Genomic DNA, 144,179 nt, shown 5'->3' with positions numbered 1-144,179 from the left:
TGTATCAGTGTGTTTTAACTTTCATTTTTGAATCCCCTGCTGGGAGCCATGATTGGTCGGTGCAGAGGAGCCAATCAGGGCTCTCAGAGGGAGATTTAAAAATGAACGTTGTGAGTAGCAGGGGCCATATGTATATTAAAAGCGCTGTGGGGGCAAGATATATAGCGTTGCAGGGGGGGGGCAGACATATAGCCTATATATCTAGCCCCCCAGCAGCGCATTAGATATGACCCCCACTGGCGCATTAATAAATATATACCCCCCCACCAGCGCATTAAATATATAACCCCGCCAGTGCATTAAATATATACCCCCTGCCGGCGCATTAAATATATACCCCCCACCGGCACATTAAATATATACCCCCCGCCAGCGCATTCATAATGTAGCATCGCAGCGCTTCTATATACATACCTGTGCCACTGCAGCGCTATATGTGAAAAGCATTCTAGCAGAAATACTTTTCATACATAGCGCAGTGTCAGCATATGTATATAGAAGCGCTGTGTGGGGGGGGGGGGGGGGCAGATAACGCTATATGTCTGTCCCCCCAGAGCTTCTATATACATATACCCCTGCAGGCTATTAATGGAAAGTATTTCTGTTAGCAGCGCATAGTGCCAGCAGCCGTCTCCTGACGCTATGCGCTCCCTATAGAAATACTTTTCATTAATAGCAGGGGTATATATATATATAAGTGCTGGGGAGTGCAGACATATAGTGTTATCTGCCCCCCCCAGTGCTTCTATATACATATGCAGCTGCAGCACTGTGTATGAAAAGTATTTCTATCAGCAGCATCAGGCGGCCGATGCTGCTGCTAGAATGCGCTGCGGGGGGTATATATCTAATGTGCTGGCGGGGGGTATATATTTAATGCGCTGGAGGGTGGTATATATTTAATGCGCTGGCAGGGGTCATATCTAATGCGCCGCTGGGGGGCTAGATATATAGGCTATATTTCTGACTCCCCCCCCCCCCCCCCCCCCCCCCTGCAGCGCTATATATCTTGCCTCCCACAGCACTTTTAATATACATATGGCCCCTGCTACTCACAATTTTCATTTTTAAATCTACCGCTGAGAGCCCTGATTGGCTCCTCGGGGTACCGGCCATTCAGGGCTCCCTGCGGGGGATTTAAAAATGAAAGTTAAAACACACTGATACATTTCAGGGTTGCAGAGCTTTCTGCCCGCTCCCCTGCTTAAAAACTTCTGATCACATCGAGTGAAACCCGGTGCGATCAATCCCACAGCCCCTGTACTACAACTCCCATCATAGAACAGACTCTGTTCCATTATGGGGGTAGCACAAACACCATTGTAGCTTCCCCAGCTGTCTGCAAACTCCCCCAGCTAGGGAATTATTACTCCCATCATGGAAACAAGTCTGTTCCATGATGGGAGTAGTAGTGGTCCCGGGCTGTGGGAGTCTGTAGGCAGAGGTGTTCAGCCATACATGAGGGATAACGGGTCTTTAGGGATGAATATTTATTCAGCCGTTAGCACCCATTATTTCATCCGTTATTAAACGTCCATTTTTTTACACAGAAAACGGATGTTTAATAACGGGTGAACTTCATAGTGTGAAAGAAGCCTTAGATGACCAAATACAGGAATTGGTTGACCAGACAGTGTGAAGGTCAGTCACAACCGCAGTTAATAATGCTATGGCTACTATGCATGATTCAGTAGCAAAGTCTGTTTTCATGGCAATATCTCAGACTATTCCTCATAAAAAGGCATACAAATGATGACGACCACATTTCTCTCAAACACAGAAAGCCTAATGTTAAAGAAATGGGTCCGGAAACCTATGACGGCATGCATACATCTCACAGCCATTTTGCAGATACCTCTATGTTGCATCATCAACCCTCTACCCAAGAGGAGGTCTATGATATTCGGGTTAATAAAGTCTCTAAATGGTCCAAACCTGATTCATATATTGAAGACTCTAAAATTGATGACTCTGACAATGATTTGACTATTTGACTATTCTGATTATTCAGATTCTAATGACCCCTCTTAAAATCCAAATGAATCGGAGGGCAGTAAATCTATGTATGATGATACCTTATTCTCAGACTTAGCTGTGCTAGAAAGCTTAGGAGTCCCATTCTTTGATTCCACACTTATCAAACATCACCGCTCTGGAGAATGGACCCCAAATCCCCAAGTGGAGCGGTTCATTTCACATTGGATACGTAAGGGTCTTTGGGCTGAGCGCCCAACACCAACAATCTCTATGAATGCAGCACAAACCCCAGAATTAGACCCTATGCTTGTTAAGTACATACAAAAGTCGGGCAAAAAAAACTCAAAAAAGGGTATTTACCGCAGTTTTGCCTTATGCCAGGACAATTTTTTAGACCTTTTAGGTCCACTTACTAAGATCTTAGATCTTTCTGAAGATGCCATTACCACAGGCAATCCAACTGATATACCCACCCTTAGAGGTTGGGCTCAACAGGCCATCTGCCTCTTTGGCAGTGTTAATGAGGCTTTTTGCACTGAATGAAAAAAGATCTATATTACTAAAACTACAGTATATCCACCTTAGTATTATTTTTATTATTAAACCTATTTTACCCTAATCCATCAAAAGAATTTAGCAGGTTCTAAGCAACAATGATGTTACAAATATTTCTGGCAGTAATTTACACCTCAATCCTGTGAATTCTAAATCACTGACATACAGGGTCACATAAGGCCAACCCTTCCTTTCTTCAGTTACCCATAATAACATTAGTTCATCCTTAGAATCATTAGTCCCCAGAGTTCATAATATGTTTCCTTCACGTTGTCACTAATTTCTCATTTGGCATGGAAATACTGCAAAATCTATGATTAAAATGTCTCCAGCTTTTCAGGGGATTTTCGAGATCTCACATGCGGTCACAGTAATAGATGTGCATTGCAGATGTAGCATTATTAAGAGATAATCCCCACACAGAGGCCAGCTGGAGACACTACTGGGTTAACCTCTCGGGCTGTGTCAAAATTCCAATTTTATGCAATTAATGTTTTTAACTAGTTATGACATTTTTTCAATTTACTTTGAAAGCCAATTCATTTTTTAAGTTGTCCGTTTCGCAGGTGTGCTGGTGAAAACATGGCTAAGCTTGTAGCACTATGTTGTACAAGCAAGTGTCCACAGGAAAGGAACGAGATCAGAGTTCAGGCATGTAAGAATGGCTGATCTGTATCTTGAAACCTCTTCTCCATTGCTCATATGGTAATACAACTAATCATCGCTTTATCCATCTCATAATAAAATTTCTATAAATATTTATTCACTCTCTGTGTATTGACAAATTCCACTAATTCCCAGCTGTAAAAAAAAAAAAAAAACCTTTCCAGCAAATGATGTATTGGCAGCAGTAGTGGAAATTATTAATCAGATGCTTCGCTATTGTTTGTGACCTGATTAATTGCACAACTATTTCTCTCTTTAAATGTCATGTCCAATACCGGCCATGTTTTCCTACGGCAATCACAGCAGTTAATAAAGTGTCTATTGTACTTTGTGTTGAAATCACACAGAAGACCCAAAATCAACATCTGCAAATTTCTATTTTTACCAGAAAGTATTGGGAATTGCATGTTTTCCTATTTAACTTCTTTCATCCTTGAAGTAAAACAGACTACATGGACAGGCAGCTGGATGTAATGTCAAGTTTATTCTCTTTTTTAAAGGCTTTGTCTGGCGATGCTCACCTACCATAATACCCCACTGTTGCCATTACAGCTGTGCCAGATCTTTACTGTTCAACACAAGAATGTGCCGCTCAGCCAATCACTGGATGCAGTGGTAACCTATCACATGTGCCATGTCAGTGGGTCACTCACCATTTCTTGATCTAGTGCTGCACCTGTTTCTTGCTCTTAGTTATATAGCACTGATATGGCAACTTGTGCAAAAATAGCAAACAATTCTCAATAAAGACATGGATAAAGTGATTGTAGTAGTAAAGTGCTTCGGTGCAGATGCCCGGGGCTGGCTAGCTCAGTGCTCACATAGACGTGTTGATATGGCAACCCTTGCAATCATTTGCATCATTAGAACAACACTAGTACACATCTAAATCATTCAGAGGTTCATTGGCAAACTTCAGACAGACTGTACATGTGTTTTCTTGAGCGGAAGGACCTTGCAGGTGCTGCAGGATTTTAGTACTTTACAGCGTAGTGTTTTACCAATTGTTTCCAAACTACTCAACAAGCTGCTTGGCGATGGTCTTTGTGTACAATCTTGTCTCTGACATCCTTACACAGCTCTTTAGTCTTGGTCATGGTGAAGAGTTTGGAATCTGATTGGTTGATTACTTCTGTAGACGGGTGCCTTTTTACAGGTAACAAGATGAGATTAGGAGCCTTCCCTTTAAGAGAGTGCTCCTAATCTCAGCTCGCTACCTGTTTAAAAGACACCTGGGAGCCAGGCATCTTACTGATTGATAGGGGATCAAATACTTGTTTCACTGAATAATATGCAAATCAATGCATCAGTTTTTAAAAATGCATTTTTCTGGATTATTTTGTTGCTATTGTGGCTCTCACTGTTCAAATAAACCGACCATTACAATTATAGACTGATCATTTCTTTGACAGTGGGCAAATGTTCAGAATCAGCAGGGGATCAAATCCCCCCCCCCCTTCTATTATTATTATATAGGCTTAAAGTGTCCCTGTCAATTGGAAACACTTTCGATAGGTCACAGAAAGTTTTTATTTGTCTGGGTCACAGTGTTGAGACATCCACTGATCATTGGACAGAGGAGAAGCAACTAGATGGGCTCCATTTTAAGTCTATTGTGCAGTCTCCTGCAATATAATGAGATCATAAGTGGGGGGTCTCAGCACTTAGAGGCCCCAACTGAATACAACAATTTACATATCTCTGAGACATGTCGAAAAGTTTTCCAAATGACTGAGATGGTTTATGTCTATAGAAGGTAAATGTTTTTGTTCACTTTTAAAATGTAGCTATTTATTTTTTATCATTAAAAACTTTCCCAGGGGGGAAAAATATTGGAAACACACAATTACCTATTAGTTTTACATTATCTATTGCAACAAAATGATTTTTAAACTTATTTAACCTCTGATGAAACAAACCTTTTGATGTTTAACATACACAGCTTTGAAATCAATACCATAATCTATTAGAGTAACATGTAGATTAAATTTGACCTAAATTGAGAAAACACAAAGAAAAAAAACACGAAAAAATGCATTTATAAATTTGTGGCGTGATCTTGTGGCAGCAACTCATTTTTTGTAATTCAGAGTTTCAAAATCCCTATATGGTCATGGAGCCACTACTAAAAGTCATTAAAAAAATTGCAGACTTTTATATATTAAAACCCATAAAAAAAAAAAATTCACAGTAAGCCCTGATGTCCGCCTAGAAGTAGCTGTAAGCAGACAGAATTTTATTATTTAACTTATGGCCTTATCAAAACATACACTAAATTTTCATGAACAATTGAAATACAGCCCTAAATATCATTGTCTAAAGATTAGGTTCTGGTCAAACTATTTTTTGTAGCGGCATAATATAAATTTAATGTAATTTTCCTCTATGATTTACACTTCCTGATTTGGGGACGTCACATGGATATTCTTGCTTAGCCAATCGGAGGACACTAGCATGGATGCAGACAAGGGCAACCAAGGTGATAAAGGGAACGGTGGACATCAGTACCAAAACAGGTTATTAAATTTGGAGGATATTCAGTTTGGAAAAGAGATGTCTTAGGGGCAATCTGGTTACAATGCACAAATTTATGAATGGACAGTACAGAGATCTTTCCACTGATCTTTTTATACCTAGGCCTGTGACCATAACAGTGGCATATTTACAACAGTCAACAGGCCAAGGCCTATGGTGGCAGTTTAAGGGTGGTGGAAGAAATACCATCCCATAATGCATCACAGACCACTCCACTGCTCCCAGTGACTTAAAGCATCTGCCATTGAGTGGGTGTTGTGCATACATCTGCAGGGGGGAAGAAGTGAAAATGCACCTTGAGGTGAGGGGGCAGCAGGTTATGGACCTGTGTATATGGCTGGCAGGGCTCCTCCATACAGTGCTCCTCATTGTCACCACTGCCATGAAAGCTCCATCCTCACTGCCCTACCAGGGCCATACATGGACATCAGTTCCCCATCCATCTTACATAGGTATACTGACATAGGTATACTGTACATCAGTCATACAGTATATGTATGCATGATAGATATATGACTGATGTACAGTATACTTAAGCATGCATGATAGTTGTGTGTATTACTGGTGTATGATAGCTGTGTCTATGGATGATAGATATATGCATGATAGACATGTGTATGCATAATAGATTTGTGCATCATACACACATCTATCATAAATCTATCATACGCCAGTCATATAGACATCTATCATACATTTTTCATACAGACATACACACATCTATCATACATACACCTGTCTTACATCTATCATGCATACACACATCTATCATACATACACACACACCAGTCATATACATATATACTATATATATGCATACATATCCTGCACATCAGTCATACAGCCATAATACCTCCATAGAATGTATTTCAATCATACATATAATGTATCAGTCATGCATCAATCAATCAATCAGATTTATACTTTACACCAGTCATACATGTATCATACCTACATGGGCTGTACATCAGTTACACACATAACTTTTATACATATATTAATCATACATCTGCATCGTGGGTTGGCCTAGGGCAGCAGAATGCTAGATTACACCACTGAACATCAGGAAATTGTTACGCCGAGCGCTCCGGGTCCCCGCTCCTCCCCGGAGCGCTCGCAACATTCTCGCAATTGCAGCGCCCCGGTCAGACCTGCTGACCGGGTGCGCTGCGATACCTCTCCCAGCCGGGATGCGATTCGCTATGCGGCAGACGCCCGCTCGCGATGCGCATCCCGGCTCCCGTACCTGACTCGCTCTCCGTCGGTCTTGTCCCGGCGCGCGCGGCCCCGCTCCCTAGGGCGCGTGCGCGCCAGGTCTCTGCGATTTAAAGGGCCAGTGTGCCGCTGATTGGCGCCTGGTTCTAATTAGTGAATTCACCTGTGCACTTCCCTATATAACCTCACTTCCCCTTCCCTTCCTTGCCGGATCTTGTTGCCATCGTGCCAGTGAAAGCGTTTCCCAGTGTGTTCCTAGCCTGTGTTCCAGACCTCCTGCCGTTGCCCCTGACTACGATCCTTGCTGCCTGCCCCGACCTTCTGCTACGTCCGACCTTGCTCTTGTCTACTCCCTTGTACCGCGCCTATCTTCAGCAGTCAGAGAGGTTGAGCCGTTGCTAGTGGATACGACCTGGTTGCTACCGCCGCTGCAAGACCATCCCGTTTTGCGGCGGGCTCTGGTGAAAACCAGTAGCAGCTTAGAACCGGTCCACTAGCACGGTCCACGCCAATCCCTCTCTGGCACAGAGGATCCACCTCCTGCCAGCCGAATCGTGACAGTAGATCCGGCCATGGATCCCGCTGAAGTTCCACTGCCAGTTGTCGCCGACCTCACCACTGTGGTCGCCCAGCAGTCGCAACAGATAGCGCAACAAGGCCACCAGCTGTCTCAACTGACCGTGATGCTACAGCAGCTACTACCACAGCTTCAGCAATCATCTCCTCCGCCAGCTCCTGCACCTCCTCCGCAGCGAGTGGCCGCTTCCGGCCTACGACTTTCCTTGCCGAATAAATTTGATGGGGACTCTAACTTTTGCCGTGGCTTTCTTTCACAATGTTCCCTGCACTTGGAGATGATGTCGGACCAGTTTCCTACTGAAAGGTCTAAGGTGGCTTTCGTAGTCAGCCTTCTGTCTGGGAAAGCTCTGTCATGGGCCACACCGCTCTGGGACCGCAATGACCCCGTCACTGCCTCTGTACACTCCTTCTTCTCGGAAATTCGAAGTGTCTTTGAGGAACCTGCCCGAGCCTCTTCTGCTGAGACTGCCCTGCTGAACCTGGTCCAGGGTAATTCTTCCGTTGGCGAGTACGCCATCCAATTCCGTACTCTTGCTTCCGAATTATCCTGGAATAATGAGGCCCTCTGCGCGACCTTTAAAAAAGGCCTATCCAGCAACATTAAAGATGTTCTGGCCGCACGAGAAATTCCTGCTAACCTGCATGAACTCATTCATCTTGCCACTCGCATTGACATGCGTTTTTCCGAAAGGCGTCAGGAGCTCCGCCAGGATATGGACTTTGTTCGCACGAGGCGTTTTTTCTCCCCGGCTCCTCTCTCCTCTGGTCCTCTGCAATCCGTTCCTGTGCCTCCCGCCGTGGAGGCTATGCAAGTTGACCAGTCTCGCTTGACACCTCAAGAGAGGACACGACGCCGCATGGAGAATCTTTGCCTGTACTGTGCCGGTACCGAACACTTCCTGAAGGATTGTCCTATCCGTCCTCCCCGCCTGGAAAGACGTACGCTGACTCCGCACAAAGGTGAGACAGTTCTTGATGTCAACTCTGCTTCTCCACGCCTTACTGTGCCTGTGCAGATATCTGCCTCTACCTTCTCCTTCTCTACTAAGGCCTTCTTGGATTCCGGATCTGCAGGAAATTTTATTTTGGCCTCTCTCATCAACAGGTTCAACATCCCAGTGACCAGTCTCGCCAGACCCCTCTACATCAATTGTGTTAACAATGAAAGATTGGACTGTGCCGTGCGTTACCGCACGGAACCCCTCCTAATGTGCATCGGACCTCATCACGAAAAAATTGAGTTTTTGGTCCTCTCCAATTGCACTTCCGAAATTCTCCTTGGACTACCGTGGCTTCAACGCCATTCCCCAACCCTTGATTGGTCCACAGGAGAGATCAAAAGCTGGGGTACTTCTTGTTTCAAGGACTGTCTTAAACCAGTTCCCAGTACTCCCTGCCGTGACCCTGTGGTTCCCCCTGTAACCGGTCTCCCTAAGGCTTATATGGACTATGCTGACGTATTTTGCAAAAAGCAAGCTGAGACTTTACCCCCTCACAGGCCTTTTGACTGTCCTATTGACCTCCTCCCGGGCACTACTCCACCCCGGGGCAGAATTTATCCTCTGTCCGCCCCAGAGACTCTTGCTATGTCTGAATACATCCAGGAAAATTTAAAAAAGGGGTTTATACGCAAATCCTCCTCCCCTGCCGGAGCTGGATTTTTCTTTGTGTCCAAAAAGGATGGCTCCCTACGTCCTTGCATTGATTACCGCGGACTTAATAAAATCACGGTAAAGAACCGCTACCCCCTACCTCTTATCTCTGAACTCTTTGATCGCCTTCAAGGTGCCCACATCTTTACCAAACTGGACTTAAGAGGTGCATATAATCTCATCCGCATCAGGGAGGGGGACGAATGGAAAACTGCATTTAACACCAGAGATGGACACTTTGAGTATCTGGTCATGCCCTTTGGCCTGTGCAACGCCCCTGCCGTCTTCCAAGACTTTGTTAATGAAATTTTTCGTGATCTCTTATATTCCTGTGTTGTTGTGTATCTGGACGATATTCTGATTTTTTCTGCCAACTTAGAAGAACATCGCCAGCATGTCCGCATGGTTCTTCAGAGACTTCGAGACAATCAACTTTATGCCAAAATGGAGAAATGTCTGTTTGAATGTCAATCTCTTCCTTTCCTAGGATACTTGGTCTCTGGCCAGGGACTACAAATGGACCCAGATAAACTCTCTGCCGTCTTAGATTGGCCACGCCCCTCCGGACTCCGTGCTATCCAACGTTTTTTGGGGTTCGCCAATTATTACAGACAATTCATTCCACATTTTTCCACTATTGTGGCTCCTATCGTGGCTTTAACCAAGAAGAATGCCAATCCTAAGTCCTGGTCTCCCCAAGCGGAAGACGCATTTAAACGGCTCAAGTCTGCCTTTTCTTCTGCTCCCGTGCTCTCCAGACCTGACCCATCTAAACCCTTCCTATTGGAGGTTGATGCCTCCTCAGTGGGAGCTGGAGCGGTCCTTCTACAAAACAATTCTTCTGGGCATGCTGTTACTTGTGGTTTTTTTTCTAGGACCTTCTCTCCGGCGGAGAGGAACTACTCCATCGGGGATCGAGAACTACTGGCCATTAAATTGGCACTTGAGGAATGGAGGCATCTGCTGGAGGGATCAAAATTTCCAGTTATCATTTACACCGATCACAAGAATCTCTCCTATCTCCAGTCTGCCCAACGGCTGAATCCTCGCCAGGCCAGGTGGTCGTTGTTCTTTGCCCGTTTTAACTTTGAAATTCATTTTCGCCCTGCCGACAAGAACATTAGGGCCGATGCTCTCTCTCGTTCCTCGGATGCTTCGGAAGTAGAGGTCTCTCCGCAACACATCATTCCTCCTGACTGTCTGATCTCCACTTCTCCAGTCTCCATCAGGCAAACTCCTCCAGGGAAGACCTTCGTTTCTCCACGCCAACGTCTCGGGATTCTCAAATGGGGTCACTCCTCCCACCTCGCAGGCCATGCGGGCATCAAAAAGTCCTTGCAACTCATCTCTCGTTTCTATTGGTGGCCGACTCTGGAGACGGATGTTGTTGATTTTGTGCGGGCCTGTACTGTCTGTGCCCGGGATAAGACTCCTCGCCAGAAGCCTGCTGGTCTCCTTCATCCTCTGCCTGTCCCCGAACAGCCTTGGTCTCTGATTGGTATGGACTTTATTACAGACTTACCCCCATCCCGTGGCAACACTGTTGTTTGGGTGGTCGTTGATCGATTTTCCAAGATGGCACATTTTATTTCTCTTCCTGGTCTCCCTTCAGCGCCTCAGTTGGCAAAACAATTTTTTGTACACATTTTTCGTCTTCACGGTTTGCCCACACAGATCGTCTCGGATAGAGGCGTCCAATTCGTGTCTAAATTCTGGAGGGCCCTCTGTAAACAGCTCAAGATTAAATTAAACTTCTCTTCTTCTTATCATCCCCAATCCAATGGGCAAGTAGAAAGAATTAACCAGGTCCTGGGTGACTATTTACGGCATTTTGTTTCCTCCCGCCAGGATGACTGGGCAGATCTTCTACCATGGGCCGAATTTTCATACAACTTCAGAGTCTCAGAATCTTCTGCTAAATCCCCATTTTTCGTGGTGTACGGCCGTCACCCTCTTCCCCCCCTCCCTACTCCCTTGCCCTCTGGTTTGCCCGCTGTGGATGAAGTGACTCGTGATCTTTCCACCATATGGAAAGAGACCCAAAATTCTCTTTTACAGGCTTCATCCCGCATGAAAAGGTTTGCCGATAAGAAAAGAAGAACTCCCCCCATTTTTGCGCCCGGAGACAAGGTATGGCTCTCCGCTAAATATGTCCGCTTTCGTGTCCCCAGTTACAAACTGGGACCACGCTATCTTGGTCCTTTCAAAGTCTTGTGCCAGATTAATCCTGTCTCTTACAAACTCCTTCTTCCTCCTTCTCTCCGTATTCCCAATGCCTTCCATGTCTCTCTCCTTAAACCACTCATCATTAATCGCTTCTCTCCCAAATTTGTTTCTCCCACTCCTGTTTCCGGCTCTTCTGACGTCTTCTCCGTGAAGGAGATTCTGGCCTCCAAGACGGTCAGAGGAAAAAAATTTTTCCTGGTGGATTGGGAGGGCTGTGGTCCTGAAGAGAGATCCTGGGAACCTGAGGACAACATCCTAGACAAAAGTCTTGTCCTCAGGTTCTCAGGCTCCAAGAGGAGGGGGAGACCCAAGGGGGGGGGTACTGTTACGCTGAGCGCTCCGGGTCCCCGCTCCTCCCCGGAGCGCTCGCAACATTCTCGCAATTGCAGCGCCCCGGTCAGACCTGCTGACCGGGTGCGCTGCGATACCTCTCCCAGCCGGGATGCGATTCGCTATGCGGCAGGCGCCCGCTCGCGATGCGCATCCCGGCTCCCGTACCTGACTCGCTCTCCGTCAGTCTTGTCCCGGCGCGCGCAGCCCCGCTCCCTAGGGCGCGCGCGCGCCGGGTCTCTGCGATTTAAAGGGCCAGTGTGCCGCTGATTGGCGCCTGGTTCTAATTAGTGAATTCACCTGTGCACTTCCCTATATAACCTCACTTCCCCTTCCCTTCCTTGCCGGATCTTGTTGCCATCGTGCCAGTGAAAGCGTTTCCCAGTGTGTTCCTAGCCTGTGTTCCAGACCTCCTGCCGTTGCCCCTGACTACGATCCTTGCTGCCTGCCCCGACCTTCTGCTACGTCCAACCTTGCTCTTGTCTACTCCCTTGTACCGCGCCTATCTTCAGCAGTCAGAGAGGTTGAGCCGTTGCTAGTGGATACGACCTGGTTGCTACCGCCGCTGCAAGACCATCCCGCTTTGCGGCGGGCTCTGGTGAAAACCAGTAGCAGCTTAGAACCGGTCCACTAGCACGGTCCACGCCAATCCCTCTCTGGCACAGAGGATCCACCTCCTGCCAGCCGAATCGTGACAGAAATCCTTTATGTGTGCAGAGAAGATTTCACATCTTCATAGACAGAGATACTCCACTGTAAGAGCACTAAGGTCATGGAACTCCCTGCCACATGATGTTGTGATGGTTGATTAATTAACCAGTAAACTATGGTCACTAAAGTACAATTATGAGCATTTCATAAGTATGAACTTTTATTGACAAATACATGAAGTTTATGCATAGACTCAATATTTACAGTATCACAGCACTGACCCTTCTTCTATTTCAAGACCTCTTCAAATTGCCCTTGCATGCTGGATATCAACTTTTGGGCAAATCTTGACTAATGGCAACCCATTTTTATCTAATCCGTGTTTGGAGTTTATCACAATTTCTGTATTTTTTGTTTGCCTGGCCGCATTTTGAGGATTGACCACAGGTTCTCAATGAGATTGAGATCTGGGGAGTTTCCTGGCCATAAACACAAACTGTTTTGTTCACGGAGCCACAGAGTTATCAATTTTGCCTATTGACGTGTTGCTCGATCATGCTGGAAAAAGCATTGTTCATCAACAAACTACTCCAGGAGGATTGGGAGACGTCGCTCTTGGAGGATGTTTAGATCCCATTCTTTATTCATGGCAATGTTCTTAGGCAAATTGTAAGTTAGCCCACTCCAATGAATGCAAAGCAATCCCACACATGAATCCCAGCATGCTTTACTGTTAATCCTGACACAGGACTCATGGTAGCACTCATGTTTTTTTCACTGGACAATTATTCTTCCAGTCTGAAGGAGGCTTCATCAGAATAAATAGTGGGTAAAGTTATTTTCTCTAATGGAGCCCCCCCACAGACTGGGACATCTGGAAGAATAATTGCCTGAAGAAGAAAAGGTAAGTGCTACCATGAGTCCTGTGACTTTCAGTCTGTGAGGAAAAACATCTTCAAAACTGTCCAGTAATAATGTCTGATGTTCTAATGAACAACTGTAATTTCCATTGGGCCAATTTAGTAATCTGACATTTTGACAAATGTTAGAAGCTTTTGCTTTATGCTAAAAAAGAATAGATGTTGATTAAAACATTTGTTTGTTTTTGCTTCCATGGCCTCTGTAGTGTGGTGTGTGAGCCCTATTTTTTCTTTATACAACATTGTCTTGTATGTGCTCTCCTCTTTCTCTCCAGCCTAAATGAGCTTTCCTCCAAGGTTTTGCTCCCCTGTCTACTATCTAAATTCTGTTGTTAGGTGGTAAACTTTCACATTCAGAGATTGATGGCCTATTCTGAGTATAGACCATCAACCGTATTAGCTGAGAAATATTCTATAAATATATATGTATTACATGTTTTAAAGGGGCACTCCGGCGCTATCACACCCCCTCCATAGGCTTGCATTGAGGGGGCGGAGCATGACATCATATGGGGGCGGAGCCGTGACATCACTATTCTCCGTCCCCATGATCGCTAGTAATCGGACCCGGAGCGAGCAAGCTCCGGGGGCTGATTCTAATGGGGTGCGGCGTGGAAGATCACTGTGGTCCCCAGCGGCAGGACCCCCGTGATCAGGCATCTTATCCCCTATCCGGAGTACCCCTTTAAGTACCTATATTCAAATACCTAGGTGAATTTACTTTTCTGTCATTATTTTCTTGTATTTGTTCTCTACTGTAACCTGTACTTTATAATTCAATGGCTTAATGACTTTCCTCCTACAATGCATTTATTTTGTATAAGTCCATCTAAAAAAACATCATGCCATGATATCATAATCAAAACCTGCTATATTCATTTTTAATCACGCTGTTTCTGGGAGGAAGTCCAGACTAAACATTAAAGAGATGAGGAAAACATTTCAATGTTCTCTTTTGGACAATACACTTACCAGTTTTTGGATCACTCCCATATTCTACATTTAGTAGAAGTAGAAGCTACACCTGTCCCCTTTACCTGCCCAGTTTACGTTATCGAGTAATAGAATTAAATGTGATCACACAAAAGAGTATTACATTTTAGTCAGTGTCTATCCACTTATTGCCAGGCTTTATCCTTTTCTTCATCCATTATCTCTAGAATTATAAAAGGCCCAGAGTGTGAAAACACTGATCCCAAAACTCCAAATGAAACATATTCTTCATACAGACAGAAGAGTACATTTGGGGTTATATTGGAATAATTATGGTTGAGAGGAGGTCATTACAACCAGCCTAGAGTGCAAAAATGTTGAATTTGAGCCTTATTATTATTGCAGACATCCAGCAGTTCCCCTGGTCTCTTTTTAAATTTACATTCATTACCACAAAAAGAGAATTTCTTCTTCAAAGGACACGGTGCTTACACTATTTACCATCAATTACGGAAGATGTACAAACAGCGAATAAAGGTTAGAATTTTACTGTCTTCACAAACTTGTTTTTTTTTTTTAATCTCCTAAAACTGACACAAATGTAACTGTAAAGCATTCCTGGAATCTCATTAAATATACATAGTGCTTCCGTTGTATAACTAAAAACTTCTACAACTTTCTGATATACTTTGCCTTCTTACTCTATTTTTAACATATGTGTTTGCTGCCAGTAAAATAGGAACACGTAGAGGCAGCAAACCCTGTATATATATATTATTATTATATATATTATCCAGTCTTGTTCTCAGCTGAGGAGTGGGTGCAGTGGTATCCAATTTAAAGTGTAACTCCGATCACACTCTGGTGTCCGGATATCTGTTTAAAGGGGTACTCCGGCTCTAAGACATCTTATCCCCTATCCCCACTGGGGACCCCCGTGATCTTGCACGCAGCACCCCGTTACAATCAGTCCCTGGAGCATGTTCGCTCCGGGTCTGATTACTGGGGACAGCTGTCACGCCCCCTCCCATACGCTTGCATTGTGAGATTGGAGCGTGACGTCACACGGGGGCGGAGACATGAAGTCACAATGCTCCGGCCCCGTGATCGCCAGTAATCAGACCAGAGTGAACATGCTCCAGGGACTGATTGTAACGGGGTGCTGTGTGCAAGATCACGGGGGTCTCCGGCAGCGGGTCCCCCGCGATGAGGCATCTTATCCCCTATCCTTTGGATAGGGGATAAGATGTCTTAGCGCCGGAGTACCCCTTTAAATCTCCAGGCAAGTCTTTTGGTAACTAACAATTCTTGTTGCTGTTGTCTCTGGCAAGTCTTGGGTTTTAAAGTTGTCAGAAGATTTAAATAGATATCCCGCCACCGGAGCATGATCTAAGTCATGCTTTAAGCAATGCTATGTGAGCTAAATACCCCAATAATCCAATACCAGCTGCAAGATTCTCTGTGATATCTGGCTGCAGTGTGGAGTCCAGGCTGTTTAGCTTTCAGGGCATTGGCATAGACGTGCGCAGCCTATTGCATTAGGGTGTATACACCCTAAAGCACTAACTAACACCGCATGCGTGCGTATATATATATATATATATATATATATATATATATACACACACAGACATATACACACACACAAATACACTCTTGCTTGCATGCACACATACATAAACAGACCTGCACAATTTGCTCATGTGAATTGCACTCAGTAAACCAGCCCAGGTCATGTGCTCTGTGTGAACAATATGTAGTATCAGGCAAGTTTAAAACAATAAATCAGAACAATCTGTATTTGAATCTAAACTATCAGTAGGTAGCCATTTGCCCCTTTAATATGTGACACAGATGGGTCTGACTGAGGCTGAACGAATGAGTAAATTAAATAAAAATGCAGCATGAAGGAAGAAGAAATACCGTATTTATCGGGGTATACCACGCACCGGCCTATAACACGCACCCTCATTTTACCAAGGATATTTGGGTAAAAAAAGTTTTTTACCCAAATATCCATGATAAAATGAGGGTGCGTGTGTGCGCGTGTATACCCCGACATACCCCCAGGAAAGGCAGGGGGAGAGAGGCCGTCGCTGCCCGCTTCTCTCCCCCTGCCTTTCCTGGGGTCTAGAGCGCTGCTGTCGGCCCTTTTCACCCATTGGTTATCGGCGCCGCTGCCCGTTCTGTCCCCCTGACTATCGGCGCCGATAGCCAGGGGGAGAGAAGCGGCACCGACAGCCAGGGGGAGAGAAGGGGCAGCGGCACCCATTGCCGGCGCCGCTGCCCCGTTGCCTCCCCCCATCCCCGGTGGCATAATTACCTGAGTCGGGTCCACGCTGCTCCAGGCCTCCGTCGTGCGTCCCCAGCGTCGTTGCTATGCACGGCGCGGCGCTCTGACGTCATGCGCCGCGCCGTTCAGCGCATAGCAATGACGCCGGGGACGCACGACGGAGGCCTGGAGCAGCGCGGACCCGACTCAGGTAATTATGCCACTGGGGATGGGGGGAGGCAACGGGGCAGCGGCGCCGGCAATGGGTGCCGCTGCCCCTTCTCTCCCCCTGGCTGTCGGCGCCGCTTCTCTCTCCCTGGCTATCGGCGCCGGCACCGATAGTCAAGGGGACAGAACGGGCAGCGGCGCCGATAACCAGGGGGTGAAAAGGGCCGACAGCAGCGCTCTAGACCCCAGGAAAGGCAGGGGGAGAGAAGCGGGCAGCGACGGACTCTCTCCCCCTGCCTTTCCTGGGGGTGTATCGGCGTATAACACGCACACAGACTTTAAGCTAAAAATTTTAGCCTAAAAAGTGCGTGTTATACGCCGATAAATACGGTAAACTCTTAGTGTACATGGCTGAGGGGAAAAAAAAAAAATCTGAAAAATATATATAAAATAAATAAACAATGGCTGTTATCATTAAAGCTGTTAAACTAAAACATTGGGGTGACTAACTAGAGAATCTATGGAAAGATGGTATTGCAAGGGTAGACTATCATAATAATTATTATATAACCAATAAATTACAAAATTTTTTACAAATTGATGATTTAAAAAGGAAAAAATCACCTCTAGCAGCCGCAAGCTGTTCTGGGAGAGTATATTGTGCAGTAACCACCTGGCCATGCCTCACCCTTGCGTTGCCGTGACTCCGCCTCCACGTGACATCACGGAACGCGCTGCACATGCTAGAGGGGAGGTCTGGAGGAGGAGCATGTCCGTCCTACACTGTGCAGCGATATCGCCACACAAATGCAGGGCCGTTTGAAGAAATTTGGGGGCCCCAAGCAAAATAGATATTGAGGCCCCCCTCCACCCCCTCCCTACCTTACCTATGCAGGACCATATAGAGGTATATACCCCCCTCCCCCCAGTAGGCAGGTTGTACCCCAGATTAACCCCTCCCCACCAGTTGGCATGTACTACCCCCAGATTAACCCCCTCCCCCAGTAGGCAGGTAGTAGGGCTGGGCGGTATACCAGTTCATTCCAAATACCGACATTTTTGTGCTGCATGATATGAATTTTAACCCATACCGCAATACCGGTTGGGCCCCTCCCCCTTGGGAATGAATGAATGAGCCAGCACTGCGTTGTCCCCACATCGGGGAACTAATCACAAGTCACCCGTGAGCACTGTTCTGCCCCCCAATTAATTATCAGCCCAGCGCTGTCCCCATCGGGGTAAATACTGATATGTCACCCGCATGCGCTGCCCTCCTCATCCTCATGTTTGTTGCAGCCGCCGGCGCGGACACTCTATACCAGTGGTCTTCGACCTGCCGACCTCCAGATGTTGCAAAACTACAACTCTCAGCATGCCCGGACAGCCGTAAGCAGGTACCTGCCCTCAGATTAACCCCCTCCCCCCCCCAGTAAGCAGGTAGTACCCCCAGTACCCCAGGAGGGGGTTAATCTGGGGGTACTACCTGCCTACTGGGAGGGAGGAGGGGGTTAATCTGGGGGTACTATCTGCCTACTGGGGGGAGGGGGTTAATCTGAGGGCAGGTACCCCAGTAGGCAGGCAGTACCCCCAGATTAACCCCCTTCCCCCCCAGTAGGCACGTAATACCCCCAGATTAACCCCCTCCCCCCAGTAGGAAGGTAGTACCCCCAGATTAGACCCCCCCCCTGGTACCTCTGCTACTGCAGTTGCCGGGCCTGCACAGCTACGCATAATGCATGGTAATGATGTTCACGCACGTCATGCTCTCAGAATACCTATGGCCGGCATCAGGACATAGTAACGCCAGCCCTTGAATTCTGGGAGCGTGACGTGAGTGAACGTCAATACGAGGCCTACGAGCATATCTGTACGGCACTTAACTGGGGGCGGGAACATCCTGAGTTCCCGGCAACTACAGGTTAGCCGGGGCACAAAAATAGGAACCGGAGGCCGTGCGGCTTTAGTCTTTAGGGCACTGGAAGCTAGAATCTTAATTTTAAGAGTGGCATCAGTAAGGAGTTAAGTTTTTATTTACATGCCACCTAGTTGGAAATCTGAATCACAGTATGGAAACCCCACCATATAAGTGAGCTGGGGCCTCTGCCTTCCTGCCAGCCACACTTTTGCCTACTCATGTCAATATATACAATAGATTAAAACATAAATTCATTTTTTTTAAATTTGTGGACAATAACCCTCACTTGGGGCAATGCTAAGAGTGTGGGCGTAAAAATAACTCTTAGTGCCAACAGGAGATCTTATCCCTTGTGGTCTGAGTAAGAGAATTGTGTCATCTATCCAACATCTGTTCTATATTTGTATGATTGTTTTAGTGGGGTAAACATTCACCATTAGTGAAATGTGAGCATTTTTTTTATTGTTATAAAGAACAGAATTCAATAACATCCTCTTATTCACGAAGACTCATTTGTTAAATGATTCCTTAGTGACACACAATATCCTTGTAGCTTATCAAACTTGGACGAGGTTCCAAACTGCTATTTTGTTTACTTCTTGTAAATTCCTTTACAGAGTAAACAGCGTACATAAATAGTCTTCAGAGACACTCAGTCTCCCGTGATCATGACCTCCATGGCAAATTCGCACCATTCTTCTGTCATTAAAAATGGAATTTACAACATCAGTGAGTGGTTTCATCTGGTTGTGATCCGGAGGAGGACTCTCCCAAAAAATCAGATTGAACATGTTTAAATCATCACAGACATATCACTTTAATTCAAGCACTTACTATTACATAATAACATTCATAAATCTTTCTAACATATTCTATAGAACACCACTTGCTGTGGGACTGGAGTACTGGCATGATAAAATATTTTTAATACTTCCAGGGGCAAAAGCAAGCTTGGAAGGACCTACAATAATGGCAAGCATTTAAAACATTAGGCTATCATACTCTAAAGAAGTTAGAATTTTAGCTTATCGTAGTGTTGCCTCATCTCCTTACTTGGTATTAATCTTAAACCATATTTTAGAATTAAAAAATAAATTAAATATGTGTGTGTATATATATATATATATATATATATATATATATATATATATATATATATATATATTAGTTCCAAGAAGGCAGCAGCAACTCCAGTTAAAGTGCAAAAAAGCGGTGTTTATTCACACAATGTGCAGCGACGTTTCGGTTTGCTCACCAAACCATTTTCAAGCCATGAAAATGGGCTTGAAAAGGATTTGGTGAGCAAACCGAAACGTCGCTGCACATTGTGTGAATAAACACCGCTTTTTTGCACTTTAACTGGAGTTGCTGCTGCCTTCTTGGAACTATTTAAGTGGAGTCCTGGGCCTTGATTCCTGCCTGACGGCACCCATGCACCTTTTGTCTGGGGATGTGCTGCTCTCATTTGGTTCGTTTATATATATATATATTTTTTTCTAGTATAAAATGTGTAGAAGTAACACATTTATACAACAAAGTAACATCTATAATGCCAAAACCATTCAAACTGTTTTTGTGTTCTGGTGCCTTAGTGTTCTGTTATTTGACCTGTTTGTAATATCTTTTTAAGTGGTAGACTTGAACCTAAGAATAGCACTCTTCCAATGTTTCACAGTCCAAATATAGGAAAATGTCTCTGGCACCGCTCAGGTGTATGTGCAAGTTGCAGTCATCAATATTGACATCGACTGAACTCCCCGCTACAATACTGCTATGTGGTGTTCTAACGATGGTGAAAGATAACGTCTGTGATAGCCCAACAACAATGCAGGTATAAGAAGAATCGTGGCACTCACCATATAAATGCAGTAAAAATCTTCTTTATTACTTGATAGTAGGTACACATCAATGCGGGTATAGCCATATACAGGGGAGTGCTGTGTGCGGGGGATATTCCTGGAGACGACGACCGTTTCCCGCCACTAGGGTGCTTCTTCTGGTCTCTGCAGAGACCAGAAGAAACGCCCTAGCAGCAGGAAACGGTCGTCGTCTCCAAGAATATCCCCCGCACACAGCACTCCCCTGTATATGGCTATACCCGCATTGATGTGTACCTACTATCAAGTAATAAAGAAGATTTTTACTGCATTTATATGGTGAGTGCCACGATTCTTTTTATACCTGGATTGTTGTTGGACTCTTCCAATGTTTTCCTTTATTGTTTATAATTTTCTCATGTACCATCATGAAATAAATGAAAGTACATCTTTTTTTCATCCTATTGGTTAACATATTGAACATAATAAAAAGAAAAACTGGTCCTAGTCTTACAATTAGGTAAATACATCCTCACAACAATATGCTACAGATTCCACTGTGTCATTAATAAAGCCAAAATAGAAAAGCCATGTGTAGTTCACCCCATGAATTATAAGCTTGTAGAAGCACCTTCAGCAGCAATAACTTGAAGTAATGATTCCCATATAACTTTATCAGTCTTTTCAGTTACAATGAAGGAACTTTGGCCCACTCTTCTACAATGTTGCCTTATTTCATTGAGGTTTGTGGTCATTTGTTTATGCACAGCTCCCTTACTATCAGTTTTATTGAGGTCTGCACTTCACACCATGATTCTTTTTTTTATTTTTTATTTGCCATTCCTTTGTCAACTTGATGGTTTGCTCGCAATTATTGTTCTGTTGCATGACCCAGTTTCAACCAAGCTTTAGCTGTTGGATAAATGAACTCACATTTTACTAAAATACTTAGGTATACAGAGGAGTTTATGGTCAACTCAATGACTGCAAGATCCCAAGGTCTTCATGTAACTGCTGAATAAGCCCAAACTATCACCCCTCTGCCACCATGTTTGACAGTTGTTATGAGGTGTTTATGCAGTGGGCATGGCAGTTCCAAGACATTGTGCTGCCTGGTTCCAGGAGTAAAATGCTGCCCCGCCCCCACCCAAATGCCCCCCACTATGCCAATGCATAACAGGAGGACATGATCAAAAAAACACAATTTTGGGGTTTTGTATCTTGTTACTTTTACGCCATTTACCGTATGGAATTATTATTGTTATATTTTAATAGAACAATTACGCATTTGGCGATATCTAATATGTTGATTTGGGGGTGATTTGGACTTTTAATATGGAAGGGGTTAATGGAAGGGGTTAATGAGCAGAGGAAGAGAGGTACGTTGGATCATCACCCTGTGATCGTGCTGCGGGGTGGTGGTGGTGGTGGGGTAAATCCACCCCACTTAACCACCAGGGATGGTTAAAAGGTTATCTAAAGGGTTGATAGCCCGCTGCGGCAATTTCTGCATGCTGGCTATCAGCGGCATCCCATCAGGCTCTCCTAGGTACAGTGGGGCAAAAAAATATTTAGTCAGCCACCAATTGTGCAAGTTCTCCCACCTAAAAAGATGAGAGAGGCCTGTAATTTTCATCATAGGTATACCTCAACTACGAGAGACAGAATGAGAAAAAAAATCCACAAAATCAAATTGTCTGATTTTTAAAGAAATGATTTGCAAATTATGGTGGAAAATAAATATTTGGTCAATAACAAAAGTTCATCTCAATACTTGGTTATATACCCTTTGTTGGCCATGACAGAGATCAAACGTTTATGTAAGTCTTCACAAGGTTTTCACACACTGTTGCTGGTATTTCGGCCCATTCCTCCATGCAGATCTCCTCTAGAGCAGTGATGTTTTGGGGCTGTCACTGGGCAACACGGACTTTCAACTCCCTCAAAAGGTTTTCTATGGGCTTGAGATCTGGAAATGGCTAGGCCACTCCAGGACCTTGAAATGCTTCTTACGAAACCACTCCATTGCCCGGCGGTGTGTTTGGAATCATTGTCAGGCTGAAAGACCCAGCCAAGTTTAATCTTCAATGTCTTGCTGATGGAAGGAGGTTTTCACTCAAAATCTCATGACACATGGCACCATTCATTCTTTCCTTTACACGGATCAGTCATCCTGGTCCCTTAGCAGAAAAACAGCCCCAAAGCATGATGTTTCCACCCCCATGCTTCACAAAAGTACCTGGGGGTGGAGCGGAGGGAGGGGTTAGAATAGTTAAAGGGGTATTCCGGGAATTTTTTTTATTTGACTATGCGACAGGGGCTGTAAAGTTAGTGTAGTTCATAATATAGTGTCTTTACCTGTGTGTGACGGTTTTCTCACAATTCTTATGTGATTTTCACCCCAATATTTATTTTTAACAGCATACAAAATGACTGCTGTCTCGGAATTTTTACCAGCTTGCAATGCGGTCGAGACCTGACTCACTAGTCAGCTGATGACAGGGAGCCTGTCTGCTTCAATGGGTGGAGGGATCAATCTGCAACTAATGCAACAGCTGTACGCATTCTGATTGAAGACCACAGGTCGGCAGCTCATTTAGTTTCAATGGGTGGGGTAGCTGATGGGTGGGAAGGAGGAAAATGGTATCATGGGATTTGTAGGCAAACAAGAAAACAAAACAGTCGCTTTTTTGCTTTTTGGTTTCTCTCTATTTTCTTTGATAACATCGCCTATAGTGCTATTTTTTTTGTATGATATTGAAGGCTTATTAACTGCTATTTGTTTAATGTCTTCGTCTAATTCAAGCATATACCAATTTTTCCTTATTGCTCTTTCTATTATTTTATTAACTGGGGTGTTCGGAAATGTAAATGTGAACCTACTTTTGAAGATCGTTTTTTTTTATTTTTTTACCTAATAGTTCAGTTCTTGTTCTCTTTTCTGCTCTTTCTCTTCCCTTTTTAATTAGACTTTTTGGATAATTTCTCTCCAGTAATCTTGACTCTAACTCATCAGCTTGTTTTTGGAATGTATTATTATGGGCATTGTTTATTTTTAAACATAAGAACTGTCCATAAGGAATTCCATTTTTTACTGCTGTTGTGTGAGAGCTGTGATAATGTAAATTACTTCTATTAAAAATCTTAATCCTTCCAGTACTTATTGGCTGCTGAATACTACCGAGGAAATTATTTTATTTTTGGAACACAGAGCTCTCTGCTGACATCATGACCACAGTGCTCTCTGCTGACACCTCTGTCCATTGTAAGAACTGTCCAGAGTAGGAGAAAATCCCCATAGAAAACATATGCTGCTCTGGACAGTTCCTAAAATGGACAGAGATGTCAGCAGAGAGCACTGTGATCATGATGTCAGCAGAGAGCACTGTGATCATGATGTCAGCAGAGAGCACTGTGTTCAAAAAAGAAAATAATTTCCTCTGCAGTATTCAGCAGCTAATAAGCACTGGAAGGATTAAGATTTTTAATAGTAGTAATTTACAAATCTGTTTAACTTTCTGGCACCAGTTGATAAAAAAAAAAAAAGTTTTCCACCGGAGTACCCCTTTAAACTACTAAAACAGGATGGCAGTGAAGAAGCATTAAAAAGCTAAAAATTTAAAATATGTAAAAAACAGATAAAAGCCGCAAAAATAGAGACAGAAAGACTCATTGCCAAAGAGAGTAAAACTAACCCCAAAATGTTTTTTTAACTATGTAAATAGCAAAAAAGGTTAAAAATGAAAGTGTTGGCCCTTTAAAAAATTATGAGGAAGAAATTATAAACGGGGATCAGGAAAAAACAAATATATCGAACGAGAAAATGTAAACTCCCCAGTACAGGTTACCTCTCTAACCCAGGAAGAAGTACAGTGCCGCTTACAAAAAATCAAAATAGACAAATAATTAGGTCAAGGTGGCATTCATCCCCATGTTCTAAAGAAATTAATTAATGTAATAGATAGACCCCTATTATAAATATTCAGGGACTCTATAGTAACAGGGAAGGTTCCCCAGGACTGGTGCATGGCAAATACGGTGCCAATATTTAAAAAGGGATCAAAAGGTGACCCCAGGAATTATAGACCTGTTAGTTTAACCTCTGTTGTATGTAAATTTTTGAGGGTTTTCTAAGAGATGCTATTTAGGGAGTATCTTGATAAAAAATAAATGTATGACTCCATACCAGCATGGCTTTATGAGGGATTGGTCCTTTCAAACTAACCTGATCAGCTTTTATGAGGAGGTGAGCTCCAGACTAGACCAGGGGCAATCGCTGGATGTCGCATATCTGGATTTTTACAAAGCATTTGACATGGTGCCACATAAAATGTTGGTGCATAAAAGGAGAGGGATTGGGCTGGGGGAAAATGTGTGCAAGTGGGTAAGTATCTGGCTCCGTGATTGGAAACAGCGGGTGGTTATTAACCCCTTAAGGACCCTGGGCGTATAGGTACGCCCTGGCTTCCTGGTAGTTAAGGACCCAGGGCGTACCTGTACGCCCGTGAAAATTCCGGTCCCCGCCGCGTGCTGGGCGGGGACCGGACCAGGATGCCTGATGAAATCATTCAGCAGGCATTCCGTGCAAATGCCCAGGGGGGTACTGAGACCCCCGCATGTCAGCGATCGCAACAAATCGACGGTCAATTCAGACTGGCGATTTGCAGCGATTTCGGGTCAATCTGGTCTCTGGTGACCCGGTGACCCAGAAAAAAAAGGATGAATGGGGCTGTCCGAGCCAGCCCCATTCACCCTTACCCAGCAGGAGTTAGGTGGCATGGGTGCCACCTCACAATCACGTGATTGATCGGTCGGAACGAAGGATTAATCACTGTACTGCTGGGCGGCGATCGGGCGGAGATCGGGGCCGGTGGGGTCTCCTACCGTTCCCTTGTCCGGCAGGGTTCCCCTCAGGAGCGGCAGTGGGGATCCCGGTGGCAGGTGCGGTGGAAGCAGCGGCGATGGTCCCGGGGGTGCAGGCGGCAGGATACAGCAGGAGGTGAGGCATGTTCACCTCCTGCTGTTGCCTAGCAACAACTTGCAACATGCACAGCCAAAGGTCATGCTAGGAGTTGTAGTTTTGAAACAGCTGGAGTTCCAACTACAACTCCCAGCATGCCCTTTGGTAGTCTGTGCATGCTGGGTCTTGTAGTTATGCAACAGCTGGAGGCACATTTTTTCTATGAAAAAGTGTGCATCCAGCTGTTGCATAACTAAAACTCCCAGCATGCACAGACTACCAAAGGGCATGCTGGGAGTTGTAGCAGTGTGCATCCAGCTGTTGCAAAACTACAACTCTCAGCATGCCCTTCAACTGTCAATGCATGCTGAGTTTTGCAGTTTTGCAACAGCTGGAGACACATTTGTGTCTACACTGAGAGACTGTGCGTGCTGGGAGTTCTAGTTTTGCAACAGCTGGGGGCACACTGGTTGCAAAATACTGAATTAAGTAACAAACTCTCAGTGTTGCGCAACCAATGTGCCTCCAGCTGTTGCATAACTGCAACTCCCAGCATGTATGGTCTGTCAGTGCATGCTGGGAGTTGTAGTTTTGCAACAACTGTAGGTTTGCCCCCCCCCCCCCCATGTGAATGTAAAGGGTACATTCACACGGGCTGGTTTGCAGCCAATTTCCTGCTGCAAGTTTGAGATGCGGCAAATTTTCCGCCGTAGCTCAAACTCCCAGCGAGAAACTCACTGTAAACCCAACCGTGTGAAGGTTCCCTAAAAAAAACCCTACACTACACAAAATTAAAAGTAAAATACCACATATACATATACCCCTACACAGTCCCCCCCCAATAAAAAAATAAAATAAAAACGTCTTGTACAGCACTGTTTCCAAAATGGAGCTGTTGATAAAAAACAGCAACTCCCAGCATTGCCGGACAGCCACTGACTGTCAAGGCATACTGGGAGTTTTGCAACAGCTGGAGACACCCTGTTTGGGAAACAATGCCATAGGGTATGTTGGTTGCGGATGCAAATCCCCCAAATCCTCAAATGGCGCTCTCTCGCTTTGGAGCCCTGTCATATTTCAAGGAAATAGTTTAGGGCCACTTATGGGGTCTACACCAGCATGTTAGTGTAATTATTTTTTTTTTACACTAACATACTGGTGTTGCCCAATACCTTTAATTTTCACAAGCGGTAAAAGGAAAAAAGACCCCCAAAATTTGTAACACAATTTCTCCTGAGTACAGAAATATCCCATATGTGGGCATAAAAAGCTCTGCGGGCGCACAACAAGGCTCAGGAGTGAGAGCGCACTATGTACATTTGAGGTCTAAATAGGTGATTTGCACAGGGGTGGCTGACATTACAGTGGTTCTGACATAAACGCGAAACAATAAATACCCACATGTGACCCCATTTTGGAAACTACACCCCTCACGAAATTTAATAAGGGGTATAGTGAGCCTTAACACCCCACAGGTGTTTGATGAATTTTCGTTAAAGTTGGATGTGAAAATGAAAAAAAAAAATTTTCACTAAAATGCTGGTGTTACCCTAAATTTTTCATTTTCACAAGGGAGAATAGGAAAAAAGCCCCCCAAAATTTGTAACCCCATTTCTTCTGAGTAAGAACATACCTCATATGTGGATGTAAAGTGCTCTGCGGGTGCACTACAATGCTCAGAAGAGAAGGAGCACCATTGGGATTTTGGAGAGAGAATGTGTCTGAAATTGAAGGCCATGTGTGTTTACAAAGCCCCCATAGTGCCAGAACAGTGCTCCCCCCAGGTGACCCCATTTTGGAAACTGCACCCCTCACAGAATTTAATAAGGGGTACAGTGAGCCTGTACACCCCACAGATGTCTGATTTTTGGAACAGTGGTTCCCACTGTTCCAAAGATCTGTCAAATGCCAGTGGGGTGTAAATGCTCACTGCACCCCTTATTAAATTCTGTGAGGGGTGTAGTTTCCAAAATGGGGTCACATGTGGGGGTCCACTGTTCTGGCACCATGGGGGGCTTTGTAAACGCACATGGCCCCCGACTTCTGTTCCAATCAAATTCTCTCTTCAAAAGTTCAATGGCGCTCCTTATTTTCTGAGCATTGTAGTTCACCCGCAGAGCACTTTACATCTACATATGGGGTATTTCCATACTCAGAAGAAATGGGGTTGCAAATTTTGGGAGGCTTTTTCTCCTATTACCCCTTGTGAAAATTAAAAATTTGGGGTAACACCAGCATTTTAGTGAAGTTTTCATTTTCACGTCCAAATTTATTGGAAATTTGTCAAACACCTGTGGGGTGTTAAGGCTCACTGTACCCCTAGTTACGTTCCTTGAGGGGTGTCGTTTCCAAAATAGTACACCATGTGTTTTTTTTTTGCTGTGCTGGCACCATAGGGGCTTCCTAAATGCGACATGCCCCCCCCAAAACCATTTCAGCAAAATTTGCTTTCCAAAAGCCAAATATGACTCCTTCTCTTCTGAGCATTGTAGTACGCCAGCAGAGCACTTGACGCTCACACATGAGATATTTCTATACTCAGAAGAGATGGGGTAAAAAATTTTGGGGGGGGGGGGGCATTTTCCCAAATTTTTTATTTGGGGGAAAACTTGCATTTTTGTGAAAAAAAAAAATTATTTACACATCCAACTTTAACGAAAAGTCTTCAAACACCTGTGGGGTGTTATGGCTCACTGTACCCCTTGTTATGTTCCCTGAGGGGTGTAGTTTCCAAAATGGTAGGCCATGTGGGGGGGGGGGGTGCTGTTCTGACCCCATAGGGGCTTCTTAACTGTGACATGCCCCCCAAAAACCATTTCAGATGGTTCAAAACTCACTCCAAAATCCCATTGTCGCTCCTTCCCTTCTGAGCCCTCTAGTGCACCCACAGAGCACTTCACATACACATATGTAGTGTATGTCAAGTGTATATTGAGTAGGTATTTCCTTACTCGAGAGAAATTGGGTTACACATTTTAGGAAGATTTCTCTCCTTCTATCCCTTGTAAAAATTCAAAGACTGGGTCTACAAGAACATGCCAGTGTAAAAAATGAAGATTTTGAATTTTCTCCTTCAATTTGCTGCTATTCCTGTGAAACACCTAAAGGCTTAACAAACTTTTTGAATGCCATTTTGAATACTTTAAGGGGTGCAATTTTTATAATGGGGTCATTTATGGTGTATTTCTAATAAGAAGGCTTCAAAACTGAACTGGTCCCTGAAAAATTTAGATTTTGAAAATTTTGTGAAAAAATTGAAAATTGTTGCTGAACTTTGAAGCCCTCTGATGTCTTTCAAAAGTAAAAACATGTCAACTTTATGATGCAAACATAAAGTAGACATATTGTATATGTGAAGCAATATATAATTTATTTGGAATATCTATTTTCCTTATAAGCAGAGAGCTTCAAAGTAAAACAAAAAATCTAAATTTTCAATTTTTTCATAAAATTTTGGAATTTTTCACCAAGAAATGATGCAAGTATCGACAAAATTTTACCACTAACATAAATTAGAATATAAATACAAAATACATAGGTGTGGGAGCTCTACATAAAACGGAAGGGGCCTAAGCCGAGGATACTGTGTTGCACATACCCAATGTGCCAAATATAACGCTATAAAATATAAATGAAACAGTCCTACTAGGCTATAGGCACGAAAAAAGGAAAAAAGGGAAATCCCCTTGCCGTTGGGGTATAGAGAGTGCCGGGCTGCGCATCCGACCAGCCTTGCGCAGACAAGGACCCAGTGGGCTCTCATTCAGGAGTCTCCAGAGCTACCGAGCGCAGCCATGAAGTATACAGCAGCCCCATACTGGATTAAATTTATTAGCGCTGCTTGCGCCAACTAAATGTTTAACCCGTACAGGACCTAGGGCGTATGGATACGCCTTCTGTACCTGGGTCTTAAGGACCCAGGGCGTACCTGTACGCCCGTGGGAATTTCGGTCCCCGCCGGGCGGGGACCGGACTTGGTTGACTGCTGATATCGATCAGCAGGCACCCTGCGCAAATGCCCAGGGGGGTCATCAGACCCCCCCATGTCGGTGATCGGCCGATTCCGGGTCATACGGGTCTATGGTCACAGTGCAGTGGTCTCTAACTGTAGCCCTCCAGATGTTGCAAAACTACAAATCCCAGCATGCACTTCGGCTTCAGTACATGCTGGGAGTTGTAGTTTTGCAACAGCTGTAGGCACACTGGTTGGAAAATACTGAGTTAGGTAGCATAATCTAACTGAAGGTTTTCCAATCAGTGTGCCTCCAGCTGTTGCAAAACTACAACTCCCAGCATGCACGGTCTGTCAGTACATGCTGGGAGTTGTAGTTTTGAAACAGCTGGAGGTTTGCCCCCATGTAAACGTACAGGGTACATTCCCACGGGCAGGTTTACAGTAAGTTTCCGGCTTCAAGTATGAGCTGTGGCAAATTTCTAGCGGGAAGCTCACTGTAAACCTCTGCCAGTGTGAATGTACCCTAAAAACACTACACTACACTAACACATAATAAAGGGTAAAACACTACATATACACCCCCTTACACTGTCCCCCCCAATAAAAATGAAAAACTTATTGTACGGCAGTGTTTCCAAAACGGAGCCTCCAGCTGTTGCAAAACAACAACTCCCAGCATTTCCGGACAGCCACTGACTGTCCAGGCATGTTGGGTGTTTAGCAACAGCTGGAGACACCCTGTTTGGGAATCACTGGCGTAGAATACCCCTATGTCCACCCCTATGCAATCCCTAATTTAGTCCTCAAATGTGCATGGCGCTCTCTCACTTCGGAGACCTGTCTTATTTCAAGGAAACAGTTTAGGCCACATGTGGGGTATTTCCATACTCGGGAGAAATTGCACTACAAATTTTGGGGGGCTTTTTATCCTTTTAACCCTTAAGAAAAGGAAAAGTTGGAAGTTGGGGGCTACACCAGCCTGTTAGGGTAAAAAAAAAAAAAATAATTTACACTGACATGCTGGTGTTGCCCCATACTTTTTATTTTCACAAGTGTTAAAAGGAAAAAAAGACCCCCAAAATTTGTAAGCAATTTCTCCTGAGTACAGAAATACCCCAGATGTGGGCGTAAAACAAGGCTCAGGATTGAGAGCGCACTATGTACATTTGAAGCCTAAATTGGTGATTTGCACAGGGGTGGCTGATTTTACAGCAGTTCTGCCATAAACGCAAAAAAGGAAATACCCACATGTGACCCCATTTTGGAAACTACACCCCTCACGGAACGTAACAAGGGGTATAGTGCGCCTTAACACCCCACAGGTGTTTGACAAATTTTCATTAAAGTTGGATGGGAAAATGAAGAAAAATATTTTTTTTCACTAAAATGCTGGTGTTACCCAAAATTTTTCATTTTCACAAGGAAAAATAGGAAAAAAGACCCCCAAAATTTCTAACCCCATTTCTTCTGAGTATATAAATACCCCATATGTGGATGTAAAGTGCTCTGCTGGCGCACTACAATGCTCAGAAGAGAAGGAGCGCCATTGGGATTTTGAAGAGAAAATTTGTCCGGAATTGAAGGCCACGTGTGTTTACAAAGCCCCCATAGAGCCAGAACAATGGACCCCCCCACATTTGACCCCATTTTGGAAACTACACCCCTCATGTAATGTAATAAGGGGTACAGTGAGCATTTATGCCCCACAGGTGTCTGACAGATTTTTTGGAACAGTGGTCCGTGAAAATGAAAAATGTAATTTCTCATTTGCACAGCCCACTGTTCCAAAGATCTGTCAAACGCCAGTGGGGTGTAAATACTCACTGCACCCCTTATTAAATTCTGTGAGGGGTTTAGTTTCCAAAATTATGTCACATGTGGGGGGATCCACTGTTCTGGCACCACGGGGGGCTTTGTAAACACACGTGGCCTTCAATTCCGGACAAATTTTCTCTTCAAAATCCCAATAGGGGCTTCCTAAATGTGACATTCCCCACAAAAACCATTTCAGAAAAACTCACTCTCCAAAATCCCATTGTCGCTCCTTCCCTTCTGAGCCCTCTACTGCGCCCGCCGAACACTTGACATACACATATCAGGTATTTCCTTACTCAAGAGAAATTAGGTTACACATTTTAGGAAGATTTCTCTCCTTTTACCCCTTGTAAAATTTCAAAAACTGGGTCTACAAGAACATGTCAGTGGAAAAAATTTAGATTTTGAATTTTCTCCATCAATTTGCTGCTATTCCTGTGAAACACCTAAAGGGTTAACAAACCTTTTGAATGTCATTTTGAATACTTTGAGGGGTGCAGGTTTTATAATGGGGTCATTTGTGGGGTATTTCTAATAATAAGGCCCTTCAAATCCACTTCAAAACAGAACTGGTCCCTGAAAAATTTCGATTTTGAAAATTTGGTGAAAAATTTGAAAATTGCTGCTATACTTTGAAGCCTTCTGATGTGTTCCAAAAGTAAAAACATGTCAACTTCATGATGCAATCATAAAGTAGACATATTGTATATGTGAATCAATATATAATTTATTTGGAATATTCATTTTCCTTATAAGCAGAGAGCTCCAAAGTAAAAAAAAAAAAAAAGCAACATTTTAAATTTTTTCATCAAATTTTGCAATTTTTCACCAACAAACTATGCAAGTATCGACAAAATTTTACCACTAATATAAAGTAGAATATGTCACGAAAAAACAATCTCGGAATCAGAATGAAAGGTAAAAGCATCCCAGAGTTATAAATGCTTAAAGTGAAACTGGTCAGATGTTCAAAAAATGGCCGGGTCCTACAGTGAAAATTGGATGGGCCCTAAGGGGTTAATGAACTATTGCATCGCGTCGCGCTTATTATAGCGCAGTTTACATGTCCCCACTATTTCAAAAATTTGATCTTGTGCATCGCTAGTTTTTAATGTATATAATTACTATTTATAAATTATTTGTATTGTGAGGTGTCCTAAGCAAGGGCCATAATTTTATTAGACACAATCCTGATTTCCCGCCTATAGCGTAGTAGAACTGTTTCATTTTTATTTTATAAATTAGAATATGTCACGAAAAAATAGTCTCGGAATCAGAATGAAAAGTAAAAGCATCCCAGAGTTATTAATGCTTAAAGTGACAGTGGTCGGATGTGCAAAAAATGGCCGGGTCCTTAATGTGAAAATGGGATGGGTCCTTAAGGGGTTAATGGTACTTATTCTAATTGGGTGACTGTTACTAGTGGGGTACCAAAGGAGTCAGTCTTGGGTCTTGTTCTATTTAATATATTTATTAATGACCTTGCAGAGGGGTTGAATAGTAAAGTAGCAATCTTTGCAGATGATACTAAACTCTGTAAAGTGGTAAACACTATAGAGGACAGTGCACTGTTACAAATGGATCTGGATAGGTTGGAGGTTTGGGCAGAGAAGTGGCAGATGAGGTTCAACACTGATAAATGTAAGGTAATGCACATGGGGAAGAAAAATCCGGGCTGGGATTATGTATTAAATGGGAGAACACTTGGGACGGCTCATGTGGAAAAGTACTTAGGAGTCTTAGTTAACAGTAAAATAAGCTGTAGCGACCAGTGTCGGGCAGCTGCTGCCAAGGCAAATAAAATCATGGGGTGCATCAATAGGGGTATAGATGCCCAAGACAAGGAAATAATTCTTCCGCTGTACAAATCACTAGTCAGACCACACATAGAATACTGTGTACAGTACTGGGCACCAGTGTACAAGAAAGATACAGTGGAGCTGGAGAGGGTTCAAAGACGGGCAACCAGAGTAATACAGGGAATGGGAGGACTACAATACCCAGAAAGATTATCAGAATTAGGTTTATTTAGTTTAGAAAAAAGAAGGCTTAGGGGAGACCTAATAACTATGTATAAATATATCAGTGGACAGTACAGAGATCTCTCCCAGGATCTATTTATACCCAGGACTGTATCTATAACAAGGGGGCATCCTCTACGTTTAGAGGAAAAAAGGTTTCTACACCAGCACAGATGGGGGTTCTTTATTGTAAGAGCAGTGAGACTTCTCTGTCTGAGGAGGTGGTTATGAATAACTCGGTAAAATAATTTAAAAGGGGTCTGGATGCATTTTTGGAGAATAATAACATTACAGGTTGTGGATTCTAGATCTATAAGGACAGAAGGTTCATCCAGAAATCTATTCTGATATCCCATATTTGGAGTCGGGAGGGAAATATTACCTCTGGTATGAGTTTTTTTTTTTTTTGCCTTTCTCTGGATCAACTCAGTAGGGACTCATTAGGGTTATAGGTTGAACTTGATGGACTCTGGTCTTTTTTCAACCTTATGAACTATGTTACAATGTTACAGTAGGTATGGTGTTGGATGCAATTCAGTATTCTTTCTCCTCCATACATGACAAGTTGAGTTTTTACCAAAAGGTTCTACTTTGGTTTCATCTTACCATATGACATTCTCCCAAACCTCTTCTGGATCATCCAAATGCTCTCTAGCAAACTTTCGATGAGCCCAGACATGTATTGGCTTAAGAGGGGGGACACGTCTGGCACTGCATGATTTGAATCCCTGGCGGCGTAGTGTGTTACTGATGGTAGCCTTTGTTACATTGGTCACAGCTAACTGCAGTTCATTCACTAGCCCCCCCCGGGTGGTTCTAGGATTTTTTTCTCACCGTTCTTGTGATGATTTTGACACCACGGGTTGAAATCTTGCATGGAGCCCCAGATCGAGGTTGATTATCAGTGGTCTTGTATGTCTTCTATTTTCTAATAATTGCTCCTACAATTGATTTTTTCACACCAAGCTGTTTGCCTATTGCAGATTCAGTCTTCCCAGCCTGGTGCAGGTCTACAATTTTGTTTCTGGTGTTCTTCGACAGCTCTTTGATCTTGGCAATAGTGGAGTTTGGACTGTGACTGTTTGAGGTTGGGGACAGGTGTCTTTTATACTGATAACAAGTTCAAACAGGTGCCATTAATACAGGTAACGAGTGGAGGACAGAGAAGACTCTTAAAGAAGTAACAGGTCTGTGGGAGCCAGAAATCTTACTTGTTTGTAGGTGATCAAATACTTTTTTTCCCACCATAATTTGCAAATAAATTCTTTAAAAATCAGACAATGTGATTTTATGGATTTTTTTTTCTCATTATGTCTCTCATCGTTGAGGTATGCCTATGATGAAAATTACAGGCCTCTGTCATGTTTTTAAGTGGGAGAACTTGCACAATTGGTGGCTGACAATACTTTTACCCCATTGAAGGTGCCCCAACCTTGAATAAAACAAGGAAAAAAGGGCAACATGAGCCAACCTGTAGTGAAAGAGGCAAAAATCCTGCATGGGCTATAGATATGTCCGAGCTCATGGTTGCGCATAAACTAGAGCCCAGTGCAGCATACCTGCTGTGCAGGGAACTGGTCTCGTGTCCGGTTCTCGCACTCACTATGACACCAAATACACTCCGGGCTACAGATAGGATGTAGGTTTACTAACAGTTATGTGTAAGTATTCAAGGCAGAATCACTTGGGCCCACATGAGATTTAACATACTACTCATGCCTCTGAATGTTACATTAGACTATAAAGCATTCATCAAATTGTTTTATAAGGGAAATAATGACCCAAAACTAGGTGTACACTATAAAATATACACACTGCTACCTATATTCTCGTAACAGCCCGCATAGCTCTCCGGGATAAATTTTCTCCTGTTTTAAACTCCACAATTCAACTTTGATCACAGCGTCTAAATGGTTAAAACCGGACATCAGCCCGATCGGCGATGTCCTGCATTAGCCACGGGTCCTGGTTGCTAATAGCAGCTGTGACATACCGGATATGAGGCACGCTCAGCACATCAGGTCAAATGTGACCCATAAGCATAGTGGATGGATGCAGAAGCAGAGGGGTGACTGGTAGGAGATTGCAGAAAATCACTTCATGTGAATCAACATGTGCAACACAAGCAGACAGAATGGTAGCATTTACCCCACGACCACATGATGAGAAGAAAGGGATTCAAAGTCTTGTATTGAAAAGGCTGTTAAGTAAATGTATTATGAAATATTTCAGTACAGAATATTAAATCTGTTAGGACAACATATTAAGATCCAATATTTCATTTTTATTGGGTGGATTAAAAGTTCTGTAGTCATATTACCGTATTTTTCGCCCTATGGGACGCACCGGCGTATAAGACGCACCCTATTTTTAGGTGCAAAATGTAAAAAATTAAAGATTTTGAACCCAATAGTGGTCTTCAACCTGCAGACCTCCAGATTTTGCAAAACTATAACTCCCAGCATGCCCGGACAGCCAACGGCTATGAGTTGTAGTTTTACAACATCTGGAGGTCCGCAGATTGAAGACCACTGCATAGGATTTAATACTCACGTGTCCCCGCCGCTCCGGACCCGTCACCGCTGCCCTGGATGTCGCTCTATCGCTGTCCCCGTCGCTCCGGAACGTCTCTGCTGCCGGCCGGGTATCCTCGCTCTCCGTCGCCGCCATCACGTCGTTACGCACGCCGACGCACGTACGCGACGACGTGATGACGAGGAAGGAGAGCGCCGGCCATACAGGGGATCCCTGAATGGAGAAGACACCGAGGAGGCAGGTAAGGTCCCTCCCGGTGTCCTGTAAGCACTAACCCGGCTATTCAGACGATTTCACCGCGGCGGTCCCGAACAGCCCGACTGAACAGCCGGGTTAGTGTCACTTTCCCTTCAGACGCGGCGGTCAGCTTTGATCGCCACGTCTGAAGGGTTAATACAGGGTATCACCGTGATCGGTGATGTCCTGTATTAGCCGCGGGTCCCGGCCGTTGATGGCCGCAGGGACCTCCGCGATAGGTGTGTATTCGCCGTATAAGACGCACCGACCTTCCCCCCCCCCAGTTTTGGGGAAGAAAAAGTGCGTCTTATACGGCGAAAAATACGGTAGATGCTGCAACTACAATAGCATAGAACAAACAGTTTTTCCCATGATGATCTCTTATCATTGGATCATATTATTATGGGAAAATCATGAGATATTTATAGAAATTGATTCCCCTCAGATCTCTCTAAATGCTGAGTCATCTTCATCCAATACTGGATAGAAAACTGAGGAATAAAAATGAAAGTTTGGTTCAAAATGAAAATAGCCAGAGGACACATAGACATATTGATGGCATGCATCCAAGGTAGTAGATTTGAAAAGCCTGTGCATCTGAGAGCAATCATTCTTTCCTCATTTGTTCATTTTGGCTCATTTAAGCTCATTGCTTGTGTAATTCCCACTCTTCATAACACAAATAAGTCCAGTATTACCCCTGTGTTTCTTGTTCATGAAAAGGAAGCTCTGAGAACACATAATGTAATCTAGCCTGATATATGAAGATTTTCTGCTAATATATTCTGTATATAACAAACTTCATCATTTCGTCCCATGTCATCTTAAACTAAATTGTATTGAATATTCCATCCTGGGAGGTCTTGGCATGAAACAGAGGGTTGCTGGGTGGTTTCTATTTATGTATCAGCTGTATTGTAGCAAACAGTGTTTGATGCATGTTGACATTGTTTGCTTTGTAAGTGTAACCCCATGTACGTGGCTATTGACAAGGACTTTCCTATCCTACAAGTCACATCTGTTATTTGTACACTTTAAAAGAGGTTATCCAGAGGCAAAAAAATAATACCATATTGACTTTTTAACAAAAATGTAACCATTTCCTTATGAACTTGAATTATGAAAACTGTTCTCTATTCCATTCCAAGGTAAATATTGGATTCCAAGGTATTATGATGTCCTAGGCAGACAAGACAGCATAGCTATATGGCACATTTTTGTGGGTAATGATACTGTATAATTCGGTAGACTACTAAATAATTGTTAAGCTGAGCGCTCCGGGTCCCTGCTCCTCCCCGAAGCGCTCGCGGCGTTTCTCTCCCTGCAGCGCCCCGGTCAGACCCGCTGACCGGGAGCGCTGCACTGACATTGCTGGCGGGGATGCGATTCGCATAGCGGGACGCGCCCGCTCGCGAATCGCATCCCAAGTCACTTACCTGTCCCGGTCCCCGGCTGTCATGCTCTGGCGCGCGTGGCTCCACTCTCTAGGGCGCGCGCGCGCCAGCTCTCTGAGATTTAAAGGGCCAGTGCACCAATGATGGTGCCTGGCCCAATCTTCCTGATTAGGTTTCACCTGTGCACTCCCTACTTATACCTCACTTCCCCTGCACTCCCTTGCCGGATCTTGTTGCCTTGTGCCTTGAGAAAGCTACTCTGTGTTACCTCTACTGTGTTCTTGACCATCAGCTATCACCATTGACTACGAACCTAGCCGCCTGCCCCGACCTTCTGCTACGTCTGACCTTGCTCTTGTCTACTCCCTTGTACCGCGCTTTTCTCAGCAGTCAGAGAGGTTGAACCGTTGCCAGTGGATACGACCTGGTTGCTACCGCCGCTGCAAGACCATCCCACTTTGCAACGGGCTCTGGTGAATACCAGTAGCAACTTAGAACCGGTCCACCGGCACGGTCCACGCCAATCCCTCTCTGGCACAGAGGATCCACCTCCAGCCTGCCGAATCGTGACAATAATAGTCCTTAAGCTCCTAAATAATGCTAATATATCACTACACTGTTGCTGACTATACAGTGATCCCTCAAGTTACAATATGAATTGGTTCTGGGACGACCATTGTATGTTGAAACCATTGTATGTTGAGACCAGAACTCTATGGAAACCTGGTAATTGGTTCTAAAGGCACCAAAATGTCATCCAAAAATAGGAAAAAGTCAGGATTATAGAAAAATAAGTAGATAACTAATATAGATAACGCAAATCCTTACATATAAAAGTAAGAAAGATCTGCTGGGAGCTGTATATCACTGGCTATGTCAGTGTTTCCCAAGCAGGGAGCCTCCAGCTGTTGCAAAACTACAACTCTCAGCATGCCCGGACAGCCAAAGGCTGTCCGGGCATGCTGGGAGTTGTAGTTTTGCAACAGCTGGGGGAACCCTGCTTGGGAAACACTGGTCTATGTAGATGACAGGAGCTTCTTCAGGGTCCTGTACAGTACACACAGTGTCCTAAAAAAGTAACATGGAGCTGCCCTATCCTGGTGTCCAAAGGAGCAGGTAACCCTGGTACAGGTAAAGAGTACAGAATATGTAATACCTCCCTGTACTGTAGCGGGTGCTACCAGACCCCAGTCAGTGCATGCGCTTCAGTAATACAGGGGTTTTACCAGTAAATTGCCCATTCTACTTGGTCAGTTCTTCCGGCCATTGACACGTTTCACAGATCTGGACTGTCTGTACATTGTATGTTGAGTCTGGTTTCAACTTACAATGGTCCAGAAAAGACGATTGTATGTTGAAACTATTGTATGTTGAGGCCATTGTAAGTTGAGGGATCACTGTATCTAGTATTCCAATACCAACATTACCAATGATGCCAGTATATAAGGGCCAAAAACAAACTATTACCACATATTACCACCGCACAGTGATACCACTGTACTCTTACTGAACAAAGAACAGTATTTCTAGATCAACATTACCAGTATCTTCACAATATAAGGGACAAATAATACCACCACACCATACCTACCACATACTGACTAATGCCACCATACTGTTACTGAACATAAACAAGTATATCAAGACAAACATTACCAATAATAGCAGTATGCAAAGAACAAATAATAATACCACACCATGACCACACAGTGACTGAATAATACTGTCATACTTATTGAAGAGAACATAGTATACAAAGACCGATATTACCCCATACAGTGAGCATGTAGTGGTAGATACCAGTCCCACACAGGCACTGTGCAGACCGTATAAGTGATTACAGTGCAGTTACACCCAATGACTCTTTCCTTTTCTTCTCTATCCAGTCCAGACGGCTATGAGGACTTCTCCCGGCTATAACTCATATATGCAGAATCTGTCGGACAAACATCAGAGCACTTTTACATGTTTATTTTTTCCCCACCCATAGTTCATCCATTGTGATAATGCCCATCTTGGTAAGTAGGTGCCCCAGTAGATAGACAGATGCACCCATTAAGAAGTAGGTAGTTTTCCCCATTAGGTAAACAGGTACCGCCATTAATTTGGTAGGCGCCCCCACTAGGTAAATAAATGTCTCCGGTAGGCAGTTACCCCTAATAGGTAAATGGGTGCCCTCATTAGGTAAATAGGTGCCCCTGAGGATACTAGGTGTCCCCAGTAGGTGAATAGAGGCCCCCAGTGTAAATAGGTGCCCCTCAATGTAAAATATAGATGCCAGGATGTAGATAGTTGCCCTCCACTGTAGTTAGGTGCCTCCAGTGTAGGTAGGTGCCTCCCAATGTAGCCAGGTCCCCCCACTATAGACAGGTTTCCTTCACTGTAGATAGGTGCCCCCTCAGTAAAAAAACGTAACGCAAAACATGGTGCATTATACAATCCCTCTTCTCTGCTCCATCACTGACAAAGTGACTGGACCCCCCCCCCCCCCCCACACTCCTCTATTGTACTGCAGACGGCAGCACACGCATGCACAGTGAGTGAAGTCATTGTGCGTGCACCTCAGTTAGGGATCGGGCACAGAGGTCATGTGCTGCTCCCGAACTTCTGTAGGCCACAGGCTCAAGGCAGGGCAAGCAACAGGGCGGTTCTTAGCCCTGTCAGCTTTCACCTGCATGTGCATCCTAAAGACACCCTAGAAGCTAATTGTGGACTATCACTAGACTGGGGATCTAGGGCAAGTGCCCTCTAGGCCAGGTAGGCAGTGGCTCTCTAGACAGAAAAGTACCCTTCCTACCCCTTGTCCAGGCCTTGCTGCACAGTCACATGGCCCCTGAAGTTGTGCTAGTGTGTTCCTAGTCAGTGACATGCCAACTGAGGACTACTTCTCATTTCCATTGGTGTTAGCACATCATCAATAAGGACCACAAAGGGAAGGCTTAGTTATTGAACACAGTAAAAGTACCAGCTCCTTTAGGTCTTGTGATCAGTGTTAGTGCTCTCTGCATTATAATTTCATACGACATGTAAGGTAGTAAAGGATGGACATTGCCCCTTGCAGCCCATGGACTGCACCTTCTCTTATTTATTGTAATATGTTTTTTTTTTTTAATGGAAAGCTATGGACTGAATGGCATGTATATATTTAGTGTTACGTTGTAATGTGCTGTGGTGCCATCACAGACAAGTTATGGTAGTGCTACAAAGGAACAAGAATCTTCTGAGAGAGCTACAGAAGGAGACCTGGAGGTGAAACTAGGCTCAAGGGAAGCCTAGTGTTGTTAGGATACAGGGCATGGTAATGTATCATGTAAGCTGCCGCTGAATTGTGGGGTGGAGGGGATTGTCAACACAGTCTAAGTAGAAGTGACATGTGAGCAGTACAGTGCCCACACCTAGAAGAGACTATGGCTGACATTTATCATTGTCTTTAGACTGTTTTTTGTGTCTACAAAAGGTGCCAAAAAGGCGCAAGTAGGGTTTATTTGCGCCTTTTTTGTGCCTTTTGGTTTACACATTTATGCTGATTTTGTGAAATGGCGCAGAAAAGGCACAAAGCCACTGAAAAGTCTCTAAAACTACACAAGCCCAGACTTAGCTTAGCTTTTGGTGTATGTGAAGAGAGAAATTTCAGAAAATGTGACCTGCACAAAACTTATCAAATGCTCTGTGACCATTTAATACATTTGGTTCTCTTACACATCACCAGCACACAAAAAGGTGTAGAAAATGCTTCACTTACACCTACAATGATAAATGCCGGCCTATATCTAGGTCAGGACTATGATAGGAGCCAATTCTAGAGAGGAGAAGACAAAGGCAGTAGTGGGAGACTGGTTAAACTGCAGGCCATTGGAGCAGACTTCAGAATTGGGTCTAGGAAGCAGCCTTAAAGGGGTATTCTAGGCCTAAACTTTTTGTTATATATCAACTGGCTCCGGAAAGTTAAACAGATTTGTAAATTACTTCTATTAAAAAATCTTAATCCTTCCAATATTTATTAGTTTCTGAAGTTGAGTTGTTGTTTTCTGTCTAACTGCTTTCTGATGACTCACGTCCCGGGAGCTGTTCAGTTCCTATGGGGATATTCTCCCATCATGCACAGCACCCGGGACGTGACATCATCATTGAGCAGTTAGACAGAAAACTTCAGAAGCTAATAACTATTGGAAGGATTAAGATTTTTTAATAGAAGTAATTTACAAATCTGTTTAACTTTCCGGAGCCAGTTGATATGTATAAAAAAAGGTTTTGCCTGGAATACCCCTTTAAGAAGGAACCTGTCAGCAGAATCATGCTCCCTAAACTACAGGCAGCTTGACATACAGCCATGCTCCATCCTTAAAAAAAACTATGGAGCTTGGGAGAAGCACTAGGGGAGCCGCCCAGCGGACACATCTCCCTACCCATGGCTTAGGCTCCATAAAACTGCTGACAGGTTCCCTATAAATAACCTAAGATGCCTATACATAAAAGATTATAGATGGTTCAATGTGATGATCTTGGTGGGACTGGCTGACTATCTTACATTATATACATTATATGCAGTATCTATTAGAGTATCTTGACTCTCCTATGCCAGTTGGAGAATAAAGAATTGGGCCTGTTGGATTTTTAGCTTACTTTATCCTTTGTTCCTCTGAGAAATAAGCCAGGCAGCTGCATATTCTTCTTTCTTCTCATGTATGATCATATATATATATATATATATGTATATATATATATATGTATATATATGTGAGATGGGAGATATCAAACAGATGTCTAGGACAAGGACAACATTCAGCAACTGACACCCTAACATATGCTGTATCTAAGGACTTGTTCACATTACAATGTTTGCTACTGTCTCATGTATAAGCTGGAAAACTGTGAAAATGGGATGCTGACATATAGGTACACAGGCAGGCATAAGCTCTCTTGAACGGGTACTCCGGTATCAACTGGTGCCAGAAAGTTTTGTAAATTACTTCTATTAAAACATTTTTTATCCTTCCAGTACTTATTAGCTGCTGAATAACACAGGAAATTATTTTCTTTTTGGAACACAGAGCTCTCTGCTGACATCATGACCACAGTGCTCCCTGCTGACATCTCTGTCCATTTTAAGAACTGTCCAGAGTAGGAGAAAATCCCCATAGCAAACATATACTACTCAGGACAGTTCCTAAAATGGACAGAGATGTCAGCAGAGAGCACTGTGCTCGTGATGTCAGAAGAGAGCACTGTGTTCCAAAAAGAAAATAATTTCCTATGTAGTATTCAGCAGCTAATACGGGGTTAAAGGGGTTATCCAGGCCAAAACTTTTTTTTATTTATCAACTGGCTCCGGAAAGTTAAACAGATTTGTAAATTACTTCTATTAAAAAATCTTTATCCTTCCAATAGTTATTAGCTTCTGAAGTTTTCTGTCTAACTGCTCAATGATGATGTCACGTCCCGGGAGCTGTGCATGATGGGAGAATATCCCCATAGGAACTGCACAGCTCCCGGGACGTGAGTCATCAGAAAGCCGTTAGACAGAAAAAAACAACTCAACTTCAGAAGCTAATAACTATTGCAAGGATTAATATTTTTTAATCGAAGTAATTTACAAATCTGCTTAACTTTCTGGAGCCAGTTGATATATAAAAAGTTTTGGCCTGAAATACCCCTTTAATGGCCTCCAGGTATATGTTTCTTTACTGCGTTTTTGGGTCTGTGCATTTATACCTTGGCATCCTATTTTGACATTTGAATCACAAAGGCAACAATTATATGCCTTACATGCAATGCATTCATTTTACATTCTTAGGGTATGTTCACATGTACTGTATCTGCTGCATATTTTTATGCATTTTTCTGCAGCTGCTTTTGCTACTCATTGAAGTCAAAGGGTATCAAAATCAGCTGCAGAAAAGAAACAATAAATTATTTGGACAGACCATACACAGAACAAATAAAATTTTAGTTAACATTTGTTTTAATAAAACTTTGTACATTACAGAAGAAAACTAACAGATGTAAGAATGCCCTGATAATACATGACTACAAAATAATGAAATAATATGCAATCATAAAAATCACACGAGATATAATACAAAGTATTTCTATTCCTGTGTATTGGACAGACATATAAAACACATTTTAAAATTCTGGAAAAAAAAATGTAGACGTTTTGAAGTATATATGATTTCACAATGCAATGCCGACTTAATTCCTGTCAATCCTTTTCCTTCCACCACATGTATTGGCTTAATAGCTATGGTGTTATTTCATTTGCTACCTATGATTGATGTGTTTGCAGTTATACTTATGTGTATAATTATTATTAACACTTCTTAATATGTTAACGTCAATACTGAAACCATTTTTTAAAATTAGTATATCACATAGGGTGTAGCCATTGTTTAAAATGGTAAAATATTGTGAGAAAGCAGCTGTTCACCATGTATCAAGTAAAGGGAAGTCGTCCGGCTCACCACCATAAGGTTGCTGAAACGCGTCACTCTACTCCATGATCCATGTTGCTGTTTGCTGTGTGAATTCACAATAAATCATCTTCTTGCATCGTGCTTTTGTGCTGGACATTCTTCAATTTTCTATTCACCATGTATCACACCATACAGACAACTGATAAGGCTACATTGTTACAAACAGCAGTCTAGCTCACCAGAAGGTCTGCTATTACATAACCGCACCCAGTATGCTTTAAAATGTTTCCGATTAACTGGAAAAAAAGTTCTATTAGAAATTGCTGTTACCCTCATTGACATTATTAGGAGGCGCACAAAAACATACTCCTGGATGCAATTTAGTTTTTTAGCTGTCCAGAATGCTGGCATAAAAAAACTATAATTGGCCTTACCCCCACTGTGTCCCTTGTGTCTTAGGTATCTCGCTCCCGGCCTCTGCTGCGGTCTTCTTTCAGTTTCTTGTGGTTGACTTATCACACTGTGGCTCAGCTAATCGCCGGCCGCAGTGTTGTTCCGGTGATAGGCTGAGCGGTAGGGTGATGTATCAAGCCAGTAAGAAGACTGGGGCCAGAGCTCAATATGGGGCTCAAGTCGACCACTAGGAGCAGGAAAAACTCTGTAACGGAGGCTGTGAGCGGGATACCGAAGACAGCAGGGGAGCTGCGGAAGGTAAGTCCAATTGTTGTTTTTGAATGTCGGCATTCTGAGAATGTAAAGAAAAGAAAAGGTTGCATCAAGGAGTATTAGAGTTAAATTGCTAGGGACAATGAATATAATAATAAGAATGCTGCATTTGTCATGATATATCACAATAATTGAATTTTAATTCTTTACCTTGAAATCAGAAAGGGCCCTTTACTGTAAAACTCACTAAGGGTGAGTTCACACGCTAGTAGCTAGCAGCGAGTTTTCAGCTGCGGGAAACCTTCTGCGAGTTACGCTACCACTTATTTAAATGGGTCCGCGGACAGTCCGCAAATCTGACACTATGTGGACCCATCCAAACCAATGGTAGTGTAACTCGCAGCAGGTTCCCCGCAGCGTGAAACCCGACGCTAGTAATAGCGTGTGAACGCACCCTAAAAACTGCTCTCTTATGTTCTCGTTTGTTAGTATACTAAACAAAGAAAAATAATTGTTCATTAAAGGCTATGCCGACAGTAGCACAATGACAAAGAAAAAACAATAAATTTAACATACATCTACTAGAAATATATTTACATGGTATGAACAAAATATAATTGTTGTAGAGTTTGAAATTCTTGCATATGTGGATAATAGAAGGAAATGTCTAATGTATTATTACTCTAAGCTAAACTTTAAGAAAATAGTTTATTAAAGAAAACCTGTTAGCTTCTTGACATGTCTGTTGCAGTAAATATTTGCATTGCCTATGAAATTTTATAGAACTCTGTGATGTACTGTCTCTGTTTTCCTCCAGGAATTGTATGAATATATTCACAACTGGGTGTTACCAATAGGCCATGTTCACACAGCACAGATTTTCAAGTGGATTTTCAGCTGTGGCAGAAATCCAAAGATAATACTCAATGCAGATAGGCCAGCAGATTAGCCTTAAAGGGGTACTCCGCTTCACAGCATTTGGAACAAACTGTATTTAAAAGAGAACTCCAGCAAAAGTCAACTTATTCCCTTTCCACAAGATAGGGGATAAGTAGCTGATTGCAGGGGGTCCGACTGCTAAGACCCACTCTGATCTCTGAGATGTGCTTCATTCATTTCTATGGTAGTACCAATGATGCCCGAGTGCTGTACTTGGGTCTTTTTGGTGCTCCCATAAAAAATGAATTGAGTGCGTGCTGTCTGCAGCACGTGCTCCTCACTGAGCGCCGCGTCTCAGCGGTCAGACCCCCCAAAAGTAGCTACTTACCCGCTATCCTGTGAATAAGTAGAAGTTCTCCTTTAGGGTGCGTTCACACGCTCTTTGTTTTTGCATGTTTTCAGCTGCGTGTTTGAAAGGGGCGGGCTCTTCTCGGCAGTCCATAACAGATTGTCCGCAGCGTAAATTCCTCTGTGGAAAATCTGCTGCGGACAGCCGAGAAGAGCCTGCACCCTTTCAAATATGCAGCGGAAAACCCACAAAAACAAAGAGCGTGTGAACGCACCCTTAAATTGGGTTTTTCAGTGTAATCCACAACAAAAATTCACATTTTAAGGATTTTAAAATCTGCTGCGCTTTTATTATTCTCTGCACATTTAGTTTTCTTTTATAAATTCCTTTATTTACTTTCATAAACAGTGGAATATCAGTGGATTCTGTCAGGATTTAGGTGCAGATTACATTCCTTAATCCTGACTAAATGATGTGTGAACATGGCCTTATTCTTGACAATGAAGTGTGTCTATAAAGCACTGACTTGGGCTTTTCAGACACACCCTACTGACAAAGTAAAATTCCTAGAAGAAATATCAGAGGAAAGGCACAATGTAGAGTTTTAAGACAAAATCTTCCAACATTATTATTATGTAATAGAAAATAAAAATATTTACTTAAAAGGACAGGAAAGCTGACATGTCTTTAGATTCCTTGAATTTAGTGATGCCACTAAGATATAAGACCAAGTGACTCTTCTGATCATAAAAAGCCTTCCTCCGCTCACTGTATACTATGAATACAATTACCAAAAACACAATGCATTTGAAATGTAATTACAAAAAGATGTGAGTGGTCTATGTATACAATGTGAATAACAAAAGAAACATCTATAAATAAAAGGTAAGGTTATGTAGAGTGAAGTATGTTGCGGCTTCCAGTGTTATTGTGAAGTTACTAGAATGCATATGGGCCAACTATTACAGTAAGTCGTAAAATGGAACTTGAACGGTAGTTCATTAAGCTGTTAACAGTCACCATTTCCAGGTCAACAATGTATTCTCTTGGTCCAGTTAGTGGTCTGATCAGAACAAGCATTGCACTCACTGGACCTGTATGCTGAAAGGTAAATAAAACAAGTCAGGATATTGTATTTAATGTAACACCTTAATGCATTATCACAATTTGTTCACAGTTAGACCCTGTTCACACTACGATGATGCCTTGTTAGGACATATGGACTTTGTAAAGACCCTTTCTTTAGACTCTGGTTCTGGCAGAAGGGTACAAGTTTGGCTGAGGCATTTTTTGTTGCAGTGATGATGCCAGGGACAATCAGGGGGCTTGGACAACAGGCCAATTACATGTGGCCTTAGTGTCCACGCCCTTCTCAGGTAGGATATATATAATTAACCAGTCTGTTACTCCTTGCCTGTGTTTGAGTTCTTTCTCCACTAGCTCCTGAATTGCTCCTTGCTTGGTCTATCCTATGCATTTTGAAACTTGGCTGTGTGAACCGACCACTCTTCTGTTTTCCGTTTTTGTACTGCGAGCACTCAAGGTTTGAATTTGACCCATCGGACTGTTTGTCTGCTTTTTCACTGTATTGCGGTATGTAGTTCTTTGCCCATTAACCCTTGATGTACTGACCTGCTTCTTTGACTTCTATACAGTGTTAGTTTATTGAATTAGTTAGTTTCTTGAATTAGACACCAGTGTTTTGGCCATCCTGTTAAGGAGGTGGGAACCCCAGAAGGCAGGGACAGTAGTCTGGGTGAGCTCCGGCCTGCACTTTTCCATGCCCAATGTAATAATACCTCTGTTAAAGGTCCAATTAGCACATTTATCACTTTTGATGTAAAGAATATCATGCAGCAATATTCTTGCAGATACAATAACTTTGAGGTAACCCCAAAAGCAAACCCAGTTTGGATCTGTTTTATGATGGATCTGGCAAATTATCATGACTTTCTTTGCAAGCAGAAGCCATGACGTAAATGTGAACACAGACCAACAGAGGAGGGTTATTTATTCATTTGAATGGCTGGCAAGCAATACTAGATTTGTAGTGCAGCAGCTGCTGGATGGATAATCTCTTGCCAGACACAAGTTTGTCTGCCAGTATATGACTGCAGGAAGGAACTGAAGGTAAAAGAAAAGGGCTACCAGCATTTGCTGCTCTCATTTTCAAGGATCTAACCATAGCTAAGCAATTCTAACTCTTTTGTTTAGAAAGTGACCATAAAGATTTCTTTTGTTTGAATAACCTGTTGCGGGGAATCTACTCGAGCAAGCTCACCACTGAAACAGATAATTAATTAGGGAATCTAAAGGACTCCCCACTGAATAATAGCAATCCCTCATGTAACCTTTAGAAAAGCTACAATAGAGATCTTAAATTATTGAATGTTTTGATGACACAAACTTACCCGTAAGAAGAAGTCTCCGTTTTCATTTCCAGATTTAATCCTGAAAGTGTTGATAGTATTAGAATATATTAATGTAGCCTGAACTTGGAAGATGTCAGAAGGTACGGCTCGGTTGGATCTGATGCTCATGTATTTGTAGACAATGCTGTATGGTTGATCGCGGCAAAGAGGATTTGTGACGGCACAGACACAGCGGCTGAAACAGAAATATATATTTAGGATATTTTTTAAATAAAACACAAATTTTAAATATACATAGATTGATGCAATATGAACAAATAGATGCCATATAACTATTAATTCTGATCAAACAGTTGATCTATCATTTAAAACTGCTAGGGTCTCATTTTCATAAATAATATACGTAATCCTTAGGGGTTGCTGCATGCTAGTTTGGAACAGTTGTTTAAAGCCTTGTGACCAAAAAAGTCAGGAGTGGAAGTCACTGGGGTGCTTGATAACCTGTCAATGGAGACGGATATGCCCCGGACAACATCTTGCTGTGGAGATCAGAAAATACAAGGGATCAAAAGTGGTCTCTTGGAAACGACATTGGTTGAAACTAGGCTACATTTTGAGTTGCTGATGTCATTGATCCTTAGAAACATCTGAGGTATCAAGAGACCTGGAAAGGACAGACACCATATGATTCTTCTCTGAAATCAGCTGGGGGTGTGATGGGCCAATAAGCATCGGCCCCAACACTTACACCTCCTGGAGATGGGATATTAAAATCCTCGTATCACCTTCAGCTTGTTCTTGTAATTGTAGTTTCTACTCTCACCAGTGTATTTTTTGTTTTGCTTCTGTGGATTTGACTTTTGCTATTTCTGGTTATTCTTTTGCCTCCCAACATGTACCTAGTTATCCTTCTGGTTCTGACCTTTGCTACCTGACCTTATTGTTCCATTATACCTTATTGTTTTTATACCTTATTGCGCTGGCCTGTTCTCTGATACCCTTTGTACTCTGACTTTGTTCCTGACATTTCTGACTGTTGTCGTTCATTCTTGTTTAATCAATCTTATGCCAGGCATATTCTCAGTTGTTGGGAATGTTGTCCAGTTGGGGGTCCGTCACTTAGGAAGGATCGTCAAGTATGCAGGGACAGTAGCTGTGTGTGAGCTCAGGGTTGCACTCTTCCCTGCCCTTCTTGACAATACTGGTATAAACTCTACCACCAAAGTTTGAAGTAAATCAAAGAAAAGAGTGTAATGTGCCAAGCTATATCAAATCTATCAATCAGCATGCGCTTAGTGATACATTTGGTATATCTTTAGCCTACATTAAGGATCTTTAGCTAAGCCATTATTATTAAATCAACCACAGTATATTTAATGCACTTACTTATCTGACATACGAACATAGGGGTCTTGGCAGGGGTTTGCTGGGTAACATCGGAATCCACCAAAATAATTCCAACACATGGCATCTTCAGCACAATCATGTGTGTTACTTTCACATTCATTTATGTCTGAAAGTATATAGGGAAACCATTTCATAATAAATAATTTTATTACATATTTGCTCAAATTATGACCTTGTATTAGAATAATATTATTTAATAAACATATCATATCAATTATAGTGCAAAATGAAATTGCATCATTTCATTAATAATATATAATATAATATTTTTATTATTTCAGTAATTAGAAATTTACTTTGTGCATTTCCAAGTCAACAATATGCAATGATTTTCCCTGGGGAATATATTGGTTTAGGTGTTTTAACTTGGAACCTTTGTGTAAGTTTCTTTTGCATGTTGTTATCTATCTAAACCTTTTTTTGTTAGTTTGTCTGGAAATAGTTTTTAAATAAATCATAATTAATTATTCATCTGAAATTCATTTATAATATTTATATTAATATTTTATGGTATTTTTTAGAATCTGTATTTGAAAGCACAATTAGGGTATAATTAGTCTTATCTTTTCAATTTCAAGTAGCAGTAGATAAGAAATAATGCCTCTGTTCCTCTTTCAAAAAAAATAATATGTATATATATATATATATATATATATAATATTTAATATTGCCTCAGGGTCGCCATATTGCATGCAACACATCAGGGTGCATGTGTATTATGGCAGCAGCAATAGAAGTTGACAAAGAATTGACAAAGAAATCTCATTGACAATTGAAGGCTCTAGGAAGTACAACAATTCCCCAGAGATCAAGTTGTAGTGGTGAAGCAAATGTTGCCTCATCTTAAAGGGGACCTTTAAATCAGTTTTATGCTGCCCAAACTGTGGACAGCAAAGTGGTGCATTGAGATCCTGGTACAAGAAAATTTACTCTGATACACTTGGGCATTTCAGAGTAATTATAATTTACAAATGCCTCCAGGACCCAGGTAACTGGCTCACACCCGGCTGGCCTGAGTGATCCATTTCTCCCTATCTGTGTATTTGTACAGTCACGTCACTCAGTAATGGTGGGGAAGAGACCAGTTACATGGGTCCTGGCAGCATTTTTAAACCATGATTACTCTAAAATGCCCATGTGTATCATAATAATAATACCTGCACCAATTTTCTTTTCCAATGGTTTGGTCAGCATAAAATCAGTGATAGGTTTCCTTTCTTAATAATATGAATAATAATATTTATAGAGTGCCAACAATTTCAGCAGCTCTTTACAATTTTGAAGGTAGCAATAAAGGTAAATATCAGACGTTACAACCTTGTATACTAAATATTCAAACAGGTAGGGAGAGTGCCCTGCTGAGAAGATCTTTCAATCTATGAGTGTGTATTGACTTGGTCTCTATTAGTTTAATAGAAATGTATCCCCCACCCTCTAATGGAAATATGATGACAAGTGAGCTGCCAAAAGTAGAATTGTCAGCCCATTGTGGGTAATTAAAATATTCAGTTTTTATATCACATAAAAAAAACAAAAAAACAAAAAACTACCATATATACTCGAGTATAAGCCGACCCGAATATAAGCCGAGGCCCCTAATTTCATCCCAAAAACCCAGGAAAAGTTATTGACTCGACCATAAGCCTAGGGTGGGAAATACATCATCCCCCCATGTCATCATCCAGACCCTCGTCATCACCCCCCCTTCAATATTAACGCCTGTAAATCCCTTCATCGGTGGTCTTCAAACTGCTGGGAGTTGTAGTTTTGAAACCTAGTGACGTTGCCTTGACGACGACGCACAGGGACGTTCATGCGCGTCCCTGTGCGTCTTATTCAAGGCAATGTCCCTAGTCCGGGGCTGGGCCCGGATCGGAGAAGAGGCCCCCCCCCCCCAGTTAAAATGGACAGGCCAGAACGACTAACCCTCCCCACCGGACGGTCCCTGCAGCATAGATGGCCCGGACCAGCTCACCCTTCCTTTCCACCGAGGGGAGGTGAGTAGAAAACTAAAGGGGGGGTCTGGATGATGATGAAGGCCGCAGTGGTCTTCAACTAGTGGACCTCCAGAGGTTTGCAACATATGGAGGTCCGCAGGTTGAAGACCACTGAGAAGGGATTGACAGGCGGAGAGTTCACTAGAGTATAAGCCGAGGGGGGCGTTTTCAGCACGAAAAATCGTGCTGAAAAACTCTGCTTATACTCGAGTATATACGGTAATAACAAATTATAAAAATGTACTTCAAATGGAAAACAAATTCAAATAACATGCCATTTATTACTATGTTTTCTTCTGATATATACCCTTTAGAAATCATACAAACCTTGACATGATCGTGTTCCAACTAGTTGATATCCTTCTGGGCATACACAAGAGAATCTTCCAGGCTCATTAACACATTGATACTGACACAAGTAGCTGGATGTTCTGCATTCATCGATATCTGTTAAACAAGACAGTTAAGATGGGAACGTGGACAATAAATGTGTTCATGTGCATTTGTCTTTCAGCAAGGACTGGTAATTAGAAATAAATGACTAAGCGCGTTGACAGATTTCATTACAAGATGCAAAACTGTACAGCAAACACATGCTCCTCTAAGGGAATGTCTTGCATTAAATTTGCATAAGTCTGGTGAAGAGGAATAAAGTGTTTATGGGACTTTTCACTCACAAAAGTTGATATAGTTTAAACCAAGTTTATTAAAGTGGTTGTCCTCCAGCTAAATCGTTTTTTTACCCTCCCAGCATAAACACGGTGAAGGTAAGCCCTGCTGTTCTCTTACCAGCTCCTGTTGCACTCAAATTGTATTGACAGTTCCGGAGTTCCAGAATTCCCTATGCAGAATTTTAGAAAACCCCTTTAATCATAACTGCAAGTGTGTGTAGGCCGACCTCTGTCCATTTTACCTATTAGGGCATATTCTGTCATGGATTCAAAGCTCAATACCCTCTTTACCCAGAGTAGACAGCCTCAATGTAACAGCTTCTCTTCTAGCAGACTTAAACCAGCACTCTCATATGTAAAAACTTTTTATATATAACATAGATGATGACATTATATGAATATTTGTAAAATACATTGATTAAAAAAATATATACATTTTTGGGTAAAAAAATGCTGTCTTGACCCTGCAGCTATTACCTGTGTGTATCGGCAAAATGTGAGCGGGACAAGCAGGACCCTGCACTGAGGACAGGCAGGGCCTCCGGCTCACATAGCAGGCTGATTAACAAGCCAGAAGTCTGCCCAGAGCCCTGCTTGTCTTGCCTACACTTCCTGTATTTTGTGCCTAGAGACACTCAGGAAATAACTGCAGGTACAAGACACCATTTTTTCACCCCCCAAAAATACTTAAAAAAAAATGTTTAACCAATGTCTATTACAAATATTCATATAATGTTATTATCTACATTATATAAAAAGTTTTTGCAAATGCTTTAAATGCTTTGCTTTAAATTAGCTGCCTGTAATAAAATGATTGCTTTTCTACATACTTTTAATGTGTAGAAAAAAGTAGAAACATGTTAATTTAAAAATAATATTCCCATAATAATCATTCTAATCACCCTACCCGTTTTACAATTTTTAAATGACAGAGTCTAAGAGTCTAAACCCCAAAATAAACATATTTGGTATCGCAGTGTGCAGAATTGTTCAAACTACAAAAATATATAATAAAAAGCAATAACAAATGGGAACGATCAAAACAGATTACATGGATTAAAAATGTTATAGGGGGTCAGCATTTTTATTTATTTCAAAAGAAGAGAAAAAAAACCCAGCAAAAATGAAATAAATTGGGTATCGCTGAAATCATACTGACCTGCAGAATAAAGTAAACCAGTTTTACTGCAAAGACAATTTTGTCAATTTCAACCTGAAATATATACTTTTTTGTATTGGAGTGCATTTTATGGCAAAATAAAAGGTAAGTGTAAAAAGTACAATTGGTTCCACAAAAAACAGTCTATCATATGGCCTGGTATATGCAAAAAATTATAAAGCTATGGTTCTTAGAAGCAAGGATTTACAAACATGACAAGGGAAAGGGTTAAAATATCTCGTGTTATCTGTTGAAATGAAATAATCTGGGAACATAAATGTGTTTATCTCTTAATCATTCTTGTTTATTTCCTACACAGATGCAACATTAACTAAAACGCCTCGGCAGTTTACTATGATTCAACACAATTTGTTTAAAATGTGGAAATATTTACACATTAGGAAAATAATTTTCAACCGGCCAATTTCTGTTGTGCTTTATGCTTATTCCTATTTCTGTTGCATAATAATAAGCAGCATTCCCTCAACAACTAATAAATGCCACATTAAAGGAGAAGTAGCATGCCCAAAAACATATTGCCTGTCCATATTCCCTATAGGAACTTGGTCAAGTGATCACCAGTCTGACTCTCCAAACCTTCCAGTGCCTAAAGGGGTAATCCAGGAATGAAAAAGCAGAGCTGATTTCTTCCAAAAACAGCACCACACCTGTCTTCAGGTTTTGTATGGTATTACAACTTGTCTCTAATAATTTCAATGAAACTGAGTTGCAATACCACATTCTACCTGAGAACAGGTGGGATGCAATTTTCAGAAGAAATCGGCTCTGATTTTCTAACCCTGGATAACCCCTTTAATATGTCAGCACCTGATGTCAGTTCTGGGTCAGCTGACTTCCTATGAACTATAGGATGACATAATTACCTACCAGATCCCCTCATACTAGCTCTCAGATCTCTGCCAGCTTCATTTACTATCTCTATAGGATTGTGTTTCGTGCTGCTGTTTTTTTTTTTTTTACTATTGCTGTAGTTTTTCCAAAATCGGAGCAAATGTGCAAAACGTGGTAAAAATTTGAAATGTATCCATGATTTTGTGAAATCCCAGTGGAAACAGCCAAAGTGTCTCTCCCCCGAAGAAGCAGGCATCATTCTCCCAACCTCAGGTCTTCTTCCTCATTCTGAGGGCTAATAACACTGCACAGAGCTAATCACCGGCCGCAACCATGTGCCTTCTTGGCTGGTGATGAGCTGAGCTGTAGTGTGATGTAACCGTTCTGGGCCTGGCCTTATTCCTGGTGCCCGGGCCCATTACATCAGATGTTGGAAAAAGACCGGGGCGAGAGGACATGTTACCTTTATTCTAAGGGTCTGTACAATTATAGTAATAACTATTCCCAGTGGAAATAGAAAGGCAAATTTATAGATTTGGCTACCATTAGCTCCAGGAAAGGCTTAAATCTTTTAGTCTTAAAATGAAATAAAGGGGTATTTCGACCAAATACATTTTATCACCTATCCAAAGCATAGTGGGTAAGATGTCTGATTGCGGGGGACCCACCGCGACCTCCGTGCAGCTCCGCATTCTATGCGGGGCTGCTTCTCCAGTCTCAGAAACTTCTGTGTTTCCGAGACTGGAGACGAAATGTCATGCCATGCCACCTTGTGACGTCACATGCCACGCCCCCTAAATTCATGTCTATAGGAGGGGGCGTGACGGACGTTAGGATAGAGGATAAGATGTATTTGGCCGGAATACCCTTTAAGTATATTCGTTGTGTGTTTTCATAAAATGAGTATAAACATTTATAATCAATTGTAAAGGATATAAAAAATAAAAACCAGATAAATGCAAAAAATAGATTGTGTACTTAGGAAACTTACCTTCACAGTTTACTCTGTCTCTGCTAAGTTCATAGCCTGGATTACACTGACAGACATATGAGCCAATCATATTGTAGCATTCTTGTGCGCAGGGGCTACTGGTGCTACATTCATCAACATCTGAAGAGGTAAGTATACACTTTTATGATTATTTTTATAGTATATACAACACCATAGAAGCTTTTAGCAAAGGGTTTTAAAGTGGTTCTCTGCTGGAAAACATTATTTTTTTAATCAACTGGTGCCAGAAAGTTAAACAGATTTGTAAATTACTTCTATTACAAAATCTTAATCCTTCCAGTACTTATCTGCTGCTGTATGCTCCAGAGGAAGTTGTTTAGTTCTTTTCTGTCTTACCACAATGCTCTCTGCTAACACCTCTGTCCGTGTCAACAACTGTCCAGAGCAAATCCCATAACAAGACTATTCTGCTCTGGACAGTTCCTGACATGGACAGAGGTGTCAGCAGAGAGCACTGTGGTCAGACAGAATGGAAAGTGAAAATAAAAAACTCCCTGTGGAGCATACAGCAGCTGATAAGTACTGGAAGGATTTAGATTTTTTAATGGAAGTAATTTACAAATCTGTTTAACTCTCTGGCTCCAGTTGATTTAAAAAAAAAAAATTCCACTGGAGTACTTCTTTAATTGTAACAAAGCTTTTACATATAAATAACATGCCCTAAGTAGCCAGCTATGTGACCAGGTAAATCTTATTCATTTTTTCCTCTCATAAATACCTGTTTACACTTTTGCTAAAAATCTGATTTAGTGGATATGTCTTACCAAGTATGATGTTGGGCAGCACTTTATGTCTGTTTTCTGTGTGCCCATACTACCCATAAGGCTTTGCATCTGTATAATAGTGTTGAGCGGCATAGGCCATATTCGAATTCGCGAATATTCGCGAATATATGGACGAATATTCACGAATATTCGCATATTCGTAATAGTCTCGTTTTATTTTCGCATGAATATTCGCGCATGCAAAAATTAACATATGCGAAAATTTGTATATACAAAAATTAACATATGCGAAAATTAGCATATGTAAATTTTCGCATATGCGAACATTCGCACACCAGTCTCGCACAGTAGTATTAGAGCCTTCTTACACCACATAAGCTGGAAGCAGAGAGGGATGATCACTGTGATGTGTACTGTGAAAAAAAAGAAAAACGAATATTCGTAATTACGAATATATAGCGCTATATTCACGAATATTCGCGAATTCGTGAATATGCGATATTCACGAATAAAATTCGAATTGCGAATATTCGCGAGCAACACTACTGTATAAGGCGTGAGACTACAGACACGCCCTCTACAGGCTCTCTTTTACTTTTATCGAAGTTTGTTCACACAAAATGTTTATCCTCTGAATTTTATGCTGCAGATTTTATGTTATGTACAATTTTTTTTATTCACATTGAATTACCCAGCATAAAATATGAAGCATATAGGCTACACATGAATATACCTTTACACATCCTAAAATCTCTAGCATAAAATCTGTAACATACAATCTACAGCATAAAATCTTCACCCTATATTCTACTTGTGAACATAGTCAGAGCCAGTGCACAGATTCCCTGAGTCAGATGCATACCAGCCCAATGGAGTTTGCGGGGTGCTCAACACTGGTATCTTATTTGCACCAAGGAAACTAATGTGGAAATGACTGGCACCTGTCTGCAATTTAATCTTAGGCCTTCCAAGAAGGCCTCCAGAGTTTGTTAGATGGCATTACTGAACAAACAGCAGCATAAAGACCAAGGAGCTCACAAAACAGGTCAGTGATAAAGTTGTGGAGAAATAAAAAGCAGGGTTCAGTCATAAAAAAATATCCCAAACTTTGAACGTCTTACAGAGCACCATAAAATCCATCATCAGACAATGGAAAAAGGAAAGCTGAGCCACAAGAAATCCTGGAGTTTGGAGTCTACCACAAGCCATGTGGGAGACACAGAAAACAAACATGTGGAAAGAGGTCCTATGGGCATAAGAGACCAAAATTGTCATTACCGACTGGGTGAACAGGTTGAGTGAGCCCTATGCTTTCCCCAAAAAAACAGTTTCCCTGCCTACTTGCCATCTGCCCTAAAGGGCGGATTGACAACCACAGTGCCGGTCCCTTCCTGTGCTTAAGTGCAGTGGGCGTTAAAACAAATAATATACATAATCGGTCACAGGCCAGAAATATAACGGGAAAACTACCAAACAAGCAGATATACCAGACAGAATATAAACATACTAACAGGGCTGAAAATACTATACTAACAAACAGTTCAGAAACCGGAATCCAGATAAATGGCAAATATGAATAAATGAACTAGACAAGGTATAGAATGAGTAAACAGCAGAAACTAGGAAAGGCAGGGGATGAACAGAAGAACTGAATGCTAAACACCGAACTGGTCAGGAACATAGGACACTGCTCACACTGGACTGAGAAACAGGTGAGCCTGAACAGACTTCACAAAATCAAACTCCAGTACATGGAGGGAAACAGGTCACGATACTCACAGTGTGAACACAGACTAAGATACAAGGCAAAAGCAGAACGGACATACAATAATCCTAAAAACTGTACAAACAAATGTACCACAGACCACAGACTAAAATCTTTAATAAACAGGACAACTAACCATGGTTAAAACTCAGAAATCTCACAATATAAACACAAAGGTGCATGAGTAAGCAGGCATGGACAGCACAGCACAATAATTAAGCTGCATTATAAAACATAGAGTAGATACATCACCAGCACCCAGAGTTCAGCAGAGCTCGGGTATAAATAGCCACACCCCAGTTGCACTTGGCTCATAGCATTAACTATTCCTCAGCCAGGGAGAATAGAAACTGCTCAGACAAAAACTAGAGTCTGAACAGACCCCAAGACAGAAAAACACATAGACACAAAAACGGACATTACAAAAATGGAACTTTTTGGCCTCAACGTAAACCGCTATCTGTGGCAGAAACCCAACACTGCCCATTTTCCTGAGCACACCATCCCTACAGTAAAACAGGGTGGTGGTAGCATGATACTGTGAGGTTGCTTCTCCTCAGCAAGGAAGCTGGTCAGAAGTCTGCTGAAGAATTGAGACTTGGATGAAGGTTCATCTTTTAGCAGGACATGGAGACATAGAAAAGTAGGATTCTCTCTTTGTGTATGTAGTGTATGGGAGTCTGGTGCACCGAGAGTTAGAGGGATGTGCCAAATTTTTTAAGAGGCTATGCCTATTAATATTTCTGGTGAATTTTTTTCTTGTGGACTTTAAATTAATTGGCACGTGAAACACCAGTCTTAATCAATTCCCCCAAAGTGTTACTTTAAAAGGGCTGTTTCATAAAGACAATCCTTGTCCATATGCCATATTAGGGCATATGGACATTATAGAGGGGAACCCCTGATCAGGATCCTCCTCAATGTCCCTTAAAAGAGAGCTGCTTTGTAAAACTAATTCATGCTTTGGAGTACTCAGTCCATCCAGCTGTTGCCTGGCCAGATAATATATAACAGAAAACATGAAAATAGTGCTGGATGGTGTGTGGAAAACCCCACTGACTAATAGTGTCTGTAGGGTTCTTTCCTGTTGTCCCTCATTTTGATGAGAATAGCACTGTGCTATTTTTTTTCATCAAATCTGATGGGACTACCAACAGAGGGTATGAATGGAGCCTCTAACAGTATTGTGAGCACAGTGTGGTGATCATATAACATATATCACAGTGCTGGCCTCCATTAAATAAGGGTCTTCAGCTCCTTTAAGGTATTTTAGTACAATTGTAATTTAGTCTCATTGTACACTGATTTCTCTTACACAGCCTTATTAAAGGACATTCTCAGCTGTATTTTCTGATAAGACTGTTGGATAACTGTTAGAGTACAAAAGCATACTATACCTTTCCTGGAGCTTATAGTGGGAAAACCTATAAATTTGCCTTTTTTATTTCTCAGCCAAGTGTCAGGGAGGCGGGCCGAGCTGCTCAATTAACACAGCCTTGCACTCCGTCTTGCTCACCTTTTACCTCCCAGCCTTTGTTTGATATATGTAAAGGGCTCTGTATGTCAGTCAAGAAGGGGCTGAAAGGTAAGAAATAGAGAGGAGATGTGCCAAGCTGTGGCACTTGAGCAGCTCTACTCCACCTTTTTGACACCTGGCTGGGAAATATTCAAAAGACAATTTTATAAGTTAGGCATTACACCATCAACTTTGCTTTTATACCCAAACATCTATTCAATGGTGTCTGTAGCTCTAAGCAGCAAATAGAGATGAAAGATTCCCTTTATATAATACTGATTATAAGTGGATGCTAATATTAGATAACTATATTTGTATGGGATAAGAAGATGGTAAGCATTCTTTAAGGAGATATTTCAACCCCGTGATCTTCATAGAGAGTAGTAGAAATACATAAAATCCACATTTGTATTACTATGTTAAAAGGGTACTCCGGTGGAAAACTTTTTTTTTATTTTTAAATAATCTGGTGCCAGAAAGTTAAACAGATTTGTAAATTACTTCTATTAAAAAATCTTAATCCTTCCAGTACTTATTAACTGCTGAATACTACGGAGGAAATTATTTTCTTTTTGGAACACAGAGCTATCTGCTGAATCAAGAGCACAGTGCTCTCTGCTGACATATCTGTCCATTATAGAAGCTGACCAGATCAGCATATGTTTGCCATGGGGCTTTTCTCCTACTCTGGGCAGTTCTTAAAATGGACAGAGATGTCAGCAGAGAGCACTGTGCTCGTGATGTCAGCAGAGAGCTCTGTGTTCCAAAAAGAAAAAAAATTCCTCTGTAGTATTCACCAGCTAATAAGTACTGGAAGGATTAAGAGTTTTTTAATAGAATTAATTTACACATCTGTTTAACTTTCTGGCACCTGTTGATTAAAAAGAAAAAAAAAAGTTTTCCACCGGAGTACCCCTTTACTTGCAGAAACAAGTCACACAGTTTATTTTAACTTACCTACACAGCTGTAATTATTAGGAGCAAGCTGAAAACCGGGGTTACACTGGCAGTAATATGAACCAAGTGTGTTCACACAGTGATGGTGACAAAATGAAGATATTGAACATTCATCGATGTCTGCATTGTGAGAGAAAGAAAAAAAATGCATATATTTCAGTATTATTTAATGCAATAGTACAACTGGTAAAATAAACAAATGTGATTTATAAAAACAGGCTGTTGTAAAAGTTAGGTTGGTTTCACATGGCTGCAATATGGCTGCCCACATTATGCAACACCCAGCCTACCTGAAATTAAAGGTATTGTCCAGTAAAAGAAACATTCTGTGTATAGTGTCAAAACGTTTATTAAAGAAACTTACTAATATAATATTATTAGCCATAGTGCAGAGATCTTCCATATCCCCCTCTGTTCTCTTCCTTGTAAGCTATGATATCATAGGCTTTAAATGCAGCGAGCTATCGTCCCCTCCCCTTTCCTATTGTTAGCACAGGACAAGACCAGTGATGTCAAAGGGGGGGAGGGTAGCTGGTATTATTATTCATTAAATTTATGACCCATTAGCTAGGGCAGTAGGGAGCTCATTTAGATGGAAACTACTGTGACTGAGAACGGGGCTCCCTGGAGCCTTACCTAAAGAGTCATAAATTTAATGAGCACTAATACCAACTCCCTTTCACATCACTAGTCTCATCCCGTGTTGACAGGAGGGGGGGGGGGACTGGAGCTCTCTGCATTCAGTGCCTGTGACCTAATGTCACAGCTTACAAGGGAGAGTTCACAGCTGATCTGGAACATCTCTGCACTATGGCTAATTACAGTCTATTAGTCAGCTTCTTATAATGTTTTTAACATCCTTGCATACACAAAAAGTTTTTTCATAAAAGTGTCCATTAAACCCCTTGGGGACCAAGCCCATTTTGATCTTAAACCCTTAAGGACCAAGCCCATTTTCACCTTAAGGACCAGAGCGTTTTTTTTTTTGTGGAAATCTGACCACTGTCACTTTAAGTATTAATAACTCTGGAATGCTTTTACTTTTTACTTTTTTTCGTTACATATTCTTTATGTCAGTGGTAAATGTTTGCCGATACTTGCATAATTTCTTGGTGAAAAATTCCAAAATTTGATGAAAAATTTGAAAGTTTTGCATTTTTTTTTTTACTTTGAAACTCTCTGCTTATAAGGAAAATGGACATCCCAAATAAATTATATATTGTTTCACATATACAATATGTCTACTTTATATTTGCATCATAAAGTTGACATGTTTTTACTTTTGGGGGCTTCAAAGTTCAGCAGCAATTTTCCAATTTTTCACAACATTTTCAAAATTGGAATTTTTCAGGGACCAGTTCAGTTTTGAAGTAGATTTGAAGGATCTTCATATTAGAAATACCCCATAAATGACCCCATTATAAAAACTGCACCCCTCAAAGTATTTGTTCATGGCCTTCAATTTCAGACACATTCTCTCTCCAAAAGCCCAATGGAGTGCCTTCTCTTCTGAGCATTGTAGTTCACCCGCAGAGCACTTTACATCCACATATGGGGTATTTCCATACTCAAAAGAAATGGGGATACAAGTTTTGGGGGGCTCTTTTCCTATTTTCCCTTGTGAAAATAAAAAATGTAGGGTAATTTTTTTTTCATTTTCAAGTCCAACTTTAACAGAAATTCGTCAAACACCTGTGGGGTATTAAGACTCACTATACCCCTTGTCACATTCCATGGGGGGTGTCGTTTCCAAAATGGTGTCACATGTGGCTATTTATTTTTTTGCGTTTATGTCAGACCGCTGTAAACTCAGCCACCCCTGTGCAAATCACCAATTTAGGCCTCAAATGTACATGGTGCACTCTCACTCCTGAGCCCTGTTGTGCACCCGCAGAGCATTTTACATCCACATATGGGGTATTTCCGAACTCAGGAGAAATTGCATTACAAATTTGGGGGGCCTTCTTTTCCTTTTACCTCTTGTGAAAATGAAAAGTATGGGGCAACACCAGCATGTTAGTGCCCAAAATATAATTTTTACACTAACATCCTGGTGTAAACCCCAACTTTTCCTTTTAATAAGGGGTAAAAGGAGAAAAAGACCCCCAAAATGTGTTAGGCAATTTCTTCCAAGTACGGAAATACCCCATATGTGGCCATAAACTGTTGCCTTGAAATACGACAGGGCTCCGAAGTGAGAGAGCGCCATGTGCATTTGAGGCCTAAATTAGGGATTTGCATAGGGGCGGACTCGGATGCAAGAATTACACTTGCCTCCGATACCAAAATTACCCTAAGGAAGTGTTTCCCAAACAGAGTGCCTCCAGCTGTTGCAAAACTCCCAGCATGCCTGAACAGTCAATGGCTGTCTGGCAATACTGGGAGTTGTTTTTTTGCAACAGTTGGAGGCTCCGTTTCGGAAACAGTGCTGTATGAGACTTTTTTTTTTTTATTAGGGGGGGATAACTGTGTAGGGGTGTGTGTATATGTAGTGTTTTACTTTTTGTTTTGTGTAGTGTAGTGTTTTTAGGGTACATTCACAGAGGTGAGGGTTTACAGTGGAAGTATGAGCTGCGTCGGAAAACAACTCCCAGCATGCCCTTTGGCTGCCCATGCATGCTGGGACAGCTGGAGGCATACTGGTTACAAAACACTGAGAGTTTGTTACTTAACCTCTTAATACCGCTCCTGGTATATAACGCGGGGTCACACCGTGTCATACCGGGTAGGTCCCGGCGGCTAATGAAAGCTGGGACCCTGGGCTAATAGCATGTGGCACCGATCGTTATGCCGCGTGCTATTAACCCTTTAGAAGTGGCGTTCAAAGTTGATCGCCTCGTCTAAAATGGAAGTGAAAGCTTCTCGGCAGCTCAGTCGGGCTGATCGGGACCACTGCGGTGAAATCGCGATGTCCCGATCAGCTAGAACGCGAGCTGAGGTCCCCTTACTGTCACGTCCGATTGGCGATTAATTGCTCCAAGCCTGAAATCCAGGCTTGATCAAGTGACTGCCGATAACACTGATCTTTGCCGTGTCAATGCACGGCAATGATCTGTGTAGCAGATCAGTGTGTGCAGTGTAATAGCCACTAGGGTGGGGGCTATAACACTGCAAAAAAAAAGGTTGAAAAAGAAGTTAATAAAGATAATTTAACACCTTATCTAATAATAATAAGAATCACCCCCCTGTGGAAATAAAAATAAACATATGTGGTATTGCCGCATGCGGAAATGTCCAAACTATATAAATATTCTCTTAATTAAACTGCTCGGTCAATGGCGTACGCGCTAAAAAATTCCAAAAAAGCTTATTTTTGGTCACTTTTTATGTTATGAAAAAAATGAATAAAAAGCAATCAAAAAGTCCAATCAATACCGATAAAAACGTGAGATCACGGCACAAAACATGTTATAAGGGTTAGAAGATGACAAATGTAAACGTATACATTTTCCTGCATGTAGTTATGATTTTTTTTAGAAGTAATACAAAATCAAACCTATATAAGTAGGGTATCATTTCAACCGTATGGAAACGGAGGCCCCCCAAAAATGTATTCAATTTTGTCGCACAATTAATTTTCTTTCCGCTTCGCCGTGGATATTTTCGTAACATGGCTAATGTTACTGCAAAGTAGAATTGGTGGTGCAAAAAATAAGCCATAATATGGAATTTTAGGTGCAAAATTGAAAGCGTTTTTAGAAGGTGATGAGGAAAAAATGAAAATGCAAAAAACTGAAAAACCCTGTGTCCTTAACCCCTTAAGGACCAACTCAAGTAAACCTGTTCGCCCCTGAAAGACCAGGCCTGTTTTTTCAAATCGGGGATGTCTGTCTTTATTAGAGAATAACTCTGGTAACATTTTGCCAATCACGATAATGTTTTTTTGTCACAAGTTGCCCTTCATGTAAAAGTAAGCCCATATCATTTGTAGTTTTTTTTTTTTCAATGCAAAAAATCATGAAATAAAAAAAAATTACGATTTTTTGCTATTTTAACACTAATAGGTTGCATATATTTATACTTACTGACCAAATAGTTTATGAAACTTATACTTTCAGATGTCTTCTTTATTTTGACAGCATTTTTTTTCTTTTTAATTAACATTTTAAATTAATTAGAAGCCTAACAATTTAACTAGAAATGTAGAAAATTTTAAAAGTACATAATTTTTTTATGTGCTATGCAAGGTTTGCAGAAATTTGAAGGTGGTAGAACATAGGAACACCGCCCCAAATGACCCCATTTTAAAAACTAGACCCTTCAAGGTATTCGCTAGGGGGAAGAGTGAGTATTTTAACTCCATAGTGTTTTGGCAGGAATTATTACAGTCAGTGTTAAGTGTTAAAAATTTGAAATTTTCATTTTTTCACAAATGCATTATTTGTCGGGCATATTTTTTGTAGAAAGATGAAGATGATCCAGCAGAATCTTGCAAATTCAGTTTATTGATATAAAATCAATGCATCAACAACGGTGGGCAATACAGTATTGCCCACCGTTGTTGATGCATTGATTTTATATCAATAAACTGAATTTGCAAGATTCTGCTGGATCATCTTCATCTTTCTTCATTACGCTGTGCACCTGGTCCAAGCGGATCCGTGCAGAATCTCTGGGGGAGGTGAGCTGACTCACATTTGTGTATGCAGATTTTTTGTACATCACTTCTGATATTGCAAGAAATGCACCCTATATTTCATTAAGCTGCTCGGCCCATGTTTCATATTTCACACCACGGATGCCCCCGGCAGTCACAAGGGCAAGATCATTGCTGTGGCTGGGTAGCTCAGTGTGTCCGCTCATGACTGCCGGCGGGAAATCCGCCGCTATAAGTGGACTCACAAAGCTACCAAGCTGCAGCAGGGAGCTAAATATTGGCCCTCATTTACTATTCTAAACCCGACTTGTTTTGTCGTTTTTTTTTTGGCGCATCTTTGTCTGCGACATGTCGCAGACATTGTGCGCCAGTCTGCGACACGATGCAACATTTTTTCCCGATGGACCCGATGTGGATTCTCCCAAACCCGAAAAAGGGTCGTAACCCTTTGTGAACATTTCTGAGCTTTCCCACGTATTTATAAAGGTTTCCAACCCGAATTTGTTGAATTGTTGTGGATTTTTTCCCGACAACTCAGAGGAGTTGGAAACCAAAACCAACAAAACCCACGTGCGACAAACAGGATGCGACATAATAATAAATACCAGGGGCAAAAAGCAGTCGGGTAAGAAAGCAAGATAGACTTACAACCCGATTTTCTAAGTAAATGAGGGCCATTGTGACTGTTGGCAGGCATCCACAGCATGTAATATGCTGCGGAAGTGTGCCGTGTGATCCTACACATTATACATTTTTATTTTTCATTATATTTATTTAACACTTTTTTTAACACTTTTTTTATACTTATTGTTTTTATACACTTTTATTTATTTTATATTTTTTTCTCTTTTTTTTAAATGCTTTGAAATACTTAGTATTCCAAAGCATTGCAGATATATGCTGCCTCTGGCACGTCCTGACAGGCAATAACCAGGGCAGACCTGGGGGGTCCTTGTAAAGACCCCCAGCTGCCCAGGTAACCAGCAGCACCCCGTGATCTTTGTGGGGTGCTACAGGAGAGAGACAGAGGGAGCCCCCTCCCTCTGTCAAAACTACTTACAGCTCGCAGTCACTTCCGACCACGGCTGCCGTTGACCAAAGTTTTCTTCGGTCCCGGCAGTGCGGCAGGTCCCCGCCCGCCGGGGATCACACACAGCACCCCACGATCGCGCTGAGGGGTGCTGCAGGGAAGACAGAGGGAGCTCCCTCCATCTTTCATAACACTTACAGCCAGCAGTCACTTCCGACCGCGGCTGCAGGGGCGGACATATCACTTGTTCAGCCGGTTCAGCTGCACAGGGGCCCAGCGTGTTAGGGGGCCCACCTAGCCTGGCCCCCTGCCAGTACTTCATACTCTATGCTGCAGCAACAGGTCCCGGACCTGCCGCTGACAGCAGTAATTTACCTTTAAACCGGCCGGGCGAGACGGACAGGCCAGGGGCTGATGGGATCAGACGTGCCCCGCGCAGGCACGCACGTCTGTTCCAAGCCCCTGACATCACATGTCATGGCCTCTGACCCCGGCAGAAGCGACAGGAGCAGCAAACCCTCCTGCCTCACACGGCCGCATCGCTGAGCAGATAAGGTGAGGAGAGCGAAGGTCGGGGGGGAGGGGATTGTAATGATGATGAAGAGGACAGGAGGGGTGTTGAAGAGGTTGGTGGTGTAATGATAAGAAGGATTGGGGGTCTGGGAGAGCGTAGTGTTGATAAGGAGGACCAGAAGGGGGGTCAGGGGTGTAGTGATTAGGGGGTTTAATGTTGATGAGAAGGACTGGGGGGTGTCAGCTGTGTAATAATGATGAGGTGCTTAAGGTATATGGGGTGATGAGGAGACTGAGGATGGAGTGCATGGGGTGTATGTGGTAATAAGGAGACTGAGGATGGAGTGCATGGGGTGATGAGAAGACTGAGGATCGAGTGCATGGGGTGTATGGGGTGATGAGGAGACTGAGGATGGAGTGTATGGGGGTGATGAGGAGACTGAGGATGGAGTGCATGGGGTGATGAGGAGACTGAGGATGGAGTGCGTGGGGTGTATGGGGTGATGAGGAGACTGAGGATGGAGTGCGTGGGGTGTATGGGGTGATGAGGAGACTGAGGATGGGGTGCATGGGGTGTATGGGGTGATGAGGAGACTGAGGATGGAGTGCATGGGGTGATGAGGAGACTGAGGATGGAATGCATGGGGTGTATGGGGTGATGAGGAGACTGAGGATGGGGTGATGAGGAGACTGAGGATGGGGTGCGTGCGGTGTATGGGGTGATGAGGAGACTGAGGATGGGGTGTATGGGGTGATGAGGAGACTGAAGATGGGGTGTGTGGGGTGTATGGGGTGATGAGAAGACTGAGGATGGGGTGTATGGGGTGATTAGGAGACCGAGGATGGGTTGTGTGGGGTGTATGGGGTGATGAGACTGAAGATGGGGTGCGTGGGGTGTATGGGGTGATGAGAAGACTGAGGATTGGGTGTATGGGGTGATGAGAAGACTGAGGATGGGGTGTATGGGGCGATGAGGAGATCGAGGATGGGTTGTGTGGGGTGTATGGGGTGATGAGACTGAAGATGGGGTGCTTGGGGTGTATGGGGGTGATGAGACTGAGGATGGGGTGCGTGGGGTGTATGGGGTGATGAGGAGACCGAGGATGGGTTGTGTGGGGTGTATGGGGTGATGAGACTGAGGATGGGGTATATGGGGGTGATGAGGAGACTGAGGATGGAGTGCATGGGGTGATGAGGAGACCGAGGATGGAGTGTGTGGGGTGTATGGGGTGATGAGACTGAGGATGGGGTGTGTGGGGTGTATGGGGGAGATGAGGAGACTGAGGATGGGTTGTGTGGGGTGTATGGGGTGATGAGGAGACTGAGGATGGAGTGCGTGGGGTGTATGGGGTGAGTCAGTGGTTGGTACAGTGGTTGGCAGTATTATATTCAGGGGTACAGTATTTGGCAGTATTATATTCAGGGGTACAGTGGTTGGCAGTATTATATTCAGGGGTACAGTGGTTGGCAGTATTCAGGGGGTACAGTGGTTGGCAGTATTATATTCAGGGGGTACAGTATTTGGCAAGGTTATAATGATTATTGTCATCATACAGAGGATGAGGATCTACTGACAAATTAAGGAACCAATGATGTCCAGGTGTCAGACTCTGCAGAGAAGATGGAAGAAATCCTGGTGTCTGGACCAGATGAAGAAGAAAAGTAAAGACAACAGAGAAGACGTCACTCAGGTCAGTGATATCATTGTGTATTTTCCTAACTGTGCCATCAGAGCTGTAGTCACTGATATCATTGTGTAGTCTCCTGACTGTCCCATCAGCTGTAGTCACTTCAGACATGATGGGAGTTGCAGCTTTCCAACATCTGGGGAGCCACTTGAACCAAGGTGATTGGTGGGGGTCCCATGAGTCAGACCCCCACCATCAAAATGGGCTGTTTATTTTAAAATGCCTGGGCCTATTTTTGGTCCCAGTCTGGCCCTGCCTGTAAGTCACTTCTATCACTAAGGATAAGAAGCCAAGGAACCAGGGGGTGCCAAGGGGTGTCGTGCTAAGTTCAGGGGTGCGAATGTAAAGGGGAGCACTGCCCTCTGCCTCCCAGCTAGATACGGGTCAGGCTGACCTGGGGGAGTACTCACGGGGCCTGGGCCGCACACTGAGAGGGACAGGGGCCACCCGGAGCCCACCTCACGAGCCGTTCCATCCACCTGTGGTGGACAAGGCAAGTGGCGATACTACACATGCGGGGTAAGTGGAGGCCCCCCCAGTGGGGTCTATGTACATGAGGGGGCACAGTGCTGGGGGGGGGGGGGGCCCAGGTACATTCTTTGCACAGGGGCCCTTTGCTGTCTGTGTCCGCCCCTGCGCGGCTGTAAGGGTTAAACTGCTGGGACAGAAGTTTACTTCGGTCCCGGCAGTGCGGCAGGGTCCCGGCTGTGTGTTACAGCCGAGTCCCTGCCGCGATCTCGTGGGTGCACTGGGCAGCACCCACGCGAACCATGGATGAGTATACACCTCCTGGTGCAAGAACGTGCATCCTGCCTGGACGTGTATACACGTCCATGGCCATTAAGGGGTTAAAGGGGTTATTCAGGAAAAAACTTTTTTTTTTTATCTCAACTGGCTCCAGAAAGTTAAAAAGATTTGTAAATTACATCTATTAAAAAAATCTTAATCCTTTCAGTATTTATGAGCTGCTGAAGTTGAGTTGTTCTTTTCTGTCTAAGTGCTGTTCTTTTCTGTCTAAGTCTCGGGAACTGCCCAGAGTAGAAGCAAATCCCCATAGCAAACCTCTTCTACTCTGTGCAGTGCCAGAGACAAGCAGAGATGTAAGCCGAGAGCACTGTTGCCAGACAGAAAAGAACAACTCAACTTCAGAAGCTGATAATTATTGGAAGGATTAAGATTTTTTAATAGAAGTGATTTTCAAATTTGTTTAATCAGTTGATATAAAAAAAAATGTTTTTCCTGGAATACCCCTTTAACTCACTGTTTCGCAACCAGTGTGCCTCCAGCTGCTGAAAACTACAACTCCCAGCATGTACAGTCTGTCAGTGCATGCTGGGAGCTGTAGTTTGCAACAGCTGGAGGCACACTGGTTGCAAAATACTGAGTTAGGTAACAAAACTCTCAGCATGCATTGACAGCCGAAGGGCATGCTGGGAGCTGTAGTTATGCAACAGCTGGAGGCACACTACTACATCTCTCAGCATGCCCTTTGGCTGTCGGTGCATGCTGGTTGTTGCAGTTATGCAACAACTGGAGGCACACTTTTTCATATAAAATTGAATTGACTGGCTATTTGCTGCGATCGCCAACATGGGGGGGTTTCAGGACCCCCACCAGGGCTTTGCACGGGGTGCTTGCTGAATGACTTCAGCAGGCACCCTGGTCCTGTCCCTGCCCGGCGAACGGCAGGGACCGGAATTCCCACAGGTGTAGAGGTACGCCCTGGGTCCTTAACCCCTTAACGACCAAGGACCCCGTGTCATATCGGGTCGGTCCCGGCATGTAACTGAAGCCGGGACCCAGGGCTATTAGCGCGTGGCAGCGATCACGGCGCGCTCTTAACCCTTTAGACGTGGCGTTCAAAGTTGAACGCTGCGTCTAAAACGAAAGTGAAAGCTGCCCGGCTGCTCAGTGGGGCTGATCGGGACCACTGCAGTGAAAATTCAGTGTCCCGATCAGCTGGGACACGAGCGGAGGTCCTCTTACCTTCCTCCGGCATGTCCCTTCGGCGATTGATTGCTCCAAGCCTGAAATGCAGGCTGATCAATGCAAATAAAAATAAACATATGTGGTATCGCCGCGTGCGTAAATGTCTGAACTATAAAAATATATCATTAATTAAACCGCACGGTCAATGATGTATGCACAAAAAAATTTCAAAGCCCAAAATAACGTATTTTTGGTCACTTTTTATATTATGAAAAAATTAATAAAAAGCGTTCAAAAAGTCCGATCAATACAAAAATGGTACTGCTAAAAACTTCAGATCACGGCGCAATAAAATTAGCCCTCATACCTCCCCATATGCAGTAAAATAAAAAAGTTATAGGGGTCAGAAAATGACAATTTTAAACATATAAATTTTTCTGCATGTAGTTATGATTTTTTACAGAAGTACGAAAAAATCAAACCTATACAAGTAGGGTATCATTTTAATTGTATGGACCTACAGAATAAAGATAAGGTGTAATTTTTACCGAAAAATTTACTGCGTAGAAACGGAAGCCCCCAAAAATTACAAAATGGCGTTTTTTCTTCAATTTTGTTGCACAATGATTTCTTTTCCGTTTCGCCGTAGATTTTTGGGTAAAATGACTGATGTCACTGCAAAGTCGAATTGGTGGCGCAAAAAATAAGCCATCATATGGTTTTTTAGGTGCAAAATTGAAAGGGTTATGATTTTTAAAATGTAAGGAGGAAAAAACAAAAGTGCAAAAACAGAAAAACCCGTGTCCTTAAGGGGTTAAGTCCCAGGGAGCCAGGGCGTACCTGTATGCCCTGTGTTCTTAAATCTGACCACTGTCACTTTAATCAATAATAACTCGGAGTTGCTTTTACTAGTATTTTTGATTCCGAGAGTTTTTTTGTGACATATTCTACTTTATTTTAGTGGAAAATTTTCGTTGATATTTGCACCATTTCCAAAATTTCGGGAAAAATTAGAACATTTAGCATTTTTCTAACTTTGAAACTCTCTGCTTATAAGAATAATGGACATGCCAAATAAATTGCATATTAATTCAGATATACAATATGTCTACTTTATGTCTGCATCATAAAGTTGACATGTTTTTACTTTCTGAAGACATCAGAGGGCAGCAATTTTCCACAAAAATTTCAAAATCAAATCTTTCAGGGACCAGTTTATTTTATAAGTGAATTTGAGGGTCTTTATGTTAGAAATCCCCCATAATGGACCCCATTATGAAAACGGCACCCTCAAAGTTTTTAAAATGACATTCAGAATGTTTGTTAACCCTTTAGGTGTTTCATTTTTTAAATATTTTTACAAGGGGTAAAAGGAGAAAAAGCCCACCAAAATGTGTAACCCAATTTTTCCCGAGTAAGGAAATACCTCATACGTGGATGTAAAGTGATCTGCGGGCGAACTACAGGGCTTAGAAAGGAAAGAGCGACAATGAGCTTTTGGAGAGCGACTTTTGCTGAAATTGATTTTTGGGGGCATGTCACATTTAGGAAGCCCCCATGGTACCAGAAAAAGAAAAAACACCCCACATAGCACACTATTTGGGAAACTACGCCCTCAAGGAACATAACAAAGGGTAAAGTGAGCCTTAACACCCCACAGGTGATTGACAAAATTTTGTTAATTTGGGACATAAAAATAAAACATTTGAATTTTTTTTTTTACTAAAATGCTGATGTTACCCCAAAATTCTTTTTTTGACAAGGTGTAATAGGAGAAAATCCCCCCCCCCCCAGATTTGTAACCCAATTTCTCTCGAGTTGGGAAATACCTCATATGTGGATGTAAAGTGCTCTGTGGGTGCACTAGAGGGTTCAGAAGGGAAGGAGCGCCATTGGGCTTTTGGAAGGCAAATTTTTCTGAAATGTTTTTTGGGGGAATGTCACATTTAGGAAGCAACGGTGCCAGAACAGATAAAATCCCCCACAAGGCACACAATTTGGGAAACTACACCCCTCAAGGAACAGGGGTACAATGAGCCTTTACACCCCACAGGTGATTGACAAACTTCTGTTAAAGTGGGACGTAAAAATGAAAAATTTGATTATTTTCACTAAAATGCTGGTGTTACCCAAAATTGTTCATTTTCACAAGGAGTAATAGAATAAATAGCCCCCCAAAATTTGTAACACCATTTCTTCTGAGTATGGAAATACCCCATATGTGGTTGTAAAGTGTTCTGCGGGCGCACTACAGGTCTCAGAACAGAAGGAGCGCCATTGAGCTTTTGGAGAGAGATTTTGGCTGGAATTGAAGGCCATGTGCATTTACAAAGCCCCCATGCTGCCAGAACAGTGGACCCCCCCTCCACATGTGACCCCATTTCGGAAACCCTACATGTCATAAGGGGTGCAGTGAGCATTTACACCCCACTGACGTTTGATAGATCTTTGGAACAGTGGGCTGTGCAAATTAAAAATCAAATGTTAAATTTTTACGGACGACTGTTCTAAAAATCTGTCATACACCTGTGGGGTGTAAAAAGCACTATTCCCCTTGTTACATTCCGTGAGGGGTGTAGTTTCTAAAATTGAGTCACATGTGGGTGTTTTTTTGGGGGGTTTATGTCAGAACCGCTGTAACTCAGCCACCCCTGTGCAAATCACCAGTTTAGTATGTACATAGTGCGCTCTCACTCCTGAGCCCTGTTGTGCGCCCGCCGAGCACTTTGCGCCCACATATGGGGTATTTCCGTACTCAGGAGAGATTGCGTAACACATTTTTGGGGTCTTTTTCTCCTTTTACCACTTATGAAAATGAAAAGTATGGGGCAACACTAACACAATTTTTTTACACTAACATGCTTGTGTAGACCCCAACTTTTTCTTTTCATAAGGGGTAAAAGGAGAAAAAGCCCCCCAAAATTTGTAACACAATTTCTGCCGAGTACGGAAATACCCCATATGTGACCCTAAACTGATGCCTTGAAATACGACAGGGCTCTGAAGTGAGAAAGCGCCATGCGCATTTGAGGCCCGAGTTAGGGATTTGCATAGGGGTGGACCCGGTTGCAAGAATTACACTTTCCTCCAATGCCAAAATTGCCCTACAACATTGTTTCCCATTGGTGCCTTCAGCTGTTGCAAAACTCCCAGCATGCTTGAAAAGTCAACGTTGGAGGCTCCGTTTTTGAAACAGTGCAGTACATAACACAGGAACAAAATAAAATCCTAGACCGTCTGTTCACTGACTACACAGATCAGCAAGCCCTAACTACTAACTGGTGAGCTACCCTCAACCCTCCAACCTGCTACTCACAGTTCACACCATTTCTTGGACCACTCACAGGTCCGGCAGTGTTTTTCCGGAACAGGGACCGTGTCTCCCCCTTACAGCCAGCCTGCTGTTTCCTAGGGAGAGCCAAGATTTCACTGAATCTCTTCCTTATAAACACCTCCCCTCTCTGCTGCCTCATTCATTAGGCCACAGGTGAAGGTTTCTCCAGGGTGAGCCAAGGAAATACACCCTTTTCTTGCCACGGTATCACAATATTTATATATATATATATATATATATATATATATATGTATGTATGTGTATTTGTAATATATGTATATATATATATATATATATATAGCTATCCATATATCTATATGTCTCTCTCTCTCTTTCTCTCTCTATAAATCGTATATCTGTATAAATATTATTTATTTTTTATGCTCATGTAAATATAGATGAAAACTTTCACGTTAGATCATATATATGTATTTGTATATATATATATATATATATTTGTCATGTATATATATATGTATATATATATATATATATATATATATATATACCGTATTTATCGGCGTATAACACGCACTTTTTAGGCTAAAATTTTTAGCCTAAAGTCTGTGTGCGTGTTATACGCCAATACACCCCCAGGAAAGGCAGGGGGAGAGAGGACGTCGCTGCCCGCTTCTCTCCCCCTGCCTTTCCTGGGGTCTAGAGCGCTGCTGTCGGCCCTTTTCACCCCCTGGTTATCCGACAGCCGACAGCCAGGGGGAGAGAAGGGGCAGCGGCACCCATTGCCGGCGCCGCTGCCCCGTTGCCTCCCCCCATCCCCGGTGGCATAATTACCTGAGTCGGGTCCGCGCTGCTCCGGGCCTCCGTCGTGCGTCCCCGACGTCGTTGCTATGTGCTGAACGGCGCGGCGCATGACGTCAGAGCGCCGCGCCGTGCATAGCAACGACGCTGGGGACGCACGACGGAGGCCTGGAGCAGCGCGGACCCGACTCAGGTAATTATGCCACCGGGGATGGGGGGAGGCAACGGGGCAGCGGCGCCGGCAATGGGTGCCTTTCTCTTCCCCTGGCTGTCTGCGCCGCTTCTCTCCCCCTGGCTATCGGCGCCGGCACCGATAGTCAGGGGGACAGAACGGGCAGCGGCGCCGATAACCAGGGGGTGAAAAGGGCCGACAGCAGCGCTCTAGACCCCAGGAAAGGCAGGGGGAGAGAAGCGGGCAGCGACGGCCTCTCTCCCCCTGCCTTTCCTGGGGGTATATCGGGGTATACACGCGCACACACGCACCCTCATTTTATCATGGATATTTGGGTAAAAAACTTTTTTTACCCAAATATCCTTGGTAAAATGAGGGTGCGTGTTATAGGCCGGTGCGTGGTATACCCCGATAAATACGGTATATATATATATATATATATATATATATATATTATTTATTATTTTTCGATCACACAGAAGACAAATGAATGAAGAACAGGAAATAGGAGGCAAAGTCCATAATTGAACAATGAAACCACAGCCAATTAAGGTCAAACCACTTGACCTACATTCCTTTGATATTCTATTACCTATATGACCTTAATTGGCTGTGGTTTCATTATTCAATTAAACTTAATTTTCTCCAATTATAGCAGCTACTGTATATTGAAAAAAAAAAAAATATTCTACCATTCATACGATCCCAGTGACTCCCTGCAGCTCCCTGCTGCAACAACTGTGATTGCAAACGGGGACAACTGGGATTCAAGAATTACAACTCCCATCATCCCCTACATAAAAATTAAAGATTTTTCACATATATAAAAAGGTAATCCCACATACATGGTTACATATTCCCTTCTACAGTTTACAGCAATGAAAAAGTCCTTTCTATCCTACTGAAATTATAGCTCCCATCCATGTCTTCCTGCATATGCAATAATTTTTGCAGTAATTTGTCATTTAAAACCAGCTCATGCTGTATAATTACAATGACATCATCCTTCACAATTACATTAAATACATACATACATTATTGTCCTGGCCATCTGCCTCCGCAAATTACAATTTGAAGTATCTTTGATTTCTGATAGAAGACCTCTATAAATTTATGGATTTTTGGTAAATTAGGGAAACTCAGCCTTTTTTTTTGCCTACTGTATTATACATATTATTGATGTCCCAGTCCTCGTCTCATCTCTGACCCCCACAATCATTCATGGCAGCACATCTAATGCCCGAAAAAATTAAATAACTGGGGCTAAAAAAGTAAAGTGAAATAAAATTATGATTTAGAACAAAAACTAGAAAAAATATGTATGAAATGCAGTCCTCATTCATATTTAATATTGAGTGCGGAGTTTTCTGTTCCCTGCCGCTTCCAAAAATTGAAAGACAAAAAAAAAATTTTAATATAAATTTTTAAACAGGGATCAATTTATGTGTGCGGGCAGGGACCTATAAATGTAGCCGACAATAATAAAAATGTAGAAAGGGGCCATTTAAATGTAATAAATTTTTTTTTATTAGTAATGTATATTAATATTGTGTTTAACCCCTTAAGTACTGAGGGTTTTTCGGTTTTTGCACTTTCGTTTTTTCCTCCTCACCTTTTAAAAATCATAACCCTTTCAATTTTGAACCAAAAAATCCATTTGATGGCTTATTTTTTGCGCCACCAATTCTACTTTGCAGTGATATCAGTCATTTTACCCAAAAATCTACAGCGAAACGAAAAAAAAATCATTGTGCGACAAAATTTAAGAAAAAACACAATTTTTTAACTTTTGGGGGCTTCCATTTCTATGCAGTAAATTTTTCAGTAAAAATGACACCTGATCTTTATTCTGTAGGTCCATGCGATTAAAATGATATCCTACTTATATCGGTTTGATTTTGTCGTACTTTTGGAAAAAATCATAACTGCATGCACGGAAATGTATACGTTTAAAATTGCCATCTTATGACCCCTATAACTTTTTTTTTTATGCGTATGGGGCGGTATGAGGGCTCATTTTTTGCACCGTGATCTGATGTTTTTAGCGATACCATTTTTGTATTGATTAGATTTTTTGATCGCTTTTTATTCATTTTTTCATGATATAAAAAGCGACCAAAAATACGTTATTTTGGACTTTGGAATTTTTTTGCGTGTACGCCATTGAGCGTGCGGTTTAATTAATGATACATTTTTATAGTTCGGACATTTACGCACGCGGCAATACCACATATGTTTATATTTATTTTTATTTACATGTTTTTTTTTTTATGGGAAAAGGTGGGGGATTTGAACTTTTATTAAGGAAAGGGTTAAATCACATTAACTTTTTTTTTACACTTTTTTTTGCAGTGTTATAGCTCCCATAGGGACCAATAGCACTGCACACACTGATTGCCAGCACTGTTCACTGCAAAGCCATAGCTTTGCAGTGATCAGTGTTATAGGCGGTCGATTGCTCAAGCCTGCATCTCAGGCTCGGAGCAATCAATCGCCGAAGGGACATGCCGGAGGCAGGTAAGAGAACCTCCGCTCATGTCCCATTTTCACTGCGGTGGTCCCGATCAGCCCCACTGAGCAGCCGGGCAGCTTTCACTTTCGCTTTAGACACAGCATTCAACTTTGAATGCCGTGTCTAAAGGGTTAATAGCGCGCGGGTCCCGGCTTCAGATACATGCCGGGACCGACCCGATATGACGTGGGGTCACCGCGTGACCCCGCATTATATCGCGGGAGCCGGCCAAGGACGTAAATATACGTCCTTGATCGTTAAGGAGTTAATAAAGTATGTTTTTCATTTTTTAATTCATGATGGGAGCTGTAATACCTGTACTAATAGACAGATCGCCCAGGGTGTCACTCCTGACACCCGATGCGATCATCCTATTTATTGCAGATATGGAGTGGCTTTCTCCTGCGTCGCATTTCTGCACTATACTCCGGCCAGCCAGTGATTTGAATAGAATTCACATCCCTTGTTCATATTTCCTGCAGAGAGCTGTGATTGTCCAGATGGTTCTAGTCAATCAAAGCTCTCTGTTGGAAATATGAATAATAGGTATATATACGGCATATACTCATACTACAGTGGGACATAAGAAGAGTGGCCGGCCGCCCACATCTATACATTATACAGGACGATAGCAGCAGGTGTCAGGAGTGACACCCGCTGTGATCTTTCCTTACCTGCAGGTACTACTGCTCCCAACATGAAGCACACTCTGCTCCATTCTGTGAGCTGTAGTACCTGCATTAATAGACATTTCGCAACAGGTGTCAGAAGTGACACCCCCTGTGATCTGTCTATTAATGCAGATACTACAGCTCCCAGCATGGAGCAGAGTGTGCTCCATGTTGGAAGCAGTAGTACCTGCAGTTAAGGACAGATCACAGCGGGTGTAACTCCTGACACCCGCTGCAATCATCCTATCTATTGCAGAGATGCGAGCGCAGGAGAAAGCCGCTCGCGTCTATACATTATACAGGACAATCGCAGCGGGTGTGTCGCTAATGAAGAAATTTGTTATTTCTAATCGAGCTGGAGTTCGGATTCATGAAATACGTAATGAATTAAACTTGGTCCGATTCGATTCGCTCATCTCTAATGATAAACCACCCTCTGCCTTTATTTTTATTATTTTTTTATTTTCTACCTTGATATTACTCTGTATTTTCTGCTCAGTCTCAGCCAGATTCACAGACCGGGAAGGGGCGTTACCCAGCAGGTGTGACATCATCTGAAGCCAGCCGAGGGGAGAACTTCCTACCTTACTCTACTATACACAGCACAGAGCTGTTCAGTTTGAGATGAGCTTTGATTGGCTAAGACCCCCCCCCCTCTGCACTCCAGACTGCATTTCCTGATTTTGGACTTCTGCCGAGCCAGCAGGAGTCCAAAGTCTGTGCAAGAGATATCTGTGCAAGAGATAGGGGGAAATGTATTCTGGACTAGAAAGGAGACACCTAGTGGCAGCTATTTTAAACACAAAGAAAACATAGAAAACTTAAAGGGTAGCTCCCACCATCCTTTTTTTATTTTTGCTAGCCCGTTCCCCCCCCCCCCCGCTATGGCACAAGCCCGTTCCCTCCCCTCCGCCCCGCATACCCCGTTCCCTCATTGCACTTGCAGTTACTGCAGAGTCTGGCAGCGGGCGTGCAGGGACAGCGGCGGCAACGAGTCGGCGGCGATGTGCGGGAGGAGTGGCCTCCCAGCCAGTGGCCAGGGAGCCAATGCGCTCGCTCCCGCCTGTCTGATTGAAAGGCAGGGAACGAGTGCAGCCTAACTGAAAAAGGACTGATTGCCACTCCAAAATCAGTCCTTTTTCAGTAGCCGGTTTTTAAATGTAAATTAAACCTTTTTAATGAAAAAAAAATAATAAAAGTATATTAGAGATATGTTGTAGTACATAAGTACTACAACATATCAAAAAATAAAGTTGGTGACAGTGCCCATTTAATTTTGTTTAAACAAAGTACATTAGAAAGATTTTATATTTACCATAAGGAGTGTAATAGAAAAAAATTTGTTTTAATCAGAATGCCCATTTAAGTATAATTCCACATTGTTTACAAGTGTCCAAATTCATTATTCCTGGACTTAACACAGGTAAGACCCATTTGACAAAAGGATTGTTGAACTTCCATGAAACTGTCAGGTAAACTAGACCACCTTGCCACATGACACAGCTATCTACCACTACCAAGGGACTACTGCACCCAGCTAGCCTGTCTATCACTCTGACCTTCTACTAAGTATCACAAATAGCTAATTTACTCACCAATACATTGTTCTCCTCGTTTCTGATATCCTCTGGGACATAGACAAGTGAATGATCCTCTTACATTGGTGCACACTTGATCTGCTCTGCAATTGTGGGTTCCAGTTAGACATTCATCTATGTCTAGCAGAAGAAAAAAAGACATGATTGTTATTAGCATAAAATGATTTTTTTTCCTGACAATGAAAAAAAAAATCTACTTGAAATTAAAACTAGATAATAGAAACATAGACAAACAAAGTAAAAAAAAATGAAACAAAACACAGTACAGAAGTTAGGGAACAGGTCAGGACACAATGTGCTAAACAGACACAGAAACAGAGAATGAATGAGCAGACAGATAAAAGATATCAGCCAGGTCAAGTCAAAATTATGATACGGCGAGGAACAAAATCAGTAAGCAAGAGAATAGTCAGTGGGCAAGCGAAGATAAAAAATGCAGATACACAAGTAATCAGAAGATAAAAAGCCACAAAAGTAGGATTGTGGCAATGAAGAAGTGACTGACTGAGGTACTGATAGCCCAGCCCCCGTAGGGTGTGGACAGCAAGGCCTAATACCTTTTGACTGTTTGTCTACTCCTCCTGATTGTAAGTAGTGCATCGGCTGATTACTGCTGCCAGAATCAGACACACCCATAACAATTATCCTTTGTTTCAATCTAAAATGAGCCTTATTCATCTCACAGCTTTCTTATGTCTTTTGACAGCTTTAAAGGGGTATTCCAGGAAAAAACTATATTTTTTTTATATCAACTGGCTCCAGAAAGTTAAACAGATTTGCAAATTACTTCTATTAAAAAAAATTGTAATCCTTCCAATAATTATCAGCTGCTGAAGTTGAGTTGTTCTTTTCTGTCTGGCAACGGTGCTCTCTGCTGTCATCTCTGCTTATCTTGGGAACTGCATAGAGTACAAGAGGTTTGCTATGGGGATTTGCTTCTACTCTGGACAGTTCCCAAGACAGGTGTCATCAGAGAGCACTTAGAAAAGAACAAGTCAACTTCAGCAGCTCATAAGTACTGAAAGGATTAAGATTTTTTAATAGAATTTACAAATCTGTTTATCTTTCTGGTGCCAGTTGATGTATATATCGCAAAGTGTTTTATAATTACATTAGGAACAATTTATTAAAAGTTTAGTTTTGTGACAGGTACTCTGTCAACATTTTTCTTAGCTGGAGTCTCGGTGCCGCCACTGATCGCTAGAGACCACCACTGATCGCTAGAGATAGCCCGATGGGAGAGCGTCACTGCATGCTTCACTTCACTGCTTGCTGCTTAATCAGACATAGCATTGCAGGAAATGTGCTCCTTTTATTGTTTTCTGCTACAGGTCAGTTCGAGCAGCAAAGTGGGGAGTGAAGTAATCTAAAGATTGTGCGGGTCTCAGTACTAAGAAGACTCTTACCGACTTAAATGCATAAATGATGCTTGTCTGACTGCTAACTGCAGTGAATGACTTCTTTAAAGGGGTCATTTTATAAATATTTTTACAAAATGTCTGGAAAGGCTGTTTAAAATCTATTTCAGCACATCAAGCATAATAATTCAGTTTTTATTATTTTTTGCTTCCATGTGTTCCCCTGGGTGCTGATCTGTTAGGATTCGCTCTGGGCTGAATCAGAATCCTTCTTCCTCTGGCAGCTGACAGGATATTTGCTCCTTATATCCCCTGCAGAAAATATACTGCCATGCTACTGCAGAGGCTCTGACCCTTTCTAGACAAGCTATTTTTATTGGCTGCTCTGTAGTGATCACTAACTGACAATTGGCTGGGGGGAGAGAGACTGAGCATGTGTGTCCTCCTCAGTACTAAGCATACTAGATGGGTGTGCACATTGCTATACATTTTGAACACCAGGTGGTGCCATTCTATGTAAGTAAATCTAACTCTTCACTGGATGAGTTTTGTGAACAGTGTGTAAATATAAAGTATTGTTACAACCCATAGTATTGTATTGATACAACCCATAAAGGCCGGTTTCACACAAGTATTATGGTTCTGTGGAGTGACTGTGCATTTACAGCAGCTTTTTCCAAACAGTGTGTCTCCAGCTGTTGCAAAACCACAACTCCCAGCATGCCCGGACAGCCAACGGCTGTCCGGGCATGCTGGGAGTTGTAGTTTTGCAAAAGCTGTGTTAGGATTCGGCTAGCTGGATGTGGATCCTCTGTGTCAGCGAGGGATTGGCGTGGACCGTGTCGGTGGACCGGTTTTAGGGTTGCTACTGGTTTTCACCAGAGCCCGCCGCAAAGCGGGATGGTCTTGCTGCGGCGGTAGCAACCAGGTTGTATCCACCGGCAACGGCTCAACCTCGCTGACTTCTGAGAAGGCGTGGGACAGAAGGACTAGGCAGAGACAAGGTCAGACGTAGCAGAAGGTCGGGGCAGGCGGCAAGGGTCATAGTCAATGAGGATAGCAGGAGATCTGGAACACAGGCTTTGGACAACACTAAACGCTTTCACTGGCACAAGGCAACAAGATCCGGCAAGGGAGTGCAGGGGAAGTGAGGTAATATGGACAGGGAGCAGGTGGAAGCTAATTAGGCTGATTGGGCCAGGCACCAATCACTGGTGCACTGGCCCTTTAAATCTTAGAGAGCTGGCGCGCGCGCCCTAAGGAGCGGAGCCGCGCGCGCCAGTACGTGACAGCCGAGGACCGGGACAGGTGAGTGACTTGGGACACGATTCGCGAGCGGGCGCGTCCAGCTATGCGAATCGCATCCCCGCCGACAATGTCAGTGCAGCGCTCCCGGTCAGCGGGTCTGACCGGGGCGCTGCAGAGAGAGGAACGCCGCGAGCGCTCCGGGGAGGAGCAGGGACCCGGAGCGCTCGGCGTAACAAGCTGGAGGCACGCTGTTTGGACACCACTGATTTACAGCTAAAGGGTATGTTCACACTGGTGGATTACCTACAGAATTTCCGCAGTGTATGTGCTGCGGAAAATCCGCAGCAGATAATCTGCTTCCATTGAATTCAATGGGTCCAAAGAAGAATCTGCAAAACTGCCTCTATTGGGGATTTTCTGATGACCCATTGAAGTCAATGGTAGCAAAATACGCTGAGGAATTTCCGCAGCAAATACGCTGCGGAAATTCTGCAGGTAATACGCCCGTGTGTACGTACCAAAAAACAGGATCTGTGCATGGCGGCCATATCTCTGATACTTCAGTATGGCTGACAGATATATATATTTTTTATAGAGGCAGGGTTACTATATCTTGAGATAAGTTCAGCTCCCAGAAGTCAGACCTGCACCTATCAGACACTTATAGCATATCTTGTAGATATGCCATAAAATATCCAGATAAGAATACCCATTTAACCTCCTTTATATTCAAAACCACGGTTACTCATCTCCAAGATGCCATAACCCCAAAAATTAGATTAGTTCACCACATTTATAGTTTTAAGCATGCCATAAACCACATCTTTTTTATGGAGGCCTACCCTATTCTCTAATAAGTCTACCTTCCTTTTGCCTCTGGTTCATTTTATCATTTCCCCTTGATACTTAATGCACATGCAGATACTGCTTATAGAGTACCTGTCACCAAACGAAACTTGTAATATATTGTTTCTTATGTAATTATAAGACAGGTTGCAATTTACATGTTGTTAAAGAGTACCTGTCATGATCTTGTTAAATTTTTTAATGCTCAGTTTCAGTCAGATTCACAGACTGGGAAGGGGCATTACCCAACAGGCTGTGACATCATCTGAAGACATACAGGGGAGAACTTCCTCCCTCACTCTGCTACATACTGTCCAGAGCAGTTCAGTGTGAGATGAGCTATGATTGGCTGAGGCTACACGTCTGCATGGCTGCAAACAATGGCTGCACACAATGGCCCTCATTTACTATTAGAAACCCAACATGTTTTGTCGGGTTGTGCGCCAGAAATTCTGTCTGTGCCAGATTTTGAGCCAGAATTGAAAAAAACCCTGCTAACTCTCCATTTTGCTGAGAAAACCCCAAAAAAGGGCATGGCCGCTGGAAAAAGGGGTGTTGTCTCCAAAGAGGGGCGTGTTCCTGACATTTTCACAAAAACCCAACATATTTATTAAGGTTTCCACATAAAATGTGGTGGATTTGAGCTGAGGAAAAACAGACAGATCAGAGCCTGTGTAAAAAAAAGCAAAGTGTAGGGAAAGTGGAAAATGTAGGGAAACCTTAGTTAATACCTTGGAAAATAAATTGTAGGGTATTAAAACCCACAAAGAAACTTACACCCCACTCTTAGTAAATAAGGGCCATTGTGTACAGGAGTACGATTTGGATAAGAAATCTTTGGATAAAATGTAATCTAGAAGAAAATCTTACTAAGCGGTATGTGGTTTCTTTAGAATGATAATTCTTGACCTACAAGGATTACCCTTTTCACTTGCTGCAACACGGTTCTGAAACCTGATTGAAACAAATTAGTCAGATTCTTGAGCCACTTCCAGCAGGGAAAATTCTTTCAGCATTATGCTGTTGATCTTGTTTAGTATTGTATGTCTGTGCTAATAGGTACTTCACACCTGTTGCTATGCTGAGATGTTTGTTCTCACCAGATATACATACTACAGTTCACCAATCAGGTAAAGGTACATGTGAATTCACATGTCTGTCAATCGCTGGTGTTTGAAATGTTGAGAAGTAAATAAATTTGAGGTAGTAGACAGGTTACAGGTTTTCCATTGGCATCCATGCAGGTTTGGACTGGCCCACACGGGTGCAGGTGAATCCCATGGTGGGTATCTAAGCTAGACTGGGCCCCCCTCTTATGTCTTCTTGTACCAGAGACATAGTCTCTGTGTCTTTGTTGTTGACTGGCAAGATGACAAGTTGGCGGAGAAGGTAGTAGAGAAGGGTCTGCTGGTACCTGTGTTGACAGATGATAGATGGCACTGAAAGAGTTAACCTATGAGACGTGTGTTACGCCGAGCGCTCCGGGTCCCAGCTCCTCCCCGGAGCGCTCGCTTCACTATCCCCGCGGCAGCGCTCCGGTCACGTCCTCTGACCCGGGGCGCTGCGATTCCGCTGCCAGCCGGGATGCGATTCGCGATGCGGGTAGCGCCCGCTCGCGATGCGCACCCCGGCTCCCCTACCTGACTCGCTCTCCGTCTGTTCTGTCCCGGCGCGCGCGGGCCCGCTCCCTAGGGCGCGCGCGCGCCGGGTCTCTGCGATTTAAAGGGCCACTGCGCCGCTGATTGGCGCAGTGGTTCCAATTAGTGTGTTCACCTGTGCACTTCCCTATATCACCTCACTTCCCCTGCACTCCCTTGCCGGATCTTGTTGCCTTAGTGCCAGTGAAAGCGTTCCTTGTGTGTTCCTTGCCTGTGTTTCCAGACCTTCTGCCGTTGCCCCTGACTACGATCCTTGCTGCCTGCCGCGACCTTCTGCTACGTCCGACCTTGCTTTTGCCTACTCCCTTGTACCGCGCCTATCATCAGCAGCCAGAGAGGTGAGCCGTTGCTAGTGGATACGACCTGGTCACTACCGCCGCAGCAAGACCATCCCGCTTTGCGGCGGGCTCTGGTGAAAACCAGTAGTGGCTTAGAACCGGTCCACTAGCACGGTCCACGCCAATCCCTCTCTGGCACAGAGGATCCACTACCTGCCAGCCGGCATCGTGACAGTAGATCCGGCCATGGATCCCGCTGAAGTTCCTCTGCCAGTTGTCGCTGACCTCACCACGGTGGTCGCCCAGCAGTCACAACAGATAGCGCAACAAGGCCAACAGCTGTCTCAACTGACCGTTATGCTACAACAGTTACTACCACAGCTTCAGCAGTCATCTCCTCCGCCAGCTCCTGCACCTCCTCCGCAGCGAGTGGCCGCTCCTGGGATACGCTTATCCTTGCCGGATAAATTTGATGGGGACTCTAAGTTTTGCCATGGCTTTCTTTCCCAATGTTCCCTGCATCTGGAGATGATGTCGGACCTGTTTCCCACTGAAAGGTCTAAGGTGGCTTTCGTAGTCAGCCTTCTGTCCGGAAAAGCCCTGTCATGGGCCACACCGCTCTGGGACCGCAATGACCCCGTCACTGCCTCTGTACACTCCTTCTTCTCGGAAATCCGAAGTGTCTTTGAGGAACCTGCCCGAGCCTCTTCTGCTGAGACTGCCCTGTTGAACCTGGTCCAGGGTAATTCTTCCGTTGGCGAGTATGCCGTACAATTCCGTACTCTTGCTTCAGAATTGTCCTGGAATAATGAGGCCCTCTGCGCGACCTTCAAAAAAGGCCTATCCAGCAACATTAAAGATGTTCTGGCCGCACGAGAAATTCCTGCTAATCTACATGAACTTATTCACCTAGCCACTCGCATTGACATGCGTTTTTCCGAAAGGCGTCAGGAACTCCGCCAAGATATGGACTCTGTTCGCACGAGGCGTTTCTTCTCCTCGGCTCCTCTCTCCTCTGGTCCCCTGCAATCTGTTCCTGTGCCTCCCGCCGTGGAGGCTATGCAGGTCGACCGGTCTCGCCTGACACCTCAAGAGAGGACACGACGCCGTATGGAGAACCTCTGCCTGTACTGTGCTAGTACCGAACACTTCCTGAGAGATTGTCCTATCCGTCCTCCCCGCCTGGAAAGACGTACGCTGACTCCGCACAAAGGTGAGACAGTCCTTGATGTCTACTCTGCTTCTCCACGTCTTACTGTGCCTGTGCGGATGTCTGCCTCTGCCTTCTCCTTCTCTACAGTGGCCTTCTTGGACTCTGGATCTGCAGGAAATTTTATTTTGGCCTCTCTCGTCAACAGGTTCAACATCCCGGTGACCAGTCTCGCCAGACCCCTCTACATCAATTGTGTAAATAATGAAAGATTGGACTGTACCATACGTTTCCGCACGGAGCCCCTTCTTATGAGCATCGGATCTCATCATGAGAGGATTGAACTTTTGGTCCTCCCCAATTGCACCTCGGAAATTCTCCTTGGACTTCCCTGGCTTCAACTTCATTCCCCTACCCTGGATTGGTCCACTGGGGAGATCAAGAGTTGGGGGTCCTCTTGTTCCAAGAACTGTCTAAAACCGGTTCCCAGTAACCCTTGCCGTAACTCTGTGGTTCCTCCAGTAACCGGTCTCCCTAAGGCCTATATGGACTTCGCGGATGTTTTCTGCAAAAAACAAGCTGAGACTCTACCTCCTCACAGGCCTTATGATTGCCCTATCGACCTCCTCCCGGGCACTACTCCACCCCGGGGCAGAATTTATCCTCTCTCTGCCCCAGAGACTCTTGCCATGTCCGAATACGTCCAGGAGAATCTAAAAAAGGGCTTTATCCGTAAATCCTCCTCTCCTGCCGGAGCCGGATTTTTCTTTGTGTCCAAAAAAGATGGCTCCCTACGTCCTTGCATTGACTACCGCGGTCTTAATAAAATCACGGTTAAGAACCGCTACCCCTTACCCCTCATCTCTGAACTCTTTGATCGCCTCCAAGGTGCCCACATCTTCACTAAATTGGACTTAAGAGGCGCCTATAACCTCATCCGCATCAGAGAGGGGGACGAGTGGAAAACGGCATTTAACACCAGAGATGGACACTTTGAGTATCTGGTCATGCCCTTTGGACTGTGCAACGCCCCTGCCGTCTTCCAAGACTTTGTCAATGAAATTTTTCGTGATCTGTTATACTCCTGTGTTGTTGTATATCTGGACGATATCCTAATTTTTTCTGCCAATCTAGAAGAACACCGCCAGCATGTCCGTATGGTTCTTCAGAGACTTCGTGACAACCAACTCTATGCCAAAATTGAGAAATGTCTGTTTGAATGCCAATCTCTTCCTTTTCTAGGATATTTGGTTTCTGGCCAGGGACTACAGATGGATCCAGACAAACTCTCTGCCGTCTTAGATTGGCCACGCCCCTCCGGACTCCGTGCTATCCAACGCTTTTTGGGGTTCGCCAATTATTACAGGCAATTTATTCCACATTTTTCTACCATTGTGGCTCCTATCGTGGCTTTAACCAAAAAAAATGCTGATCCCAAGTCCTGGCCTCCTCAAGCAGAAGACGCCTTTAAACGACTCAAGTCTGCCTTTTCTTCGGCTCCCGTCCTCTCCAGACCTGACCCTTCCAAACCCTTCCTATTGGAGGTTGATGCCTCCTCAGTGGGAGCTGGAGCTGTTCTTCTACAAAAAAATTCTTCCGGGCATGCTGTCACTTGTGGTTTTTTCTCTAGGACCTTCTCTCCAGCGGAGAGGAACTACTCCATCGGGGATCGAGAGCTTCTAGCCATTAAATTAGCACTTGAGGAATGGAGGCATCTGCTGGAGGGATCAAGTTCTCCTGTTATTATCTACACCGACCACAAGAACCTCTCCTACCTCCAGTCTGCCCAACGGCTGAATCCTCGCCAGGCCCGGTGGTCTCTGTTCTTTGCCCGATTTAATTTTGAGATTCACTTTCGTCCTGCCGATAAGAACATTAGGGCCGATGCTCTCTCTCGTTCCTCGGATGCCTCAGAAGTTGAACTCTCTCCGCAACACATCATTCCACCTGACTGCCTGATCTCCACTTCTCCTGCCTCCATCAGGCAGACTCCTCCAGGAAAGACCTTTGTTTCTCCTCGCCAACGCCTCGGAATCCTCAAATGGGGTCACTCCTCCCATCTCGCAGGTCATGCGGGTATCAAGAAATCTGTGCAACTCATCTCCCGCTTCTATTGGTGGCCGACACTGGAGACGGATGTTGTGGACTTTGTGCGAGCCTGCACTATCTGTGCCCGGGATAAGACTCCTCGCCAGAAGCCCGCTGGTTTTCTTCATCCTCTGCCTGTCCCCGAACAGCCTTGGTCTCTGATTGGTATGGATTTTATTACTGATTTACCCCCTTCCCGTGGCAACACTGTTATTTGGGTGGTCGTTGATCGATTCTCCAAAATGGCACATTTCATCCCTCTTCCTGGTCTTCCTTCTGCGCCTCAGTTGGCTAAACAATTTTTTGTACACATTTTTCGTCTTCACGGGTTGCCTACGCAGATTGTCTCGGATAGAGGCGTCCAATTCGTGTCTAAATTCTGGAGGGCTCTCTGTAAACAACTCAAGATTAAATTAAATTTTTCTTCTGCATATCATCCCCAGTCCAATGGACAAGTAGAAAGGATTAACCAGATCTTGGGTGATTATTTGCGACATTTTGTTTCCTCCCGCCAGGATGACTGGGCAGATCTCCTCCCATGGGCCGAATTCTCGTATAACTTCAGGGTCTCTGAGTCTTCCTCCAAATCCCCATTTTTCGTGGTGTACGGCCGTCACCCTCTTCCCCCCCTCCCTACTCCCTTGCCCTCTGGTCTGCCCGCTGTGGATGAAATTTCTCGTGACCTTTCCATCATATGGAGAGAGACCCAAAATTCTCTCTTACAGGCTTCATCACGCATGAAGAAGTTCGCGGATAAGAAAAGAAGAGCTCCCCCCGTTTTTTCCCCTGGAGACAAGGTATGGCTCTCCGCTAAATATGTCCGCTTCCGTGTCCCTAGCTACAAGTTGGGACCACGCTATCTTGGTCCTTTCAAAATTTTGTGTCAAATTAATCCTGTCTCTTATAAACTTCTTCTTCCTCCCTCTCTTCGTATCCCTAATGCCTTTCACGTCTCTCTTCTCAAACCACTCATCCTCAACCGTTTTTCTCCCAAATCTGTTCCTCCCACTCCTGTTTCCGGCTCCTCGGACATCTTCTCGGTCAAAGAAATTTTAGCTGCCAAAAAGGTCAGAGGGAAAAAATTTTTTTTAGTGGACTGGGAGGGTTGTGGTCCTGAAGAGAGATCCTGGGAACCTGAGGACAACATCCTAGACAAAAGTCTGCTCCTCAGGTTCTCAGGCTCTAAGAAGAGGGGGAGACCCAAGGGGGGGGGTACTGTTACGCCGAGCGCTCCGGGTCCCCGCTCCTCCCCGGAGCGCTCGCTTCACTCTCCCCGCGGCAGCGCTCCGGTCACGTCCTCTGACCCGGGGAGCTGCGATTCCGCTGCCAGCCGGGATGCGATTCGCGATGCGGGTAGCGCCCGCTCACGATGCGCACCCCGGCTCCCCTACCTGACTCGCTCTCCGTCTGTTCTGTCCCGGCGCGCGCGGCCCCGCTCCCTAGGGCGCGCGCGCGCCGGGTCTCTGCGATTTAAAGGGCCACTGCGCCGCTGATTGGCGCAGTGGTTCCAATTAGTGTGTTCACCTGTGCACTTCCCTATATCACCTCACTTCCCCTGCACTCCCTTGCCGGATCTTGTTGCCTTAGTGCCAGTGAAAGCGTTCCTTGTGTGTTCCTTGCCTGTGTTTCCAGACCTTCTGCCGTTGCCCCTGACTACGATCCTTGCTGCCTGCCCCGACCTTCTGCTACGTCCGACCTTGCTTTTGCCTACTCCCTTGTACCGCGCCTATCATCAGCAGCCAGAGAGGTGAGCCGTTGCTAGTGGATACGACCTGGTCACTACCGCCGCAGCAAGACCATCCCGCTTTGCGGCGGGCTCTGGTGAAAACCAGTAGTGGCTTAGAACCGGTCCACTAGCACGGTCCACGCCAATCCCTCTCTGGCACAGAGGATCCACTACCTGCCAGCCGGCATCGTGACAACGTGAATATGTTCAGATAAGTAGTTCCTGAGGTGGTAGATTCCCTGAGAACAAAAACTGCAGGTTGGCTCCTTGCAGCAACACATTCATCTGGCCTGACCGGAGGTTCACAAAGGCAGCTAAGGGGCCCTCCAACTTTTATTCTTGTAAACTCCTTCAGGTCAGGGAAAAGTCCATGTACAGAATATCCTGTAGAAATCAGTGTAATAGCCGGTACTGGTTAATGTGATCCAAGCAGTCTTTGGCAACTAACTCTAATTGAAAAATAAAATATGTGGTCTTTAGTCAATGTGGCCTGGAAAAGAAAGCATAGAAAGCATAATTGTACTAGAAAGCAAATTGTACTAGCCTTACTTTTAATTCTAGAAGGTTAATGTAATGACTCGCCCGTGTTTGACCCGAAGGGCTAAACTTCCTTGAGTTTTTGTTTAGTTGGTTGCTGTGGCTACGCCTAGCTGTCTGGGCTAATCAGCTGATCCTGCTGGGAATCAAACCTGTGTAGCTGGCTATTTAAACCTGCAGTGTTCCTTCAGTCCTTGCCAGTGAAAGACTTTGTATAGTAACCAGCATTCTTACAGTGTTTTCTGTCTTCAGGTTATTGATTCTTGGCTTTCTGACCCTTCTTCTGTATTTGCATCTTGGTCCCTCGACAAATCCTGTTGCTGACTCGGCTAGCTTTGACTCTGACTTCTGTGTGCTTGTTTAGTCTTATTTCTGTAAGTGTTTGTGTGCCTCCAGCTGTTTCTGACTTTTTGTCAGTTTTGTATTTTGACAGTGACTGTCATCATTTATATAGGAAGGGACCGGCACCGTGGTTGTGGACCCTCTGCTTAGGGTGGGTACACAAGTAGGCAGGGACAGAGGGAGTGAGCGAGATCAGGGCTTCACTCTAGCCCTGCCCGACATCAGAGATGGCAGCAGAGAACAGAAAACATGTGTGTATGAGATTAACTCCTAGGCAAGATCTGTCATTACATAGTAACACATAAATGTTCAATTTGACAGTATAAGACTAAAATTTTGCATATATTATAGTATTTATTCAGATTATGCTTCATTAAACCATTAGACACCTGAATTGGGACTCTGCATTATGAGGTCAGTCTGACTTCCCCCCATTGTGTACCTTTTGGTGCAAACAAAGATCAAATATTTTGGATTTTAACATGATTGTTCCTATGTTAACCAAACGATAAGTAAAGAGAGGAGTATCTGACAGTGACTGATATCCTCTGCCTATGTTAATAAACATGCAGCCCATTTATGACTGATAGTTCTAAGACAAAACGGATTGGTCAAAATGTTTGCCTGCCTGTTGAGGTTTTTGTGGCCTATTTTTAATTGATGGCCTATCTGATTGGTAGGAAAGGGAATTCTTTTATATGTGAAGCATTTCTATAGAAGATGAGAATGTGATGTATGCACATTTGATAGTACACTAATAGGGTAAATGCAGCCTATCTAAAAAAAAAAGCTAAAGCTAGGGTATATGGTGTATATTATAATGAATTTAAGGGGCTATGATGTATAATATATTACATTTCAGGGGACATGATATATATTATAATAAATACAGGGTGTATGGTATATTATAATGAATTTCAGGGGGTATGGTGTGTATTATAAATAACAGCGTTGCCTGATCTTCCTACCTGAACCTAGTGGTAAAGGAAATGCAACAATGATGCTTCTATTCTCATATCCCTTCCATATATCTGTCAGGATCCGGACTGGCAGGAGCTAGCAGGAGCTGGAGGTGGATCCGCTGTGCCAGAGAGGAGATGACGTGGGCCGTACCAGGGGAACAGAGTCTAAGGAGTTACTGGTTTTCACCAGAGCCCGCCGCAAAGTGGGATGGTCTTGCTGTGGCAGGTAACCTCCAGGTCGTTCCACCCAGTAGCGACTCCACCTCTCTGGCTGCTGAGATGAGGCAAGGTACAAGAGGATCAGCCAGAGGCGAGGTCAGACATAGCAAAAGGTCAGGGCAGACGGCAACATTTCTCAGGCGGTAGTCAATAGCAACAGGTTCAGCAACAGGCAGGGAATACACACAAACGCTTTCTCTAGGGCACTAAGGCAACAAAGATCCGGCAGAAAGTTGTTGGAGGAGATGGTACTTATAGGCAGTGCACAGGTGCAGGCCTAATTAAGTTAAAGCAGAACCTTTAACCCTTGATTAACCAATTTGGACCAGGCACCAATCACTGGTGCACTGGCCCTTTAAATTTAAGAGTCCTGGCACGCGCGCGCCCTATAGAGCGGGGACACGCACGCCGAGACCGGGTGACCAGAGCGCTGCCTGGGGACACACGCTGTGAGCGCAGTGAGGTAAGCAGTGTGCCCGGAGCGCTCAGCATAACAATATCCCGACTTTATATCTCGTCCTCATGCCCTGATCTTATGTCCCATCCTCATGTTCCATACTTTCCCACCCTTATGTCCTGTCCACATATCCCATCCTCATATCCTGACCACATATTCCATTCTCATATTCTATCCTCATAATTTATCCTTATATGCCGTCCTCATATCCCGACCTCATATCCTTATCCTCATGTCCTTATGCCCTGACCTTATGTTTGATCCTCATGTCACCCCCTTATGTCCTGCCTTCTTGTCCCACCCTTATGTCCTGTCCATATGTCCCAACCTCATATCCCGTCCTCATGTTCTGACCTCATATTCCATCCTCATATCCAATCCTCATATCCTGACCTCATATTCCATCCTCATATCCAATCCTCATATCCCATCCTCATACTCTGACTTCATATTCCATCCTCATATCCCATTCCCATATGCTGACCTTCTATTCCATGTTCATTTCCAATCTTCATATCCTGTCCTCATATCCTGTCCTCATATCCTGTCCTCATATCCTGTCCTCATATCCTGTCCACCGCATCTATACTCTGGACCGGCCTGCCAGACAGTAGTCAGTATGTTTTAAAGTCTCTGGCAATCTCTGCAGCCCGAAAGTGACACAATCAGAAGATGTACCAGATTTTTGTGATTCGTCCTGTTGACCTAATTACCTAGAAACTGCCCTAGTGTTAGCATTTTGTCTAGGATATCAAAATTCCAGTAGGTTGGAAATTGCCTATAGCAACCATTCAGATTACTTGTTTCATTTTAAAAAGAAAAGAAAAAAGCTGATTGGTAGCGATGAGCTGGTCAACTTTTCCTCTGCACTCTCCCTACAATCTCCAAGATTTATCAAACTGTGTGAGAGCAAAGGTGGAGAGATGTTTCCGCAGCAGCCAATCACAGCTCAGCTTTCACTTTATCAGAGCTCATTAGCTGAGCTGTGATTGGTTGCTGTGGGAAAATCACTGTATTTTTTCTCACACACAGTTTGATAAATCTGGGCAAGTCTCCTCCAATGTCTTAAAAATTGTGGGAGAATGGCTCAAAGAGACTCTGTCACCAAATCTAAGGCCCTTTTTGAGTCCAACATAATCCCAGTGACAGAGACCCCGAGCAAAATGCTATTGTACATTTCTTTGTGATTCCCATAGATGTGATTATAGTCCTGCTTATCACCAAGGACTTTTATCACTACAAGTCAACTACAAATAAAAAGTTAAATAGCATTCTACTCAGACTTTCTAAGATATGGCAGCATATATCTGGGGGTTAATGAATTGGTCAACTTAAAGCCCTCACCACAATCTCACAAAAAATTGTGGGGCAGAACTCAAAGAGCCTGTGCAAGCCTGTGAGCAGAGAGACAAGCCTGGCCCAGTTACACCTGTATGAAAGGAGGAATGGTCCAAAATTTCAGCAACTAATTGCAAGTAGGCAACCCAAAAATTTTGACCCAAGTTAGACAATGTAAAGGCATTGCTGACAAATACTAACCACATGTATGTAAACTTCTGACCCCCTGGGAATAAAGCTTTAAAAAATAAAAGATGAAAAAAAAAAAAAAAACACTGTTTCTAAGGTTGTGAACAGGTTATGTACTAGAACTAAATCTCAGGAATTGTGATTAGTCTATAGAATGTACCTAAAACACATAGATAGCCAGCGCAACAACCAAATGCTATGGCAGACACAAAATACACAAAAAGAAGCACTTTATACTTGATCACAAAGGTAAAATTGAGACTCTTAGTGCACTTTTTGATCAAAATGTGTTCCCCATCCACCACGGAGATGGGGGACATGCTCATTTCGGATGGGACCCTAGCATGCTCACTCTACTTACCTCTTCTGAGCATAAAGCCTTTAACTGGGTCTTACAGGGTCCTGCTTAATTTAAAAACCTTTTGCTTATGGATCCTACAGAGACTTTATGCCCAGAAGAAATGAGTAAAGTGAGCGTGTTAGGGTCCCAACCAAAATGAGTGGGACCCCATCTCCGTGGTGGATAGTTGACTCGTTTTGATCAAATACAATGCTGCAACCTTCTTGTTGTGTAAAATGTGGCTAAGGTATAGTTATGACTCCAACCATATAAACACTGACATATAGACATATTCGGACACAAAAAAAAACAAAAAAAAAAAACACCTGAAAGTAACCACACAGCCATTAACATACCCACATACAGACAAGCACACTCATATACATTTTTATTGGCAGTTGCTTAGCACATTTAGGATGATATTCTTATGCTTAGCATATATATATATATATACATATATATATATTTATATATATATAGATAGATAACATCGGTTAATCTTCAAATTCTCAATGCACACCATTACACTTTTTTTTCAGACTCGTACTCCTATAAAAATATTAACATTCTATTCCAAATAAGAACGTAAATAGAAAGTTCAAAGTCATTTTCTGTGTGAGTCATGAGTAAGTATCTGCTTACATTATCAGATTTAAACTGTGCAATGCTCAGAAGGGAGTGGACAACTATATCTAAACAGAAGGTCCTTTAGTGTTCAGCATGATGTCAGAAAGAGCATTACAGCTCCCTCGGGTCAACTATTATTTTTAATATGGGTCCCACAACATCACGTTGCTCGTAAAATATAATTTAGTGCCGCTGGAGTGGAAGAAAAAGGTCATACATCTGTAGGTAATTACACCAGGGTGCACATCGTGTTTTCATTAACTCTACAATAAAATCAACGCAAAGTGTGACTTTTGATGCATGCATGTGTGCAGCTTTATTCCCACATGAATTACACTTTTAGCACGTAAAATGAAGAAATTTCAGTTTTGCTGCGAGAACCGAGGATAATCTGTAGATCGTAAAATCTATGCCAGTCTTCTGGGTAAAACTGCTAGAGCATGTAAGTTTAAGCTTTATGTACACAACTGTACTATCTCTAATCGTATTAAGAAATATGGATCTAAAAGAAATCATGCAATGTTCCTTTAAATCACACACTAGGAAGATATCCTTCCCTAGAAATATTCCTTCTAGAATGTCTTTTAGAAGAGAGTATTTTCATAATATAGAACAAAAGGCATATGGTATCACATGGAACGCCTAAGGCTCAGCAGTACTTTCTTGTACTCTTTTTAAGACTAATAATATTATTATTAATGACAACAACAACAGTAATCATAATAATAATAATAATCATAATAATAATAATTCACTTTGATTTAATTGGGTAAACCTATTCAGGTTGCCCCTGGAATGCCCCCCATGCACCAAGCTTCTTCATTTGCAGACGAAGAAAAAGAAGAATTTGGAAAGAAAGAAGACACGAATCTGCAAACGGTAAGTACCACTGTCATCAGTGTCCCCTGCACTTCAAGCCTATACCAATTGGTTAGTACGGGTGGTGCTGATGACAAATTTTCTTTAATATACAAATGACCAAAAATGCTAACTTTTAGGGGTTGTCTTTAAAAAAGAAACAGTACCAGACTTTAACTTCATGCTTCTGGTCAATTGTAGTTATTGTTTTTTAGGGGTGTTTTTTTTTTTTTTTTTTAAGCCAAAACCCTTTTTGATCCATCGGAACCCAAAAACTAATTTTAAATGTAAAAAAGCAAATTCAGCATGAACTGGCAAAAAATTTCTCCTGGCCTCGGCTGGCAGACATTTCCCTGGATCATCTTACTACATTAATACCAGTAGCCCTGTATATTTTGTTTTACAAGGAATATATCCAGGGCTCACGTCCTGCAGGGACACATAGGAACGGAGTTCCTGCACTTAATCACAGCAGGAACACTGTTCCCATTAGCAGGAGTCCTGCAGGACCAGCATTTTGGGAGGCAGGGGCTCAAGTAAGAAAATGGGCAGTTCATTTACCTTGATATCACTGCTATCAGCGGCAGCACTGTCCAGGAAAAAGGCCACCTAAGGAGGAGACATCAAAAGGGCAGGGGCTCAAGCCTCCTTTCTAGTCTGTGTGTGCACGTCCCTGCTTGAGTGGAAATCTTGGGTGAGTTACTACACCTTTTTGCTCAGAACTTGACCCCTGAATATATCTAACCTTTTCTGAAATGTATCTTCACTCTTAGCTGTTTCCAAACCCTGTGGTAGCATGTTCCATATTTTTACAGTTCAAACACTTGAATAACGGTTTCAAACTGTGATGAAATTGTATTTCTGTTAAACATACACAGTAAAAAAGAACACATAGGTTTTTAATAGGGACCATTAACCCCTTAAGGACGCAGCCCATTTTCACCTTAACCCCTTAAGGACGCAGGACGCAAATGTACGTCCTGGTGCGGTGGTACTTAACGCACCAGGACGTACATTTACGTCCTAAGCATAACCGCGGGCATCGGAGCGATGTCCGTGTCATGCGCGGCTGATCCCGGCTGCTGATAGCAGCCAGGGACCCGCCGGCAATGGCTGACGCCCGCGATCTCGCGGGCGTCCGCCATTAACCCCTCAGGTGCCGGGATCAATACAGATCCCGGCATCTGCGGCAGTGCGCAATTTGAATGAATGATCGGATCGCCCGCAGCGCTGCTGCGGGGATCCGATCATTCATAACGCCGCACGGAGGTCCCCTCTCCTTCCTCCGTGCGGCTCCCGGCGTCTCCTGCTCTGGTCTGTGATCGAGCAGACCAGAGCAGAAGATGACCGAAAACACTGATCTGTTCTATGTCCTATACATAGAACAGATCAGTATTAGCAATCATGGTATTGCTATGAATAGTCCCCTATGGGGACTATTCAAGTGTAAAAAAAAATGTAAAAAAATGTAAAAGTAAAAGTAAAAAAAAAGTGAAAAATCCCCTCCCCCAATAAAAAAGTAAAACGTCCGTTTTTTCCTATTTTACCCCCAAAAAGCGTAAAAATTTTTTTTATAGACATATTTGGTATCGCCGCGTGTGTAAATGTCCGAACTATTAAAATAAAATGTTAATGATCCCGTACGGTTAACGGCGTGAACGAAAAAAAAAAAAAAGTCCAAAATTCCTACTTTTTTTATACATTTTATTAAAAAAAAAAATTATAAAAAATGTATTAAAAGTTTTTTGCAAATGTGGTATCAAAAAAAATTACAGATCATGGCGCAAAAAATGAGCCCCCATACCGCCGCTTATACGGAAAAATAAAAAAGTTAGGGGTCATCAAAATAAAGGGATTATAAACGTACTAATTTGGTTAAAAAGTTTGTGATTTTTTTTAAGCGCAACAATAATATAAAAGTATGTAATAATGGGTGTCATTTTAATCGTATTGACCCTCAGAATAAAGAACACATGTCATTTTTACCATAAATTGTACGGCGTGAAAACGAAACCTTCCAAAATTAGCAAAATTGCGTTTTTCGTTTTAATTTCCCCACAAAAATAGTGTTTTTTGGTTGCGCCATACATTTTATGATATAATGAGTTATGTCATTACAAAGGACAACTGGTCGCGCAAAAAACAAGCCCCATACTAGTCTGTGGATGAAAATATAAAAGAGTTATGATTTTTAGAAGGCGAGGAGGAAAAAATGAAAACATAAAAATTTAGTCCTTAAGGCCAAAATGGGCTGAGTCCTTAAGGGGTTAAGGAATGAGCCCTTTTTCGCAATTCTGACCACTCTGATAACAATTCTGAGTTATTAAGCATTAATAACTCTAAGATGCTATGACCGATTATTCTGATTCTGAGATTGTTTTTTCGTGACATATTCTACTTTATTTTGGTGGTAAATTTTCGTTGTTACTTGCATCATTTCTTGGTGAAAAATCCCAAAATTTCATGAAAATTTTGAAAATGTTGCATTTTTCTAACTTTGAAGCTCTCTGCTTGTAAGGAAAATGGATATTCCAAATAAATGTTATTTGTATTCACAAATACAATATGTCTACTTTATGTTGGCATCATAAAATGGACATATTTTTACTTTTTGAAAAAAATTAGAGGGCTTCAAATTATAGCAGCAATTTTCAAAATTTTCCTGAAAATTGCAAAATCTGAAGGGACAGATGTTACAGAACTACAACTCCCAGCATGCCTGGGCAGTCTAGGCATGCTGAGAGTTGTAGTTTGGCAACATCTGGAGGGCTATCGTTTCGGCACCACTGTAACAGTGGTCACCAAACTGTGACCCTCCAGATGTTGCAAAACTACAACTCACAGCATTCCCAGACAGCCTTTGGCTGTCTGGGCATGCTGGGAATTGCAGTTTGGCAACCACTAGGAAGGGCAGCAGTAAATATCTCTTACTGCCCCCTTTCTTTGCCCCCCCACCGTCGCTTCCCTACCTGCGCCGTGATCTCCGCAGTCTCCAGCGATGATCAGCGGTCCCCACGCAACTTCTCCTCCAGGTACTGGCCTCCATCTTCTCCCCCCGTTCTGCCCGACATTCAGGGGTGGGCAGAGCAGGGGGTTTCCATGGCAACCCACTGTCCTGCGCAGCCATTGGTCAGAATTCATTTCTGACCAATGGCAGGGGATAGGAGGAGATCGCAGCACTGCGACCTCGCTCCTATCCCTCAGGATGATCGGGGCTGTCACTGAAAGCTCCGATCATCCCTATTTTCTGGGCGATCGGGTCACCAGATGTGCCGGGTCGGGTCACCAATGTGTCGGGATGCCTGCTGAATGATTCCAGCAGGCATCCCGGTCCGGTCCCCAACCGGCTAGCGGCGGGGACCGGAATTCCCACGGGCGTATGCATACGCCCTACATCCTAAAGAGGTTAACATATTTATATATATGACCAAATATATATACATATATATATATATATATATATATATATATATATATATGTATATATGACCAATGGGACCCCACAAGAGTCTCCCAATAAAACCCTGGGAGGAGTATCTTCTCTTAGTTCCTGAGTCTTTGCTGTGGTGCAGTCGAGCCTAAGAGTTTGTCTAGAGTCATAGGAGGCCTCAAGTAAAGTCTGCAGCCACAAGTTACAAGTCTACAAGTAAGCTAAAGCCACAGCTTAGTCTGTCTCCAGTCAAGTCAAGTCAGTCTATTGTCAAGTCAACGTGGCCTGCACTAAATTGTCCAAAACCACTGCAAGTCCCAGCAAGCCGTTAAGGTCTCTGAAGTCACTGGTCACCTCCATGGGCCTGGCTGCACTGTATAGACCAGTCCCAGGGGTTCGGCGGGTGAGGTCGCAACAGGACAGGCAAACCAAGCAATTGCTTGGGGCCCTGAGCAGATCTGGTGTTTGCCCGTCCTGTAGCGACGGGGCAATTCCCCCATCACTATTATCTCCCTGCGGCCCCGCGTTAAGTTTAAAAACGCAGGGCCGCCGGGACATAGCGTACGCCGGGACGTCACCCCGTGTGTGGGCCCATGGAAATGAAGGCGCCGAGGACCGGAGGATAGAGAAGGAGGAAGACTCGCGCTGGCCAGCATGGTAAGTGACTAGCGGCACGTCATCTTCGGTGCTCCGACCACCGGTCCCGAGACCAACTGCTATAGCCGGAGCGCTGGCCGGAGCACTGAAGTGGGCAGTACACAAGCATTCAGCCTCCAGCCATACACTGTATATGGCTGGAGGCTGTATGTCTGTGGGGGAACACTGCCTACATCAGTGGTCTTAAACCTGTGGACCTCCAGATGTTGCAAAACTACAACTCCCAGCAGCCGATGGCTGTCCGGGCATGCTGGGAGTTGTAGTTTTGCAACATCTGGAGGTAAGCAGGTTGAAGACCACTGGCCTGCCTAATGTGGAGGAACACTGCCTGCCTAATGTGTGTGTGTGTGTGTGGGGGGGGGGGGGGAACACTCCCTGCCTAATGTGGGGGAACTCTATCTGCCTAATGTGGGGGAACACTGCCTGCCGAATGTGGGGGAACACTGCCTGCCTAATGTGGGGGAACACTGCCATTGTTGCTAAAATGACATGAGAGTGGCACTTGCCAAGGTACAGACGTGCATTTCTGAACTGGTCTCTGAAAGACAACAGCAGAAGTCACACTGATTTGCAGTAAATATTCATTATGTTTTTGTGTGAAAATCATGTATTCATGGTTTTGTTCTTTGTTCTTAATGGTTTTGTTCATTTTGTGCACCTATGTATAAATATATACTTAGATATATACCTCCTATGTTTTGAATTTGAAAAAATCATATTTTATTTCTCCATTTAAGAGGGATTTGGTGAATGCACATAAGAAACTGGTGGGGTTCAGTACCTCCAACAAGGTTAAGAATCACTGGTATAGACTGTACCATCTGTCACTCAGTAAAGCTACCTTTGTCCGTAACTTGGCGTCAAAGTATTGCCCCCCTGCCTAGCCCAGGATCCAGCGGTATATCTTCGGGTGGTATTGAGGATAAACCATGCTCTGGCATCACAAATACATGGGGTGAATGTTATCTGCCCCTAGGATAATTCCATCTTCCCTTTGCATCAGACCCTTTACCATATATATATATATATATATATATATATATATATATACACACACTGTATATATGTGTGTATATTTGCAATATCTTATATCACACATATATAGCAATGAAACAACATAATAATAGGTTAAACTTTGACTGCTTTTTTATTCCAGACAAGGCACCATTGTTGTCAATGGCTGTGTCTGGTATTGCAGCTATTGTCTATTTTCTAATGTCATATATACCTTTTCACACTGATATTTTTTCAATAATCCCTCACAGTTACCTTTTAGAGAGTTTGGTTGACTTGTAGTTTTGATTTGAACGCATTCCAATGACCCAAAAATTATCTACAACATTTCAAGAATTTTGTTTGTTATTGTTATTTGCTATATGACTTAGGCTCTGTGTGTATGCTACCCTTTATGTTTCAAAATAGATGTATTCTCATATTCACATTGTCATAAGACTTCAGATTTAAAGTGTTCTTGTACGTCTAAAAAAATTCTATAAATTTACATTGTTTTGTTTTTGTTATGTTAACACTCCAGAGTAATGACAAGGTGATTTTGGGGCTTACACTGTTGCTATTGAGCCCTTGGGAGCCCCCACCAGGGTGAACAGCTATTTCTTACTTTCTCCATTTCAGATGATGGGACCAGAGCTGGGCAATTTGCCAGCTGTACTTGCACCTGGACTTCTTTTCAGTTACTTTTCTGACAAAGCACCTACTCGGCTTTGCTATGCTATAACATAGTGCTGGAGAAAGTAAAGTGGACTGAACAGAGGGGCACTGTGCATCTACTATATGTGACATGGGTGGAGGGGGTGGTGGAAAAAGGTTATTCCGCTTTTGCAAGGTGCTATGTGAGCAGAAAGGAACACAGCAATAGCATTACAACAAGGAAGATGTTAAATCACAAAGCAGCTCTGGTCTAAGCAGGAAACTGCTGCTATTGTTAATGACAAACTAAAGAGGGAGCTACAATAAGGGGACCAAAATTTACAAAAGGGACCATTACCTTGACATTTTTGTGTGTTCATATATTAGAGGGGATTTAGGCAGAGCATGGAGCTCCTGGAGTAGGCTGACAGGTTTTGTTTGAATATACACAGTCCAGTCTATTCTGCATAGCACTGGCTAAGCCTTATCCCCAATACCCATGTTGCCTAGTGGTCTTTCTGCTACTGTAGAAGGAAATCACGTCACAACTGGCAGTGGACATACGTTTTCAGCGAAGTGAGAGACCTAGTGGCCAAGGCTTTGGGGCAATTTTCAGGGTGAAGAATTTATTTTTAGTAAATAAAGTGATATACCAATATGTAAGGAATTACATCAAATGGAGGGAAAGTTTTTGAAATGACAATGACCATTTATTCCCAGGTTAAGACATTTTAAGTGTTATTTTACTAAGGAAATGTGGCTTACCGTATTTTTCGCTGTATAAGACGGGAAAAAGTTGGTGCGTCTTATATGGCGAATACACACACCTATTGCGGCGGTCCCTGCGGCCATCAACGGCCGGGACCCGCGGCTAATACAGGACATCACCAATCGCGGTGATGCCCTGTATTAACCCTTCAGACGCGGTGATCAAAGCTGACCGCCATGTCTGAAGGGAAAGTGACACTAACCCGGCTGCTCAGTCGGGCTGTTCGGGACCACCACGGTGAAATCGCAGAGTCCCGAACAGTTTACAGGACACCGGGAGGGAACTTGCCTGCCTCCTCGGTATCTGCTCCGTGCCGGGATCCCCTGCATGGCCGGCGCTCTCCTTCGACAACATCACGTCGTTGCGTACGCCATCCCATCATCCAATAGGAGCGGCGTGCGTAGCGACGTGATGACGGCGACGGAGAGCGTGGATCCCGGGGAAGAAGACGTCCGGAGCGTCGGGGACGCGGCGACAGCGATGGAGCGACATCCAGGGCAGCGGTGACGGGTCCGGAGCGGCGGGGACACGTGAGTATTACCTCCTCCAGTGGTCTTCAACCTGCGGACCTCCAGATGTTGCGAAACTACAACTCCCAGCATGCTGGGAGTTGTAGTTTTGCAACATCTGGAGGTCTGCAGGTTGAACATCACTGTTGGGTTCAGAATCTTTTTTTTCTAGATTTTGCACCTTTAAAATTGGTTGCGTCTTATATGCCGATGCGTCCTATAGGGCGAAAAATACGGTAATATATTTATGTGAATGGAGAACATATATATAAAAATAATTGTGCTTAGCACATAAATGTTGCTTCCTGATCCATATTGATGATGTGATTGTAAACATTGATATACAGATTTAAAAAGCGCATGAAGTCTTTCCTTACCTTGACACATGTTTTGTGCATTTAGTTCATAGCCAGATGCACACTGCATAAACTGAACTGTGCCGGGCACATTGCGTGGTGGATCTGGAGGGCTATTAGGTCTTTCCACATAGACATTTTGACCAGTGCTTTGTTGAGATCCTGAGTTCTGTGAGACAACTGTGTCTTCTTGGCCATTATTTAACAAAATTTGTGCAGTTCTCGGTAGACAAAGGTATCCTCCATAATGGTTGACACATTTCATTCCTCCCTTGCAAGGCTCTTGCATTATTCCACATTCATCAATATCTGTAAGAGGGGAACAGAGCGAATTGCAGTGATCATAAGTGTAAGAAGGTAGCTATTCCCATATTAGAGTCCTGCATTTTTAATATACTGGATAGGTATGCCATAATTTGATGGGGAAAAAAAGAACTTGCTATTATTATAATGATAGGCCAAACCACTGTAATTCATTGGTAAATGGCTTCCTTGCTTAATATCAATTTGATGGTTCATTTATCCTGCCACAGATGTGTATAGAGGTCACCTGCACAGTTAGTCATCTCATCTCATATTGGACTTATTCTACTTATCGAGCTCTGTCGCTGGTCTCCCCACAAGCTCTGCAAATTAGGATAAGAAAACTGGTTTAATGTTGCCTTATTCTTTTCTTGTACAAGATAAATAAAATATTTGGGAGCAATATGGTACTGAGTCTTGTATTCCAGTGAATAATTGTGTTAAATTAGCACCATAATGAAGTTTCTCTTCTACATACTCCATTGATCCTTTTATAACGTCTACTTAAAGGGGTACTCTGGTTTTAAAAAAATGTATCCCCTATCCTCAGGATAGAGGATGTATCTGATCGCAGGAGGTCCAACTGTTGTGATTCCTCCGTGATCTCCTGCATGGTGCCACGACTCTCCTTGTGCATAAAGCAGGGGTTGGCTTGCTCCTTCCATGCATCTCTATGGGAAAGGCAGAGATACATGAGTTTTGTACTCGTGTATCTCCGGCTCTCCGATAAAGATGCATGGAGGGGGCATGCCATCCCCTGCTCTGTGCACAAGGAAATCTGGGGCACCATGCAGGAAAAGGCAGGGGGTCACCGTGGTTAGACCCCAGGCAGTCAGATACTTATCCCCTATCCATAAGTTTTTTTTTAAACGAAGTACCAAGCTAAGGTGATCAATTTCATACTGCCCAAACCATGAGTCATTAGGGTAGTCCACGGTGGTTTTGCTTGTCTCACCAGCTTTGACTGATCTTTCCATGTTTGGATATAGGGATTTATCAATTAAGGCTGGCAGGGCAGGGAGAATCAGTTGGTCACCATCCTAATGACTCCTGGTTGGGGCAACATGAAAGTGGTGACAGATTCCCTTTGAAGGCATACAGGCAGTGCTAACAAGTCTTACCTAACTTTTCATATTACTGTTAGTTGCATCATTTTTGTTCATACCTCCAATCTGCAGTTTTTTCTGCTGGGAATGTATGGGGCAACTTTGTTGTAAACTTTTTAGTGTACAGTAGATTCCGTAACCAAAATTTCTCAAATCAATACACGATGTATGAAACCATCTTATTGTCTTTTGTCTCGATGCATTGGTAATTAGAAAATATTGTTTTTTTTTGTTTTCTCATTAGATAGAACATATCTTTCTTATGTTTGTAATATGTGTCATATTTTATCTCTAGGGCATCTCTCCATAGTGTGGAGTATATGACAAATAAAAGCAAAGCAATTAGTAAAAGATAATTAAGAGAATTTGCAAGAATAAAACATGTAAGTAATATGAATTCAGAGAAATGTTCCCAATAACAACTAATTAATTAACTATGCAAATGTAAAAGAATATTCTATCCTGTCTGTAGGTTAATTCACGGTATTATTCCTATATGTGCCTATTTACATTTCAGCAGTAAAAAAGAATGAAAAGCAATAAAGAACAGGAATTACAGAGCCTGAAATCCGTTACCTTTGCATTGCTGCCTTAACGGGTCCCACTCATAACCATCAGTACATTGCTGTATGGGAACAGAACATTAATACAGTTAATATTTTTCTGGAAACACAATCATCAATTGCAGGCGTTGAAATTGACTGTCAAGGAGAGATCTCATGGTATAAATCTTTGGGATCAAACCAATCATATAATTCATTATTCTGCACCATCAGGTTACAAGATTGTTGATGTTTTTCTCTGTGAAATGATTTATTTTTATGCAGCCTGATTTATAAAGCTATTTTCCAAGCTCTCTGAAACTAGATGCACATTTTTTTTAGTCCAAGTTAAAACTTCTGTTGTGTTACAGTGTTTTCTTGTTGAAAAGTAATATCCACTGAATCTGGCACACAGATGTCGGTCACTGCTCAGTTTAAAGGTTCATTGTACTTAAGGGAGTAAAAGTAGGTTCACTGGATTAGCTGTTTTATTACTGTATGCTCATTTATATGCTCTCCACATTTGGTGGTTTGCCTTGTATTTTTTCCTAACATTATCTATCCATTTATCTTTACATCTATCTATCTACTATCTATTTATATTTCTATGCAATATCTATCATCTACCCATCTAGGTAATCTGGTAACATGGTACAATCGCTGGCAAAAATTATAGATACATATGTCAAACAAATTACATAAATTCATTTTAAAAGGGAATCACCCAGCTCTGTATTACAGTCCCACTCCTGCCTCAATTCTTGCAGGTGCACCCGCAAGGTCACCATGATAAAACTGTATGTCAAGGTACTGGAACATTAATATTCATAACTGGTCAGGAATGTGTTTACTGGTTCCCCTTAAGGGTAGGGTGGTATAATGACATATGTGCCCTACTTTGCTGCATATTTGCTGTGTAATTTCCTACCCATTCAAGTCAATAGGTAGCAAAATCAGCTGTGTATTTTGCTACCTATTGACTTCAATGTGTAGAACAATATGCAGCAGCAAATGCGGTGCTTGTGACCCGATCCCTGCAGAAGCCGCTGCAGTTACATGATTTTAAGCAGCTGCTTTAAATCATTGAACCGCAGCGGTTTTTGCGAAGCCAGAAAGAGTTTATTGTCATATACACGCATTTACACGCACCCTCATTTTAACAAGGATATTTGAGTAAAAAACCTTTTTTACCCAAATATACTTGGAAAAATGAGGGTGCATGTTATAGGCCGGTGCGTGTTATACCCCGATAAATACGGTAGCTCTATGCGACAATTGTCGAACGACTGCCACTTTTCTGCGACATTCAACCAGACTAAGGTGGAGCAATTCTGTGGTCATTCATCTAATTCTAGTCTTCAGAAATGTCCCTCAATATTCATGAATTAGAAATGTTACTGGGTATTCTCTGTGACCTTTTCAAAGGGCATTCCACCGGGTGGGGGGACTGTGAGCTTCAGTTATTGTGAATGGTGTCTTATCTATACACTGGTATTACCTTTCTCTGCAATGCTGTACAGATCACTTTCCAGCAACCACCTCCTTATCATCACAGACAAAGCAGGAAGTCCTAGTTTAGTTTTAGGCCTAGTGGCCAAAATGAAACTCACAATATTTCAGAATTATTTCAAAATATAGATAGTAAAATGGAAAATTAAAAACACAAAGAATTAAAAAAAATTATGCTTAACATAAATACTAGAATTAAACATTAGGTTATTTTCTGATGACACATTCCCTTTAAGATTGCCTACCCGTGTTTGATTAGTGTGGGTTTTACCAGGTGTTACGCCGAGCGCTCCGGGTCCCCGCTCCTCCCCGGAGCGCTCGCTACACTCTCGCTACTGCAGCGCTCCGGTCAGATCCTCTGACCCGGTGCGCTGCGATACCGCCTCCAGCCGGGATGCGATTCGCGATGCGGGTGGCGCCCGCTCGCGATGCGCACCCCGGCTCCCGTACCTGACTCGCTCTCCGTCGGTCCTGTCCCGGCGCGCGCGGCCCCGCTCCCTAGGGCGCGCGCGCGCCGGGTCTCTGCGATTTAAAGGGCCACTGCGCCGCTGATTGGCGCAGTGGTTCTAATTAGTGTGTTCACCTGTGCACTCCCTATTTATACCTCACTTCCCCTGCACTCCCTCGCCGGATCTTGTTGCCATTGTGCCAGTGAAAGCGTTTCCTTGTGTGTTCCTAGCCTGTGTTCCAGACCTCCTGCCGTTGCCCCTGACTACGATCCTTGCTGCCTGCCCCGACCTTCTGCTACGTCCGACCTTGCTTCTGTCTACTCCCTTGTACCACGCCTATCTTCAGCAGCCAGAGAGGTTGAGCCGTTGCTAGTGGATACGACCTGGTCACTACCGCCGCAGCAAGACCATCCCGCTTTGCGGCGGGCTCTGGTGAAAACCAGTAGTGACTTAGAACCGGTCCACTAGCACGGTCCACGCCAATCCCTCTCTGGCACAGAGGATCCACCTCCTGCCAGCCGGCATCGTGACACCAGGTTCCCTCCCATTCAGTACATACCCCCTTCATTGTTTACGCAGGCACAGCAGCTGGTCCATATGGGTATCCGTGCCAAGCACTGCAACTTATCTCTTTCACTGATTTTAATATATGGCTTGAGTCTTAATGGCTGACCCTACCTCACAATGGGGGAAATAAATAAAAAAAATAATTTGTGCAAACTTAGACTAGACAGTCTAATAATGTACCACCAATAATGTACCATAATGTACTTATCACAGTGGCTCATAGTGTTTGAAAATCTGGTGCATTTTATACTTTTTTGTCTTTGTACTTTCTATTGGTTGCCTTAGATATGCTCCAAAATTTAGAATTTTTTTAAACATTTAGGGGGCATTTACACTGCAGAATTTCCAAGCGGAATTCGCTCAGAAATTCAAGTGCAGCAGCCTGCCATTGTTTCCCATTGGGTAAATTCCCGACTTCAGACCCGCTTAAAAGAATGGACATTTATTCGTTATTCGTTTGGGCTTTTGGCTGAATTCAGTGTGGATTACCTTGCAATGGTGATAGCCATGTCCGCACAGTCCTAGCACCAAAGGATTTTGGTTTCTCACACAGTACACAGAACCTTTGTCCTAAGTATCTATAGTGTGAACATAGCCCTCAGTCAAAGACAGGCCCACACATGTGCCCACACATTAAAAATGTGAAGCAAGTCATGTAAGCCATTTTTTTTTTGCAAACATTGCACCAGATTTTTTGCCCAGGCAGTTTTACTCCCAAAACACACACTGTCCTCACATCTCAAAACTCAGTTACTTTATACAGAAAAAAAGAATGTTGCAATATAAATATTGAGCTTGACTCATAGAAGAATTCTGACAACTGTGAAGGAAATTTGTTCATCTCGTCTTTCTGTTTTACTTGCCGATTCCTTTAATACACATTTGCATGCTTCTCAGGCAACTTTTCTATTTGTTTACTGCTTTTTTCCTACTCGTTCTTGCTCAAAGAAATAAGCTAGAACCAGCAAAACAGCTGAATCAGCCTATTTGCTATCATTTGGGAACTTTCCAGGACATAATGATGATCTCTCTGCTTTTTATTACTCATCCCTTTTGGGATATTAGGGTGAGGTCTGACAAGATTAAGGGAGATTTTTTAGGATACATGATATAACATCTTAAGAAACTGGGTAAAATTACTCAATCCAGCCACCCTGTCCAAGCTCTACTTCTTTATCGTTGCTCCTCGCTTTACTGGGATATTTTGTTTCAATGAAATGGGACAATGTTTCAAATTTTTAAGCCTGGCATGTCTTAAAAGTGAAACTTCGAGGCTGTAACCCCAATTAGTTTACATCCAACCAGAAACGGACAGTTGATGTCAATGGTGAGTGTCCTATTGCAACGGCAGCATGGCACACATGTCAGCAAGGTAAGGAAAAGTGGTGTTGGAGCTGGGAGAGGTATGTAACATTACCACACTCCCCCCCCCCACACACACACATAGTTAGGGCTCCCCAAAAGTTCCTTTGATTTTTCTGATATTTAAAACAGGTTAGGGGCATGGGCACCCATAATCATTCCTCTGTAGCAAAACTCTTCCAATCAATTCAATAAACAAGTTCAAGGACCTGGATGTTCTGGAAAAATATAATATTACTATTTATGGATGCTAGATTTATGTGGATAGAATGTAGATCCAGGGATTTATTCTGATGCCATATTGGAGTCAGGAAGGAATTTTTCTAATATCATGGGGCAATTGGCATTAGCCTCATGAAGGGAGGACTTGCCTTCCTCTGGACCAAAACAGTACGGTTATATGTTAAACTTGATGGACTCTTGTCTATTTTTTTTTTTTTAACCTTATAAAGTATGATTTACATTTTTATCCAAAAAACTAGTCAAGGAGCTGACTAACCTCAAACTTAGAGAAGAGGATAATTCGCAGTGGACTAAAAGTCTTGAGCGAGATGAAAAGTCTCTTCAATTCAGAGGCTGTTATAGATATATATATATATATATATATATATATATATATATATATGTAGTTTGGAATAAGGAAATTGGAAAAAAGGCTTATTACTGTAGAAAACTTGGTTGATGACTCTGGAGAACCAATGAAGAGAGGTGCCAACTTGAAGGAGGGGACTTACAGTCTGATATTATTGGTTGAAAACTAAACTCTTTCTCTGGGAGAAATGATAGGACCAGGCCAATGTTTTTTTCAGATATTTTAGCCTGAATTGCACTATGTTGCAGCATGACATTTCTTTCATTCAGAAAGGGCATTGCAAAGATAACCACCTCAAATGGAGAGTGAAGAATTTTAATGTAAGTTCTGCCTGTGATATAAGGTATCTTAATGTGTATTAATGTAGGAACGAGTGCCATGTGATGATTGTTCTGCCTTTAGGTCTGGGGGATGATAGTTTTGGGAGAAATGTACAGAAATACCTAGAAGCTTTAATAAGGACCTATGGACCCTGGACATTAATTGAGTGCCTTAACCCCTTAAGGACCACGGGTTTTTCCGTTTTTACACTTTAGTTTTTTCCTCATCACCTTCTACAAATCATAAAACTTTAAATTTTGCACCTACAGACTCATACTTAGTTTTTGGCCAGCAATTGTACTTTGTAGTGACATCAATCATTTTACCACAAAATTTACAGTGGACCCAGAAAAAAATACATTTGTGGGGCAAAATCAGGAAAAAAAGTCATTTTGTAAATTTTGGGGTCTTCCGATATTATACAGTGCACTTTTCGGTAAAAATGACACCATATATTTATTCTCTAGGTCCATATGGCTACAATGATACCCAATATATATAGGTTCTTCTTTATTTCACTAAATAAAAAAAAATTGTAACTACATGCACCAAAATTAGTATGTTAAAAATTGTCCTCTTCTGACCCCTATAACTTTTTCATTTTTCTGTATACAAGGTGGTATCGGGCTCTTTTTTTGACGGTACCATTTTTGTTTTGATTGGACTTTTTGATTGCTTTTTATAATTTTTTTTTAGAGTACACAAAGTGACCAAAAATACGCAACTTTGTACTTTGTAATTTTTTTACATGTACACCATTGACCAAGCGCTTTAATAAAAACGTTTTATATTTCGGACATTTACGCATGCGGCAATACCACATATGTTTAGTTAATGGGGTTAATGTGGTTTAACTTTTATTAAACTTTTTTTTTTTTTTACACTTTATTAGTCCCCTTAGGGGACTTTTAGAAGGATTCATTAGATTCCTCATACAGATCAATGTGGTTCCATAGAACCACATTGATCTGTGTGATGTGCGCTCCATTGATAAAGCCTGGCCCTGCCAGGCTTTATCAATGAGAGAGCCGGGACAGCCGCAGCAGCAGAGGTAAGCGGAGGTAAGCGATCGCGCTGCGGGGGGGGGGGGGGATCCACCCCACTGGACCACCAGGGAGTGTTCAAAGTCTCCTTTAAAAGTGGCTGTCAACTTTGACGATCTAAAGGGTTAATAGCCGACCGAGGCAATCACCGCATGTCGGCTATTAATGCCGTCCCTCAGATACAAGAATCAGCTGAGAGCCGGCCGGTATGACGCAGGCTTGAGTCGGGAGCCCGCGCCATACCCGGTTAACGGCACATGGATGAGTATACACGTCCATGGTCGTAAACCAGTTAAAGGAAATCTGTCATCAGTTTCACCTGCACTAACCTGTTGGTGCAGACAGGTAGTACAGGTGACACTGATAACAATGGTACTTACCTTGTCCCGTTCCGTGCTGTCATTCTCCGGCAATCCTCTTTGATATCTTCCACTCTGGGCATGACTTAGAGCATGGGCGGAGCTTAGTGACTTCCCCGCTGCTGTTTGCTAGCAGCGGGACCCAGCAGAGGTCAGCAGCATTGATGTTACTAAGCTCGCCCATGCTCCAAGAGGTTTGCCGGAGAATGACAGCACGGAATGGGCCAAGGTAAGTAACGTTGTCATCAGTGTCACCTGCAATACCTGTCTGTACCGACAGGTTAGTGCAGGTGTGTAACATCTGCACTCCGGCTGGCTGGCAGTGAGCGCTCTCTTGTCATGTCCCTGCTGCCGGTGTGGCTGGGATTCACATCACGGGATGCGCCCACGTGCCAATCCCGTCCCGTCACTCTCCTCCCTGGTCTTCCTGTCCTCGCAGCCCCGGCGCGCTTGCCCCGCCTCCTAGGGCGAACTCGCACTGGAGCTCTTACATTTAAAGGGCCAGTACTCATTTAATTAAGTGTCTTCACCTGCACCCTGTCTTTAACCCCTTAAGGACAGAGGGTTTTTCCGTTTTTGCATTTTCGTTTTTTCCTCCTTGCCTTTAAAAAATCATAACTCTTTCAATTTTGCACCTAAAAATCCATATGATGGCTTATTTTTTGCGCCACCAATTCTACTTTGTAATGACGTCAGTCATTTTGCCCAAAAATTTACGGCAAAATGGGAAAAAAAATCATTGTGAGACAAAATTGAAAAAAACCCCCACTGTTTTTAAACTTTTGGGGGCTTCTGTTTCTACGTAGTACATTTTTCGGTAAAAATTATATATTATCTTTATTCTGTAGGTCCATACAATTAAAATGATATCCTACTTATATAGGTTTGATTTTGTCGTACTTATGGAAAAAATCATAACTACATGCAGGAAAATGAATACGTTTAAAATTGTCTTCTTCTTACCCCTATAACTTTTTTATTTTTGGGGCGGTATGAGGGCTAATTTTTTTTAGCCGTGTTCTGAAGTTTTTAGCGGTACCATTTTTGTATTGATAGGACTTTTTGACTTTTTATTCATTTTTTCATGATATTAAAAGTGACCAAAAATTCACTATTTTGGACTTTGGAATTTTTTTGCGCGTACGCCATTGACCGTACGGTTTAATTAATGATATATTTTTATAATTCGGACATTTCCGCATGCGGCGATACCATATGTTTATTTTTATTTTTATTTACACTGTGTTTTTTTTATGGGAAAAGGGGGGTGATTCAAACTTTTAATAGGGAAGGGGTTAAATGATCTTTATTCACTTTTTTTCCCACTTTTTTTTTGCAGTGTTATAGCTCCCATAGGGACCTTTAACACTGCACTCACTGATCTATTACATTGATCACTGGTTTCTCATAGGAAACCAGTGATCAATGATTCTGCCACTTGACTGCTCATGCCTGGATCTCAGGCACTGAGCAGTCATTTGGCGATTGGACAGCAAGGAGGCAGGTAGGGACCCTCCTGCTGTCCTGTAAGCTGTTCGAGATGCTGCGATTTCGCCGCGGCTATCCCGAACAGCTCCCTGAGCTAACCGGCATGCTTTCACTTTTACTTTAGATGCGGCGTTCAACTTTGAACGCCGCGTCTAAAGGGTTAATAGCGCGCGGCACCGCGATCAGTGCCGCGCGCTATTAGCCACGGGTCCCAGCCGGGCCCGACCCGCTATGACACGGGGCCACGCCGTGGCCCCGCGTTGTAGATCGGGAGCGGACACATGGCGTACCGGTATGTCATGTGTCCTTAAGGAGTTAAGTATGAGCTCCTCTCTTTGTTCCCTGCCAGATCTTTGTTGCCTTGTGCCATAGAGAAAGCCACTGTGTTCCTGTGATCCTGTCTATCCATGTACCTGATCCTTGTTCCGTGACCTGACCCTGCTACTGTGCCACCTGCCCTGGCCTTCAGCTATCCTGACCACATCTTGTCTAATCCACATGTACCATGATTCATCCCAGCTACCTGTGTGGACAAATCGTGCCAGGGGCAGCTACCTGGGTGCAGCCTGCCGCAGTAAGACCATCCCGCTTTCCGGCGGGCTCTAATGAAAACCAGCGGCACCTTAGACTCATCACGTCATCATCCACACAGGCCCAGAGGATCCACCACCTGCCATGACCCTCACAAGGTGACACTAATGACAGATTTCCTTTAATCAAAACCATGTGGTATAAAAGATCGTGATTTTAAGAACTGTCCAGAGTAGGGGAAAATTCCCATGGCAAACATATTCTGCTCTGGACAGTTCCTAAAATGGACAGAGATGTCAGCAGAGAGCACTGTGGTCATGATGTCAGCAGAGAGCTCTGTGTTCGTGATGTCAGCAGAGAGCTCTGTGTTTCAAAAAGAAAATAATTTCCTCTGTAGTATTCAGCAGCTAATAAGTACTGGAAGGAATAAGATTTTTAATAGAAGTCATTTACAAATCTGTTTAACTTTCTGGCACCAGTTGATTTATAAAAAAAAAAATTATGTTTTCCACCGGAGTAAGGTGTATGTTTATATGGCACTGTATGCAGAATTCTCTTTTCATGTTCTTTGATTTAATCTTTGCTAGTGAGCCTTGCATTATTTAGTAATAACACAGGAAGACAGCAGCAGAATTTTAATCATTTAATACATAGCAATAAGCCCCCTGGGAAAAACAGAGGGAAAAATTTAAATGGATAATTTTTGGCAATTTTAGCTGAATATTAACATGGCCTTGCCAAATAAAATGAATACATGTGTTCTGTAGAATCGTCCTGCATAAATGGAGCTTTTGGTTGTTTTTATTGTTATCAAATATTATTTTAAAGATTTACTTTACTTTTGTTAGATTTTTTTTGTTAGATTTTTTAATTATGTAATAGCATGCTGATAGTTTGTGTTCTACAACATTGGCCTTTATGTGTTTGAAGTAATGAATTTAGTGTGTGAGCACCATTGGGGACAATGACTTATGGGTGATCTTTGTCCAGTGCTGTGGAATATGTAGGTGCTATATAGGCAAAATAAATAAACAACCTACATAATGGTTTTGAAATACATACTTTTAACAGGGCATTCCAGTTGGATAAAATTTACAACAAAGAGCAAACAAGGTAAAACATTTTAAATAATGTAACGAGTCCACCGCTACTGCCATTCTGGTGGTGCCCATATCCCTGCTGATTACCACTTTTCTGTTATTCTTTTTGACACACAGCAAACACCCACTTAGCAACAGAGAATATTTCCTTGTCACATGATTGACCAAACATTTTAGATCAACAGGGACCCCACGAGTGTAGGAAAGACAATATCAGTGGATGTGAGGTTTGGTCACTTAAGATAATAATAAATAAAATGCCAGACATGGGGAAAATAAAAAACAATAAAAATAAATCCATACTTACCTAGCCCTGGTCCTCTGCTAGTCTTCTGCAGCTTCCATTTGCCTATGTCTGGTCCCCAATCTTGTTTATTCTTCCTGCTACCAAAACAAGTGCTCGGAGAAGGACTTGTTGGCTCAGCCAATTGCTGGCCACAGCTGTGTCTTGGAAGCAGAAAAAAAGACTGGTGGACAGGATGAGGCAAATGGGAGTTGCATGGGATTGGGCTAGGTAAGTATTTTTTTTTTCTCCGCATCAACACCATCATGTTTTTTTTAAGGCTGGAATGTTTACCTATCACAGCCATTTAATTGCAGACTTAGGAATTTATGCAGATATACAATGCTATGGATATGCTAACTAACTAACTAACAAACTAACTAACTAACTAAACAATGTTAGCAGAGTAAGCCTTTACAGGCATCTTATATCGTTTTTGCTGTTGCTTCTATGAAATGTTGCTTGTGTCATTTCATGTATATGTATTTCGATGAATAATTCTTAATATATTACACACATGCTGTTAAAAAATATCATTCCATCTGTAAAACACTTAAAATATTCTACCATATGTCTTACCGTATATGTTATGGTCTCATCAGTCTCCTGTGTTGATATTGATGGGATCAACGTTGCAAAAAACAAAATCCCCAACATGCTGAAATTTAAGGAAGCATATAAGAAAAATCAAACTAAATCATTTATTGCAAAGGAGGTGGGCAGCACCCAAACATTACAATGCATTTTAACATACTAGTATACATTGGCACTACATATTTTTGTGTACATTTTTAATGTCACTGTATCCTATATCCTAGTATATACTAGCACAGGTGAACACAATTGAACACGAGTTTTAGAATCGTCATTTCATACATTTATGAAAGTGGACGATTTCTTGCACCAAATAGAAAATCTGTAACTACAATACAGCAAAATAGAGGAAAATGGGGGTTAACAAACCAATGGAGAAGAAAAACATCTGCAGATTTAAAGGCATGTTGCTGATTTTCAAATTTCATGCTGATCCAAAAACGCTCAACTAAAGTACAGTGCAATGCATATGAACTGGTTGAAATAAAGTCCTATATGAAAGAATTTACAGTATATGCTATAGGGACAGACCATGCAGTATGGGGTCTTTGGACAGTAGGAGCCCAGCTCTGCTTGGTCCTATTCCTTTGGCTACTGGTAGGAAACTCCATCGAACTCCTTTTCCTAGGAAACTGCATTGTCAGCGAATAAAGGGATGGGGTATTAATATCAGGATCATGGAAAGCAAGACAATTTAAAGTCCATTTTGATCTTTTCTATGTCCTCTTTTGTCTATGTTTTCAAATGTGTAGCATTCTGTATCCACCATGGCTTATTCCTTGACCTATTATGCATAATTGCCAACATACCCTGGGAAATCCATCCAAATGTCTAGAAATGTCCAAACCCCACTAAAAATCTGCACTATGTGGTCCACCCTGTCTCCTTTTTCTAGGATATTTGCCATCTGGTGTTGGGCAAGCTTACAGTTAATTCGGCTGGCCCTGAACCTGGCGGCTCAGCCCTTTGTTCTGTATAAATGACACATTTTCAAAGTGGTCCAGTTGCCTGGAAAAGTCCAGAATTACAGTTTTAGGTCTAATAACTGTAGACTGTGTCCATCTATTCTAGGAACTCTGAGCACTTAGTAAGCAGTACCTATTTATGCAGACCAAAGCAGTCAATGGCCAAGCCATCAGTTTGGGGTTCTGCCATGCTTACTGTAAGTTAGAGTAACACTATTGGCAACTATCGGAAAATCTGCATGTTAACACACTTCACGACAGATTTCAGCCCACTCTGCAACAGATTCAAATCTATAACAACTAAAAAAAAAAAAGTTTCCATCTGTCACCGTTGATGGTATATTCTCAGCCATACAAAACATATGGATTTTCTTTCTACTGTTTTATGGACTTAGAAAAGTATAGTTTAAAGTGTGATAAGAACAGATATAAATAGTTTTATTGCTATCACATAACACATCTCTTAACCAGATTGTGGATACTTATATAAAGCATTCATTTTTTTTTTACATTTTAGGTTTTTGCTAAAGCTAGGAGAATCAAAGGCAGGTGTTTCCCATTCACCACTCGTGGAATGCTACAACTCAATAAAGAAAGCAGCAGATGTAAAGCAGCCTTAGGAAAGAGTTCGGAATTCTATCTGATGTCTTCTAGCTGTTGAATTCTCTGTTGAATTGTTCATGAAAGCCCCATCGGGACTTTTGGCTGAGAATATTTTTATTGTAACAATAGTGGAAGTACTATGGATCCTACAAGATGTATCGCCAATTGCTAACCGCACATCTGGTTGTTGTGGTAAAATACCAGAGCGGAAAAGCCAAACAACTATTTGATAATTATCTCAATATGTTTTGCTAGAAAAACTGACACAGCACAAAACTTACTTATTGTAGCCAGTCAAAAGGGACATTTTTGAAAACTATGTTCTTATTGATCCAATGGTATGTCCCGCACCTCTGGTGACCTATTCATAAAGAAATGTACTTCCAATAATACAGTCCTATGCACTGTGCCTAGCCTCTGTGTCATCTTCTATGTCTTAGTAGCTGGTGCTCTGACCAGCCTTTGGTCAGCTAATTGCTGTGACTATGGCCCCTAAAACCCCTATAGGAGCCTGTTTCTAGTATTTTATTTCTCCAAATCTACAGCTTCATATTTCTACAAATGTAATAGACATATAGCTGCACTTCAGATTGGCTTAAGAAGGAGGGTTAGAAGTGGGGGCCCTCCTGTATTACATCCTAACGACATGAAGTAAATAGAAAGGGCAGATAAATGGACCCATGTAAGCTGTATATTATGACCAGAGCTGTAGACATGGGCAGATCATTGATAAGGAAATAAAACAATTGATACCTGTCTCTGTTTGCAATAAAACTATTTTCCTTTCATGCTGAAGTGATGTTGAGCAGCAGCATGCTTGCCTCCTCTCTCCACCACCCACCTGCATGATTGATGTTTTATTTTTATTTTTTTACTTCCAGCACTGAGCCTTTTTTATATCAATCATGAGGGTTGTTAGGGGTGTGGAGGGAGGAGACATGCATGCTGCAGCTCAGCCCTGCCTCTATGACTCTTGAGCATAGAATGAAAACATGATTTTTTTTACTTTGCAAACAGCCATCAGCTGAGAGACAGGTATCATTTGTTTTTTCAGCCATCTGCCTCTGTTTGCAGCTTTAACCGTGACATAGAGCTGACAGATTCCCCATAAATTTGTTACCAGTGCCTTTATTATGGTGCACTGTGACCAGTCCTCTGACTTTACTATGTGACTAAGACTTGCTGAATCTATGTCAGTTTCTTTATTCATTTCTCTAAGAGTCACATTGAGACCCTTAGGCTAAGTTTCCACTTGTTTTTTTTCTGGCAGTTTTTGGATATCTGCCACTGCAGTTTTTGAGCCAAGGCCAGAAGTGTATTCAAAAGGAATGGGAAATATAAAGGAAGGACTTACACTTCTCCTCCCTTATGCATCCACTTCTGACTTTGGCTCAGGGGTTTAAATTCAATGTAAATGTATAGATAACAATAGGAGCCTAAGATTAATCTTTTAATGATTCAGAATGTTCTACTTTTACTTAATGTTTTACTTATTTTACCCTAACAATAAAGCAGAGATTGGCACCATATTGTCACAAACAAGTCATACATTTGTTAAGGAGACAAGACTGGGGAGAAATAGCGTGAATGTGCTGCACATCTGTACCTTTGTGTGTACAGAGTAAGATGATATGATTCCAGCAAATATATTTCTAAGAAACAGGAACATGCAGTTTATTTTTGGATAAAAGGAGGTCAGGAATAAATTATGTTCTGAAGTTTAACGTCAAATCTAGAATTGTATTATTTTTTATTGCTGAACCTACTTCGTTGGAGATTCTAATTGTTATAAAAGTTCTGTAGAAGAAGAGTGGAGCAGTTTCCAATATCAACCAATCAGATTCTAGGTTTAAAGAGGTATTCCAGGAAAAAAAATAATTATATCAACTGGCTCCAGAAAGTTAAACAGATTTGTAAATTACTTCTATTAAAAAATCTTAATCCTTCCAATAATAATCAGCTGATGAAGTTGAGTTGTTCTTTTCTGTCTGGCAACAGTGCTCTTTGCTGACATTTCTGCTTGTCTTGGGAACTGCATAGAGTAGAAGAGGTTTGCTATGTGGATTTGCTTCTACTCTGGACAGTTCCCGAGACAGGTGTCATCAGAGAGCACTTAGACAGAAAAGAACAACTCAACTTCAGCAGCTCATAAGTACTGAAAGGATTAAGATTTTTTCATAGACGTAATTTCCAAATCTGTTTAACTTTCTAAAACCAGTTGATATAAAAAAAACCTTTAATGAAATGTGAATAGATAGGGATGTCAGCGCAACCTCTTTTTCTGACACCTGCACTCCAGCAGATAATTAACTAGGTAATGCATTTGAAAGGAATTCAGCATCAGTGGGGTGCTCTTTTCAGAAATGTAGTCCGCAATGTAAGGACAGTAAATATGAGAAGATGAAGACACTCACCACTTCTGATGTTTCTGGACTTTATTACATCATGCAGTACAGGTTAGAACAGCAGGGTTGGGTTAGGACGCCAAATGGGAGCTGTAGTGACAGCCCTGTTTCACACCATCTGGTGTTTCTTCAGACTACAGCCTTCACCTGGACAGGAGGAGGTACAAATCCCATTCCTCACGTGACCTTGGTGGAGCGGAGGTAACTTACAAGTAGATATGAGCAAATTTTTGAAAAATTCGATTTGGATGATCCGCCGAATTTTCCGAAAAAATTGTTTTGGTCCGAATTTATTTGCAGTGGATCGCTATTACAAACTGCTATTTCTGGGCTACAGAGATCCTCAATAGGGGTGCAGAAAAGATTCTTCACTCTTATTAATACGCGACAACTGCAAAAACTGGCTGTAAGGGATAGATGTCTTCATGTGTGTAGGATGGTAGCTGTTAAAATGTAACAGGGAATTTCCTATAGCCTGACACATTGATCTGGCTCCCCGTTTTAGTTAATTGGACATCTAAAAATTCGAACTGATGGTCACTGACGACTGACGTGAATTTTAAATTCATATTACTAGATATATTTTTAGTACCTTACAAATTCCTCAAAATGCTCTTTTTGCTGCCTGTTCAAGTTATATACACATCATCCACGAACCTTAAGTATTTGAATATATTTTTTATAAATGTATTTTTTTCTGTGTGGACAAATTCCCTCTCAAATATGGCAACATAAATGTTTTCCAGCGTACAGGCAACTGGGCTGCCCATTGCTACGCCTCCCACTTGGGCATAACACATATCATTGAATTGGAAGGTGTTACTCTCCAAAATAAATCGCAATGCCTCACAAATAAAATCTACCACCTCTGTTCTTTTGGCTGTCTTGTCTAGGAGCGCTCTCACACCAGCAACCACAACCTAGAGAAGGTATAGAGAAGCACAAATGGCTTCTACAAAGAGAAGCGCGATGGATCTCTGGAACCAATGCTCTAGGCAATCTAGGGTTAAATTATAGAAGGGATCTAAGTATGCTTATTTAAATGGTTGCTTATGCATTTTTTTTATGGTTTTGTTGTTTTTAATAACATGTACCTGTTCCAAGATTGCTTGTAAGGTACCTCCCCTCCACCAAGGTCACGTGAGGAATGGGATTAGTACCGCCTCTTGGCCAGGTGAAGGCTGTAGTCGGAAGAAACACCGGATGGTGTGAAACAGTGCTGTCACTACAGCTCCTAGTTGGCGTCCTAACCCGACCCTGCTGTTCCAACCTGTACTGCACGATGTAATAAAGTCCAGAAGCATCAGAACCGGTGAATGTCTTCATTTTCTCCTATTCAGATTCTAGGTTAACTTTTTTTTTTTTTTATTTAAAAATAAAAGCAGCAATTTGATTGGTTACTATGGGCAACTGCTCCACTCTTCTACGCAAGTTTTGATAAATCTCCTGCTTTGGGTTTTTCTTTTTTTCTATGTTAAAGGGGTTATCCAGGAAAAAACTATTTTATATATCAACTGGCTCCAGAAAGTTAAACAGATTTGTAAATTACTTCTATAAAAAAATCTTAATCCTTTCAGTACTTATGAGCTGCTGAAGTTGAGTTGTTGTTTCTATCTAAGTGCTCTCTGATGACACATGTCTCGGGAACCGCCCAGTTTAGAAGCAAATCCCCATAGCAAACCTATTCTACTCTGTGCAGTTCCCCAGATAAGCAGAGAAGTCAGCAGAGAGCACTGTTGCCAGACAGAAAACAACAACTCAACTTCAGTAGCTGATAATTATTGAAAGGATTAAGATTTTTTAATAGAAGTAATTTACTAATCTGTTTAACTTTCTGGAGCCAGTTGATATAAAAAAAAAGTTTTTTTTTTCCTGGAATACCCCTTTAAATAAGGCAAAAAGGCCTAAAGTCATTACAGGGGGAAAGGGGGGTGGGGTGGTGGCTTATTCTGGACCCATCTATTTATCAGGATGGGGAGTCACTCTAAAAAACCTACATTTATCTTAATATTCCTTATCAGTTTCCGGGGATTACAGCAGCCATATCTAAAACAACAGTATGGTATTATTCTTCTGTCACTATGCAGTAATCATTGTGTAGTGGTATTATTTGGTGACATAATGGTGGTATTATTCTGTTACTGTGCAGTGGTCATGGTGTAGCAGTATTATTTGGTAACAGTATGGCGGTGGTATTCAGTCACTATGTGGTGTTCATAGTTAGGCATAGTAACATAGTAACATAGATTGTAAGGTCGAAAAAAGGCAACAGTCCATAGAGTTCAACCTAAAACCCTACCGTGTTGATGAAGAGGAAGGCAAAAAAAAATATTAAAAACACAAGGTTGATGCCAATTGCCCCATGGCAGAGGAAAAATTCCTTCCCGACCACAATATGTTGATCAGAATAAATCCCTGGATCAATGTTCTATGCTGCTAAATCTACTATCCATAAATTCTTATGTTATTACTCTCTAGGAAAACATCCAGGCCCCCCTTAAACTTGTCTATTGAGTCAGACATCACAACATCATACGGCAGAGAGTTCCATAGTCTTACTGCTTTTACAGTAAAGAATATCTGTTTGTGCTGATGGTGAAACCTTCTTTTCTCTAGATGTAGAGGATGCCCCCTTGTCATGGTTACCGGCCTAGGTATAAAAAGATCACTAGAAAGATCTTTGGGCTGCCCATTCATATATTTGTACGTTCTAATCAGGTCCTGTAATCCTCTCATACCATTAATTATCCTTGTCGCCCTCCTCTGCACCCTCTCCAGTGTGGCCATGTCCTTTTTATATACAGGTGCCCAGAATTGGACACAATACTCCATATGTGGTCTGACTAGTGATTTATACAGCAGCAAAACTATGTCCCTGTCACGTACCTCTATGCCTCTCTTGATACATCCCATGACTTTGTTAGCCTTGGCAGCTGCTGCCTGGCACTGATCACTAAAGTCGAGTTAACTGTCCACCAGTACCCCCATGTCTTTTTTGGTAGAAGTTTGACATAATGTCTTATTATTTAGCAATAATTGTACATTTTATTTTTACAGCCCAAGTGCATAACCTTACATTCATCCTCATTAAACTTCATTTTCCATGTCTGTGCCCAAGCCTACAGCTTCCCCAGATCCCTCTGTAATATTATGTTATCATCCTCTGTGGTAATCACCCTACCCAGTTAGGTGTCATTTGCAAATATAGAAATTCTACTTTGTAATACCTCTACAAGGTCATTAATAAACATATTGAAAAGAAGTAGACCCAGTACTGTCCCCTGTGGTCCCCACTTGTAACTGTCACCAACCAGAGTAAGTTCCACTGATACTCACCTCTGCTTCCTTTCACTGAGCCAGTTGTTAATCCATTTACATATGTTCTCCCCCAGTCCCAGCATCCTCATTTTATGTACTAATCTTTTGTTTGGCACAGTATCAAATGCCTTAGAAAAGTCCAGATATATAACATCCACAGCTGATCAGGTTAGTCTGACAGGACCCATCCTGCATAAACCCATGTTGTTGCTGTGTCATAAGGTTGTCTTTTTTTTATAAGATATTCCAGAATAGCATCTCTCAAAAAACCTGCAAAAATCTTACCCACAACAGATGTTAAACTTACAGGCCTATAGTTCCCAGTATCCCTTTTTGAACGCTTTTTGAATATTGGTACCACATTTGCTAAGCACCAGTTCTGTGGAACAATCCCTGTCATTATAGAATCTTTAAATATAAGGGATAAGGGTCTGCCTAGCACGGTATTTAATTTTTGCAAAACCCTGAGATGGATGCCATCTGGGCCCGGTGATTTGTGTGTTTTTATGATACTAAGGTGGCACCACACCTTTTCTTGGTTTATAAACTGTTAGATTTGCTGGAGAATTTATATTTGTTTCCTCCCCTGTTATCTGATATTGGATGGAAGTCATTTAATAGATTGGCCTTTTCCTCATCCTCCTTCACCATTGCCCCCATATTATTTCTTGAGGAGCCAACATTATTACATTATTAGGGGCAGTATTATTTGGTAACAGTATGGTGTTTTTAAGTCATTATGTGGCGATCTTGGTATGTCCCTTGTGTAGTGTTATTTGTGGGAGGTGTTGGTACAAAACACTCTTTAAATACAATAACAATGTTGATGTGGGGAAGGTGGTCTAAAGGGTTGGCCTCATGAATGATGTCCCCTGTTGATCAAAGATACCCCAGGTCAACACAGTACAGTAGTGAACAGCGCAGAGCTTACTTTACTTTCACTGAGCTGGGATGGGGTGCTGGAAACTCAAGTTATACCACTGTTGGAAAGTAAAAATTGATCTTACTGACACGATCATGTTCTTTTCTTACATAGTGGAGCTTGATCTTTGTTAGATATTTTCTCTTTTTGTCAAATCTGTTTTATAAGGAAAAAGCTGAGACAAGTCCCTATTGTATACAAATAACATTGGCTGGAACTTCTCAGATGGTATTACAAATGACCTCATTTGAGTGCACTATATGTACACAAGCTGTCATCAACACAGGGACAAAGCAGTAAATTGTGATGACAAATAGTGAGATCTTGTATGTCAAAATGTAGCAAAAAGATCTGAGTAAAATAAAAATTTAACTCCAGTTAAATGGAACCTGTCATTTAACAACATGTTTATACATGTCACAGAGCTAAGAAAAGTTTTTAGCTGTCGGGGTCTCAGTGCTGAGATCCCCACCGATAAGGAGAACAGGCATGGATAGGAGAGCGGCAGTGTGCTTTAATCCCTGGATCTCAGCGATCTTTGCTGTGCTGTACTTTATGGGGCACTGAGACAAAGTCTATGGAGCACTGAGACAAAGAGAGTCGGGTAGTGAACACACAAGATTTATCCCTACTCATTTTCCTGATCGGTGGGCATCCCTGCACTGAGACGCCCTCAGCGATCTATGATATGTTTTCCCATTATAAGTCTACAAGGCAGTGAGACAAAGAGAGCCAGCGAGTAAACCACAGTGGCCATCACAGTGCTGAGGCCCCCGAAATTTTGTTTCTTTATTACATGGTCTTTAGTGATCTTTGTCTGGTTGCCCCATTATAAGTCTGTGGGGCAGTGAGACAAAGAGAACCGAGAGCTTATGCCAACTTCGTGGAGGTCTCAGCATTGAGACACCGACCAATAATCATTTTTGACAAGTATCCGTGACATGTGAAAAGGTTTTTAAAATGACAGGGACACTTTAAGAAGTAGAGCAAGGAGAATAAAAGTGTGTTTGTTTGTGGAGTAGGAAACAAGTAAGGATGGGGTAAGAAGGGTATAGTATTGAATATGAGGTGGAGCCTGGATGTAAGCAAAGCAAACTGAACACCTTGTATGTTACTGATATCGTTCAGGATTTAAATAATTATAGTCTACAAATAAAACATCAATAGGAAACGCGCCATATTCAGCTTTACTTTTCATGTTTCAGCTATGATTCCAATTTGTAAGAACTTAGCATGCAGGTGATCTTGTCAGCCAGAGCATATTGCATATTTGATAAACTTTTTCTTCCCATTGTGGTTTAGAAGTTCAGCCATAATAATGGTATTATATATTAAGCTGCAATGAAATGATGTGTGATTAAGGATTATTTATAAGGGTAGAGTCGTGCGAGTACAGCTATCAATTTAATAGACAGTTGTAATTTAAATAAGCAGACTTTGTTTATGCAGCTGGCAGTGGCATCAAATATGGGATGAGTTCCCAGTGTGTGCACCATGACACCTCTAAGATAATTTAGTGTCTGATAAACCAAAGTGGTACAGTAATTCAGGTGTTTTATAGCACTTGGCAAGTTGCAATGGTTTATTAGACTTTAATGCCCTGTAAAAAAAAAAAAAAAATACAAGATGTTGGGAATGAGGCCATGTTCACACAGCGGAATTTACGTTCAGCATTCTGCAAAAGAATTCCACCAGAATTCTGCCAAAATGTACTGCCTGTTTGCTTCTATGGGATTCTACTATCCCATTCACACAGTGGAATTTCTGAAGCAGAACTGTCTTTTAATCTTTGCAGAATTGCAGGCGGAATCCCATTGAACTCAATAGGGCTTGAATGTTAGTGAAATTCTGTGTTTGGAGAACAAAGAATTCCTCTGAAATTCTGACGGTATTTCAATTTGCAATAGGAGTTAAACTTAACATGATTGTTTTGTTCCTTTCTTTTTGAGAACACATACACAGTAGACTGAGCAAAGCACACGTGTGTATAGGTGAAGGGCCACAAGGGGAACAGCTGTTGGCTGAATAAGCATTCAGCCAACAGCTATCTAATGTGTATTGCTAGTCTCACGATCTAATAGGTCAGCTAGTGGTTGATGGGGAAGTTTAGTCCATTGGAAATCTAGCAGATTCTTGTCAGATGCCACCAAGTAGGATAGAAAAATGCAGGGATTAGTGATAAAGGATTAGGTGGGTTTGGGGGAGAGGCTTTGAAAGTAGAACATGCTGCAAACTTTTTTTTTGAGGAGTGGGAGAAATTTTATGACCTTTCATTACCCATTGAGGTATCCAAAGTATTTTTAAAGGGGTGCTCCACTGCTCAGCGTTTGGAAATTTTTTTTTGAATGCTAAGAGCCGGCGCTCGTGACATCATAGCCCCCCCTCATGACATCACGCCCTGCCCCCTCAGTGCAAGTCTATGGGAGGGGGCGTGATGGCTGTCACGCTGCCTCCCATAGACTTGCATTGAGGGGGCAGGGCGTGATGTAATGAGGGGCGGAGCTATGACATCATGAGCTCCCGTCGCCGGTTGTAAGCGTTCGGAACATTTTGTTCCAAACGCTGAGCAGTGGAGTACCCTGTGACGGATCCTAGAGTCACCCTACCTACTTGGATGGACTTTAGGACATCACTATTTGTACCCCTCAGTTGATGTTGTCCAGTGACATAAAGCTCAGAGTTAAAATACTTTTATTTACTGTTTTCATACAACTTCTGCACACCTCCACCTTTTGCACTCAAGGCACTGTATAGGGAGAGCTATTTTTATTGGATTATCTCCCAGGCTGACTGTCACCTGTATTGTCTTTACTGACCCTTCCCCTGTGATGTCCTTCCTATAAAAGAAGACACTTGTTCCACAATAAAGAGTTCTGATTTTATACCTGAAGACTGGTGTTGCCTGGTTCTTTTGGTACAAGGATGCAATAATCTCTAGTTCTGCCTGGGAATATTGCCTGTGATATGCTGGGGCTTGTTATACGGAAGGAGAAGTCACTTTTGGCGGAGTCAGTCCGTCACAATTGGTGGCAGCGGTGGGATCTGACTTCTCCAGGATCGACACTGAGACCAGCCCAGCTGGGGGAGATACAGCCGCTGGCTTGACCCTGGTCTCAGCAACTTACCCTGGCGAGGAAGAGCCTGTAAGGATGGATGATTTCCGAAGAGAGGTGCAATGGTTCCTGGGTCTCTTGAAAGATCCTCCACGAGAGAATGTGAACAGGGTGCTTACACAGCTGACACAACTCCGTATAGCGAAGCTGCAGTATGCCATGGAAGAAATGTCCATGCAAGAGAGAGCCTTAATTTGCTTTCAGATTTGGGAAGTTGTTCTTGAGGAGTCGGTGAGAAGCCGAGCACAGGTCCTGCCCACCCCAGAACAGCGCTTCAGGGAACAGGTCCACTTGCGCTTTGCTACCTCAGAGAGCAACTCACGGGCAGCGAAATGGTTGAGTTGCACAGATTGGTGCAGAAAGAAATGGAGCTCAAGGCTCATTACCTTGCCCTGTACTGGTGGGCAAGCTGCAGGCAGTCGGAGACAAACACAGCCTGTGCTCCGGAAGGGACAGACTTCGGCTGGCCTGGTCTATTGTGGGATGCATTCGAGGAGCGGTACGACTTTGGCCGTACCGAGGCATACAGACTCTGGGATATCCAGGACAAGCGGAGAGAGATGCTGCCACAGTCTGAGGTTCCGGGCCTGGAACCGGATCTATCTTGGCTGACGTATCAGGAATGGTACCTCGAGGAAGACTACCTGTCCTTGTTTGAGGGGGATTTCTACGATCACGAGCCAGGTACAGCAGAGGAAACCAGCACAGATGAGAAGGCTGGTCTCTGTCTTCCCCTGGATTGCACACCGGACCACGACGCTCTAGCAGTATACGGTCAGGACACCAGGGTGGAGGCGTCTGCATTAGGGCTGAGTTCTGCTACACTCTGTCCAGCATCAGACACCAGTGCCAGCTCTACAGCTACAGAGGGGTCAGTGACCCCTGTACCTGTCCACTCTGGATCGCAGGCAGTTGGCCTGGATCCACAGAGACTGTTTAACAGCACAGGAGCAAACACAGATGGTGCTGTTCCCCAAATGGAGAATTTTACGCCGGGAGATGGAGCGGTCGGCTCATTTCCCCAGCGCAAGAGGTTGCAACTGGATGAGGAGGCAGTTGACCTCCCTCTCCACCTACTGAGCACAGCCCCAGCTGAAGCGCTGGCTTCAGGGCAGAGTCCTACTATACTCTGCTCAATAACGAATACTGCAGCTACAGAGGGAACCGTGATCCCTACACTGGTACAGTCGGAATCGCAGGCAGTTGACCTGGATCCCCAGCGGCTGTTTAACGGTACTGGTGAAAGCACAGTTGGTGCAGCTTCCCTGCTGCAGAATTCCATATTGGGAGATGGAGTGGTCGGTTTACCTCCCCAGCGCCAGACATTGCAAACAGGTGAGAAGGTAGTCGACCTTCCTCTCCACCTAGTGATCACTTCTCTGGCTGAAGTGCTGGCATCAGGGCAGAGTTTTGCTACAATCTGCCTAGCACTGAAGACTGCCGGCAGGTCTGCAGTTACAGATGGGAATGTGGTCCCTGCATCGGTCCAGTCAGGATCCCAGATGGTTGACCCGGATCCCCAGTGGCTGTGGAACAGTACAGGGGCTGGCACAGTTGGTGCGGCTCCTCAGTGGCAGATATTGCAACCGAGTGAGGAAGCAGTCGGCCCCCTGCCCCTTCAACTGGTGACAGATGGAGTTTTCCTTTGGGAAAGGTTGCTTGGGAAGGGCTCGGAAGCTAGCCTGCTTCTCACAGACTATGGGCCAGGCCAGGCCTTCCCCCTCCCCTGGCCGGGGAGGGGAGGAAAAGCAGAATCATTTTTTAAGAGGAGCCCCAGTAAGCTTCATACAGGGTTTGCTGGTATTGGATTACATTGTTGCCGCACACCCCAACCAAGAGGAGGACCAGCACAACTGCGTCTGGTGGTTGAAGCCCGGACAGCCCCAAATGGTTCCGTAGGGATCGCACCGGGTCTGCCATTTTATTAGGGGGAGCACTGTGACGGATCCTAGGGTCACCCTACCTACTTGGATGGACTTTAGGACATCACTATCTGTACCCTTCAGTTGATGTTGTCCAGTGACATAAAGCTCAGAGTTAAAATACTTTTAATTACTGTTTTCATACAACTTCTGCATACCTCCACCTTTTGCACTCAAGGCACTGTATAGGGAGAGCTATTTTTATTGGATTATCTCCCAGACTCACTGTCACCTGTATTGTCTTTACTGACCCTTCCCCCTGTGATGTCCTTCCTATAAAAGAAGACACTTGTTCCACAATAAAAAGTTCTGATTTTATACCTGAAGACTGGTGTTGCCTGATTCTTTGGGTACAAGGATGCAATAATCTCTAGTTCTGCCTGGGATTATTGCCTGTGATATGCTGGGGCTTGTCATCCGGAAGGAGAAGTCACTTTTGGCGGAGTCAGTCCGTCACATACCCCTTTAAGGACATATAATTATAATAAAATATTAGATAGTAAGCCAGATTCGGAGTAAATTTCCTGCATATGAAGCAAGCTTTAGTAAACATACAAATGCATATGATACATCAATATTGGAGCATATCTTCAGACCTGGCCTGGAGACTCCCTAAACCATCATGTTGCTAATGGAAAAGGATGGGTGGGGGGGAGACAAAGCACCATTTTTAACTTTTGTTGATGGAATGCTATAAAATATGGAATAAAAAAATTGGAAAAATTGATCCTTGTTGAGGATTCTCTTCATGTAGTCCCTTTTCACCCCATCAATTGCCTTCTTGGCATCTGTGCGTGCTGCCAAGAAATATCAAGGGAGTACTGCAGTCATGGGCTTATACCGCAACTCCAGTGATGGCCTGTGTTAGGATTTGCTTAAATTATCATGCCGCTGCAGGAGCCCAAGACTTAAGTGAGACTATGGTGTTGAATCTACAGATTTTTGTGGAAGTCCCATGCAAGTTTATAGAGCCATCACTGGAGTTGCTCTTTAAAGATTAGAATTGATTAGTCATATGTCTTAATTTAGCACATTTTCGAAAACTCAGAATTAAAGAAAAAGGATTGCTGATTTTCCAGAAACAGTGCCCCATGTGTCCTCTAGGTGTGTCTTGTATTGTAGTTCATCCCAATTCAAGTGAATGAGGCTGAACTGTAATGAGAGCCACACTTCATAGGCATGGTGCTGCTGCAAACCTTTTCTTATCCTGACCAGACTATTTAAAGCCTGGGGAGATAAAAGCTCTTTACCCTTTTGCTTAAATTGCAATGATGGCCTCTAAGTTTCCTCACTTGTCATTCTGCCCAGTCTGCACTCAACAAAGAAGTACAGTATAGATGTCTTGTAGCGGTCCTATAACACCCATATACAAAATGGAAATACCATTTCTAATTGACTAATACCATCTATACTGAACCAAACACACTCACTCTTAAGCCTTTATAACTAATGTTTATGTAGCTAATGTGAGCACAGCTGGACTCTAAACAATCAGGATTAACAGTAAAATCAATGAGAGGTAAAAATAATAGCATTACTTGTTTTGTTACAATAGCGCCTGTCAAGGGTTGAGATATATTATGCACCAAGTGAACAGTCTTTTTTACTTATATCAATGGCAGTAGGCTGCTCCCGGTAATGTTTTGCTGTGGAACCTTGTGTCCTGGCTTTCGTGTGGATGGTTCTTTGACATCTACCACCTATCTTAACATTGTTTTAGACTAAGTACTCCCCTTCATTGTTATGGAGGAAGATGGTTTAGCCTGATGGATCATGTTTTCTTTTATATAATGCGGATGCCTGGGTCCGTTTCAGTCTCTTATTTTGGGAAAGAGATAGCACTATGATGCACTGTGGGAAGAATGAAAGCTGGTGGAGACAGTAGGTTGCTCCCAGCAATGTACTGTCCTGGCATTCATGTGGATGTTACTTTGACACATACCAACCACTAAAACATTGTTGCAAGTCAAGTATGTGTAACGGAGCTGGATGTGGATCCAACAAACCTGTGTGGCAATGACTTGGACCGTATTGGGGAGCGGAGTTTAAGGTGCCACTGGTCTTCACCAGAGCCCGCAGCAAGGCAGGATGGGCTTGCTGCGGCAGGTGACACCCAGGTCACTATCCCTGACACGGCTCGACCACACAGGTAGCTGGGCAGACGAGGTACCAGAGGATGAGGCAGAAGTGTAGTCAAACTTAGCAGGAGGTCAGGGCAGGCGGCAAAGGTGCGTAGTCAAATAACGTAGCAGGAAGGTCTGAATACACAGGAAGAGGCAAAAAGGCAAAAGGAATGCTTAATCTCAGGCTAGGGGCACTGAAGATCTGGCAGGGAAGTGTGGGATGTGCAGGGACTTTATAATGTGGTGTCAGGTGCAAACAGTAATTATGGGCGTACTGGCCCTTTAAATTTCAGAGTTCCGGTGTGCGCGCACCCTAGGAGATGGGGACACGCGCGCCAGTGCTGAGACACAGGAGAGGTGGCGGCAGCGGAACATGGTGAGTGACGGGCCGGGATTCGCAGGCGGGCATGTCCCGTGATGCGAATCCCGGCCCCGCCTGAATACGGGGACACAGGGACTCTGCGCTTGCAGACGGTGTTTGCGACCGGAGCGCAGAGTGTAACAGTATGCCCCTTCATGATAATAGAAGAAGGGGGTTGCATGGAAACTATGGGTCCTGGGATTCATGTGGATTTTACTTTGATATGAGGATCAAAGGACCAAGACAAGTTATTAAGCTTGGTGTTTTTTTAGTTTGAAGAAAAGATGCCTTAGGGGCGATCTGATCACAATGTACAAATATATGAATGGACAGTACAAAAATCTTTCTAGTTATCTTTTTATACTTAGGCCGATAACCATATCAAGGGGGCTTCCTCTACATCTAGAGGAAAGAAGGTTTCACCTTTATCACAGACAGAGATTCTTTACTGTAAGAGCAGTGAGACTAGGGAACTCTCTGCCGCGTGATTTTATGATGTCTGACTCAATAAACTCAAAGTTCAAGCGGGACCTGGATGTTTATCTGTAAAATTATAAAATTACAGGTTATGAATAATAGACTCATGTGGATAGAACACTAATCCAGGGATTTATTCTAATTGCCAAAGTGGGGTCGGGAAGGACTTTTTCCTCTGTCATGGGGCAATTGGCATCAGCCTCATGGGGGGGGGGGGGTTTGCCTTCCTCTGGATTAACACAGTAACAGGGCTTTAGGTTAAACTCGAAGGACTCTTGTCTTTTTTTTCAAAAACTATTACAAACTATTACAAACCTTAAGAACTATGTTACTATGTTACTATCTAAACATTATTGCAGGTCAAGGACACCCCTTCATGGCAGTGGAATTCCCTAACTGCAGTGGCCTCTTTCTGTAGGATTACTATTAGACTGCAAATATTGTCCAGGAATGGATTGAGGAACATTAAAATAACAAATAGTTCAAGGTGTTGACTTCACATTTTCCAGATATGAATCTGGATAAGCGTCTGTGCTGGAATAACACATCCGATCCATGGAAGCTACAACTTCCACCTGACAAGACTTAAAGGAATTTTCCAGCTAGCTAGTAATTTTTAAGTTTGGGCAGTTTACAAATAATAATAAATAAAGTAACATACTTACATTCTGTGTTCTCTGCTGCCACCTCTTTCACAGAGCCCTGCTCTAGCAAAGGTTTTCCTAAACACAGTCCTAAAAGTTACTAACATGCTGGAAAACCTGTGTAAAGGATCTGCTGCTAATGTGTGATACCAGAGGACACCTTCAGAAGTCTTGTGCCCAGGCCTTGATGGGTAAAAGCTGTTTTGACCTATAGACTATTAGGCATGTGGTTTTAGTATTGTGGCAGATCAGTGTATACCTGTAAAAAAGAATTGCAGATAAAGCTCCCCCCATGTTTCTTTTAAAGCCAAATCTCATGACAATTTCATTTAAAGGGGTATTCCGGCCAAAAACCTCTTATCCCCTATCCAAAGGGGATAAGATGTATTTGGCCGGAATACCCTTTTAAAGGGGTACTCCGCTGCCCTGTGTCAGAAGCTCTGCTCCCCAGCGTCCAGAAGTTTATTGTTCCGGTTGCTGTGTGCGGGCTTCCGTGTTCAGGGCTGCCCCTCATGACGTCACGCCCGCCCCCTTCATGACGTTACACCCCCTTCCCATAGACTTTCTCTGAAGGGCAGGCGTGACATCACAAAGGGGGCGAGGGTGACGTCACGAGGGGCAGCCCTGAACACGGAAGCCCGCACACAGCGTCCGGAACAATAAACTTCCGGACTCTGGGGAGCGGAGCTTCTGACACAGGGCAGCGGAATACCCCTTTAACTGCTGGATAATATCTGACAACCCTGATTCCTCTAAAATATTTAAGTGAGAACAAGCTGTCCCTTTTTAGCATTTACGTTTATACTATCTAAGCTGTAGAGTAATGCAGTGATACAAACAGTTCCATCACGCCTCTTTCTGCCCCTGCTATTTCTAGGAAACACATAGTTGCTTACAAGAATTCAAGTCCCTCAATAATGCATGCGGCTTTTTCAGATGTAGGGCAGATAGTCTGATATCCATTCTTAAACATTCATGGCAGATCCCCAGTCTACCCCAATGAATGATGTTGGAGGAGAGAATGGTTGGGCATGTTGGATTTCAACTGCTCGACCCTTTGTTTTTGGGGATAAGCCACTGACCCCTTCCTCATTTACAATACATAAACATTTATCCAATCTGAATGTTCATGTGTATGGAGTGAACGAAATATGTGAATTGAACCAACATTCAGCCACCAGCTATTGAAGGTATATGGGCACCTTTAAAGAGAACCTGTCATCACTTTTATGCTGCCTGAATCATGAGTCAACAGGATTGTTCCCAGTCTTCTTTTCTGCCCACCAGCCTTGATTTATAGATCTCTCCTATACCCATATAGTCAAAGCTAGAGGGGCAAGAAGAAGCCACCAGCAATTAACCCGGTTACTTGTGGTTCGGGCAGTATGAAAACTAGACAGGTATTGAAGGTGTAGAAAAGCTTCCTCCTTTCTAATAAACTAAATACAGAAGAAGGTTGGAGCACAAATGCCTGAGCTTACATGAGCCTGGCACACCTTCTAAACTGCAGAATTCTGTCTACAGATAAGGAGGCATCCCCCCTTGGGTACCCATGTTTGTCAACACAAACTTAATGACATTTATAGTGTACAAAAAACTTTTGAGTAACTTGGCAACCACATGACACTAACAGAGTTAATCTGCTTTACAAATATCATGCATAGGTATAATAGTCCAGCTCGAGGTTCTTTCAGGAGTTTGAAGTTGCCACCTTCCCCAACTTTTTACATCTTAGATGTTGATGGAAACCTTCCACAATAAGTTAATATTACGGGACCTTATTTTGTTTAAGGAGCTATGTGAAAGGACAAACCCCTTCAACAAAAATCCATATCTTCCTCATGTGCTGTTTCATTGAAATACAGAAAATGCAACTAGAAAGTAGATGAGAAACCACTGTAATCTTGGCACAGTTCTTAGTATAAGTCCACATAAGTGATCTGTTCTCGATATAGCCTCAAAGCAACCTGTTATAAATCACATTATCCATAGCAAAGAAGAACTACCAAGAGGATTGCACCTAATGATTGTTGGCTGATAGTGTAAGCTGACTAGCCTTCAGGGAAAGATTGAGGTAGTAGCCATAAGTAAGAGATTTGGAAGTTAGAGAAAATGCTTTCCATGTGTTATGTTATTGTGAAACGTGACTTTAGGCAAATGTTTTAAGGGATGGAGCGCATTAATAGATATTCTATACTTGATACAAAAAAAAAAAAAAACAATAGAAAAGAGATTAAGGTTTCATTATTGTAAACATTATTATTTATCTAGTGCTATCTATCTCTATCTCATAATTATCTGTCTCATCTATCTATCTACCATCTATCTATCTACTGTATCTATTTATCTACAGTATCTATCTATCTCATAATTATCTATTTCATATCTATCTATCTATATATCTACTGTATCTATCTATCTAATAATTATCTATTTCATATCTATCTATCTATATATCTACTGTATCTATCTATCTATCTATCTATCTATCTAATAATTATCTATTTCATATCTATCTATCTATCTCAGAGGTATCTATCATCTACCTATATCTATCTCATATTTATCTATCTATCTACCCATCTATATATCTCTCATATCTATCTATCTATCTATCTATCTATCTATCTCTATCTCCTAATTATCTATCTATCTACCATGTATCTACTGTATCTATCTATCTCAGAATTATCTATCTCATATCTATCTACCTATCTATCTATCTCATATCTATCTATCTATCTATCTCATATCTATCTATCTCATATCTATCTGTCTAGCTATCTCATATCTATCTATCTATCTATCTATCTATCTCATATTTATCTATCTATCTACTGTATCTATCTCATATCTATCTATCTCATATCTATCTACTGTATCTATCTATCTATCTATCTCATATCTATCTATCTCATATCTATCTATCTATCTACTGTATCTATCTATCTATCTCATATCTATCTATCTATTTATCTATCTATCTATCTATCTCATATCTATCTATCTATCTATCTATCTATCTATCTATCTATCTATCTATCTCTCTATCTCTATCTCCTAATTATCTATCTATCTATCTACCATGTATCTACTGTATCTATCTCATAATTATCTATCTCATATCTATCTATCTACCTATCTATCTATCTATCTATCTATCCATCTATCTATCTCATATCTATCTATCTATCTCATATCTATCTATCTATCTATCTATCTCATATCTATCTATCTCATATCTATCTGTCTAGCTATCTCATATCTATCTATCTATCTCATATTTATCTATCTATCTACAGTATCTATCTATCTATCTATCTATCTATCTCATATCTATCTCATATCTATCTATCTACTGTATATATCTATCTATCTATCTCATATCTATCTACTGTATCTATCTATCTCATATCTATCTATCTACTGTATCTATCTATCTATCTATCTATCTCATATCTATCTATCTATCTATCTATCTATCTCATATCTATCTATCTATCTCATATCCATCTATCTATCTATCTATTTATCTATCTATCTATCTCATATCCATCTATCTCACATCTCTCTATCAGGTCAAATGCCATTTCCCTGTCTCTTTTATTCAAGATCATCTATACCACTATTTGAAACAAGTTCCCTATGGAAGTAAATCATACTTAATGCAACATTTCACAGTTGACCCTTTCCATTTATATGGCCAATTATATTCTATTTTTACCCTTCTACAATTACACCTATATGGGGTTTTATAACAATGGATCTTTTATCACCGCATATTAACATGCATAGAATCCTAAAAAGATAAACTAGAGATAAACTCCAATATATGTTCATTTGTTTGAGCGAGTAAGCATTATACATGTGTTAAGAATGATATTCTTATGTGACTAACAAAATACAATGATGAGTAATTCTTCCTAGATGTAGTCCCTTGGCTTGTTTTTAATTTAACACAATAAGTAAATATAGCACATATATTATCCTTATATGATAAACATCATTAGTTGCTGGATACATCTCTTACATCCTCTATTTATTCATACACTGCTCTGTGATAAAACATCACCAATTCATATAAACATATATTATACCTAATCTGTCTTGTAGATTGTCTACTACTTGGATTATAATAACGGTGAGTCAACCAAAAGTGACCTTACTGAGCCAATTTTGGGCTATTCGGTGCCGACAATGAAGAAACATACTGACTCATAAAACCCTGTTTTCCAAATCCCAATGCCTTTTGATATCATGAATAAAACATGACAGTAGGCAATGTTATAATGAACAGCTGAGCACAATGCACAGCCCAAAAAAACTAAAAACAGTACCATTATGGAACAGCTAACAAACAGTGAGGATCAATTGCTCGTCTGGAAAGTAGCATATATATATATATATATATATATATATATATATATATATATATATATATATATATCCATCCATCCAGTATAAGCTGCAACATTAAAAATAAAGTTTGCGTCTAAAAAATAGACGGTCGGTTTTCTTACTTTTTAAATAGGTCAGTGTGTGATCCGGTTGGGAATCATAAACAAGGTTTCCTTTGCAGGTGAGAGGATGAAAGCAGGAATGAGATTAGAGCATGCAACTATTTAGTCAGTCTCGGGGAGTTGAGAAGCGAGGGAGCACATCAACGCTCTGCTGCTTCAGGCATGTGGATACAGCGTTGAAAGGAGGTATTCATTTCAGCTTGGCTCCAAAGACACTCCTCTTTTCTTCTCTCTCACACACATATCCTCCCATTATTTTAGCATATGTGATGTGTTATCTGACTCTGCCAACTCACATGCAAACTGCAACTTCCAATGAAAACATTATGACCCGAGTTTTTGATGAAAACGTGTAGAGAGGTGGTTTCAAACTGTGTCCCTCCAGATCTTGCAAAACTTCAACTTCCAGCATGCCCGGACAGCCGTTGGCTGTCCGGGCATGCTGGAAGTTGAAGTTTTGCAACATCTAGAGGGACACAGTTTGACACCACTGGTGTAGAGTTTTCTTTTTTGACGGTTCATATGCCACAAAACGTAGCATTTTTTTTTCATACTCTTAGGCCTCGTTCAAATTGCCGTCGGACTCCGCTATTCCGAGTTCTTTCGGCAATCCATCCAGAAGGATGGGAGTTTGGCGGAGAAAACATTGTGCAAGCACTATTTTTTCCTTCGTTAAATTCCTGTAAAATTACCCGATCACCGACAGACCCCAATGCAAGTGAATGGGGTCCGTCAGGACCCGATAGTAGTCGTTTGCATCTAACCCATTTTAGGTTTTGATCGGCTCCAAAAAAAAAAAAAAAAAAAGAGCAGCATGAATGAGGCCTTAGTTGTAAGTTGAATATAAAGCTTCTACGGCTAAGTTTCTACTTGATTTTTTGTCCTGCATTTCTTGGTTTAAAAAAAAAACGCTAGTGCAATTTCCTGCGTCTGGCATTTTTTCATTCGTGAGGAAATTGCATTGTTGGCCCCTTTGTTGGGTATCAAAAAATAAAAAGGATGCAGTAGTGATGGAAAAAAAAATTATTTAACGAAATTTATATTTTTTATGACGAAATTTTAATAAATTTTTAATAAAGTGTGTGTTTTTCACTTTTTTCTCTCTCTTTTTTTACTTTTTTTAAATCGCCCGATGTGATCGTCCATAATATAGCAGAGATGCGGAGCGGCTCTATACAGCGCTCGCATCTCTGCTCTGTACTCCGGCCAGCCAGGGATATGAATAGAAATTCACATCACTCATTCATATTTTCCGCCCAGAGTGGGGATACGCCGGATGGTTGCAGCCAATCACCGCTCTCTGAAGGAAATAGTGAGTGATGTTCTTTTCATATCACTGGCCGGAATATAGTGCAGAGATGCGAGTGCTGTATAGAGCCGCTCCACATCTCTTCAATAGATAGGACGATCACAGCGGATGTCAGGAGTGACCCCCGCTGTGATCCTTCCTTAACTGCAGGTACTACTACTCCTATCATGGAACATGCTCTGCTCCTTGTTGGGAGCTGTAGTACTTGCAGTTAAAGGGGCACTCCGGTGAAAAACTTTTTTTTTTTAATTAACTGGTGCCAGAAAGTTAAACAGATTTGCAAATTACTTCTATTAAAAAATCTTAATCCTTCCTGTACTTATTAGCTGCTGAATACTACAGTGGAAATTCTTTTCCGTTTGAAACACAGAGCTGTCTGCTGACATCATGAGCAAAGTGCTCTCTGCTGACATCTCTGTCCATTTTAGGAACTGCCAGCTTAAAAGGAAATCCCCATAGAAAACATATGCTGTTCTGCGCAGTTCCTAAAATGGATAGAGATGTCAGCAGAGAGCACTGTGCTCATGATGTCAGCAGACAGCTCTGTGTTTCAAAAAGAAAAGAATTTCCGCTGTAGTATTCAGCAGCTAATAAGTACAGGAAGGATTTAGATTTTTTAATAGAAGTAATTTTCAAATCTGTTTAACTTTCTGGCACCAGTTGATTAAAAAAAAAAGTTTTTCACTGGAGTACCCCTTTAAGGAAAGATCACAGCGGGTATCACTCATTACATCCCCTGTGATCTGAGCTCGCATCATACCCGCATGGTCCTGGCTGCTATCAGCCAGGACCCGTGGCTAATGCCGGACATCGCCATTCCGGCAGATGTCCGGCATTAACTCTTTAGAGGCGGCGATCAACTTTGTGAAAGTGTAAGTAAAAACATCCCGGCAGCTCAATCGGGCTGATCGGGACATCACGATAAAATCACGATATCCCGATCAGCTAGGACGCAGCAGGAGGGTGCCTTACCTGCCTCCTGTGCATCCGAGTGGCGATTGATTGCTGCAAGCCTGAAATCCAGGCTTGAGCAATCAACCGCCGATAATACTGATCAATGCAAAGCTATGGCTTTGCAGTGATCTGTGTAAAAGATCAGTGTGTGCAGTGTTATAGCCCCCTATGGGAGCTATAACATTGCAAAAAAAAAAAAAGTGTACAAAAAAAGTTAATAAAGATCATTTAACCCCTTCCCTAATAAAAGTTTGAATCACCCCCCCCTTTTCCCATGAAAAAACTGTGTAAATGAAAATAAAAATAAAGATATGTGGTATCGCCTATGCTTAAATGTCCGAACTATAAAAATATATTGTTAATTAAACTGTATGGTCAATGGAGTACGCGCAAAAAAATTCCAAAGTCCAAAATAGCATATTTTTGGTCAGTTTTTATGCCATGAACAAATGAATAAAAAGTGATCAGAAAGTCCGATCAAAACAAAAATGGTACCGCTAAAAATTTCAGATCGGGGCGCAAAAAATGAGCCCTATACCGACCCGTACATAGAACAATAAAAAAGTTATAGGGGTCAGAAGATGACAATTTTAAACATATAAATTTTCCTGCATGTAGTTATGATTTTTTTCCGAAGTAATAAAAAATCAAATCTATATAAGTAGGGTATAATTTTAATTGTATGGACCTACAGAATAAAGAAAATGTGTCAGGAAAATGTGGAGGAAGCCCCCAAGATTTACAAAATGGCATTTTTTCTTCCATTTTGTCGCACAATGATTATTTTTTCCCTTTTCGCTGTAGGTTTTTGGGTAAAATGACTGATGTCATTACAAAGTAGAATTGGTGGTGCAAAAAAGAAGCCATCATATGGATTTTTAGGTGCAAAATTTAAAGGGTTATGATTTTTAAAAGGTAAGGAGGAAAAAACAAAAGTGCGAAAACAGAAAAACGCTATGTCCTTAAAGGAAGCCCTGGAAGGGGCACATAACAGGGGGATTATACAGTGTGACAGGGGTTAAAGTGTAGGGCAGGAGAAGTATAGAGAGGAAGGGGAGGAGTTAGGGTGGGGTTAATAGGACAGGAAGAGGAAGTCAGGACAGTCGGGAAGAAGAAGTGGACACTTTTGCAGTTTTTTCTGGATGGTTTGCATGCGCTGCTGCGGGGTAGTGATTTGGGGGTGGGGGAGTCGCCAGTTCCTGTGTGGGGCGCAGCAACTAAGGTAGCAGGGCAATTTGCGCCGGGGGTTGCGGTGGCTGCGGCGCCTGCTGGCGGTGCCAGGGTTAGCCTGGGGGGGTCTTCTCCGGTGGTCGTGGCATCGGGGGCTGGTGGGGGTGTTCGAATGGCTGATGCGGCTAGGGGGGAGGTCTATGTCTGCTTTGAGGGCCCCTTGGGGGCGCACCTGAAAGCGGAGGTGAGAGAGAAAATTTGGAAGCGGGAGTATGTGGATATTTTTTCGCTACTCCCGCTTGAGAAATTTAATCTGGACAAGGTTAGGCCTGACAAGTCGAAAGTGGAAGAGGAGGAGCGTCGACGGTATCGGCTGATTCCGCGGACCTTCTCGAACTGGCTTCAGGCCTTTGCGATTTTGGCCAGTGTAGTGGGGGAAAAGGCGCCTGAGTACTGCTCAGGCCTCTTTTGCTACATGGATGCTGTGGGTGAGGCTTATCGGGTCTATGGGGGATTGGCTTGGCTGCAGTACAATGAACAGTTCCGGCAGCGGATGGCGGTGCATCCTGACTTGCGTTGGGATCATAAGGATGCGGCTTATGGCGGCTCCACCCAGTGGGACCGGGTTGCAGTCCTTTCAGGAGGGTGCCGGGGGAGTTGGGTCAGGGTCAGGCCGGTCAGCTGGGCCAGGTAAAGGGGTGTGTTGGCAATTCAATGAGGGGAATTGCAAGTTTGGAGCCGAGTGCCGTTTTAAGCACGAGTGTTCCGGCTGTGGGGGGGGGGGGGGGTGGCCACGGTTTGTCACATTGCTTCCATAGGGGGAAGGGCAAGCAGGGAGAGGCTGACCAGAAGAGGGGCGACCCCAGTTCAGGTGGCAAGGATGGAGCCTTTCCTAGCCAGTTACCCAAATAGACAGGCGGCGGAGTTGTTGAGGTCTGGGTTTACGGATGGCTTCCGCATTCCCTTTGTGGGTGTTGAGTCGGGTGGTGGGGCGGTGCGGAATCTGGTCTCGGCATTGGCCCGCCCAGAGTTACTTAGAGAAAAGTTGTTGAAGGAGGTTGCCTTGGGTAGGATGGTTGGGCCGTTTGAGTCGCCTCCGTTGGACGGGTTGCGGGTTTCCCCATTGGGATTGGTTCCCAAGCGGGAGCCCAACAAATTTCTGTACAGTGTACTATACGTCCTTTGATGTGGTTTAGTCTTGGGTCCGGAGGTACGGCAAGGGGGCCTTATTGGCCAAGACAGATATTGAGGCGGCTTTCCGTCTGTTGCCGGTGCACCCGAATAATTTTGAGTTGTTGGGGTGTTGTTTGGGGGGTCAGTTTTTTGTTGACTTGTGTCTACCCATGGGCTGCTCCATCTCCTGCGCGTATTTTGAGCAGTTTAGTTCTTTTTTGGAGTGGGTAGTGCGGAGTGAGTCCCGTTTGGACTCAGTGTTGCACTACCTGGACGACTTTCTTTTCCTGGGCCCGGCTGGATCTCGGGTGTGCGCCATTTTGTTGCAGAAAATGGAGCGGCTGGCGGGTTGGTTTGGTGTCCCTTTGGCTACGGATAACACGGAGGGTCCTGCAACTTCGGTGAAGTTCTTGGGCATAGTTATTGACACTGTGGCTATGGAGTGTTGGTTGCCAGAAAATAATTTTAAAAAGAAAAGAACTTCCTGTGGATCATACAGCAGCTGATAATCCTGGTAGGTTTAAGGTTTTTTAATAGAAGTAATTTACAAATATGTTTAACTTTCTGGCACCAGTTGATTTAAAAAAAATAAATAAATAAATATACTGGAGTACCCCTTTAATGTAATCCATTTGCATCTTTTTTTCAATTTATTTTTGATCTGTTATTGCTTCTGAGCATGCTCAGAAGAGGTGTGAACAACCAGGAAGTAGCCAGGCAAAAATAAAAATAGCTAATAGTCTTTTAATATCTATATGTGGTGTCTACGGGGTGAATAACTTAAAAGGCACCGTTAGCCTATACACTGTCCGAGGTTGAGACAGCTTCTCCACGGCCAAACGTGGGGAAATGAATACTTTGATACAAGGTTACGGATAACTGTCTTTACTGAGGCAGGATAGATGGTGATTCCTTTACAGTATAGATTGGTAAAAAGGGAAGTGCAGAGTAAACCTTGGAAGCCTATCCCCCTGCTTTGACTTGTAGTTGCTTGTGCTGTACTGTATGGTGACTGACTTGTGATGAATGGCAACCACGCTGACTCTGGTGCTGCAGACTGACTGACTGAAGACTGTTGCTTTTCTTCATCAGAGTTTTGTGCTTACCGCTAGGCTTTGACTTTTCACCTGAGTGTAGGGGATTTTCACCAGAGAGTAGGATATGCATGGCTGCAGGTTTAGACTTCTGATTAGCTTGAGGCCTCCTTAGAGGCCTCCTTAGATCCCCTCACAAGGTATTGCCTGACGAAGGGTCCGGTTCGGACCAGAAACGCGTAGCTTATGTATTCACAATAAAGCCTCTGAAAGGAATGCAGATGTGTTTCTGATTTTCTTAATATCCAGAGTTCCAGCGCCAAAATTCGTCCACATTTTCTTCCAATACCTGCTATTTAGAATAACAACAATGGCATCATTTATCTACTATAACGAGTCCTGAGTAGTGGGCCCAAGACGGACCCTGAAGGTAACATCTGCCTGACAGGATGGGCAGGATATGGTATTCGGTACTGTGTCACCGCATATGTGTTAAGATGACACATTCAACCCTGAGGCCTATATTCCATAATATTATTTCAATATCCTTTTGGAGGGCAAAGCCCCCCTCTGGGGAAAAAGCCCTGTTTCTACGGTCTCACTTAAAATCCCACTTTTATTGGTGTTAAAATAGTAAACAATACACTTAAAGGTTAAAATTGTATAGTCTATTACATTATACATTCCATAATAGTCAGTAAAATCACTAGAAATATTTATTGTAATTGCTTATTGTAATTTGTACACTGGGTGAAGACTAGTAGCACATTAGAAATCCTTTGGATTTTAGAACCACATTTATTGTGGTATTGCAGGTGTTGCAAATTGGTGGTACTTATAGTAGCTATAGAAAAAGGAAACAGAAAGAGCGCGACAATGTGCTGTTACTCCTAACAACCGTGGGTGTGATATAAGGGGAGACAATTCCGCTCACCTTTCGGTGTTGTACTCCGCGTACAACACCATATAGCGTGATATGAGGTCCAGGGGTGCTGCCTTCCCCATCTTGGAATGATCCTAGGTGGTCTCGGAAATGTAGAAAAGTGGGATCTGCAGTACAGCAGAAAGCATCGGTGTGTTTGGGCGCTCTCCTCGAAATTGCCAGTCTGCCTGGGGTAGGACGTAAATCAGGCCCGGATAAAGGTGATATAAATGAATAGATTTTTATTGCACATACAAAATAAAAAAGCAGTATAAAAGGGGGGGGACTACGCGTTTTTATTTTGTATGTGCAATAAAAATCTATTTATTTATATCACCCTTATCCGGGCCTGATTTACATCCTACCCCGGGCCGACTGGCAATTTCAAGGAGAGCGCCCGAACACACCGATGCTTTCTGCTGTACTGCAGATCCCACTTTTCTACAAATTGGTGGTACTGACATTCTCTATACAGCTCTTTTTACCTTGATGCTCTATATATAGTTGGGGGACTGTGAAAGTTGGAGAAGCAAGGACCAATCAATGGCCATACAGCACTTCTGGCAGGATGCAATGTGTTCTTCTGCCATAGGGTAATCAGCTGCCATAAAGGGATGAACTTGTCGACAATGGTTAGATAAGCCCTACTGTCTAAAGGTATTAGAGGACCATTATGCTGCCTCCATTGGCATTGACTGTTGGTTGATACGTAACAGGAAGAGTTCATTGTACATAAAGGGTCAGAATCTAGAATCATTAGCCCAGGCAATGTTTTTCCATTGCTAAATGATCCCTTGCATTTTTTTTGTCTACTGGTGTTCTGAATTTTGATTTCCCATATATATAGCAATGGCTCTAGAACTAGTTGCCTGTGGTTACAGCCCATCAGTACTAAGGATTAATGAGATGGACATACAGACATGTTAGTTGGAGCACCAGTAGAGTATTCAGCTAAAAATTTGCTTTACTGTGCACCTCCTGTTTGCCAGAACGATTCTTGTCAACCTGCTCTGACCCCTGTTGTCGATGACTATTTCATGAGTAAACTCTACAGGGCTGGCTATTTTTGAGATTCTGGTCTGGCACCAATGACAATGCTTAGTTCAAAGTCACCCAGGTCACTTATATCTCACATTCTAATGTACATTCACACAGAAAATATGCTCACTTTATTAGAATTTCTTAGTTAAAGTGTGAAGATATACAACACATATTTCCTTTACAAACCTACAATTCCAGCCATACGCCAACTTAACTCCCCAAGTGCCAGAATTAACTAACTATAAACCTACAACCAGCACTGAATGAAAATCCAGAAGGTATATCAAAAATTACAAAACTTTATTCCAAAATCAATGACAAAACAATATAAGACCCACCTCATTAAAACAACCCACCCTTAAAATCAACCCCACAAACAAGACAGGAGATTTGCAACGAATGCGAATATCGCCTCATTAAACTCCATTTAGTGTTGTCCAGGCTCCAGGGCATCTAACATGGCGGATCCACATGTGAGGACATGGGGCAAGGAACTCTGGGAAGACGGGAACAAGGGTAGGCGGGATGTCCCTGAATCACATGCAGGATGCAGCCTATCAGCAGCCAATCACCCCTGTGATGTCACAGCCGTAT

At 42.6% G+C, this 144,179-nt stretch overlaps 1 protein-coding gene across 1 annotated transcript; it reads right to left on the bottom strand.

Annotated features, from left to right (window-relative positions):
* Positions 1-43,278: 43,278 nt before the first annotated feature.
* EFEMP1 (EGF containing fibulin extracellular matrix protein 1) lies at positions 43,279-136,166 on the bottom strand. The gene is made up of 11 exons (XM_056567718.1): positions 135,983-136,166; positions 114,595-114,673; positions 104,446-104,494; positions 102,482-102,769; positions 78,869-78,991; positions 60,069-60,188; positions 55,085-55,204; positions 51,739-51,858; positions 49,394-49,520; positions 48,047-48,242; positions 43,279-46,736 (listed from the first exon to the last, which is right to left on the bottom strand). Exons 2-11 carry the CDS (start codon positions 114,670-114,672, stop codon positions 46,575-46,577), a joined length of 1,383 nt encoding a protein of 460 aa, XP_056423693.1. The 5' UTR covers position 114,673; positions 135,983-136,166; the 3' UTR covers positions 43,279-46,574.
* Between the last annotated feature and the right edge of the window lie 8,013 nt (positions 136,167-144,179).

Source organism: Hyla sarda, chromosome 3 (assembly GCF_029499605.1).
Source record: "Hyla sarda isolate aHylSar1 chromosome 3, aHylSar1.hap1, whole genome shotgun sequence".
Classification (NCBI taxonomy): domain Eukaryota; kingdom Metazoa; phylum Chordata; class Amphibia; order Anura; family Hylidae; genus Hyla; species Hyla sarda.
This window is presented reverse-complemented; position numbering and strand designations above follow the sequence as displayed.

Bases quoted from the DNA above. Each gene is read 5' to 3' on its own strand.
- EFEMP1 (XM_056567718.1), bottom strand. From the start codon at position 114,672: ATGTTGGGGATTTTGTTTTTTGCAACGTTGATCCCATCAATATCAACA. The intron at 104,495-114,594 runs GTAAGACATATG...GTTCCCATACAG, and splicing joins ATGAGACCATAACATATACG to CAATGTACTGATGGTTATGA. The intron at 46,737-48,046 runs GTAAGTTTGTGT...TTTACCTTTCAG, and splicing joins ACGGAGACTTCTTCTTACGG to CATACAGGTCCAGTGAGTGC.